Genomic DNA, 120,598 nt, shown 5'->3' on the forward strand with positions numbered 1-120,598 from the left:
ATCATCCATTCCAATAACAGCATGTGTGTGTGTGTGTGTGTGTGTGTGTGTAAAACACTCAAATGACTCACATTGTTTAGTGAGAGAGCGACTCACGTGTAGTAGCCTCTAATCAAAACACAAGGAGGTTGTTTTTCAAGATACCCACCCCTTTTCGTGGAATGGAGTTCTTGGAATGAAAATACAACATTCCGATTCTTTCATTAGATAGAACCTTCTGCAAGGAGACTTGTGAAATCGCACTGTTTAATATTTGATATATAGCTACTTCTGGCAACATATCACGTATATAGGGATTAAAATGTTAGATATGGAGATTTAATTCTGCTTTTGGCTTATCACACTCAAATTCCTCTGAGAAACTGTATGGTGAACAATTATTTCTAGAACAGTTTCCATCTGTTAAATAGTATGTGACAGGTCATTAGTTATGTTTTTGTCCTTGAAGAACATTTTGGATGATAGAGGCAGCAAAACATGTTCTTTGTTACGTTAAACATTAAATAAGCACAGCACAGTTGTCGTTGAGTGTTGGCAGGGCCCAGGTGTATGACTATCACAATCCTGTTATGTCAAAGTCAATATTCATGACATAACAGATTCTCGCCACAAAAGGTCAGTTTGAAGTTGTCTGACCCATATAGTTATTCAGCCTAAGCTTATACAAACTGTCTGTGCAGTTTCTGGGGTTCTTTTTGCATTTATTTAATCAGAAATACCATAAAAATAGAAATATTGTTACTTTTTTTCTGTGATTTTTTAGCCTAGATAGATAGATAGATAGATAGATAGATAGATAGATAGATAGATAGATAGATAGATAGATAGATAGACAGACAGACAGACAGACAGACAGACAGACAGACAGACGTGACAACTGCATTTTTTATTATGGTAAATAAACCTTGTGAGACATCTCCTGACTGACAACAAATGTGTGACCGTATTACCCCGCCTGTGGGCTGACACCAATAGTAGTAGACTTGGTAGTGCTATTTAGGAACTTAACTGAAGTCTGAGGCTCAGATTTCATTAGCCAGGTTTTCAGACAGAAGGAGTTTGGGAGTAATTTTCTTTTCTTGGTATATTTTATAGCAGCCCCCGCGCGCGACAGGAATTGGCGAAGGTCACAAGTGCACAAAGTTTACGCAGAAAAGACATGAACATTTTCTCATTTCAGTGCGTTTCGTGGCTCGCATTAACCCCTTAAGTGTCACCCCCCTTTTTGAAAATATACATGAAAATTCACTATCCAAACTTAAATGGTTGCAATTCAAGAATGCTTTGGAATATAGACATAAGTTTGGTCTCATTTTAAAGAAGACAGTCAGCAGAGTATTGCTCAAGTGAAATCACTTCAAAAAAATTAAGTTTATAAAAGTTATGGAAGTTTAAATGTACTGTAAATCAAATATACTGTACTAGATATTTAATATTTAATATAAAATATATATGTTACAAAATAATGTGGACTCTAAAATTACTATCAAATCAAAGCCATATGTCTAATCAATTTGTGTTCCAAATTTGAAGTTGATATCACAAAAATTGAAGTTCCCATGAGATTTTTTTTAGGCGTTGTACCACAAATAGCCACCGGGTGTCATTTAAATTCCATTGATTTTTTTAAATGCAATTTCCTGTGTCAAATGTATATATTTTTGTGTAAATATCACAAAACAGTTTGCAGATATAGATCCGTGAGACTAAGACCTTTCCGACGATATGCGTTTTGTCAAGATTAGAAAAGGTTTTTATTATAAATTAAATAAATATGTTAAATAAATATGAAACATGACAACGCCACTTGGGGAGGAGCCCGCTAGAATAATTTAGAGCACCGTTTCCATGGTAACGCAAGGTCCGATTTCAAATCGGGTTGCACAGGATGAATCTTGACTTCGTAAGCTTTCGAATGATATATAGTTTGTCAACATTAGATCAGGACAAATATAGGATATATTGTTTTAAACATGAAGTGGCAAATGGGCCCACCGGTGGGCCAGTGACACTTAAGGGGTTAAGCTTCATCGGTCTGCTCGTCACTGCTCTGGAGGAAGAAAACTTCTCCGACGGAGTCTTTGGTAAGATGTTTGTTGATGCTCCGTGAGAAATGGGGTCGGGTTACCTGAGGCGTTATTTTAGACGTGGTGCGATTCTTTCATTTGGTTTCAACTCCTACCGCGAATACTGCGTTTTTGTGGAATATCTTTAATATCCGGCGCATAATATAATGTATTAAATCCATGAATTAGCATGTAGAAGACGAGTCGACCAGATGTTTGATGTTTTTTGCTGTTTTAATTAGAGGATTTCTTGAAAGTACGTTTCAAGTTAATAATCATTTCACTGTCACTCTAATATGTAATATTTACATTGCACTCTGATGTCGCATTGTTAAAGGTGCGAGATATTATGACCCCACCCACCTTGTACGAGAGTTGAATTATAGAAATATACATTTTGTAACCTGTTTCAAATAAAGCATGCTAAGTAGCCTATGTCACATCTGAAGCATAGGCCTATTTAATGTTGTATATTTGGTATAATGTTGTAAAATACAATTCAATAAGCCTACTAATGCATTCTATATATATATATATATATAGAATACATTATATATATATATATATATATATATATATATATATATATATATATATATATATATATATATATATATATATATATATATATATATATATATATATAATTGAAGTAGCCTATCATGTTTTTGTTTTTATTTACCTTTTTTTATTAAATATTTTAATAAATACATATATAGGCTATTTAAACAGATTTTTAATTTGACTCTATTTTTTTTCAATGGCTTTATATAGGTAATTTCCTGGAGGATCTAAGGGACCTGACAGATGTCAATAAAGCCAATGTCAAGTTTTCTCTGAGAAACCCGTCCCAACCAGATGATGATGTGTGTTACATTGTACGCGGCAAACCAGACACTCTCGACAGCTGCGACTTCAACAACACTTCAAAAACCTTTCTGGTCATTCATGGGTGGACGGTAACGCAACAGTTTTACATACATTTAATAAATTCAACTGATTCTTTTTCAAGTCGGCCCATGTGCTAGTGTTAATTTAGCTCTTTCCCTTTAGGTGAGTGGATTATTCGAGAGCTGGGTTGAGAAACTGGTTGCTGCCCTTTACGACAGGGAGAAAAACGCTAATGTCATCGTCGTGGACTGGTTGGACACGGCGCAGAACCATTATGTGGTGGCGGCACAAAACACGAAGATGGTGGGACAAGAGATCGGACTCTTCATAGACTGGCTGGAGGTTTGTGTTTGCAAATCAAACCCGGCAAATAGTCATGCCCATGTTGAGCATGTTGTTATTGTAGGTTGCTAATTTGTATTATCATGCTTGATTTAAAAGGAGACAGCCAAAGTTCCTCTGGAGTCGTTGCACCTCATTGGCTACAGTCTTGGCGCCCATGTTGCGGGTTTTGCAGGAAGTCACGCAACAAACAAAGTTGGAAGAATCACAGGTAGGTTCACTGGCTTTCTTTTGGGAGTAAACCGTATAAATCTTAAATGCATCGTATATGGGACAACAGTTTGCTGTTTTTTGCAGGTCTAGACCCTGCTGGGCCAGATTTTGAAGGGGTCCACGCCCACAGACGGCTGTCCGCAGATGATGCCCATTTTGTAGATGTCCTCCACACATTCACCCGAGGTTCTCTGGGCCTCAGTATCGGGATTGAGCAGCCGGTCGGCCATGTAGATATATACCCCAATGGAGGAAGCTTCCAGCCTGGCTGCAATTTGAGAGGGGCGCTGGAGAAAATTGCCAATTATGGAATACTTGGTAAAGACCTTGATCATCTAAATGTGTGATTTACCTAAATATTTCACCAAAATGTATTGAAAATATATAGGAAGAGCACATGGGGGCATTGGTTCTTGAATTGTTTATTGTTAAAAAGTTGATTATAGCGTTATAGCAATTTGACATAATATATTTATTTAAAAATATTAATATTTAAAAATATATATTTTTTTTAAATATTAAACATTATACTGTGTAATAAAAATATTACAATAATAATAATAATGTAATTATATTGTACTGTATGAAATAATTAAAAAACAGGAAAAAAATATTTTTAATAAATACATTTTAATCAAATAAAGTATAATTTATTTTTAAATAATATTTTTCCCCTTATTTTTAATAAATAAATAATGCTGGCCATAAATCCTAATAGCACACAATAAAATATATTTTTGTAAAATATTCACACACATATAAATTATGTAATATACTAAATATAAATACATACATATACATACATATATATACATACATATATATATATATATATATATATACATACACACATATATATATATATATATATATATATATATATATATAATTTAAAAAAAAATATTATTATATCTTATATATATATATATATATATATAATATATATCTTTTTTTAAGAATTCATTTTTTAATTAATAATAATTGCTGATTAAATAAAATATTTTGAACCATGGCACTAATTTTCTAGAAACGCCTGTTATTTGTAACTTTCCCAAAGATGGAAAGCGATTAATATCAGGAGAGGTTGTGACAGTGTTTCATAATCACATTTTTCATAATCTGGCTCTCTCATCTGTTGTGCCAATTTACAACAAATCTTTACTACAACTAATGAAACCTTTTGACAATGGTATCATTCACCTCTGCTAAGAACCACGTTATTTGCTTATAAAGTTATAAAGTTCAAAATCATGCCAGTTATGTTTCATTAATACCCTTAGCCATAAATAATGCCATCAGATGCGAGCACGAGCGATCCATCCATCTGTTCATCGACTCCCTGCTGAACGAGGAAGAAGCTAGCAGGGCATACAGCTGCGGGAGCAATGACATGTTCGACCGCGGCATGTGCCTCCAGTGTCGCAAGAACCGCTGCAACACCGTGGGCTACAACGTCAGCAAAGTCCGCAAGACACGCAGCGTCAAGATGTTCACCAAGACGCGAGGCTCCATGCCGTACAGAGGTCAGTGTCTAGTTAGATTTCATTTTTTTATTATTGTTTTTTTGAACTTATATATAGTTGTAGTTTCGGTTATTTTAGTACTTCAACTTAATGAGACATTTTATAAACTGTAAAATAAAATAATATTTTATATTTAGTAAACTTTTAGTAAATGTTTTATTTCAAGTAATTAATGTTTTGTTATGGTTTTAATTTTAGTTAAAGTGCCCCAATTATGCTTTTTTTGGATATTAACTTTCATATAGACTGTAATAAAGCTGTCTGCAAAAAATGAACGTGCCTGAAAGAAAGACTATATTCTGAACTGCCTGAATTGAGTCGTCAGTGATTCCAGCCTCACATCCTGGTACAAACCTACATAGGACTATATTGTTCACATACGTAGGTTTATAACAAATTGTTAGGTTTTTAACCTATGGTCTTCATTGGGTGCCTGCAAACAACATCTACTTTGCTCCACCCTAAGATATTTTGATTTGTGTTGTGCACGCTATTGGCGGGTTTAACACGACGGATAGTGAAGCGATGGGTCGTTGCCCATTAATCACGCCTCTTGTAGTCTGATTGGTTGAAGGACTATCCAATTGCATACAGAGTAATTTCAATTATGCTCGTTTATCTTGCCTTTTGTGGTCTGATTGGTTGAAGGACTATCCAATTGCATACAGAGTAATTTCAATTATGCTCGTTTATCTTGCCTTTTGTGGTCTGATTGGTTGAAGGACTATCCAATTGCGTAGAGTCATTTGAATAATGCTCGTTTATCATGCCTCTTGTGCAGTAGAAAATACATAGCAGACTCCCCAGACCAATGTTCAATCTTAAATTGAGCTTGGTCTGGTGATAGCCAGACAACTATTGTAGGAGACCGCCAAGACAAAATAAGGAACCTTTAAAATAGCATCTTAGGGGCACTTTAGTTAACAATAATAATCCTGGTTGTGGGCGCTACAACATTTGGTCACTTTTTTTCCCCAATAGTTTTTCACTATCAGCTGAAAATCAACTTCCTTGGGAAAATAAATCAATTAGAGATGGAACCAGCCCTGACAGTCTCACTTTACGGTACCAATGGTGAAGCAGAAGATCTCAAGTTGAACGTGTAAGTAATCAATACTAATATCTTCTAAAGATGAGTATATATTGTGTTCATATCAGTCATGTCAACGCTAACTATCTTTAAATTATTTTAACAAGCAGACAGGAGAAGATCACAGCCAATACGACTCATTCATTCCTCATGGTAACCGAGAAGGACATTGGAGATCTTCTCATGCTGAAGTTTAAATGGGAGGAGTCCACTTCCTCTTTACTCACTCAGCTCTCCTCATGGTGGTATGGAGATTCCACAAATTCTGACGTACACATCCATAAAGTCCGAGTCAGAGCTGGGGAGACACAAAAAAAGTATGTTCCTTCCAGTTTTCCTAGATATAATAAACCTTAAAAGCTTCAAATTCACTAAAAGTTCACACAGATGTTCTATCAGAGTCCATGTGTAATTCATCACTATGAACCACTAACATTTCACAACTAGAAAATGTCACAATATGTCTTCATTTTGACTGTTTTATCATTTCAAACCTAACAAAATAACATTTTGTGAAAAATATTTATGTATATACATTTTTTGTTTTGTTTGTTTTTTAGGATTGTGCTGTGTTTGAAAGATCACCAAACAGGAAATTCGGTTCAGGAAGCTGTATTTGTGAAATGCAGGGAGCCATGGAGGTCTTTATCTAAAAGGTGATTATAGCTATACTATAATTCCTATTTTCACATTTAATCTAAAATAATTCTAATAACTGCAGTTTTCTTTGTTTCAACAGGCCTAAATTGAAGAGCCAATGAAATGATTTGCAGGAGATTTTGATGAAGCACTATGACAAACGTATTTATACAGATGTTATTTATTAAGATTGCGACTGCACTGAGACTGTGATGTACTAAATAATGTATTGCTATGAATATGATTCATGCAAATGGATTGTGGACTTTTGTACTATCATATGGGACAGGCTTAAAAAGCCTTGACATGTGATTGATTTCATTGAATACCAGTTATTTCTAGTCCCAGACTAAAATTGCAAGTTTGAGCTGTTTAAACTGATAGAAGCTTGCACTGGTATCATTTAAAATATGTCTGTGCAATTGTTTTGTTTCAAATGTACACCAGTAAAAAAGTGGGCCTGATCCTGGCTTAAAGGAACGGGGGGATACGGCGAATAAGTTAAAGTCCCAAAAAGTCAGCCTGTACCTTTCTGTGTCTGTGAAACCAGGCTTAGGTGTTGTGTAATAAATTATGCTCTATTGTTACGAGTTTCATGTTAAAGGTGCGGTCACATTTACCGTTGTGTGGTGGGATTTTTTTGGAAAAGTCCAGTCATTTCAGTAGGAATCACACGCGGGAACAAAAGATTTCCTCACGCAGATTTCGTTCAAATTCTTCGAGCAAATTCACCGCTTTAACGTGAAAAATACTTTAAAAGTGACTTCCATGATCTATGCTTCATCTGTATACTTTTGACAATAAACCTTTTTACCAGCGCAATTACGCCAATGTGACTGCACCATAGGAACAGCACCTTAAGAATTCCAGTGGCTTTTGAGACTTTCCGGGTAAAATATTATTAGATAAAATCATAAAGAAACAACTCTAAAAGCAATATTCGTGGGACAATTTTGGTTTACTTTTAACTAATCTGTTAACATGGATAACTTTTCAATGGTGTTTCCACTGTGGAAAATTTTACCTACATGTAGGCCTACATTGATATCTCTTCCATTAAACACCTTTTAATGTCCAAATATTGTGATAATCATTATGAATCATAATGAGATGGAAAACATACATGAAACATCTACCATGTGTTTGAAGCATTTTATTATAGGCACATTATATAAAATGCACTTACCGGTATATAGATAAATCGACATTCATAAGCAGGAAAAATGTTTTACAAAAAAATTTGTCTACTGCAACTGACAATTATAAAATAACATTTTATATGAAAATATGTGATGTACATCAATGAAAGGAACTGTACTTAACTGTAAATGTGTACAAAATTAAATAAAATTCTATCTTTGAGCTAAATGTACGCCTTTTTAAATGTCTTGGGATCTTGAAATATTTTATACATTCATTTTGCTTTTAGTCCACATAATACAAATTTATATCAGCTGAATATGCTAAAAAATATTTTTTTTCTTTTTTCTTTTCTTTTTTTTTGACCTTTTTTAAACCATGCATGCTTAAATGTCATATAGTTGTTCTCTGTGCTTATCATGTGGTAACAGCTCCAAGGACGACACTAAGAGATAAAATCTTGAAAGCAAATCCAGCAACTCAAACAAACTGGTGTCCAGTATCACTCATCATAGCCAAAAGTTTTGTTTGCTTATATTGTTTTGAACCAGTGATTTCTGAAGGAACCGACAATTGTCGAATTGACAACTGTTGTTTATTCTAGCTTTCCATGAAACTACAGCCATCTGTTGAGATTATTCGGCTTCCTCAAAATCAGAATGTCATGTTCTTGGATTTCTATGAAATAAACGTGGGCGACATTGCGTCCAAAGCTACTGAGAACAATGATTTATAGTTGAAAATCTGGACAGTATTCAATCCTCAAATCAACACTGGAGTTAAAATAGCTTTGTAAAGACTAATGGTGTGAGACACATGGGTGAAAGAGGTGAAGAAATCTCAAGTCATGTTTGGACAGATGTGGTGCATGACTCTCAGCTGTGCATCAAGATGTTTTGAAAATTCATAAGTTGCCTCAAAAGCAATGTTTTCCTGCTTGCAGGGGTTTCTTGCCAGTTGGAAGGCCCCGAGTGGAGAGATGTTTACCTGTCGTCATTAATCTCAAGGGCCTGTCCAAAAACACAGATAGTCCCAGCCATTACTGCTGAAATAACGAGAATAGCCAGAAGAATTGCCCACCAATGTGCCTACAAAAAAGAAGAGAGAACTTTTAAATGATATAAAGAAAACTTGGTTTTTAAGATAAATGAAGAAAATACAAAACACAGCCGATGGAGGATGTAGCATGCTAAATTTGACCTTTTCAAATGCTAACAAACCTTCATCCAACCGGCCAGGTCATCAAACTCATCCAATTTGAGGAAAGAATTTTTGAGCCTTGCAATTGGGCCGTCCGCATCTAAAATTCGGCAGACTTTAAACTTGTCGCAGTAGCCTTTGTTTCCAGAGCAGGGTGACCCAGGAACCAAAGCCACACGTTTCCCGCTAAAGTAGGGCAGAAGAACTGCCGAAGTGGTGCTTGCGCAGGTATTAGGTTTATCTTTGAGGAAAAAAATGATCATGTCAAAGTCGGATACAAGAACATATGTTCTTCGTTTACATTTTACAAAGCAGTAATGTCAGTGCAAACAGTGCAATAAAACAAACAGCTGTTTATGCATCTAATTTATTTGCTGCAGTAAACTTGTTCTGTTGTGGCAGAACATTGTGGTTACCTCTCTGCTGGCAGCACATGTGGCACTTTTCCATCTTGATCTCTCCCGGACAGTCACATTGCACCATGTCGTACAATGCGCAGAGAGACAGGCCACATTCCTGTGACATCAAACCACAAGACATTGGTTATAGGGTATAATAGAAGAAAAAGCTATCTCTCTCGTCTTTTCGTTCCCTAAACCCTACACCCAATATTCTTCATGCAAACAGATATTATTTATGACAATATGTTTTTTATGACTTTGGCCAAAGAAAAGGAACTGTTTTCAATTATATCACAAATTGTATGTCCTCAAGGCTATGTGCGTTTTTGTATTCTGAATGGCTAGAAAATCCATGAAATCTGATGTTAACAATAACCAAATGTGATCCAAACTACATCCATATATGGTTTGAAACAAGATTAAAATCTGTCTGTTTCAGTCTGAATGGTCTAACCAGATATCAATGTAAATATGCAGATACACTTAATATGGACTACATTAAAGATTTCTTCACATTCAAAATGTAGACAGCAAGTTCTAAAGATTAGTACAGTGTGAGCACAGCCCAAAAGATATAAGAATAGCCATATTGGCCCTGTTGAACGTACCCCGTTGAAACAGACACGTGCGCCATCACTGCATGTTGTCAAGTTAGGCTTGGCGGCAGGTTCTGGACATACAGCAGAAGAACCGGAGCATACACTTTGGTTGCGACACTCAGAGTGTTTTTCACACATCATCCCAGCTTCCTTGAAGACACAATGGGAGCTGCAGCACAGACCCTGGCTAGGACTGAGATAGATAACTGTAAGGTAAACATTTACAAAAAAAATCGACTTCAAGAAGGTAGGTTTGGTGGACCTGAAAAACTATGATAAGTTCAGGCATTCTTAGAGCCTGCCCCAAATGGTGCTGTAGCCTTTATTTGCATGTAATTCACAAGACCTTTCGGAAGGAGTGTCCAACCCAGCTCCTTGATGGCCACCTTCCTGAAGACTAGCTCCAACCCTCTCTAAAACAATGTGTTTCAATTCATTCTGAAGATCTTGATCAGGTGATTCAGGTAAGTTTAAATAGTGCTAACTTAACAAGAAAGGTTTCAAAAGCACGATGGGTGTCCAACTTAGTTCCTGGAGGCCCACCTTTCTGCAATTTACTCCAACTTGATCCAACTCACCTGTCTGGAAGTTTCAAATAATCCTGAAGACCTTCATTAGCTGGTTCAGCTGTCAAATTAAGATTGGAGGAACTCTCCAGAAAGGTGATAACTCCAGGAGCAGGACTGGACACTCCTATTGTAAGGTCTCCCATCTGTCATTTTATCAAAAGGAATCTTACTTTTACTCCCAGCACCATTTAAACATCCTTTTGGAAAGTCCCAACTGTCCTCTTAAAGGGATACTTCACCACTTTTTCATATTAAACTGTTATTCCCTTAACTAAAACGAGTTGATACGTACCTCTCTTATCTGAGTGCGTGCACTTAATCGCTCTGACTCGCGGTGACGCTCTGATAGCATTTAGCTTAGCCCACTAAGCCCAGTTCATTCACTATGGTACCAAACAGAGATCAAGAAGCGACCAAACACCTCCATGTTTTCCCTATTTAAATACAGTTACACAAATAGTTGAACAATCAAGTATGGTGACACAAAATATACATAGTGCTTTTCTAAGGGGATCAAAAAGGAGAACTATAATGTATGGCGAAATAGCACTTTTGAGAGTACTTCGATTCGACACAGTAAAAAGTCACGCCTGAAGAATCCTCCCCCACATCTCCCCCTCCCCCTTATTGACAGAAATGAGAGAGGGAGGTGAATGAACTGGGCTTAGTGAGCTAAGCTAAATACTATTAGATTGTCGCGACTTAGTTAAGGGAATAACCAAGCGGCAACCTCCCGCGATCTCTCTTGAAGCCAATACGGAAGTAATGTAAACTACAATTCCTCAACTGGCCACAAGGGACAGGCTCCAGAAGGGAGCAGAATCTCATTGAGCCCCATGTTAAAATTCTTTAATGTTTTAAGCCTGGTACAAATTGTGGTTTTGGCCTATAAGGCTAATTTTGACCTTCATGACAACTGTGAGGGGGGTGAATTTTTTTATAACTCATTCGTTTACGTTATATAAAGCCTTAAAGTTCGGCATAATTAACGGCATGGTTACAGGTGGATAGCCATTTATCTGCCGTCTATATCATTGCGTCACCTCAGCTCCGCGCACATCCCGGCTTTTTGCCCATTTTCTGTTATCCGGGAATGACACGCGATGACTCACTCGCAAGATGGCGACGGCCAGCTTGACCCTACTTTAAGCTTCAGATCGGCTTATCGGAATCCTATAGGTGATGTCACGTACACTACATCCATATTTTTTTACAGTCTATGGGAATAACACAGTTTAATATGAAAAAGCGGTGAAGTATTCCTTTCAGTGGCGTCCTAGTAGCGTCAACAGGCCTCCAAGGGGGCAGGGTCAGTACCGATCGCATTCCGTGGGGGGTGTTGTCCCCCTCGGTGGAAATCGTGCTCGGAGCGCAGTGGGAATCGCGTTAGCGGGGGCACTGTAGTCCACAGGTCATCCTACTGACACAAAATTGACTGATGCAAACCTGCATTGTTTTCCGGGCTTCAGTCGACATTCAACGCCTGAAGGTTCCTTCGAGCTGTAGCAGCATGGATCACTTTCATTGTGACCAACATCGCACTCCTCGCCCTCTTCTACGATGCGGTTTCCACAAATGGGCTGGTCACTAACTGTTACGACAAAACAGGTACACCTCCAGTCAGTTTACCTGGTTTACCTCACGCCATGGAGCTAAGGATATAAGCCTCAATGCAGGAATGATTTAGGATTGAGACAAGCTAACATTATTTAGAATATCCATCCCATCCCAGAATTTAGTCAGGGGCCTTACCTACAAAGCATCTGTCCTTCTTGATATTCAGAATGCGACTCATGTGCCTCAGGCTGCACGGAGAGAACTTGTCGCTGTTCTCCTCGAGCTTTGAGGTGGCTTGAGGGAACATCAAGAACCTTCCTTTGCCACCAGTTATCTCCAGGCCTCCGCAGTTAGGATCCTCATCATGCTGCCACAGACAAATTAAAGTACAGAGATGCTCTGTTTCAGACTTGCACACAAGCGTCATAGCAATCATTTACCAATATGTCATTTGTGTGGAAATATAAGAAGTCTGTAAACAGTTCAGAGAATGGGACATGCTGAAGACGAACGCAAAGAAGAGAACAGAGACGTGCCAGCAGAACAAATACTGTACCATGCACAGCAAGCTCACTGTTAGCGATGCTCGAAATATAGGAAGAAAATTATAAATATTGAATTACTTGAATCTATCTCTAGCGGGAACTGACTGTCGATGGACCTTTCTTTTCCTCTTACCTTTGCATAAAGTAGTGTTTATAATCGCATTACTGGTTTGTATACAGCGGTACCCAAAGAAACCACTGCTGTTCTATAAGCGCCACCTACTGTCTGAGAGTGATTTTGCATTTTCATTCATCTGCTATTTTTTTTAAATGCAGTGGCTGCCTCTAATTCCAAACTGTTATAGAGAAAATGAACAGCAAATACATTTGCTCTAACATTCAGAATCAGCCATAAAAAAATCATGATCGGTGCATCACTAGTAAACTTTCTAGATCTAGATCAAGTTATTTATTATCTTCATTGGGGAACAGTTGCAACAACAGATGTACAAGCATTATTTTTTAATACAATATAGTTATTGGCCCAAGTTATACAGTTTTCTATGCATATTTGACCTCAGAAAATACTTACCAACTAGCCTAAAATTGTGCATTTACATGATTTTCAGTCCTGTAAATAATGCACATTGTCTTATTGTTATTAGGATATATTTTTAAAATAATTAAAAATATAAATCACATATAATATTAATTTTACTTAATTGGTGTTGATAATATCTATTTCCAAGGCTATGAAGTAGTTATACAACTACTTCCAGGTATACAAATTAAGCCTTTCATTCACACAAGCTCCAGGAATTAAATGGGATAACTGGGCCAAAGGCCACTGGCCCCTTTCCCAGGCCTCCCTCACAGGTGATGTGGATCCTCTGATCTGTTCTGCATCCCAAATTCAGTCTGGAAACAATGAGCCATGCTTGTCAGCCCTCTGCTGTCAAACGTGACTTAACATGTAAAGAGAACATGGACAGCCGGAGAAGTGCAAAACTAATCTGCCAAATAATCCTAGGAAGTGTGAAGAACATGGCTACTACAGGTGGAAAAGATCAAAATATCACTGAAAGGCATTTAGATATGCAACACGCGATATGGTAAAGCCTGCAATCCAACAAAAACAAGCTAGCATTTGGCAACAGAGAAGCAGCATGCATTTTCACAACAAAACAAACAAAGCTAATGAAGACTGCAGCCATATTTGATTCACAAACCCAGAGTGGTGGTGACAGCAAAGGCAGACATAGGACTCACAGGGGCTCCAAGACTATGGCCCAACTCATGGGCAAAGGTCAGGTGCACGAATTTGGGAGAAAGGTAGTAGCCATAGTTCTGAATAGTGATTAGACCCGTGTTGTGGCAGGAATTGTGACCATCCTTCACGATCATCTCAGAGCAGATTCCTCCCCAGTCATCTGAGAATCAGAGAAAGGATAGAGAGATTCAATCGAAAAACCTCAATCCACAATCTTGAAAATGCCGACTACAGGCATGTGTTAAAGCAGGGGTGTCCAATCCTGCTCCTGGACGGCCACTGTCTTGTCGAGTTTAGCGCAAACTCTGTTTCCGCGTTTCTTGGAAATCGCCGTGGTGGTGAGGTTTAAGTTGGCGAAAATATCTTCTGTCATGATTTACATACTGTAGAGAATGAAAAGAAACCCCTAGCAGAGTTGCTTACTTTTCTCGTTTGAGCTCCCATGTGTTTCGAGCTTATATATTGCAAACAGACAATTTTACTGCTGATCACAAACAGCTGGTCTTTTTCACACAGCCCTAACCACTTACATCATCGCTGACTAAAGTCTGCTGGTGGGTGGTAAGAGGGGTTAGACTTGTACTTGGTCAAGATCAGCTGGTCCATCAAAGTCCCAAGTCCTAGCTTGTTTTAAACCAGGCTGTGAAATTTTGGTCAAGCAAAATCAAAGGTCAAGCTTAAGACTTCCTCGGATGTTGTTAGATTTGTGTTCACAACCAGGCTGCTGGTTTTTTTTTTTCTGTGCCTGTCAGTGGGAAATTTACAAGAATCATACATTGTGGCTGGATAAATTATTAAACATAAAACTCATGTGAAATGTGGGTTTATAGAGGTTTTACGACCGTCATCTGTATCTCATATACGCCACACAACTCACATGAGGAATAGGTCCTCATTTTTTAAATTTCTTAGTCACTTTTGGAGTTTTGGAATGTTTTAAAATAAAACTTTCAAATGTAATGTCTAAAAATTCCAAATGACAGCTAAATCAACTGACTAAGAATAGGGTGCATCATTATATAATAGTTTATGAAATTATTACTATAAGGTAATTTATGGTGAGAATGGCATGGTTCATATAAACACATTAAATCAACTATGTAAGCTATATTCAATTAGGCAATGGGGTATAGATGCAGTGCATGGTTGCAGAGCTTACTCATCCCAACTGACTAGAAACATTGCCAAATGAAAGGAAGATGAACCATTAACTCCAGTATACTCTAGCTCACAGGCATCTCTACAGAACTTTGAACTTACAACAACATGTAAGGTGCCTCAGGGACATTGCTGCCTTTCACAGTTGCTATATCAGGCTCTTTTTCCACTGGACTTGCATGAAGCCATTTTTGTCACAAGATTTTTCGGACACAAGGCTGTTGATTGGCACCACAACAGTCACTTGAGACATGCCACCATGAGCTAGGTTTATACTCTGCGAAACAGTCCAAACCAAAAGTCCAAACCATCCACAAAGTAGTATTTAAGAGATGCAAAAGACAGTAGGACTTGATTCCTGAGGATGGTGGGAATATTTATATCTTCAGGGTTTGTTGTACCAGTGCTGCAGAGATGCCTCACCATGAATGAAGTTAGCATCACCATGGTTTCGTTGACAAAAAACCCAAAAGGATTTTTCCATTGGCTTTTGGAATATTGCATAAAATAATCTCCCAAGGCCAACAAAATGTTATGATTCGTAAGAAATGGGCACATTTATCTTTGTATGGTGAAATTCTGCAGGCAAAAATTGTGAACATTTCCAAGCGGATTTCACATCCGGACTCTTAAAGGGGTTAGCTCACCCAAAAATTTAAATTCTGTCATTAATTACCTCATGTCATTCCAGACCTGTAAGACCACCGTTCATCTTCGAAACACAAACGAAGATATTTTTGTTGAAATCCGATGGCTCAGAAAGGCCTCCATAGGCAATAATATCATTTCAAACTGCTGAAATCACGTGACTTTGACGATCTGAATCATGAATCGATACGCTGATTTATAATTCTCCGAGGCTTCAGGAAAAAGTGTTTTGAAATCGGCCATTACTATACAAGTTATTTAGTTGTTGTTTTTTTGCGCACAAAAACTATTCTCGTCGCTTCATAAAATTATTGTAGAGCCACTATAGTGAGATGGACTTTGTAAAGACGTCTTTAGTGCCTTTTATGGGTCTTGAGAGAGGAAATTACATTGGTGTCAATGGAGGCCTTTCTGAGGCATCGGATTTCAACTAAAATATCTTCATTTGTGTCCCGAAGATGAACGGAGGTCTTACGGGTCTGGAATGACATGAAGATAAGTAATTAATGACAGAACTTTCATTTTTGTGTGAGCCAACCCCTTTTAAGCCTGAATTTGACCTATATAATTGGCTTGGAAGTGGAATTCATACATCATTTGCAGCACTTGACAATGGACCTTCTTTGGCCGTGTAGTTTTGCCAAAGCTTCGCTAATGTGACCACAACATTAAACATTTTGTTCAACTTCACAAATGAACACAACTTTGATGAAATCTGAAGCCCAAATACAACTGCCAGAAGTACAAATCTAAAGGCAGACTATGAACGAACTACACCACGGTCGCATGACTTCAACATCACCACAATTAAGCTTCTGACAACTTTTTCAGTCTTTATTTAAAAAACACTTTCCCTGGAACTTTGAGTTAGGATAGTTTGAAAGAGTGTGATTATAAACTCAACAAAGCTGTGGAAGAAGACCAGAGAATAGATTAGAACCCCAATTAGCTTCATGTTAGCAAGACATGTAAAGGCTTTAAAAACAATCACTGATGTATTTTATGTTATAGAATAAAATGTGAAAATATCTTGAGCTTGTGTTAACCACAGACTTATTTCAGAAATTTAGCCAAAAACCCAATTAAAAAAAAATCCATTGATTTCAGGGCTAAAATGCTCACTTGTTTCTGGGTTTTGGCCTACAAAAATACATAATCTCTGCAGCACTCTATATGACAAACAAGATGGGACGACAGATATGGTCCCAGTTATAATGCAGTAAAATACTAGGGAGAATACCACGCATCTATCAAAAACATTGACTCCCATGTCCCAAGCTGGTAGAGTAATGCTGTTTGCTGGTAAGTATGTTTGACAGAAAGCAACCCCTGTAGCCTACTACAACATGGAGTAAATTTGGTCTTGTTAAGCCTAGTCAAAACAAGACCAAAAGACTGTTGTAGGACTTGCAAATGTCTTTGTTAAATTTCCCAGATGTTGGCATTAGCATCCATCAAGTCTCCTGACATGTTTGGGTGCCAAATCACTAGAAGTCACACCAAAGTCATCACTGTGTGAAGTTTATTCCAAAAAATGTTTTTAAAGTTTACATATGGGGCTCATCCCGTATGGATTTGAACGCAAGTTGATACTGGATTTGCATGGTGTTTAAATGCTAATGTGCGTGTCTAATGAAATCTCCTCACGTGAGGGCTTTGCCATGGGGGACAATGTGGAAAAAGGAATGTGGTTATCCTAGTTTTTGTGGTGGGGGCAGAGGTCTAGCGTGCATAGCTCTCTGTTCACATGTCACCATTGCCGTGGACTCACACCCCCTTTCTCAGCCAATCACAGCCATGCTGTGGTCAATCCCATGGCAACATTCTAGGATCTCAGCTGGTGGTCTGTACCTCCAACCTCAACAATAATAATCAAAACAACGACTGCTCAGTTTTCTGGCCATGTGAGATCCCAGTGACATTCAGATACTGTAACCAAATTGAGGCCAGTATTTACAAAGCACTACCTCTGTGAAAGCATCCACTCAAAGATATCTAAGAACCATTGAGGGTCAAAATGTAATGAATTTGTTGATATATCAGAGAATACCTCGGTGAAAAGACCAACACTGGTCTGGTGGGATGAGTTTTGTTGGGTTACACCAGACCCCATTGTTAAGTCATACTTGAACTGGGACATGGACACAAATTGGTAAACAAAAGTCAGTGTTATCATGTTAGAGTAAGATTTCAAAAGGGTAAAAAATATATATTTCCACTTAAAGATAACTACATCTTATAAATAAAATGTATATTGATATATACTGTAAATATATTATGAATATTATATATTATATATATAATCATGATATTAAATTATTATTATTAATATATGTTATTTTTTTTACAAACCATGCCTAAAATAAATACTAAAAAATAAATTGGAAAATAAAATAATAATAAATAAAATAAAAATAAAAATAAAATAGTGGGGGCAACACCAAATAAATAAATAAATATATTATGAAATTATCAAAATTAAGAGCCATATATATATACTATAAAAACTGAATTTGATAATTAGATGTTATGAAATTATGTAAAATTAAGAGGCAAAAATACTTATAAAACATAAATAAATACATAAAATAAATAGAAACATATAACAGAATCATCTAGCAATAAATAAATCCTACTGTCTCCAGTAGGCTTCATAACTAACCACCAGCAGTTCCATGATCAAGCTGGACCATGCTAGTTAGATCAGTATGAACAAAGGAATTCATGCTGTTCATTTACGAATTAACTGATCATTGAAGACAGGAGATATCCTATTTATGACATTCGGGATCTTGTTGATGTCCAGATTAAAGAGAGTGACAGCTGAGGTCATGTCCTGTCATGTAGAGAAAGTTGCTAATGCGGAATGCAGTGTTCATTGTGTTTGGGAATGTTAATTACTGGGCCAGTTTAGTGGTGCTACAAATAAACCAACAATACAGTTATTGCTTTGGTTAAAAGAGATTCTACTGATATACTGTAAGAAGTCTTTTTTTTACTTTGTTGCATTACTGTATGTTAGTCTGCTTGTACAATTATGTAGACAACTCAATTGTGTCTGCTCATACAATTACGGCAGTCATTGAAACCAAATATTTGACCAGGGAGTTTTGAAGTTCCTTATTAGTAAATCGGTCCATCCGTTTCTCATAAAACTCTCAAAACTGTACATGCAATTACACATAAACTCCCAGGAAGGTTGTTTCTCTGAATTTCACATGAGAGTACATTCTTTCCTAGAAGTACTTCCCAAAGAACCACCACTCCACACCCAGACCCCCACCATCCGCACCGCAGTTCTTCAATAGGCTGTCTAGAGTTTGAGTGATGTTATCAGATAACTTTGTTTCAATATCAGGTGGTGTCAAGGACAACTGTGGATAGAGGTCACATACCAAAGGCCTAAAATGACATACAAGCTCAGTTGGCCACCATTGAGTATAATAATATTCTTCCACGTGACAGTTGTTGTGGGCGTCAATCAGGCGGTTTTGTGATACTGTTCCCGTCTAGAGCAGATGGGCTGAAATATTACCTGGTTTTCCTTCCCAGGCCAGGCCAAGAACCCCGCTGAAGTCTCTGTCGGTCAAGAGATAAGAAAGGCAGTAGTCGCTCCAGTTCATCTTGGAAAACAGACTCAAAAGCTTCTCAGGCCCAATGTGAGTCTTGCCCAGAGGACTGTTGGAATCTTCTTCTGTGGCGACCTGAAATTATCAATCAGTTTTATGTTAATCCAGACCACTGTTGCCAACTTCTTTCGATGGAAAGTAGCTAAAGCCTGCTTGAGAAGTTGCTAAATGTCGCTAGATGATGCCACAGACCTTAATCAGGTTAGACGCTGTGAATGAAAACAAGGCTTTGATAGACTCCCAGTCTTTACAATGGCACGCACTGTATAAAGGTCCTAGATTGTGTAATTTTCACAACTTTTAAATTTCACATTTAAGAATGGCCTTTTATTGAGGCCAGCCTAAGGCATAGAGTACTTGTGCAATAATCATGTTGTCTAATCAGCATCTTGATATGCCACACCTGGTAGGTGGATGGATTATCTCGGCAAAGGAGAAGTGCTCACTAACACAGATTTAGACAGATTTGTGATTTGTGAACAATATTTAAGAGAAATAGGCCTTTTGTGCACATAGAAAACGTCTTATACTTTTGAGTTCAGCTCATGAAAAATAGGGGCAAAACAAAAGTGTTGCGTTTATAATTTGTTCAATGTAAATATGGCACTATCCTGACTAAGGACTTTGCACAATTTAGTATAATTGCGACATTGTATTTGCAGTCTGCCTAATTTTGGCACATTATATCTGTTTTCTCTCTTAATCCGTGCTCACATGCTGTATTCTTATATTATATACACTGATCAAGCATAACATTATGACTTTTTTGTTTTGGACCCGCTTTGGCTGCAAAAACAGCCCTGAGCTGTTGAGGCATGGACTCCTTTCTATCAGAACCAGCATTAACTTCTTGAGCAATTTGAGCTCCAGTAGTTTGTCTGTTTGATCGGATCACATGAACCAGCCTTCGGACCTCACGTGCATCAATGAGCCTTGGCCACCCATGACCCTGTCGGTAGTTCACCACTGTTCTTCCTTGGACCACTTTTTATAGATACTGACTATTGCAGACCGGGAACACCCCACAAGAGCTTCAGTTTTGGAGATGATCTGACCCAGTCGTCTAGCCATCACAATTTTTCCCTTGTCAAACTCACTCAAATCCTTACGCTTGCCCATTTTTCCTTCTTCTAACCCATCAACTTTGAGGACAAAATGTTCACTTGCTGCCTAATATATCCCACCCACTAACAGGTGCCGTGATGAAGAGATAACCAGTGTTATTCACTTCACCTGTCAGTGGTCAAAATGTTGATCAGTGTATATCCAAAATCTCCTATAAAGCAGCTATAAAACTATAAAAATATTTACATAAAAATATTTTTTTATGTTTTTTTTTTTTAAAAATTATGTAATATTTTTACAAATTTAAAAAAAAAAAAAAAAATTATGTAATATTTTTTAATATTTTATATTTTTTTAAAAACTATAAAAATATGTACATATTTTCTGTCAGATAAGTATGATATGTTATCCAGCAGTACAAAGATTTGTCATTAAGTCTGCCAACACTGATCTAGATAAAAAATGTTGATATGGATTAAGTCATGAGGACAGTGAAATAAACACTTAATGGCTAAAATGATACGTGAAAAGGCAAAACAAGGTGAGGAAACAACTTACAGCGAGGAATTTCACTTTGAAGTTGACCAGTTCTATGCCGTCAAAGTCAGCTTTGTCATAAATGTCGTTTACTGCTTTCATGTAGGAGGCGACCTACAAAACACATATTGCATTAAGCTTATGATTAACTGATTTCTTCATGTATTCTTGACGCCTTATTAGACAGAAATAGCGACTGATAAACAGAATGACAGACAGATTCATTTTGCCACAGTAATCTTATCAAATTGTTTGATCAATTGAGACACTCTTCTTAAGAGCTTCAGTTGCAACAGTGAATTCTCCAGACAATCTCTTGCCTCAGTCACTGTCAGTGGAATGAGGCACATTTCGCCTCTGAGGGAATGAAACCACTCCGGGGTAAAGTGTCTGGTGAAGAATATAAGTGACAATCTAGCCACTGTTCCTTACAATGAGCAGGCCAAGACCAATATATTAGCACATAGCACGGGGTGAATATGGTAATGTGGAAGAACACTGTGACATGGCACACAGCTGGAGTACCTACACAAACACTTCTGAGTCTGAAAAAGAAAACAACTCAAGTTTATCTAAATACACATACATACAGTATGCCTAATGATAATACTAATTATAAAATCTATAATCTGCACTCGCTTGTGTCGTAATGAATTATATAAAAAAATATTTAGCAAAAGCATATATCAATAAATTAGATGTTTCAGATCAGCCATCTTCAGTGAGTCATATGTGGGGGGAAATGTGCAGTGATTCTTTATTTTTTTTATTTATTATATTTAAAAGGATTGTTAAAAAAAAATAATTGTGGGATTTTATTATACACACTACAATTCAAGAGTTTGGGGGTCATTAATTAATTTGAAGGAATTGAATAGTTTTATTCAGCGACAACACATTCAATTGATCAAAAGTCATATAATGTTACAATTATTTCTTTTTCAAATAAATGCTGTTCTTTTGAACATTATATTCATCAAAGAATCCTGAAAAATGTATGACAGTCGCCACAAAAATATCCATTTAAGCACAACTGTTTTCAACATTAATAATAATAAATGTTTATTGAGCAAATCAGTATATTAGAATGATTTCTGAAGGATCAAGTGAAACTGAAGCGTGGAGAAATGTTCAAATTCAAATTCAGCTTTGCCATCCCAAATATACTAAATATTAACACAGACACACATACATAGTATTTAAAATAACTGTATAAAATTGTAATATTTCACAATATTACTGTAGTTTGGTCAAATAATTGCAGCCTTGATGAGCATTAGAAACACAAAAAATATTTTTTAAATATTATTGAGCTTTGAACGGCAGTGTATTTTTTTCGAATCAAGCATTAATCATTCAAATAGCAAAAAAATAAAACAAAGAGGCATGGTCATTTAAAGGGTGTTTTTCAGTTATTTGTTTGGCAGCAACATTGCTTTTCAGGAATATCGTACATGCAGTGATTTGGTAAAACAATAAAACATCTCCAGCTGTGAACAGTAAAACAAAAACATTGCGTAACCTTCAAAAATAATATTCAGACAATGGGAACTACCCCCAAATTAAAAGCTCAGTGACCTAAGGCATAAAGCAGGCGTCCCGGAACACAGCAATCTGGAAAACTCGTCAGCTAAAAGATAACAAATGGTTACTTTAACTTGTGGAAATCCTGTATTTTATCTTCAGCATACAAACGTTACATAACATTACGTTCTACTAAAAGCAGCTTCAAGACCTTTGTTTTTCACAGCTATAGTAAAGAACTTGGCTTTGGGCCATTGGTGACACACAATCCCACAATTTCGCAGAAGTCTCCAGTGGGATTGAGGAAGGAACATGCTGTGAATCCCACTTCAGGGAGATTGGGTATCGAAGGGGGGCAAAACTTTAGAGTCAACAGGAAAAATATTGTGCTTCTCACCCTTTAGATGTTGAATGAATCTTTTGAGCACTATGGGAACTCACCTGAGCCACCACAGCTTCAACACTTCCAAAGCGTTTGTAAAAGCGATGGTCTGCATGGAGGTGAAGAAGACAGCTGGTTTTGGACTGGTCGACCTTTCGCTTTGACCTGGAGACTGATACCTGTTGTTTGAGAAGGCGTAAAAGAATGTAAGGAGAAGGTTCACATCTGGTTTTTCAATCCTGCCACCGAACAAGTGCAAACGATGTGTTGTAGTAAATATGTGCTTAAAATATAACCGAAGCGTGTTATCTGATTTAAAAAGACGGTAGGCTGTCCTTGCACCCATTTTGGTTAAATGACAACATGGCTTTAACCCAACCAGCACCTTCAAACAATAGACAGATCGGAGAGATAGTACTCTCGTCCATGTAGTAGCTTGGGTCGCTTCTTAAAAACAGGACTTGGTGGTAGGGCGAAACAATCGAGCGACATTATGAAACGTTGATGCACTAAAAAAAAATTACTTGCACTGTTGTTAGTTCCACTCAAATCATACTTGTTCACATTACTTAAAAAAACTCTTGTAACTAAATTAACTTAAGTTTACAGAGTTGCTTCTACTAAAAATAAGTATTGTCAGCTTTACTTAATAAGTGTTTGGGTCAACTTAACATTGTTGAGTGAAATTAAACTGGTCAGTGGATCTGTAGTTCCCAGCATGCTTTGCAAGGGACTGCATTAGGAGAATACATTTAGGGATTAAAGTGTTATTTTATGTGTTTTTCAGTAAAAGGAAAATGTTTTTAGTGTATGTTAGTGTTTAATGTTCAGTTATGTTGGACATTTATTGGCGTTTCTGTAATTATGGTTACCATCATGCACAAGAGTGTTTCCTGTGTTTAGGCTGTGGGCACTTAAAGGGTTAGTTCACCCAAAAATGAAATTGATGTCATTAATGACTCACCCTAATGTTGTTCCACACCCGTAAGACCTCAGTTCATCATCGGAACACAGATATTTTATATTTTAGTCCCAGAGCATATGCAGTCAATGCCCACTTTACTGTCCATGTCCAGAAAGGGAATAAAAACATCATCAAAGTAGTCCATGTGAGACATCATTTGGTTAATTAGAATCTCTTGAAGCATCCAAAATACATTTAGGTCCAAAAATATCAAAAACTATGATTGTATTCAGCATTGTCTTCTCTTCCGCGTTCCCCCAAAAAGATTCAAACGGTGTGAATCGATCAATGATTCGGGTCACCAATGTCACGTGATTTCAGCAGTTCGGATCGCGTCAAACCGGCAAACTGCTAAAATCATGTGACATTGGCAACCCGATGCATTGATCGATTCACTGATTCATTAACCGTTTGAATCTTTTTGGAGAAACACGGAAGAGAAGACAATGCTGAATAAAGTCGTAGTTTTTGTTATTTTTGGACCCAAATGTATTTTGGGTGCTTCAAGAGATTCTAATTAACCCACTGATGTCTCATATGGACTACTTTGATGATGTTTTTATTCCCTTTCTGGACATGGACAGTAAAGTTTAGTCCCAGAGCATTGACTGCATATGCTCTGGGACTAAAATATAAAATATCTTAAACTGTGTTCTGAAGATGAACGGAGGTCTTACTGGTGTGGAACGACATTAGGGTGAGTCATTAATGACATCAATTTCATTTTTGGGTAAACTAATCCTTTAATGGATGGACATCCTGTGCTCAAAAGTTATTTATGAAATTTGTTTTTAAACACTCACTTGCAGAAGTAGTTAATCTAATAAGGTAAATTAAATCGATATATAACGTTCACTTAAAGGTTTACTATGCAACTTTCCATCCACTAGAGGTCGCCCATTCAAAACAAAGGCGTAGTTTGATGATGCCAAGTTTGAGCGCAGTATCTTGGGACATGTGGTCTTCACCTCACAGCCGGTGGAAAATAGGACACGAGCAGAAATCATGTTCATGGATGCGGTTATTAACGTTACTGTAGAGTGAAGCAGAGCAGGGCCGAGTTTTGTGGAGCTGAGCACGGCGCGCTGGAGCGATTGTTATACAAACACACGGCTCACAAATACCGGGACTTTTATTGGGCAGGATGGGACCCAGTCGCCAGGCGCCCGCACTTCCGGTCATGATTATAAGGTAAAGCAGCTCTGTTTATCATATTAGACACATTTAAGTGTGCTTAAAATTATGTTATGACGTTACTCTGTGCGTTCGCTCGGCGCTGCTGTGACATGTTCACACTGCTAAGAGAGAAGCGTTTCTGCCAAATAAAACTGAGGGTAACGCAGATATGACGCAAATGACAGGTGACTCCCTCAAACGCTATTCTGACACATCCCAGGTCCTTGGTTAAAATAGCAATTTTCTCACAATTTACAAATAGTTGAAACATTTGGGATATTGTAAGAACTCAACTGAACAAATTATATAACACTGGCCTAGTGGTTTTTGGATCTTTTACTGCAAAAATACTACATAGTGCACCTTTAACATAAACTTTTATAAATGTAACATAATTAAGTAAACTACACATATAAATATTATGTAACAGTGACAAATTCAAATGTTTTGTATTACTTAAAGAAATGTTGTCAGCTTTACTTGACATTCTTCTGTTCATATAACTAAATTGTTATTTGTAAAACTTACTCAATATAGTTGCGTGGAACCACTTGATGCTGCTTTTTTAAGTAAATTCAACAAATACATTTTTTGAGTGTGTAATGGCAGCCGATTTCAGAAAGTTCTGAACATCTGATTTCTGAATTATTTCTAGACTCAGTGTAGCTCTTAAATAAATTATTTGGGAATGTAAGGACAGACTGTGTGGAGGTGAACTGCAAATGAGGTGAAGTCATGTCTGACCTCTTGGTGGTTTTGGACAAGACGCTGGAGCCGCTCGGCACCACAGAAGCCAACATGACCACCTCTCAAGGGAGAGCTGTCTGGAAAAAAAAATTAAAGGGTTACAATATGGGAGTCAACTACCAAGGAAATGGGAAACAAGGGATAAAAAAGTTGTAATTAACAGTGTTGGTAATTGTTACTAAAACTGAAACTATTACAAATCATTTTCATGAATTAAAATTAAGCTGAAATAGGATAAAACTAATCGATGCATTTTTTTTTTTTTTTAACTAAATGAAAATTAAAAATGTTGCTTTAGCAGCTAACTGAAATAAGTTGAAGTACTAAAATTACTTAAACTAAAACTGAAATAAATAAATTAAGACTACATAGAAATATAAACAACTAATAAAAATGACAAAAGCACAAGTAAAATTATTAAAAGATAATTAAAAATTCAATATAAAGCTGAACATATAAAATGAACAGCAGATTCAAATATTAATAAATACTATAATAGCATATAAATAATGCTAAAATTACATTGGTAATGTAGAATGTTGATTTGATAAGAAAAAGGAATGCATTCATTCAGTGGTTTCTGGCACCCTCCTAATTTTCTTTAAAATACCTTCATCTCAGATAAAAAAACAAGGTTTTTTTTCATAAATATCATACATTTTAAAACATAACTCAGTGGGCCTCATTCATGAACCACAAACCAAATGTGTAATTCACCCATGAAACTGATTTTAATGTAGCATAACATAAGATTTATGTAAGTATGGTTTTATGAACAGTTTGCACAATGAAAATTCTTCTGTTTGTGCATCATGAATAAGGCCCAATATATTCCTTATTGGTGTCCTGCGAAATACAGGACTAGATTATACACAGACAATCTGACAAAGATTGCAAAAATCTTGGACCCGCTTGTACAGTCTTGAAATTATGTATTTATTGCAAAAACTGACATGCTTGCTCAAGAGACTTGAGTGATTGTATCTTTTCTGACCTCTGTTGAAAACCCTCATTGTGACATAACTGCTAACTGCACTAAACTTTGGTAGCCATGATGCTAACTTGCACCTAATAAAAGAAAAGGTATAAAAAAGTACAACTTTTTGTTTTTTTGTTTTTCTAATTGTATCACTGTCTTGATTTAAAAGGAAGAACATCATTTGTAAATTGTTTGGTGAAAACAATGGGCTGGCTGGACCATGCAAAAGTGTTGAAGGGTGGTTGCCAGTATGTTGCTAAGGTGTTCTGGTGGTTTAAGCGCATTGTTGAGTGATTGCTTGAGTCTTCATGGTGATTTCTAAGTGGTTTCTTATTGGCCCAAATCAAAAGTGTTCAGCCTCAATTCTAGCTAACAGTAAGTCAATTGTTTGTTTCGCCTATTTTATCGTCCGCTAGACAAAGAAAGTCAGAATGGTAAGAAACATAAAAGCAAATGGGTGTACAATATGGGTTATTTAGTACATACAAAATCCTACAGTGCTCCTAAAGTCTTAAAGGTGTCATGAACTGGCTTTTTTTTTATTCTGTTGTCTGAGGTCTGAGGTTTGAGGCTCTCTTCCGAACGCAGGGTTTTGATGGGCGTGACACACTGCAGACTTGGAAGTCAACGCCCATGACTCGGATTGGAGAAGATTCACATATTTAATGAGCTTCAGCTCCGCTGTCAGTTCAGTTCACATGAGGGAGGGATTGATTTGAAAGCGGCAACCGGAATGATTCTCTCACAGGGATCGTAAACGTCTTTATCCACAATGGTAACACAATGATTTATTTCTCACCCACCTGCGATTGATTGGAATATTATTTTTGTATTACTTGGCCTGCCCAATCGGTTGATATAAGCGTGAACTGCACGCACACGGTATGCGGTATAAAGGTATGTTCTGTTAGACACATTTTCATAATTAAAATGATCTATAACAATGAAATATTATTACATATAAAAACATGTTTTACTCACATAAGTGTGCTGCACCATTCCTGTCGGATCTAATATAGAAGGCAAAGCACTGTGTTTTAATCTCAATATGTCTGCAAATCCAGCTCGACCTGAGACTTGTTTAAAAATGATTTTTCAGTGAAATTAAGTGAACATACAGTGATGAAAATAAGTATTTGAACACCCTGCTATTTTGCAAGTTCTCCCACTTGGAATATCATGGAGGGGTCTGAAATTGTCAGTGCATGGGCACTGTGAGAAACATAATCTAAAAAAAAAAAATTCCAGAAATCACAGTGTATCATTTTTTTTTTACTATTTATTTGTATGATACAGCTGCAAATAAGAATTTGAACACCTGTCTATCAGCTAGAATTCTGACCCTCAAAGACCTGTTAGTCTGCCTTTAAAATGTCCATCTCCACTTTATTTATTATCCTAAATTAGATACACCTGTTTTAGGTCTTTAGCTGCGTAAAGACACCTGTCACCCATACAATCAGTAAGAATCCAACTACTAACATGGCCAAGACCAAAGAACTGTCCAAAGACACTAGAGATAAAATTGTACACCTCCACAGGGCTGGAAAGGGCTACTGGGAAATTGCCAAGCAGCTTGGAGAAAAAAAGCTCCACTGTTGGAGCAATCATTAGAAAATGGAAGCTAAACATGACTGTCGCTCTCCCTCGGACTGGGGCTCTATGCAAGATCTCACCTCGTGGGGTCTCAATGATCCTAAGAAAGGTGAGAAATCAGCCCAGAACTACACTGGAGGAGCTGGTCAATGACCTGAAAAGAGCTGGGACCACCATTTCCAAGGTTACTGTTGGTAATACACTAAGACGTCATGGTTAGAAATCATGCATGGCACGGAAGGTTCCCCTGCTTAAACCAGCACATGTCCAGCCCCATCTTAAGTTTGCCAATTAGCATTTGGATGATCCAGAGGAGTCATGGGAGAAGGTCATATGGTAAAAAGCATATCAAGGTTCTGGCGTGGCCTAGCCAGTCTCCAGACCTAAACCCAATAGAGAATCTTTTGAGGGAGCTCAAACTCTGTGTTTCTCAGCGACAGGCCAGAAAGCTGACTGATCTAGAAAAGATCTGTGTGGAGGAGTGGGCCAAAATCCCTCCTGCTGCAGTGTGTGCAAACCTGGTGAAAAACTACAGGAAACGTTTGACCTCTGTAATTGCAAACAAAGGCTACTGAACCAAATATTAACATTGATTTTCTCAGGTGTTCAAATACTTATTTGCAGCTGTATCATACAAATAAATATTTTTAAAAAATCATACACTCTGATTTCTGGATTTTTTTTATTAGATTATGTCTCTCACAGTGAACATGCACCTATGACAATTTCAGACACCTCCATGAGAGAACTTGCAAAATAGCAGTGTGTTCAAATACTTATTTTCTTCACTGTACGTACATCTTCCCCACGTGACCTGGAACTTCTTTAAAAATAAAGTTCAACCACTCATTCCTAATATTATGATCCGAAGGAAGCTTTTGCAGCGACTGTGTTCTTATTCCAGGAAAAGTGAAATATCTTGCTATCTACTTCAGCATTTTTATTGCTGCTGGCTAGTGCAAGCCGAACAGCTCCATGAGTCAGTGGGCAGGGCTACTGAATTACACGTGCTTATTATTCTGTTGGTCAGGATGAAGCACACAATCATTTTCTGGGCCTGGTCTCTATAAAAGCTTTTCTTTGACTAACAAGGAAATTTTCAGCTCTGAAACTTACAGGATATTCTTATATTACCATGAAGTTTTATATGTCAAAAGCTCAAGGGAAAGTTGATTTCTCAGTTCATCACCCCTTTAAAAAACACCTTGATAATGGTGTTATATTATATTTTTTAATTATAAAAATAATGGTGTTATATTAAGTGCGTCTATTCTGGTTTTCTCAATATTCAAATTCTTGCAGTGTGTAAGACTGTCTAGCAGCCTGTGAATTTAAACGTTCTGCAAAGTTGTAAAGTCAAAAGTACGAGATAAAAAACATTTTTGTCTCCCAAAAGAAAGAATTAACTCTGAACTGCCTATACGAGTAGTTTATATTCTGCAACTCACTGCGTTATGGTTCTATGCCACTAGAAAATGCATTTGCATAATTCCCACCTGTTGTAAATTATTCACAACAGACTGGCCATATGGCCAATCAGAGCAGAGTAGCTTGTGGAAAGGAGGGATTTAGAAAGACTGATTCATCCGACAAGTAATTTTCTCATTTTGAGAATCATTTGAGAATCTTTGAACACCGTGGTGATGTGCAATGTATATTATGAGAACATGAACGTGTTTTTTGACCGTTGATGCATGTAGTAGGAGACCTCCACAACAAAATTAGGAGCCTTTAAAATAGTATAATTGGGGCACTTTAAAGAATAACTTCACATGGAAACTTCAACTACAAAGAATAGGAAGGCACTGTTTGATTTTTGCTACACTGATGTTTGTGATAGCCATCTACTAACCGTGACCCCAACCAGACATAACAATAGTGGTATGACCTTAAAATTCAAGGTAACTGACTTTTAGACTTCAATAAGTAGCATTATGAATTCACATTCAGGACGATGCCAAGAATAACATAAATCAGATTAAACATTAATTTGATATAAGTTGAGGACAAAAAAAAAACCTCATGCCAAGTCAGGTGGTTGACATCCACAACAGCCTGGTTAAGTTTTACCTACACTGTAAAGTTTAGCTGGGAATAAATGTCTGGAAGTTCCTTGACTCTAACTTGCAATGTGATTGGATCACACCATCCTGGTTTGCAAGAATCAACCAATAAGATTTTTTTGTAATGTAAATGAGGTGCCCTCAGATCACGCTTTGGAACATGATCTATAGACCTATAGACAAAAAAGCTAGTAGAGTCGCTCCTGGATCGGTGAGTTTGAGTAGAGAGAAATTGAGCATGTGAGAAGGAAGGGTAAATGTCGGACATTGACCCATTAATGGAATTACTTCCAGACTTTGGCTTCACCCTGCGTGCCTCTCTTTCAAGTTGTGCATGTGGAGACCAGGGCAGAAAGGTTTCAGGAGTTGTTATGCCTGAATTTATTGAGAAACAATCCACACATGAGGGGAGCGGAAATTAAAGTGAATGTTTATCCAAGAACACTAATCGGGGGGATTAGTTTTTTATTTTTTTATTTATCCAAACAAAACATAATTTGATATATTAAATTACATTTACATTACGTCATTTCAATGTATTAGTATCATCAAAACCAAGATGTTGGTGCTGCTAAAACCAAGATTTTAAAGACATGTAAAGCTGCTGTGTTTATTGCGAAAAGCGCTATACAAACAAATTAATCTTAAGATTTGACAATAATGAAATTCACCTGGGAAGTTTTTTGAACTCTGTGTTTATATCCATGTTTCTCATGGATTGATTCTGATTGGTTGTTTCCTTTATTCAGCCAGCTCCAGTGAAACCTAATCAAAGCTGCTCCTCTTCCTGTTAGTTTTAACTTCCAGATGGCAGACAAACCACGGCATTGTCCAAACATTTGATGTATCGGTATATAAATAACAGACCTGGACAATCAGCTTCAGTCGTCAAGGGACTCAAACAGGAAATCCGTCACTTCAAATTGTTGCAAATTACAGCACAATTAGTATACTGTTTAAAAGAAAAAACTTTTTTTAACCGTATAAAACATGGTCACAATTTTACTTTTTGCAATGGTAAATTGGTTGAATATTTATTTAAAATGTGTGTTTAAGTATTTTAATAATTTTGTACTGTAAAACCACATGCATAATTATGTGATCAATCAAAGACTTAAGATATGCAAAGATAGTGCACTCATATTACTACACTGTAAAGAATATTGTTGTTTTAACTTTAAAAAAGTAAGTAGCCTAGTTGCTTTAAAATTGTGAGTTTATTGAAATTAGAAATGTGAGTTGATACAATGACGGAAATTGGTTTAATAAATAGAAACTCAAAATATTATTGTATCTGAACCACATAAAAAATGTGATACAGTGTTGAAATAGCACGATTTGACAATTTCACTGCATCATCACCAATAAAACGCACACAATTACCCAATATACGTACATTTTTTAAATTATATTTGAATAAAGGTTGTCGATTCTTAAACATGTTCATTGTATTAACTAAAATTTTAAATTTCAATGAACTCAAAATTAATGCAACCAGGTAACATATTTTTTAAATATTTTTTGTGTATTGAAGTGTATGGGAGAAAGTGCCACAGCCACAATATGACTGGCTAAATAAGTCCTGCCTTCTGAGTCACTGCCTTTAGAAGTTCTAGTTTTACTTTTGCCGTTTTATTTTTAACAGTATTTTACAGCGAAAATTACAAAAAAAATGTAGTTGATACAATAAAGGAAATTTTTGTTTTATAAATAGAAACTCAAAATATTATTGTATCTGAACCACATTAAAAATTTGATGAATCATTAAAATAGCACAATTTAGCATGTGTGACTGCAGCATCACAAATACAACACAAACAATTACCCAATATGCATAGAAAATCTTGTAATAATATTTGAATAAAGGTTGTCGATTCTCAAACATTTTCGTTGCATTAACTATTTTTTTAAATTTCAATAAACTCAAATATTTTAATTTTTTACAGTGCAGTAAACTAATAAACAGCTTTTCATTGTAGCATTGATTAAAATATTTGTACTGCAATATATTACTGCAACTGCATAGGTTATGCTAATTCTGTTCCTATTTCTTATATATTTTGACATTCCTGGCATACCATAGTTACATTGTGCACCTTTAAAAACATATCCAAATCTTTAAATATGAATAACTAGCCCCTGGACCCATGGGAAACCTTGTAACCTTGAAACCACATGGGCATGGTGTGACTTCAACCACGAGATCACATGACCATCAATACCCACAGACTATACATATACTTGTCTCTCTGCCAATGATTACCTCCTGCTATACAAAGACAGGAACACTTTTTTTAACCACCCTAGCGAAGACAGACACAAATGCAAATCCCATAAATTACATCAAAAAAAGTTCAGGGTTGAAAAGTCTATGATCACAAATTAATATCTATCTATATTGCTTTCTTGTCTAATGTCATATTGATGTTCATCTGAAGCAATTCTGACCTTTTGAACAAAAAAAAGGAAAAAAAAAAAGGGGGGGGGGGGGGTCATATGTTTTGTGTGGTCTCAGACTGACACACTGAATAAATGTCAGTCTATAACTTTACATAATATGTAAGATATCTTTAATCCTTGTAAAATGGTTCTGCTCTCCAGGCTTGCTACTTAAAACAATCATTTCCATGTCAGTTGGAATAGAAAAAAAAAAGATTACTAGGATTTAAAGATGGCATTACTGTTATCAACCTTCTTTATTACATTTATCATGGTAGCTCTAGGTGTACTTGTTGATTTTTTATTTTTTTATTTTTTTAAACAATCAATAAAATGTGCATCATGTGCAGCTCCTCTGTGTGCAAAACTGTGCCTATTAACAGGGCATTGACCTGCACTAAAATACCCCACGCAGTTCACTGAATTCATGTTTGGACAAAGACAAATCTAATACAATAACAACAACAGCACTTGAAGTACAAGTCTCACTTTAAAAAAAGATTTTCTAAATGAATATGATAGCTTATCTCCAAAAGCAGCTGCTTTTACCACCAAATGTTTTAATTACTATTGTTAAAAATTAAAATAGCATTCAATTAAGTTCAAAAGATAATTGTTTTTACACACACATTTACATACATACATGCATACACACACACACACACACACACACACCCACACACACACCCACCCACACACACACACACACACACGTCAGGTATAACGTAAGGATTTGAGTGAGTTTGACTAGGGCCAAATTGTGATGGTTAGACGACTGGGTCAGATCATCTCCAAAACTGCAGCTCTTCTGGGGTGTTCCCGGTCTGCAGTGGTCAGTGTCTATCAAAAGTGGTCCAAGAAAGGAAGAGGGGTGAACCAGCGACAGGGTTATGGGTGGCCAAGGCTCATTGATGCACGTGGGGAGCGAAGGCTGGCCATGTGTGGTCCGATCAAACAGACGAGCTACTGTAGCTCAAACTGATAAAGAAGTTAATGCTGGGTTTTCGCAGAAAGGGGCCAGAAGCAGCATTTTTAAAAAATAATTATAGTGAGGTTTTTCATTAAAATAAAAAATTTAAACAGTCCTATGGTTTTATTTATCAGGACATAATAAAAAAATCTGGTACTTGGCAGGTCTTAAAATTAGGTAGAAACAACCTCAGATAAACAACACATGACATAATATACTGTGTCATTATTTACTTAATAAAACTAGGCCAAAATGGAAAAGCCATGAGTGACAAATTATGTACAACCTTACTGCTTCCATAGGGGTTAAGAGGGTAAGTTTCGGTCAGGCGCTTCTAAGCAAATGTCTTTGATTAACTGATGATCAACAAGTGGGAGCACCTCTATAAAAGCTGAAGTTCTGGCAGTTTGCTGGTCTGGAGCATTCAGGTGTGTGTTAACACAATTCCAAGGAAGAAAGACCTCAGCAATGATCTTAGAGAAGCAATTATTGCTGTCATCAATCTGAGAAAGGCTATATGACCATTTCCAAACTATTTGAAAGTCATTCCTTCTACAGTGAGAAAACGTATTCACTAAGTGGAAAACGTTCAAGACAGTTGCCAATCTTCCCAGGAGTGGATGTCTAAGCAAATTTAACCCAAGGTCAAAATTAGCCAATGATTTACTCACCCTTAAGCCATCCTAGGTGTATATGAATTTCTTCTTACAGATGAATACAATCTGAGTTATATAGAAAAATGTCCTGGTTCTTCCAAGCTTTATAATGGCAGTTACTTCCTGGTTTAAGGGGTAGTTCACCCAAAAATGAAAATGTGATGCTAATCTGCTTACATCCAGGGTACGTACATACACGTACATACGAATCCATTTTAAACCCTGTGGCTCGTGGCAACACACTGATGTCTTAAGACACAAACCGATTGGTTTCTGCGAGAAACTGAACAGTATTTATGTAATTTTTTTACTGCATATCAGACGAATATCATCTAGTATTCCCAACGCCATTACTTCCGTTGAGTAAGGTTAAAGGCCTGGCGCAATTATAGATTTATTTACATAGAGGCCTCATTCGACCGATCCGCGCAGGCACTATTGAGGAATCTATATGGCGTTTTGGTCAATTGAATCAAAAGTGAACGACACTAAATACAGGTGTAAACGGAGTCTAAAATTTTGTGAGCTTGTCTAGTTTCAACCACTTCCAAAGGTAGTCGAAAAAGCATTTGACCGGATTGCTTTCATAGTGTAAATGCTCATGTGGGCGAACACAAAAGACCACCTACTCTCCACCAACTGACCTAATGCCTAAACATTATGGGAAGCGCGCCAGACTTTGTCAGCATTAAGACCTAAGTTTGGTTTGAAAATGAAAACGGTACAAAGCACAATGTTCTCACGCCATTCCTGATTTTAAACATGCACTGACTGTGTTCGGTGTAGTCTTGCGGCCATCTGAGCAGAAATAAAAGCTGATGTTCTCCATATGTTTCTCTGCCGTCTCCGGTCGCGTTCATATGTAAATTGCATGAGCTTATTTTGGCCATTAGATTGAAAGAATCTGAAAAAAACATACATTTACCACCCCATACACCCTCATCTTGAAGAAATCAGGATGTCAAGTGATCAGAAATCCACTTGTAAATGGGAATGTGTAAATGGTAATGTGTCTCCCTTGTCTACTTGTGATCCGACCAACCAAAACATCTTAATACCATGTGTAAACGGGACCTAAGTGAAGAAAGAAATGCGTTTTATAATCACTTACCCACATCATCCTCATGATAAATGATGGAATGGTGGTCAGAGTTGGAGGTGGCGTATCTGTCTGTGGGCTCAACATAGAACGTCCCATTGGCTGTTGTGATAGAGCCTTCAAACTGACCCTCAACAACAGAACCTTGACAGGAGGATTTAGTGTCATCTATAAGACAGAAAACATTTTTATCTTAGTAACATTAATAATAGAGAACAAACTGTGCCAAAACAAGAAGTCCTACCTTCGAGTACTCCTGAGTATATGTGAGAAAGATCCACCATCTGAGTTTCATCTTCTGACTGGACCATGAAATCTTCTGTGAAGTCATTTACATCTGGCTTGAGACGCAGGTGGAATGGTCTACAAAGGAAGTCATGGTTGATAAAAGTTTGTAAGTGGATATTCAAGTATGGTGGGATAATCTAAGTGTCTGGATACCATAGGTAGCCAAGCCTACCTTTGAAATGCGTTGAAGTCTAGACGAAGCTCTTGGTTGTTGTTTAGATGTGCCTCACGTCGGATGCGCTGATGTTGTTGTTTTAAGAGCTTTCGGTCATAAGACAGGCCTTCGTAGTGTTTTATGTACTTGCTAATGTCTTGTAAAGCTTCTGAAATATTTGGAACAAAATAGTTGGTTGAAATCGAGTCCAATTTAGTTACCACAAACAAGCAACTAAACCCCGACGTAGTTTAGTTTTGTATTGAGTAAATCACAAAGTGTTTATTTTTTCTTAATTGTTTTTCAAAGTAAAAAACATTCGCTAGAAGAGACTAAACAGGCGTCGAGCGTTGACGCATCTCTCGCGCATCTTCTTGCGCACGTGAAAAGCCACGTCAAAATAAAAGTTTTTTGTATCAAATAAAACGTTTGTTTTATTTTTTTTATTTTATTTTTTTATGGAACATTTTCTATTTACGAAATTAAAGAACCTCTTAAAGATTATGTTGACTGGAGTGATGCTTCTCTCGCTGCTTTTCACCATCTCACACATTTTCTTGCGCGTCAAAGTAAGTTTTTTTTTATTGAACATTTTCAATTTACAATGAAGCATGTAATGTATATTAAAGGGTTAGTGCACCCCAAAATGAAATGTATGTCATTACACACCCTAATGTCGTTCCACACCCATAAGTCTGAGAGCGTTTCCAAGTGTATACACACTATACTGTCCATGTCCAGAAAGGGAATAAAAACATCATCAAAGTAACGTTAGTCCAAATGTGACATCAGTTGATTAATTAGAATATCTTGAAGCATCGAAAATACATTTTGGTCCAAAAATAACAAAAACTACTACTTTATTCAGCATTGTCTTCTCTTCCTTGTTTGTGTTCAATACTCAAATAAAGATTCAAAAGGTTATGAATCAGTGAATCGATCATTCGGATCGTCAATGTCCCGTGATTTCAGCAGTTTGGCATGTGATCCGAATCATGAATCAATACGCTGATTCACAACCATTCGAATCTTTATTTGAGGACTGAACACAAACAAGGAAGAGAACAATGCTGAATAAAGTAGTTTTTGTTATTTTTGTAACAAAATGTATTTTCGATGCTTAAAGAGATTCTAATTAACCAACTGATGTCACAAATGGACTACTCTGATGATGTTTATAATACCTTTCTGGACATGGACAGTAGTGTATGCACGCTTCTGACTAAATATAAAATATCTTAAACTGTTTGCTAATTGCGAATTTATATCTCGCAATTGTGCTATATAGACAGAACTTGCAATTCTGAGAATAAAAGTCATATTATATCGCAATTAAATTTTATAATTTGCAATTACGATTTTATATCACAGAGTTCTGAGATTTGTGGGAATTGTGAGATAAGTCGCAATAACCTTCTTTTTTTGTGGCGGAAGTAAGCCTCAGTTTAGGCTTGTTTAGCATGTTTTTGTTAGTTTGTTTGTGTTTTAGCAACTGTCAGTTGTCAGCCATTTCCGTTTATTACATAAAATGCATCGACACTCCTGTTGTAATTCTGTGTGAACAGCTTATAAAGCTCACATAATTGTACAGCGTTTTGAGTGGCTCAAGTCGAAAGAACCTACCTCTCTTGATAATAATTTTTGGACAAAAATCTTAACTTTGTCCATTTTATCGTCTATCAAAGGAAAATCGGTTTACTTGTAAAAGTAATAGCATACCTCACCACCACATGCCATACAAACGGCGCAGGTCAAGTTACATGACAAAGTGTAATACTATGGTTTGTTCAAATCCCTAACCCATAAGTATGAACAACAACAGTGTTGCTTAGATCCCTAACTATGATTAAAAGTTTTCTTATATCTGAGTAAGAAAAGAACGTCTTATTTGGATGCAGGCAAGTTGAGGCAAACTACAAAGAAAGAGGCCAAAAAACCTTTAGTAATCTAGACGAATGTCCTTACATTAACCTCAGTTAAGCCCACCACCTGCAAAACAAAGCATAGAGACATCTTACCTGTAAAATGTCCTCTAGATAAAATATATATCAGCAGACAAATCTTGGAAACACTCAAAAGTGTGGCTACCATGTCTTAGCTTATAGATGCTTGAAACCTATTCAGGAATGTTTCTAGTTTCACATGCCTGAACTTCACTAACTAGGCATATACAGACTTGTAGATCTGTTTTGAAGGAGGAACACAATTTGAATTCAGTTTCTAAAGTATAATGGGAATCTTTAATGAGGTTTGCTAAGAGAAACACAATGACATGTTGGGGCCCCTATATCCATAATCGTCCAAAGGCTATTTTTTTCTTTTGGGAAACTTCCAGAACTTTCATTGTATAGTTGACTGCAGGGGAGAACAGAAATTCTCATGAGTGTGTAGTACAGTAATTGAATTTCCAGCTCTGCTCAGGTTTTGTTCCAAATGGCTTGGTCCACATGTCGACATATTTGCAGAAGAGAACATGTGCCAGTTAAAACAGCCAAACACCGCTCAGACCTGAAACAACGGACAATATCATTAGAACTGAGGACAATCAACAATTCTTGGATAATAGTTCTGACAGTGTTGCACAGAGCACACATTTATGAAGGATCTCTTGGCACATTTCAGCAGTATGATATATAATGAAAGTTTTATGGCCCCCAGGTTTTTCTAGGAATGAAAATCTATGTCTGGCTCCACCTCAAAAACCTTAAGTCTGGATGTGATTGGCCACCAATGCACGGCCTGATCTAAGTTAGTGACATCATTCAAACTGCCTCCCCAGAAGGCATCACTTTAGGCAGAGGTTACTTTAGGACATTGTGGAACTGACTTCACCAACTTGTCTGTTACACGTCACTGGAGTCTCTTCAGTTCCTTTGAATCATTGATCTTTATTGACATATTTATTGGAATTACCCTACTACAACAGTTAATCATATTGAATTACCATTACAATTATGAATTCCCACCCCCAACTAAAAGTTGCACTGCAGTGGTTTGTATTAAACAATCTTCCACAACATTACCATGGCTAATTTCAAGCAAGCAATGTGCAATATCCCCTGTGGAGCCAGTTTGTTGTCATCATGGTTAACTAAAAACAGCTTCAGGAATGAAAGTAGAGCCTCAAATTTGGGACGCCGCCACTCCCCTAACCAATAACTTAAATTTTGACATTTGAACTATAAGGAATTACCTCATGGGATCAGGAAATACACCAACATAAAATATTCAGGAAACAGTTTAGTGAGAAAATGGGAACTTGAGGGTTATTATTAGATATACTAGTGATTGAATACTTCAGTGAATAGACTTGCACAAGGTGACCTTTTGATATTCTGACATGATATTTAAAACCCATGTAAAAAGTACATTTATTTATAAAGGTTCATTAGATAAAAAGCCACAGTCCTCCTACGACATGGAAGTCCAGCTCTGAATAGTCAAGATGTATTGAGCAATTGGCTGGTGGTCATTGTAATGCCATCCACTTGCTACATTTAGTGTTGCAATATGCTAATAAAAGAATCGCAATCTGTAACCAAGACTATAGAGATGTCACACCTTATTAGCTGTTTGCTAAGGCAACCATCCCCATTACATTAACCCCAAGTACTAAATTAACCTGTTCAGACTGGATGGTATGAAACACTAGCATAGCTTCTTAGAAAAATTAAATCTACTTGCATTCTCACAGGTCTGCCAGCATTCTTCAATTCCTCCAATATTGCTTAGAGTAAGAACGCCACCTAGTGGCAACACAATGCAATCGCGTATCATAAGACAAGAGAGTACCTCCTTTATGTAAAGAAAACTCCACAATTTTATTGAAACATCAAAAACAACTGAACAAATCCATGGTTTCAAAGACAGGTTTCATTTTAGCAAAACATTCCTGAGCATTCAACAAGTGAAAAACAGAAAAGCCTAAAATCTAAAGATGTGGAATGGAGGGGAGGAAGAAAAAAAAACTAAAAATCTCAAACTTTACACAATGTAACCAATTATCTGTTTGTCTTTACACCATGAAAATAAAAGTGGACTTAAAAATACAATTACAAAGCATGATTGGCAATGTACAAGCTGCAAAGTTTCTTTTTCACAGAACAGATACACAAGGGGTTTTAAATTAATAGCGTCGACCAAAGGCTCCGCCACCCTGTATTCCACTACCCTGAATCATCTGATTCGGTCGATTTAAGGCTCCAGCGAGTGCCTGGGTCGTTCCAGTCTGCATGTATCCACCTCGGCTACAGAGTAGACAATGAAAAGAACATTATATTCCCATGATCATTTACAAAAGTTAAGTCTAGCCGAGACAACAACAAAAAGAGCTTAAATCTTGATACCTTGCCATTCCACCTCGTGCCATGTGACTCTGTCCTGGGACACCTCGGTCTCCTCCTAAAAAGAAAGGTATTAGGTTAGAAGGGAGGATATCATGTCTTCTTTTGATCTTAATAGAAAAAATATCAGACATACCTTGCCAGTTTCTGTCTCCATCCATTTTGCGTCCAGGCTCCCAGTCCCTGTTGTCACGACTTTAAACAGGAAGCAGAGCAAAAGAAATGAGTGAGGGGAATTCACGACCATTTAATGAAGCGGCACATCTGACTAGACGAGACAAAGTCTTACCTCCCTGGCCCCGGCCTCATAGGATTCATTCCACGCTTGTCGAAGCCACCACCCCAGTTGTCACGATTGTCCCTGCCATGTCTGTCCCGATCTGAAAAGTGCTATAAATTGAGAAAGGAGGATGAGATGTTTTCCAATACTTGAGGAACAAAACTAATAATGGTCTGTGAAGGTCTTTTCTTACCTGGTTGTCTCGGTCTCCTGACAAACCACCTCGGTTGTCCCTCCTGTTTGTAAGGGGGGATGAAGATCATTACGATACAAGAGCAAAATATATAGACAAATATCTAGATAGTTGACTGTAGTTACACAGAGCTGGCGTTACCTGTCCATCATCACATCATCCTGATAGCGGCTGCGGTCTCTGTGGTCAAAGTCTTGGTAGCGGTCTTGGCGTCCAAAATCTGACCGTCCATAGCGATCATCCATTGTCATTCTCTTCATCTGCCAGTCATCTTTTCTGTAGAAAATAAATAAATAAAATGGGAATACAGAAACTTCGAATCCTACAGTCGAGGGCTGCACGATATATCGAACTTATCAAAACGTGGCAAATGTACATATTGCGATATGCATATGGCAATGGCTTACGATAACGGAATGATTAAGAAAAGTCTAAGATTTAGGTCGGAGCAGACTGCAGATAGGACAGATTGGACACCGTTTCATACGTGTGACATGCATAATGTTATTAGGCGTAATGAGTCAAGTACTCGTGCATATAGGAAGACACCACTTGGAAACCTGAAGGCACAGGGATATGTTCACAACCAGATTGGTAGGCTTTTATTACATATATTTTGTGATGCAACTTACCGAACATCCAAATCAATGCGGTGTGCTGGGCTAAATACACTTTCTATATGTGCATAGCCTACATATGATATTTTGACCAGCTGAGAACTCGTGAAGAGCTTATAAAATCTGCAGTATTTCCCACTCATAAACTAATTTGTGGTGGCTAGTAATATTTATTGAATATTTTGAGGAGATCTTTTGGTACTAAATATTTGTGCAATAATTATGGTCCATTAATGACTTAACATCTTTTTCTTCTAATATTTATATTACACTTAGTGTAGTAATTAAGGTTAAAATAGAGAATTCCAACACATAGAGGCAAATTAGAGTCATTGTGTGACTGAAAAAAATTCTCTCATTTGTAATGCCATTACCCATGAAGTGCCAGCATGGCTCTTTAATAAATAATAGTCAAGGTGCTTATTGCAGATCATAACTGCTTACTTATTTTTAGGTTTTATATTTGAATACATGTTAGACATGGTCAAATACTAGATTTCTTTAAATGTGAAATTTTAAAACGTTGATAACGTCTGACATGGACAAACACAGATGAAGATCTGCTAGGGTTCTGAGGCCTGTACTAAACTGTGATGGTTTGTTTTAATCAAACCAAACAAGCCAAGTGTGAACACAAAGCATTATCCCATTGCATATCAATATATTATTGCATAACTCTTCAATATGGTGCAGCCCTACCACAGCCAAAGCTGACAAATCAAGATGCTCCTGCTTAGTGGACTTACCCAAGGAGTCAAGTAGAGTTGCAAGTGGGTGTGGAAAACTTGTCTTTTACTTGTTTGGCAAAACTGTTCGGCAACCCTACTCTATGCATACCTGCCATCCATGTCGTAAGGCCTCTTGATGGGACGTCGGTCCTGTTCAAAGCGGAGCTGATCCTGTTGCCGCCTCAGCTCCTCCCTCTCCCGATGGATGCGTTCCTGCTCGCGCCGCCGCTCAAACTCAATCCGGAGGCGTTCACGCTCCAGGAACTCACGCTCCCTGCGGTCGGCATCCAGCCGCTGCTTCTCCACCTCCAAAAAGTTGCGCTTCCTCAATAGTCTCTCCCTCTCCTCGCGCTCCCGGAAGAGGCGGATGCGCTCACGTTCCGAACGGCTGTCACGGTCTCGCTCGCTGCGTCATAAATAAACACCAGTTGGAAAATTGCTAGATTAATTTTATATCAAGACTAAATCAGGGCTGAAAAGATAGAAGCATCACATTTACCCAGAGTGCCTGCGTCTCTCCACCTCTCTAATCTCTCGTTCCCTCTGCCTCTGACGCTCTCTCTCTCTTTGCTCCTTAATTTGGTCGAATGACAAAATGTCCTTCCTATCCTTGCTGGAGGATTTACGGTCACGACTCTTAGTGCTCTGAAACAAAGATTGGTGTTTAATTTTAACACTTGGAAAACAATACAAAGCAGTCAGAATCAAAACTGTTTTTTAAAAACACAACATACTCGTTCTTTGCTTTTTGTTTTCACGCTGATGACTGGCTCTCCTTTCGACTTGTCCATCACGACAGTCCGCTCACCTCCTTGCTCTGTAACGGCAAGATTGAACCATTAAGATCTGGATACCTTTGCATTTTACTTAAGATGGTAACAAATGTGAATGCCAGCTAATCTTATTACCTTTTCCTTCAGAGTTTTCAGACTTCTCGTCCTTGTTCTCAGATCTGCAAGGAAGAAACCATATGATGAGACCATTACAGTTATTTGTCATGCAGGGATGCCTGTAAACACCATTGATCTACAACTTACTTTTCGGTCTTTGAGTCTGAGGAGTGTCTTCTGTCACTGCCAGGCTTTTTGGTATCGATTTTGTCAGCAGGTTTCTTTCCAGCAGGCTCGTTCTTGGCCTGAATACGTATCAATCAAAAAGCTCAGTCTTTTTGCCACTCAGTAGGCGTAACCGCAGTCATTCCGGCCAACGGTGACATCACATGCATACAATACAAAAGCAAAATCACATACCCTTTCTACTGAAATCATCCGGCCATGCAGTTCAGTTCTGTGCAGATGGCTGATGCACTTGGTAGCTTCCTCAGTAGAGCACATCGTAACAAACCCATAGCAGCGAGCGCCTGGGCTTCGGGCGTTCGTTACTACTTTCGCACCAACAACCTGCAAGCAGTACCAAACATGGATCAAGACACTGCCCAACTCAAAGACAACATTTCCAATGTGTAGGTTTCTATAATATGCAGACCTTGCCATATTTGCTGAAAAGATTCTTTAGATCTGTCGCTCTAGTGGTAGAAGAGAGTCCACTGACCCAGAGGTTCCTTCCACTAGCAGCAGCACTACCTGATGGGGAGCAATACCATTTAATCAATTTAATAAGCCCAGAAACGTATTTCTTGGTCAAAGGTAGTAGTTCATTGCACACCCACTTTTATCATCTTTCGACTCAGGCTTGGTTGATGTATCCTCATCACCGCTAGAGAAAAGGAAATTGGTATTATGAGAAATTGAATGGGCAATATGAATGGGATCACCAGTGTTGATTAACAAATACCCACCTAGTGAACACACAACCTCAGTCAATGAACAAAGATTTGGATATTACAACTTGAATAGTCATGTGAAGCCCAATTACATTAAACATACCCTGGACTAAGATGGCAAACCAAATTTCTGGTACATTACTTTTTGAAGGTAAAAATAAATAAAATCAAGACAAAATGGTAGACGAAATGCGCAGTCGTTTACACCTCCCAAGAGCACCCATATTTGTTAACAAAGGAGCCAATGAAACAGAGAAAGCCATTGTTCTAGTAGACAGAAAACAACAAACCTCTTTTTCTGATCATCACCACCCTGTACAGAGGACTCTTTGACTTCTGAGGACTCAGCAGGTTCAGTCTTCTTGCATTCCTCGTCCGCTTCTCCTTTAGACGCCATTTCCGAATCAACTGCGCTTTCGATATCGCGCAGACATGTTTCGCTAGCATTAGCGGCCTGAGTGGAAGTGCTCTCAGAGTCCACCAAATTGTCCTGAACATTTTCTTGTTCCTTGCTTGTCGGATCGACTTCACTTTGCTTTGATGCGTCAACATCCATTTCGCAGGCTGATGATTCTGCTTCCAAATTGGCGGCCTCCTCTGCGTTAGCAAGGTCGTGCACATTGTCTTCCTCTTTGTGAGAATCCCAGACTGAAGATTTCTCGTCTTCAGTCGGCTCTTCAGCGAAGTCTTCCTTAAGCGGCTCTGATATACAAGACCCGGCTACTTTCTCACTTTCTACGGATTTAACAGGAATAGAATGGCACAGAGTTTAATCACTTCTGAGACATTGCAATGTTATCGTGGAACTGGAATAGGACGTGGCCCTCTGCTTTCTCATACACAAGCAAAGGCAAGCTACCCTATGAAGAGACTGGAAAAACCAAAGCGAGAACAAGCAACAAGCTTCCAGACAACAGTCCATTTCTTTTCAGTTCACCTGCACCCTGAAGCAGAGGGCGCACTGTTGACTAGGGAAAGCCACAAGACCTCCACCACATTCAAGTGTCCACCGTCGACTTTAGTACTTGAAATGTCCACGATAAGGAAGAAGCAGCTTGTGCTGTCTTTACAGGAAATGTGTTTTTCAAACAAGCAAATGGTCCATAAGTGAAATCTCCAATTAACAAACTTTTGAGTCCTACAGAGATTGTGCTTCAGCATGATCCAGGTCTTCTTTTCTTCTCTTCGTTGTCTTCTTTAAGCAACCTAGAAACACTAAATTGCATCTGCAACAACCATTTAAACCAACCAATGTACTAACTGAAACGGATTACTGGCTCTCTGCATATCGGTGCCTTCCACAAAAAAAAAGCATGCGAGTGACTACAACATTGATAGTATAACATCAACAATGCAGAAAGCCATTAATCAACTTTGGATTTCCAGTCTCTTTTCTTGAATAACCTTTTACATTTACACTTAAGAACCCTAAGGCTTCACCCTGAATTTAAGAGGAATCCAAGAACCCCATACAGTACCTTTTTCGCTTTTTGGGTCCTCACATCCATGCTCTCCATCATCCTCCTGCTAAAGATAGAAAATGAGTAAAGACCAAGAAAAGAAACCCAACCATAGGTGAAATTTGCAGGTGGGACATGTGGCCAGCAGTTTTTGCCATGGTCAATATTGTCCCCCGCCCACTTTTTGAAACACCTTTGTGGCATGGATGCACCTAATACAAAAGCAAGTTCTCGTTGCCACTTATAATAAAGACGAGTGCTTCCATCTATCATACACTATTCATTCTGGTGAAATCACAAAACAAGATGCACATAAACTTCTCTGTCTCTGTTCTTGATATTTTAGGGCTGAAAATAATCAAAGATATTTGAAAATTAACAAAGACATTTACTTTACTGTTTTACCCTTCTTTCTTACCACAAGGGCCATTTGGAATTCCTAAAGACAGAGGTGTTGATAGCACCCAAATTCTGTAGGCCAAGATGTGGGCACATCAAGAGTCTATGAATGGTCACACTTGTAATGTGACAATTTGTACTTTTTACTCTTTTTTTTCAGTGGGTGAAGATGTAATAATCTGAATAGTCACTTTGAATGTCTTACATTTGGGTTTCAATCACATGGTAAAGGAAGGGATAAAAGAAGATTGAACTGTTGTTCTTATTTAACCTGCAATCACAAATGCAGTGATGGAGAGCTATCTTTCCTCATTCGCCTCGTGTTTAGATTTCATTTGATTTCACATTGGAATCAAATCACATAGCTAAATCCGCTGACATGAAATTTCTATATAGTAGTATACTCACATGGTGTGGTTTAACCGTGCTGAGCAACACTGGTAAAATGACGCTATGCTCTGCACACATTCTCTGATAATAATAGCTTTGTAGGACCTTACAGCTTTTAAGACCCGTTTTATTAACTAGATGAAACATTAGTAAACCATAGTAGATCGAATTTCTTTAATTAGAGCAAGCAGTCTCGAACGAGCAAGAAAACACAACACGTAGATCGCGGACTAACATGATGTTTGGCTGAAGCTATAGGACTTCCAGGATCCGATCACGTTGTGATCATGGCATGCTTTTATCTAATGTCATTTAAAAGTTCAACCAATGGAGGTATGGTGGGTGGGTATAATGGGTTGCAACTAGGGCTGGGTTTCGATTCAAATTTCAAGAATCGATTCAAATCCGATTCTCAAGATCTTGAATCGATTATCATTATTCGATCTTCGAGATTTAGATAAGTGTTTTTAAAGAAAGCATTTTTTCCAGCTGTTTCCTGAATTACAGGACTGTAGTTATGCAACATATTGATACTATTATTATAGACATGGATTAATGGAGTACTGATGGTTGTAAAGAATAATGCCCCTTCCAGAGTGTTCTAGTCAGCGAACGCGCTGTGGAGAGGGCCATGACAAGACAGCCATTACAACTTCCTTGGCAGTAAGAGTGCACTGCAGTGAGAACGGCTGTGACGTAAGCCGCGTTCTCGACATATCCAGCAGCCCAAGTTCGCTCGTCTAACTTACTCAAGTATTTGGAACGAGAGAAGAGGAAGAGTGAGGAAAACTCAGCCTGTCCACGGCTCTTCTTCAGCGTGGTGGTATAGTGACGAGAGTGTCAGCTTCAGTTTGTTTATCTACTCTAGTATTCTCTGTCCGTGGCGTTTCTGGAGTTTTCAAAGCTGCCATGTTCGTTGTTTTAATGTCTTTCCACCTCGGGCGCATGCGTGAATTCAATTGCAAATTAGAATTCACAGGGAAAATGTAGGCCTATTATTAAATCGATCCTCTGAGTTACGGATCGATTTTTAGAAATAAATATGAAAAACGATTCAGAATTGGTGAATCGATTTTTCTCAACACAGCCCTAGTTGCAACGATGTGCTGGGAGCCATCGGACAGTTTTACAGCTGGAGCTAGGGCTGCACAATAATAGTAAAAATGATAATCACGATTATTTTGTCAAAAAGGGTGATGTTGTTTACCAACCTACACTTCACCCAAAAGGCCTGTAGGTGGCACACCGACTTCATTTAACCAACTATGATGACATCCTTAGACGGTAAATCAATACAAAACACATGGTTTTGGTCAACGCTTCGTAATCTGTATTCACATTAGATTTTTAAAGCAAAAATTTGTTTGCAAATGAGACGAACCACAGATTCAGATTGCCCAAGAAATTCTTAAAGCAAAGAACAATGATTTAAAAAAAATGTCTGTGGCCAGGGATATTCTAAAACGCTTAACGTGAAAAATGCTTAATGTGGCTTAACGCACTGACAGTGATATTAAAAGACCAAACTCTGTAAAAATCATAAACCAAAGGCTACTGTACAGCAAAGCAGTTGAGCCCAGAATATGAACACAACGCATTTAATTACACGTTGTGTTTTCCTCCTATAGAAAACTGTTATAAAGAAAAAGCTTAACGTTAATGTAGCCTAGGCTACTAGTGATATTAAACAATGTATGCTTTATTAGTCTTTAATGTTTACTAAGTTTGGTCTTTTAATGTCACTGTAGCCAACATTAAGCCACGCGTTTTCTTTATGGGAGGAAAATGCTTAATTACACATGTTGCTTTCCTATTCAGGGCTCATCTGCTTTTCTGTACATAGTATGCTTTAATATGGTGTTCACTAGTATGTGTTGGTAAGTTAACAACACTGTCTTCGTTAATTAAGCCATGTTAAGCTTTTTTCACATTTTCATGTTGCATTTTAGAACTTACCAGTGGCGATTTTTTTAACTGATTCACATTATGAAAACTGCTAAAACCTTTAGGAACTTTAAAAAATAAAACAGCGAAACTCGTACTATTATTTCCAATAATTCTAAATAAGGTTCCTTTTCCCGATTGAATTGTCACATCTGCTGCAAAGGTGCGTTTATTCTGCAAACAGTAAGGTGGAAATCCGTGCATTTGTTGAAATTCATTGCTGAAGGTTTGATCATGGCAGATTTAGTCACACAAATAGCACAAGTGTCTTGTGAAGAAACAAAGACTGGCTATCCTTGAAAAAGCAAGTTTTAAGGATAAATAACAAGTGGGCCAATATTGTGACGATTATTTGAAATCAATCGACACAAGCAGATATCGTTATCACGATTAAAATACGATTAATCGTGCAACCCTAGCTGGAGTACGCTTGGATTGGTTTGAATGGATTGGGCATAGCTTGATGACGCCAAGTTTGAGCGCAGAATCTTGGGTCATGTGGTTTTCACCTTAATCAGTGGGAAAGAATCGGAATGGGACTTGGGCAGAAATCATGTTCATGAATGTGATTATTAACGTTACTGCAGTATGAAGCAGAGCAGGGCCGCTGTAGCGATTGAAGTGTAACACGGCTCGGGAGCAGCGGAACTTTTATTATGACGGGACACAGTCGCCGGCGCCATTTCTGCTTTTCCGGTCATGAGTATGAGGTAATGGAGCTCTGTTTATCATATTAGATGCATTTAAGTGTGTTTAAAATGATGTTATGACGTTACTCTGTGCTTTCGCTCAGCAGCTGCTTTGACACTTGTTCACACTGCTAAGAATAAAGCATTTCTGACAAACAAAACCGAGGGTAGCGCAGATATGACGCAATTGACAGGCGTAATTGACTCCCTCAGACGTCCCGGTTCCTTGGTTAAAAAAAAAGCAATTTTCTCACAATTTACAAATAGTTGGAAACATGGATATAGTAAGAACTCAACTGAACAAAATATATAACACTTGCGGGGTGAGTTCTGGATATTTTACTGCAAAAATTCTACATAGTACACCTTTGATACATTTAGAATACGTAACTACGGCACACTTGCTTAATTTTCTCTCACGTGTCTGCTACATGTGTTTTGCGCATTAGCCGCACGCACCTCAAAACTATACGCTCTAATGACCTTGCTTAATCGACACATTCTATAAATTAAATTAACACCAGTTAAGACGTTGCTCTCATACGAGGAAAAATTTATGCTCGTATGGTTGCGGCTCACAGCATGTGAGAGAAATTACGAGACGAGGAAGTTAAGAGCACCTGACAACCTCCCTATAGTCGTGCCGTGTACCTGCTGCTTTGATGCGATTATACTCGTAACGTGTGCAGTGTCCGAACTCGCACAGTGTGCACCCACCTATAATCGATCGCTGATTAATCAATAGCATCCCTACACTGAAGCCGAAGGAACAAACCCCCTCCCCCCAAAAGGTTAACGTCCTTGAATACCTGACACGGAGCTTCCTGGTTCTCATCCATCTCTACGTCATTAGCCTTTATTTCCTGAAAGCCAAAGAAAGCATCACTCAATGTGCAATAAGAACTAGAGTTATTATTGTAAACAAAAACAGTTGTGTTAACTGAAATAAAGCTAAAATAATAATAATCTACAAGTCAAAAATAAATTATATTTCTTATCGGCTAATGTTAAAACCTCACCTCCTCAGATTTACTCATGATGGCATCATCAGCATCCTCCGCATCGTGGTTATTTGTGGCATCCTCCCTCAGGCTGCCTGTATTTCCATCATCTGACAAGGTGTCTAGGACCTCCTCATCATATTCGTCTTCATCAGTCCCACCTCCATTGCCCATATCGGCTTCATCCAGAACATTCATGTCCATGATATCCATATCATGAATGTTCTCTGGCATAGCATCTGAGTCCTCCTGAAGCAGGTAAAGAAAGATATTAGTTTTGACCACCCTAGGCAAAATAACTCAACACAGTCTGGATCATATCCGTCAAGAACTTCTGAGCACCTGGCCATCAACGGAGTCCTCCTCAAGGGTGCAATCTTCAGGTTCATCTTTGCCCTTTCCTATAGACAGAAATAAATAAATACCATTGATCTCAAACCAACTTAAATTCATCATGAAATCAAAATATATTGCTCTCCCTATCTGTAGTTTTAGCTAAAAATAAGCAAAATCATGAATATTTCCATTCTGGTGTCATCAGTGCCCTGTGCGTAGGGGAAAAGCACAGTCCATTCCTGATGGAATACCAAATTTAGCATTCTAATGAACGGTGCTTTTTGTTAAAGGGCTAGTTCACCCACAAATGAAAATGATCCTATCATTTACTCACTCTCAAGCTATTCTAGGTGTATTATATATATATATATTTCAGCCAAACACAATCAGTAATATAAAAATTAAAAAAATATCCTGGCTCTTCCAAGCTTTATAATGCCAAGAGTGAATAGTACCAATAGAAAAACATCCATATTTATATCTTTATAAACCTATAATCACTGGCTTCCCGTAACAGCCGTATGTGAGTCCAGTTCCAGTGGAAAAGTGAACTCTGAACCTTTTTTTTTTTTTACATAACTCTTGTTTGGCTGAAATAAAGTCATATAGCCTACACCTAGGATGGCTTGAAGGTGAGTAAATAATGGGATTTTCATTTTTGGGTGAACTAACCCTTTATCTATCACAACATCAGTATTGTGTATAGAGTATTGTGTGCATTGTTACACCCCTAATATTTGAATGAAAAACATAAAGAAAGAAATATCAATACATCACATCTCGCCTTTACCTTTTGGAGTTCGTCGGGGTGTTTTCTTGGGTGTTATCTCAAGGTGTACAACAATCTCATCTGGATTTCCGCCCTCTTCTTCAATTGCCTGAAACGAAAGTATGACACAGTCAAAAGCACGCATCAATTCAACCCATTATACCCATTGTTTACAGCGTCACAACAACCCATTTTTATTCTACACTGACGCTGCATATATGCATATTACGTAAGACTAGAATTCAAAGCATCTTGTAAAGCCAGTTTGATGTCTGAAACAGTAGTGTGTTGACGTTATATACACAATATATACACAACCCTAACGTTATTTATGGCGCGCATAACAAATGATTCGTAATAACGTTAATCAAAAACATCATAGCAATAAAACTAGAGCACGAATATAAACGGAACATGCGGTAAACATCCACCCCTGTAACTAAAACCATGCAAAGCATGGTTTATTTATATGTAATATATCTCGGGGTCCACTTGCCTTTTTGAGTCTCTCAGAAAGCAGGCTTTTATTGCCGCTGATGTCGAGATTCCGGCGCTTCAGCTCGGCCTTCAAATCGATCACTCTCAGCTCCGATAACTTACGAACCCCCGCCTCCACAGGCCCCACATCTGCGGTCGAAGAGTCTGACATGTTTTCAGATTGTGAATTTTATCGTGGAAATACACCAATGAGTCTCTTTCTACCCCGCGCACACTCACCGGATTTGAGACAGAACACGATAGCCAGCGTTTCTCACTCGAAGCAAAATGGCGCATACCACTACAGCCCTGCGCATGCGTCTGCCTTGGCGCATGCGCATAAGCGTCATCAGATTCGCGGTCGGCGACTGGAGCTCAACCAACGCGGGAAAGTGAGAATTCCTTGCTGATATTATTTTGTAAATTATTCCAAGAATGTAACAATGTTTTATGTTTTATACATTCCAGGTGTGGGTAGATTTAGAATATTATAGGTGCAAGACTATTTGACAGTTTTAAAACAGCTGGGATTTTTGGAGAAAAAAATCCTATTTAAAGGATTAGTTCACCCAATTTTGAAAATTCTGTCAATAATTGCTTACCCTAATGTCGTTCGACACCCGTAAGACCTCCATTCATCTTCAGAACACAAATGAAGATATTTTTGTTGAAATCCGATGGCTCAGAAAGGCCTTCATTGGCAGCAATGCCATTTCCTCTCTCAAGACCCATAAAAGGCACTAAAGACATTTTTAAAAAGTCCATCTCACTACAGTGGCTCTACAATCATTTTATAAAGCGACGGGAATAGTTTTTGTGCGCAAAAAACAACAACAACTAAATAACAACTTATATAGTGATGGGGCAATTTCAAAACAAAGTTTCAAAACAAACAGTTTTCGAGTTTCCGATTCGGATCACCAATGTCACGTGATTTCAGCAGTTTGGCAGTTTGACACTCGATCCGAATCATGAATCAAAACTTATTTGTTTTTAAATCGGCCCATCACTATATCCTTATTTATAATATATATACTAAGTCGCGTTATTTAGGGGTTTTTTTTGCACAAACTATTCTCGTCACTTCATAAAACTATTGTAGAACCACTGTAGTGAGATGGACTTTGTAAAGACGTCTTTAGTGCCTTTTATGGGTCTTGAGAGAGGAAATGACATTGGTGTCAATGAAGGCATTTCTGAGCCATCGGATTTCAACCAAAATATCTTCATTCGTGTTCCGAAGATGAACGGAGGTCTTACCGCTGTCGGACGACATGAGGGTAGGTAATTTTTGACAGAATATTAATTTTTTGGGTGAACTAACCCTTTAATGGCCTAGTCATATACCCCCCCGGTTTCACAACAAGGCTAGCCTAACTACCGTAAACTGCATATTTGAGTTGTTTTGAGTTCTTGTGAGGGGCGGCAGTGGCTCATGTAGATTGTCTAGAGACCCGAAGGTTGGTGGTTCGATCACCGGTTCCACCTGACCAAGTGTCGAGGTGTCCATGAGCAAGACACCTAACCCCAACTACTCCCGGCAGACACCCTTACATGGCAGACACCACCGTCGGTGCGTGAATGAGAGAGTGAATGGGTGAATGTGAGGCAAGATGTAAAGCGCTTTGGATGGCCATAGGGTCTGTTAAAAGCGCTATATAAATGCAGTCCATTTACCATTTTGTTTTAACTGAAAGTAACTTGCATATAGATATCATAATATATGTCAGTGCCATTGTTTTGTCTAAAGATGCACACCTGTAATATTTTTTTCTAAGGAACTTTTTTAAAAGCAACTTAAATGTCCTAACTGAACTGTGACACCAGGTCATAATTAGGCGGCAGGTATGATAGAGATACAATCACACATGCAATATACTATTTAACACTGACACTATCACACTGTGCCGGAACCTGATAAAATATTTCGCTTTTTATTGCAAAAATAAAAATGACTTGACATCCTATTTGTATTTGATTCTATTTCAGGTGATAGATGCATTACAATCATTACCACTGACAGAATCATTTGTGGTGTACTTTAATGAAAAACCAAACAAATCCAAAATAAGATAATTTAATGCACTGGTAGATTTATCAACAAAACAATACTGTAAGCTGTAAGAGTACATCAACTTAATTAGAGTACATTTCAATTATATTACATTCTTAGGCTTCTGTAACATATGGCAGGTAGAGTGGAAAAATTACGCTGTAACATCCATAGTTTGTAACGTATCAGACGCACAGATTGAACACTTTCCAGTTAAATGGAATTTGTCAAGTTGCTGAATTTAAACGGGAGTTCCTCAGAAGAGGAACTTGGCAAACTCTTGATGGCAGGAGGTTCTTCAGACTCAAGAAACTCTGGACTTATGGTTTCCTCGGGTTCATTCTTTAAACTAGTGCATGTGGGTGATTCCATCCGTCCCTGATAGTAGGACCAGGATGTAGATGCAGGTCCAGTGGAGAAAAGGTTTGAGTCAGACAGGTTAGCTCTGAAGCTTTCACTGAAGGATGAAGACTCCATTATACTGGACATTTGTAGGTCAGAGGAGGAAGCGGGAGAGACTCGTGGCTCGTGAAGGTTGAGTTTTGACACTAGAGGTTTGCCTACAGTGACCCTTTGCTCTTCCAAGAGATCTTCATCCAAATTAGCGTACTTGTAGTGTAGACACACAGTAAATGAGAGCTCTTTCTGTGAGGGGAAAAGCAAGTTATATATGCCTTATAATAAAGATTCCATGTAAGTATACACAATACTGTGCACATATTGTATAAACATGAGACACTATACCTTCAGCCTTTGCAGGGCACTAATACGAGTAAACAGTAAAGGTTGTTCCAAAGGCTGTATATCATCTAGGGTCAGTAGTAAGCTGCCAACCTCACGGAGACTCTCCTGATTGCTGTGCTTTAGGTCTACTTCGGGGCCCTGAAATGATATCAGTCGAGACTGAATACAAAACATCTTGGACTGTTTTTGACAATCTACATGAAAAGGTAATGACTCTTATTCACAGGACAGCAATTAATGATACATCTTTATGTTATATTTTCTCATAACTCATTCAATTCTTTGCAGATCTACAAGAATGTCAGTTTACCTCAGTAAAGTCAGAGAGCTGAGCAGAGCATGACACAATGTCTTTAGGAGTCTCCAATATCCGCGTGTAGATTATCATGATATTGGAGAACTCTGCAGCGAAGCCGAGCTGTACCTTGACACCACATTCAAACTGAAGACAGCGGCTCTGTGGGATGACTGGAACCATTTACACAGAATTATTATGCTTTTATATTTTCTGCATTTTACCTTACAGTCATTGTACTTTGCGTAAGAATATAATCTAAAGGGGTTTTATTATCAACAGGTCCCACCATGCGCGATGGCCCACTGTAAGTTCCGCGTTGATGCTGTGACTTGGCACGTTGGAGCCTGAATGCTGTCCGTCAGGGCACGACGCTCCGAGAGATTACTGCGAAGTTCCAGAGCCTGCCGGCCACGAGTGATTTTACACCTTCCCATGTCTGCAATGGACATAGACTCTGAAAAACTATGCGGTCACACTTGATGTTCAAGACATTCATCTAGAAGTGCTAGCCAGGGCTGCATTTGCTTCCCAAAAGCATCATCAGCTAAGTTGATCTTGGAGAACACTGGTGGCAATGGTCTCCACGATCAACTTGGGCTCAAAATGCTTTTAAGAAATGCAACCCAGAGGAGTTGTTTATGATGTATAGCTTTGTATAACATCTTTAACCCCAAACCTTCTGCTACTTTGTCAAGTATGACCGTGACCTTCTCTGGCTCCATCAGTCTCTTCTTAAGAAAGCTCATGAAGATTCCATTAGAGAGATCGTCTTTATTTACTTCAAATGCTTCGGCATCAACACACCTGGATCCAGAATGCGAAGAATTTAATCGCAATTTCTAGACATCGATAAGATTACTTGTCATTGAATTAGACTCACGTGGCATAGCCAAACACTATGTTTGCGGTCACTCTCAAAGGGCCAGGTTGTGGGATGCTCTCATCATTTGGGTTTCTGTATGAACAACACAACTACAGTCAGGTTCAAGTCAAATTTTAAGTACAGAACTAATACACTTATGAATCAAACCACACCGTTTCCGACACATGTCCAAAAGAAAGACGTTGAGCCCCGTCTGGCGCTCTTGCATGCGCTGCAAAACGTTTTGCACCCAGAGACAGTGCTTGAAGGTATAAGAGGCTGGGGCATCGATGGGTACCATGAAACTGTTCCCATAGTTCTCATAGCCATGTCCAGCAAAGTACAACAGCCCTTGAAATGGCAGAAATAAAAAGAGAGATCAGATGATCCAAACATATTTTAATAAACAAACAATTAGGATGTTTAAAGGGTTAGTTCACCCAAAAATGAAACTTCTGTCAATAATTAATTACCCTAATGTTGTTCGACACCTGTAAGACCTCCGTTCATCTTCAGAACACAAACAAATATATTTTTGTTCAAATCCGATGGCTCAGACAGGCCTTCATTGACACCAATGTCATTTCCTCTCTCAAGACCCATAAAAGGCACTAAAGACATCTTTACAAAGCCCATCTCACTACAGTGGTTCTACAATACCTACAAATAGGTCTTACGTGTGTTGAACGACATTAGGGTAAGTAATTAATGACAGAATTTTAATTTTTGGGTGAACTAACCCTATATGAATTTATAATTTGGTGTGACATTCTACAGCTGCAGAAAACCAACTGATGCAACAAGGAACTAACCATAAACGCCTCGATCCAACAGCAGCAGGAACTCAGTAACAGCACTATGCATCTCCTGCCAGTTGAGGTCCAGCAGAGAGACGACTTTAAAGTCTAACTGGCGTAGAAGGTTCGTCAACTCATGCACATCTGCCATGGGAGCTCTCAGCTGCCGGTGATGCTGGTAGTTCATATTCCCCATAAGCAGTGCTACCTTATCAGTGGCTATAAATTCATAAAGCAACAAGATTGACATAGCAGATCCTATGAATAAGAGAAATACAAAGAGTAATCTTATCACTTACCGCAACAATCACCCATTTGCCTCGGACCCGCATCAGGAGTATCTGTAAAACATAAGGTGCATGTGAGTGACAAGAAAGCATCAGATGAGCTAAATCATTTGATTAAACAGATCATTCTTACCCACTTCAGTTGTTTCCCAAGAGACATCAGAAGAAGAACCAGGACCTGAAAACAGGCCATAGTATAAAGAAAAATCTTTTCGATTGGTTTCATATATATTTAAAGGATTAGTTCACCCTAAAATTCTGCCGTTAATTACTTTAAAACAAATTACATTAATTATTTTTTGATGAAATCCGAGAACTCTCTGACCCCTCCATAGACAGCAATTTAATTACCACTTTCAAGGTCCAGAAAGGTAGGAAAGGCAGCGTTAAAATAGTCCATGTGACTCCAGTGAGTCAAACTTAGTTTTATGAAGTGTGACGAGAATACTTTTTGTGCGCAAAAAAAAAAAAAAAAAAAAAACGACTTCAACAATTTCTTCTCATCTCTGCCAGTCTTCTACGCATTTTACATTGTAAATACAGTGCAGTGCTTTTGAGTTCTATGTCAGGCTCACCATTGGCCAATGCTGTTCACGTGAGCAACATGATGTAACCATGTGATGCTGAAACAAGAGCTAGCCAATGGTGAGCCACTGTTTTGCCATAGAACTCCTAAGCGCTGCACTCTTTACACTATCAACAGCATAAGAGTCTGACACAGATTAGAAGAAATTGTTGAATAATAGTTTTCTATTTTTATTTGGGGTTTTTTCCACACAAAAGTAATCTCAACCAAGCGCTTCATAAAATTATGGTTGAACCACTGTAGTCACATGGACTATTTTAACAATCTTTTAACTACCTTTCTAGGCCTTGAAGGTGGTAGTTAATTTGCTGTCCATGGAGAGGTCAGAGAGCTCTCAGATTTCATCAGAAATATCTTAATTTGTGTTCCGATGATGAACGAAAATCTTACAGGTTTGGAACAACATGAGGGTGAGTAATTAAGTACAGAATTTTAATTTTTGGGTGAACTGAATGATAATGGGTCAGGTTGCATCAAGCGCCTTACCGATGTTTACTTGGACCTGATCGCTCCACACTTCATGATAGAGGTTGTAAACCCTGCAAGTATATGTACCTCTATCCGCTGTGGTAATGCATGGAATCTGTGGACAAGCCCATGTGGATGCTCAATAAGTTACAATGTACACCAAACTTGGGCATAACCCTTTGCATTTTCTAATAAATTATTCTACAAGTTCAACTGTGAGACTTATAATTCATCTTGATGAGTACCTTCAAGAAGCTTCTAGTACACTTTGGCATTGGCAGTTTGTTAAGATACCATTGAAACTGTGGAGGTGGGTTGGCCTGAGCAGCACATTCGAGATAGAGAGTGTCTCCCTCTATCAATACTTGAGGCCTGGGTTGTTGAGTTATATGCAACCCACTAGCTGAAGAAGGGAAGTAGCTACCACTGGTACCTGCAGATGATGCAATGTATCAGTGTTGAAGGACGTTCGATTGTTTCAAGTCTGAAGTAAATCTTCACATACCTGCACTTGCACCTTCTGACCTCAGCAGACGTACATGGGCCCAGTTGGAGAAGATGTATTTGTCCCCAGAACTAATACGGCAGATGTAGTGGCCCTGATGAGCTGGACTTACAGGATTTAGCACCAGCTCTGGGCCACTTCCTCCTGGCAACTACAAAGAGTGTAAAGTATAAGACAAAGGATGACATTTTAAACCAGAAGTGCAGCAAGAGCAGCAAACCTCATCTTTGCCCTTAAACCACTGGTAGGTGAGCTCCACAGGTCCGACCGCTCTGCAGCTCAGAACAATAGTACTCCCCTCTGGTACCCGCTGACTCTGTGGCTGCAGTGTGATGCCAATCTGCTCCATCACTATCCAAAAGCACAAATATCACCTGGTTGATATGACCCACCCCTTTGGGTTACCACCTCGAATTAAGACTAGATCATCATGTTTTCCTATGTATATTTAGCTACCATGTGTTGTAAGAAATCCAACAGCCTCTCTGTGCTCAATTTTCTTCAGGCACTGAAGCAGGAAAGCCAAAGAACACTTTCTATCTGCAAGGAGGGCCAGCAGATATCGGCCAGGACTGCCATGTAGACTTAGCACTTTGATTGAGCAGTCAGTCAGCTCTTTGTCACTGCAAAAGAGGAGATGCTGTATTCGTGAATCGGTCATATAACCATGCACAATTTCAGATAGTTATTCCACACAAATTAGCCTATAACAGACTTACCTACAGCAGAACTGTGGCTGCTCAGCCACTGCCTTTGCCAGCTGTTTCCAACCACACTCTAGATTGTCTAGCATGTATCCAAGTCTGTTTAGCGCTGCCTCACTCAGGGTCTCTACACCCAAATTCTTGTCCTCCATAATTTGCTAAATGATTATCTAAGAGATAAATGACAAGAGGTTTATTTAAATTTATCATCAGACAGGAAATGTTTTTTTCCAAACCTGTAAAAACCCTTTAAGATATTTTTGGTGAAATCCGAGAGCTTTCTGACACCACATAGACAGCAATGTAATGAACACTTCCAAGGCCCAGAAAGGTAGGAAAGACATTAAGACGTTAAAATAGTCCATGTGACTCCAGTGGTTCAACCTTAATTTAATGAAGCGACGAGAATACTTTTTGAGCACAAAAAAACAAATAAAAATAATTACTTTATGCAACAATTTCAGTGTCCTATGTAGTTTACGTTGTTACCGAAAGTGCAGAGCTTCCTAGTTCTATTTTAGAACAATGGAAATCACACGCATGTGCCATGGAGCTCACATGAATAGCATATAGCCAATGGTGAGTCGTCGACTGATGTAGAACTAGGAAACTCTGCACTGGGCCTTGAAAATGGTGAGATTAAGGAATTAAAGGGTTGGTTCACCCAAAAATGAAAATTCTGTCATTTTCTTACCCTCATGCCGTTCCAGACCCATTAGAGCTCTGTTCATCTTCGGAACACAAATTAAGATATTTTTGATGAAATCCATTTGCTCAGAAAGGCCTCCTTTGGCCCAGCTGATTCAAAAACTGATTCATAATGCTCTGAAGCTTTACGAAGCAGTGTTTTGAAATCGGCCATGACTATACAATTTGTTATTTAGTTTTGTTTTTTTTGCACACAAAAACTATTCATAAAATTATATTACAACCAACGTAGTGTGATGGGCTTTGCAACGACGTCTTTAGTGCCTTTTATGGGTCTTGAGAGTGGAAATGACATTGTGGCCAATGGAGGCCTTTCTGAGACATCGGATTTCAACAAAAATATCTTAATTTGTGTTCCGAAGATGAACAAAGGTCTTAAGGGTGTCGAGCGACATGAGGGTGAGTAATTAATGACAGAATTTTCATTTTGGGGTGAACTAACCCTTGAATATCATTCACTCTAGGTATGGGCACATTTTTCATAATTTTCATTTTTCAGTAAAACTTAAAAAAAAATAAACAATAAATCAACTTTCCAAACCAAATCTTTACAGAACTTTGTACCAGACAGTGTATGGATTTCCTAACAAATATTTTATTCCTGTAACAAAAAAACCCTACCACAAAAGGGGAAATTGTGATAAATGTCTAGTTTTAACCCACACAACAAATTAAGAGACTTAGACCATGCTGGTAGTTTTTGGGGGGCTTAAAGGGATAGTTCACCCAAAAATTAAATGTGTCATCACTTACTCACCCTCAAGTTGTAGCAAGTTTGAGTCTCTGAGTTTACTTACTAAAACGGTGAGTTTCTTTCTCTATTGAACATAAAAGATGAATGTTGCTAATCCAATAGTTGTCAGTAGCTATTGACTTCCACAGATTCCAAATTCACAGATTCTAAATTCTATGGAAGTCAACGGATATGTCAGCTTATGTAGCAAAAAATGTTTTAAATATATTTTATCTGAATAAAGAAAGAAACTCATACAGGTTTGGAACAACATGAGGGTGAGTAAATAAAGGCCATTTTCATTTTTGGGCAATCTATCTGTTCAAAGTCCAAAAATGTCTAGGTCATGTAATTGTTCATAAATAAAAATTCTCATTTAAATAAAGCTATTCTTGAAAGAAAAAAAATAATGTTATATTATGAATAATATTTTATTTTGAGTACACTCTAAAAAGTGCTGGGTTAAAAACAACCCACGTTGGGTTGAAAATGGACAAACCCAGAAAGTGGGTTGTTTAAACCCAGTGAATGGACCCATTCAAACAACCCAAGTTCTGGTTTTGTCCATTTTTAACCCAACATGGGTTGTTTTTAACCCAGCATTTTTAAGAGTGTAATCATGTTTTAACATATTACTATTATTTGAAAAAAATTGACTGCCAACGTTGGTATAACCAATAATAATGGCCTAATAATAATAATAATAATAATAATAATAATAATGTTTTAAAGTTTAAATATTTTTCTTAGTTAATTGAGGTTACATTACTTGATATTCTTAACGTAATTTAGACGTAACGTAATTCTTAACGTGTGTAGACAATATAGTTTTTCAACATCATCATGAATATGAAGATTACATTTCTGTAATATAACCCACGTGGTTTAATCTAGATTTGTGAAGGACTTCTCTTTTTTTATCATATCGGAAATGCTTTGTTGTTGTTCTAAATATTTAATAAACAATAAAAATCTAATTGACACCGTAATCTCAGTGAACATATTTCAATACGTATTTTAAAAGGCTGACTTTATTCCCTTTCGTAAACACTGAAAAACAATCAATCAACATGTAGGCTACTTTAACGTAGAAATGCAGAACTGAATGTATAATGTAGCTACCCAGTTGACAGTGCTCCAAGAAATGTATGTTTAAATAACCAATCGAGGACGTAATTAATTAAACACTTTAGGTTTCTATGACATCCTTTCAACGCATTATCAGAAAAGCTCGATAATTGCTTTTATCATTCGTAATAGCAATATAATTATAGCCTATAATTTAACGAAATATATAAAAATGAAAAGCTCTGAAATATGTAATCTTAACAGGCAAACAGAAGTACATTTACCTGTTATACGGTAATTAGACTCCAGGAAGTGTTTATCCCGGCTTCGTAAAACGTAGATTGTGAACTGATAGTTAAGACAAGCTGTAGCTATTCAGTATGATTTGCCAATAAATTCAATCGGACTCTAAATATCCGTTTAACTTACTTTTAATCTGATTTACTTCGAATAATGCTTATCATAACCCGCCAATCAGTATGGCAAACATCCGCAGCAGCTCTCTTTTTTCAGCCAGTAGTTCCTCTTTCTAACGAGCATTTGCATGCACACCCACCACGCGCAGCAAGAGCTTTATACTTTCACCTTCTCCCGACCTATAGCAGCAAGGCATCAGTCACTCCTGCTGAACAAGAGGTGCAACCCTTCTGACTTAAACTCACTAAAGATTAGATAGATAGATAGATAGATAGATAGATAGATAGATAGATAGATAGATAGATAGATAGATAGATAGATAGATAGATAGATAAACATATATAGGAAGACCGATAAATAGATAAGACAGATAATTTAACTTTGTATGATTAAACATTTCCACAATTTTGTTGAGACAGAAAAATAGATAGGTGATAGATAAATAGAAATAGATAGATAGATCATTTACTTTTGTATGATTAAACATTTCCACAATTTTGTTAAAAACAGACAAACAAATTAATAGATGGGGACAGACAGACAATTTAATATTGTATAATTAAACTATTCCACAATTTTGTTGAAAATGGACAGACAGGTGTACAAATAGATAGAAAGATGGATGAAAGATAGATAGATGGATGGAAGGAAGGATAGACAAACAGATAAGACAGATAGATTTTGTATGATTAAAAATTTCCACAATTTTGTTGAAAAAGACACTTTTTGACATTGCACATTAATGACGGCATTAGAATTTTATTTTTTTCGTGTTACTGAAATTAGAAACAATGAAAATAACACAATGACAATAACAGTTATACAAAGAATGACAACAAAACTTGCAAAAATACAACCACTTGATCCTGGCAATGTCCCTCTGTGCCTGCTAGGGAAGCAAATGTTCACCCAGACCTTGCTCTTATAGATGCATTCTGTCCATACCCTCTACATCCTTTTGCCTTTATGCAGTTTATTATGTCTCCAAATATGCTCCTTCCTTAAAAGCTTACAGTATTCCCAACTGTCTGGTTCCAGTTCATTGAGTTTTTTGGGTGGGCCGAGGTCCAACTGAAACAGCCTGAGGTTAAGGGGCAACAAATGCAACTTGAGTTACGTGCATGTTATTTTTGTAGCTAATCTGAAATGTAATAAATGCATTATAAAGCACAACGTAAAATACACCTCATACCATTCTGGATACTCCTCCTTAGGTTTGATACGAGGGTCCTCTCCCTGTTTGAAGATGTTGACTCCAACTGCATGCGTGCACAGTTTCTCTGGATCCTTGCAGACTTCTGGACCTTTAAGAACTTCCTTTACCATTCCTTTACCTTTTCCTTTCATTACTATGAGCGACAAAAATAATGTTTTATGAAAGTAGCAGTAAGAGTATACAATACAATTACAAAACAATATAAATAAAATAATATTATATTATATAAAAGACAAATGTTTTGAAAATTGGTACTCCAAGGTCAGAAGATAGCTTATGTTGATAAATGCGTACGAAACAAACATTAGTACCTGGTTTCTTAGCATAACTACGGCACTGTATAAAAATAGCGTTAACAAAAAGCTCGTTATAAGCATTTAGAACAGGAAAGTTTATCTTCTTTAATGAATGTAGTACGGTATGCGCCATTGTGCCTTTTCGGATCTTCCACCATGCTGTCTGTGAAGTGTACATGAGACGTACTTCCGGATGGAAATGCAAAGCGCGCATGCGTACAGTCTAGTCTAGAAACTTCCTCTTTTACTGTCTATGGAAACTTCACTGCTTCTAAAAACAAAATTTAAATAACTAAAATGCAGCGTAACATAACATAAATAATGACGCTGCAAAATATAAAACAAATAAAAAGTAAAAAACTTTTGTTTAAAGTGTAAAATTTAATTAATAAAAATAAAATAAAAATATAAAGCTTCATTCCTGTCCTGTAGAGGGCAGTAAGAGCGAGGCTAATGTAAACATCACCGACCGTCTGTCTTGAGACGAAAGCAAAGCAAGCCACCATGTCGGAGTACAAGTCTGTTCAGAAAGGCTCTTTAAAACTGAAAGGAGTCTCTGTAGCAAGTAAAAAGTATGCATTCGTGTTTGTTTATTGTCATGGGTTTCCAAATATCAAAGCGTTTTAACTCTTTTTGTTGTGGGAAAATGTTGGCGTTGCCTGTCACGACAGCCGTTAGCTGTTATGCTAGCTTTGTGTTGATGTTGTTCCAGTTATAATGATATTAGTTTGCACTTTTACTTCTTTTTGCTCTTTTCTATAGGAAAAAGAAGAAGGACAAGGTAAAGAAGAATTTAGAGGAGCAGGCTATGACTAGTCAAGATGAAAAAGGAACTAAGAAAGTTTATGTTGACAAAAGGACGCCAGCACAGATGTCATTCGACAAAATACAAGAAAAAAGGGTACATTTATAAAATTGTATAATTGTCATCTATATTTTAGAGGAATAGGCTAAATATAAAGGATATTTTCTGTGATTTATTGTGAATGCTAAGTAATAAAATGTCAATTTCACTGAATTAAATTGTTCTGACTTGCTATTAGATTATATAAAATTTATATATTCGTTTTATTTAAATCTTTTTTGTTATTAGCAAATGGAAAGAATTCTAAAGAAGGCCTCCAAAACGCACAAGAGAAGAGTTGAGGTAAGCCTCAATGATGTTGATATTAATATTTTAAAGGCACAATATGTAAGATTGTTTATTAAAGATATCCAAAATCTATTGAAACAATGTTATATTTTGTTGATGTGTGTACTCAAATGTTCCCAAGAATGTTTAAATCCAGAGAAATAAGCTATTTTAACCAGGACACGGGCCTGCGTTACCTTCGATTTCCAGTAGGCCTGTCATGATAACAAATTTTGCTGGACGATAAATTGACCAAGAAATTATTGCGATAAACGCTAATATTGTTGTTCTGGGAACATTTTAATCTAAAATAATGCTTACACCTTTTTAAAGATCAATAAACTTTTATTTCTAAAGACTATTTAACACTGAAAACAGAAAACATTTTAAATATCCACAATAAATGAACAAAACAACCAAAAACAATAAAAGCAATGGACTCTCAGTCTGTTAACAAAAAATGCACTTATACCAAAAACAATAAATAAAATGGATGAAAACTGCAACTGATGATTGTTTTAGGTTCATATTTGGGTGGCACGATTCACAAAACCCACGGTTCGGTTCGGATCACGGTTTTAGGGTCATGCTTTTCAGTTCTGTACGGTTCTTGTTGTTTTTTCTTTTAATCGTTAACACTCCAGAAATTTACTTCAGCCTATGATATATAGCTTAATTATCCACAATTTAGGGTACACTAATCAAAACATTTTAATATTATGTAATCATGCACAATCTGTGTCTTTTTAGCACAAAGATTGAACTGAAGAATTTAACTTGCATTTATCAAATGCAATATTCAGTGTAGCTTTAATCCTCGTTTATACTCGACACGTCCACAGGAGTGCACTGCAAAAATGATGTCAACGCGAGACCCCATTTCGCTTGGCGGTGTGCACGTCAAATTTTGTAACTTTGCGTGTGGCTCCGCAACCGAAGAAGCACGAGTTCCAGGCGAATCTGGCCGAGCATGACGTCTCATCACCGGTCGAGGCGCGTGCTGTCAACGAGAAAGACGAGGAAAACAAACAGGCATGCAAATGGAAATTATCGCGGCCGGAAAAATGATCAAGCTCATTATTTTTATCGCGACAGGCCTAATTTCCATTTTATTTTGTAGAAACCATGGAAACACTAAAGACACTTTAATATATTATGTGCTTTATTAGACAGGTGAGCAGCTGTTTTATTCATCGACAGAAAACGAATCATTGTTATATAGCTCAATACGGTTAGTTTCTGCGAGTACTATGTGTGTGCAACAAGTGTCTCGTAGCCTGCGAGTAGCATTATAACAACTTTCAATGCACTTAAATGCATCTAATATGATACACCCGTGCAGCATTACTCCACATACGCACAAACGGAAGAAGCAGAAGCGATCATCTGCAGCATAATAAAAGCTCAGCAATCAAGGTGTCATCAAGCTACGCCTTTGTTTTAAATAAGCGACCTCTAGCAGTAAAAAAATACATATTGTGGCTTTATGTAACCTCTGTTTTCTTTTCTTTTTTATGTGTGTTAACGTTATTCACGTATTTCTTTGTTGTGGTACAGGATTTCAACAGGCACCTGGACTCACTGACAGAGCATTACGACATTCCCAAAGTCAGCTGGACAAAATAAATGTCGATGGCCTTTCAGCTGGATGCTTTCAGAGCAAAAATGCCTGCCAAAATGCATTTTTCCTAACAATGAACAGTACTGCAACAAAAAAAGTCCAGCAAGATTTTTACGTGTTGCAGTTATGCTCTGTGATAGATGTATTCTTTAGTTAAATTTTCAGACCACTGTATGTTAGTGTTTTTTTTTTCTTAGTAAGGACCACATGTGGTCACTAATATTTGAATATTTTTAACTTTTGGTTAACAATTAAAAAAATAACTTTACCATGGCATATAAGTACAGGATGTTATTTAGCATTATTTGCATGCTGTAATAATGATTAGTAATAGTTCTTGGTTTAAGAGTGACTGAGTTGAGACTTTAAACTATTTCTTGTTTTACATTGCATATGAACAGCTTTATCTTATTTATGACTCAAACTTGTGTATGACCTTTTTTTCCATAAGATATTCATTCAGTGTTCATTAAATGTCTCAGATTGGCCAATCCGAGATGCATACTGAAACCAGAACCTGTATAATACTTTTAAATAAAGACTTTATTAAAACAGTTTTTTTTGCCCTTTTATTAAAAATGTCATGCATCTAAATTGGATCGAACAGTACATCCCAAATCCAAATCTAACTTGCCTGTAAAAAAAAAAATTAAAAAAGGAAGAAAAAAAGACATTGGCTGCATCCGTAATTGCATTCTCTCTTGAGTTCTTATTTAACGTACTTCTGAATTCTTATTTTAAAAAATAATTACTTTGTGGCTGCCGAAAAAGTTTGTTCTGTATTGTATGAATGTAATCAGCATGTACTACACTCACGATGTCGTCTTTGTGAACAACAGCGTCAGTTACATTGCTTCAGTGCCATTCATAAATCCTCTCCTATGGACAGTAAAGTGTCCATTCTATGCACACTTTAGAATCTCACCCGAAGTTTTAGGTCATCCACTTTTTGCTTACTCTCTTGAGTAGGCCTACTTTTATTTCGGACATGCGTCTTTTGTCACAAACTATTTTTGCCTACTGTGTAGTCAGGAAGTATGCGATTTTGGATGCAGCCAATGTTGTGTGGGAATTATAATTCAATTAGGACAGGGGCTACAACCCCAATTAAACAACTGAACCAGCTAATCAAGGTCTTACTACGGATAAAAAACTTTCAGGCATGTGTGTTGAGGGAAGTTGAACATAAAATGTGCAGGACAGTAGTGCCTTCAAGGACTAAGTTTGGAAACCCCTGAATTAGGACATTTATGTAGCCTACCTTTTATAAATGTGCCTTTGGGGGAAAAAACATTACTGGTGTGCATCTTGAGACAAAACAATTGCTAGTTTAAATATTAATATAATAATTTCTAGATAAACAAGTCAGTGCAAGTTGCTTTCGCAGCTCAAACATGCAATTTTATCTCATGGTAGTGCCATATTTAACGTTTGACAGAAATTAACATGAGGCTGTGAGGGACAGAATAGTGTGTTTGTTCAGTGGATTGTACTGTTGTTTCGTGATTTAGTTCACCTAGGCAAACACTTCATAAAACAGTTTTAAGTTTGTGAAAATTGTATTGTCCAGTGCCTGTCCATCCCTCAATTTGTTTTCGTCTGCGTTAAATACAAAATGTCGTCGAACTTGACTAAGGCGTTTAACTGCTGTATTTATATTGTCGTCGTTGCTGTTATTTATTTTCATAAATGCTTTTGTAAAAATTGCGATGTAATTCAACATCAAATGTTTATCACATGGCCCAAAAACCCAGTTAAAATCTAAAATACAAGACCAATTCCAGCAGAAGGCGCTGTTGGTTTAGTTGTGTGCGAGCTGCTAAAAGAAAATCATCCTATCACGTATACGTTTCAAAAGTGTTTTGCTGTGGCAGGAAAGTATATTTGATACAAATAATCATAACCTTTATCCAGAGCAAAACAAATCAGTATGCATTCCAAGTGAATCGAGCTTGACCTCAACTGGCGAAGGTAAGTTAGGTGAAATCAAAAAATAAAAGTTGTTTTCTGAGATGACTCAAAACAAGCTTCGAAAGAACCTCATATTATGTATAATTATTATTTAACGTACTAGTAAGTTTGACTTTGGATTTTTTGGATACTCAGCCAGTCAAATATTTGTCTTGCATGTCTACACTGTTTATTGCTGTTTGGCTCTTTTAATGTATTATAAGCAGCTCTACCAAACTGCAGAATAACACTCATGTATGTTAGTTATTAAATATTTGTTTGATGCTTTGGACACGTCATGCTGATCTGTGATTACAGCCTGTGGTGCAGCTTTGATAGTCAGTTTATGAAGGTGTAATTAACAAGTGATTATGTGGTTTTCCGTGTTTTATGTTTGTTCAACCCGTGTGTTTTCAGAGTAGGCCTACACGTGTATGTGCACAGGCCTGAGCCATGTATTGAAGGCATGGCTGGTAAGAAGATTCTTGTGACATGAGGTTTCACTGACTGATTTATGTAAGGCATTAGTTTATGAAAAGGCTCGGTTGTAATTAAGGTGTTGTGTCTGGAGTTTGTGGTTAAATAAAACATAGTGCATAAAATTACTTATAGGCCTATATATATCTATATATAGATAGATTTACAGTATATACATTATATATATATATATATATATATATATAAACACCATATAAAGTATATATATATATATATATATATATATATATATATATATATATATATATATATATATATATATATATATATAGACCTATAACTACACTATATATAATTAATGTTTAAATAAAGAAATTAGTAGCCTATGGTACAGTACATAGGCCTATTATAATATGTAGCCTATACTTTATTACTATACTAAACTATATATAATATATATTATACAATATAATTATACTATATATGTTTTAAATATTATATATGTATACTATCTATCTTTCTCCCTCTATAGAGAGCGAGCGAGCGAGCACCTATATACACTACATTTTTGAGTCGGTACATTAAGCCTCAAACCCTACACCTTAATTATATGCTAGTCATAAATTATTGTAAATGTATCAGTTACATAATTTGCGATGCTTTATTTTAGTTTTGTTTATTTAAGTTTTTTCATGCACTAAACTTTCCCCTGAGCCAATATTCCCGAAACCCCAGACGCTGCACCTTAATTAGATGCTAGTCATAAATTACCGTCGCCGTGGCGAGCAGGGTGGATTCTCTGTGTCTGTGACACTGGAATGATGTCACATATGGTTCTGATGAGAATGTAAAGTATTGATGTTATCTGCCATCTGACTTCACAAGGTTCAACTGCTATGCTGATGTAATTCTTAGTCCTATATTGTACTCGTCTTATCTTTAAGATTTAATAGGCCAGTTACCTTTTGGCAATTACAGTTTGTGGCGTTTTAATTTTCAGTTCAATTAAATATACTTCAAAGATATGAAGGCAGCTTGGGAGGGCTGCAGTTGTGTCAGTTATTACTAAATTATGCAATCTACACAGTCATTATTGTCTAGATCATCACAATGGAAATTCCCATTTGAAACTGTCAGTTTTAATTTTAGCGAGACTGCAGTTAAAAAGTAGAGAGAAGTGCATACAGCTCGCTAAAGCAAAAATGGTTTAGTTGTACAATTCAAGATGTTTGTTACCTTCACGACTGCTATGAAACGCAATAAAACTGCTGGTATACATTAAGCAATGCTGATTTTTTTAGTGGACTGCTATACTATTTGGGTTGAAGGGGGTACTTGTTCTGTCCCACTATTGCAATTCAAGAATTAATCTTAACCCCCGATGAGCCCACAAAACTCATCACCCAAGATGGTCTCTAATCATGAGCGCACTGCCTGCACGGGCCATATGGGCTAAACGCAGAGCTCCAACCCACAGACATAATGAAAGTGCTGGAACTGAGATACGAGCCTCAATGAAAAACAGAAGGACTTCAGAGCACGGGTGCCGCTGTCTGATTTTAGGATAGTTTAAACAATATACTGCTCTGTATTCAAGGCCATTTTGATGCATTCACAATTGGTGAAAGTTGTATATCAGAAGTTTAAACAAATCTGAAAGACATATTGCATGACAGTGGTGTACCACCGTTTATTTGTTTTTGGTTTTTTTTGACTGGGGTGACCTAAGACTCATGGTGGTATACGCAGGACTTTGCACAAAAAAGAAAAAAAGAAGAAGAAAAAAAAAGTTTTTCTTGTCATACAGGTCCTTCTCAAAAAAATTGCACATGTGATAAAAGTTCATTATTTTCCATAATGTAATGATAAAAATTAAACTTTCATATATTTTAGATTCATTGCACACCAACTGAAATATTTCAGGTCTTTTATTGTTTTAATACGGATGATTTTGGCATACAGCTCATGAAAACCCAAAATTCTCAAAAAATTAGCATATTTCATCCGACCAATAAAAGAGAAGTGTTTTTAATACAAAAAAAGTCAACCTTCAAATAATTATGTTCAGTTATGCACTCAATACTTGGTCGGGAATCCTTTTGCAGAAATGACTGCTTCAATGCGGCGTGGCATGGAGGCGATCAGACTGTGGCACTGCTGAGGTGTTATGGAGGCCCAGGATGCTTCGATAGCGGCCTTAAGCTCATCCAGAGTGTTGGGTCTTGCGTCTCTTAACTTTCTCTTCACAATATCCCACAGATTCTCTATGGGGTTCAGGTCAGGAGAGTTGGCAGGCCAATTGAGCGCAGTAATACTATGGTCAGTAAACCATTTACCAGTGGTTTTGGCACTGTGAGCAGGTGCCAGGTCGTGCTGAAAAACAAAATCTTCATCTCCATAAAGCTTTTCAGCAGATGGAAGCATGAAGTGCTCCAAAATCTCCTGATAGCTAGCTGCATTGACCCTGCCCTTGATAAAACACAGTGGACCAACACCAGCAGCTGACATGGCACCCCAGACCATCACTGACTGTGGGTTCTTGACACTGGACTTCAGGCATTTTGGCATTTCCTTCTCCCCAGTCTTCCTCCAGACTCTGGCACCTTGATTTCCGAATGACAAAATTGGCAAAATGGCAAAATTTGCTTTCATCCGAGATAAATACTTTGGACCACTGAGCAACAGTCCAGTCCTGCTTCTCTGTAGCCCAAAAGTGTCTTGACCTGGGGAATGCGGCACCTGTAGCCCATTTCCTGCACACGCCTGTGCACGGTGGCTCTGGATGTTTTTACTCCAGACTCAGTCCACTGATTCCGCAGGTCCCCCAAGGTCTGGAATCGGTCCTTCTCCACAATCTTCCTCAGGGTCCGGTCACCTCTTCTCGTTGTGCAGCGTTTTTTGCCACACTTTTTCCTTCCCACAGACTTCCCACTGAGGTGCCTTGATACAGCACTCTGGGAACAGCCTATTCGATCAGAAATGTCTTTCTGTGTCTTACCCTCTCGCTTGAGGGTGTCAATGATGGCCTTCTGGACAGCAGTCAGGTCGGCAGTCTTACCCATGATTGCGGTTTTGAGTAATGAACCAGGCTGGGAGTTTTTAAAAGCCTCAGGAATCTTTTGCAGGTGTTTAGAGTTAATTAGTTGATTCAGATGATTAGGTTAATAGCTCGTTTAGAGAACCTTTTCATGATATGCTAATTTTTTGAGATAGGAATTTTGGGTTTTCATGAGCTGTATGCCAAAATCATCAGTATTAAAACAATAAAAGACCTAAAATGTTTCAGTTGGTGTGCAATGAATCAAAAATTTATGAAAGTTAAATTTTTATCATTACATTATGGAAAATAATGAACTTTTATCACATATGCTAATTTTTTGAGAAGGACCTGTAAATACATTTTACACATTTATTATTTACTTACTGATAAATATTAGCATGCATTTATTTATTTATATAATGTAATAAATAATTATAAAAATAATAAATGTTTGTTTTCCAAACAAAACATTTATAAATGCACTTAATTAGGTGATAACTACTGATAAATCAATGCATTTATTTCTTATAAAAGTCAAATAATTATTTTAAATAATAAATATGTTGTTTTGTAATAACATTTAAATACTATTTATTTTAAATAATAAATATGTTGTAATAAATTAATAAATCTGTTGATTTGTCAGTAAATAATAAAGTAATAAATCATTCTTACACAATAAATGTGTAATAATATTGTATAAAACAATTAAAATACATTTATTTATAATAAACAAACAATGCATTTATTATGAAATAAAGTAATAAACTATTAACATTTGTATATTTTGTTAACAATTCTAAATACATTTCTTTAAAAAAATAAAGTTATTATTAATAAAATAATGTGTTATATTTTATAAATAGCAACTATAAATATATTTATTTATAAATATAGGCTAATATTTACTTACTAATGAATAATCAATACGTTTATTTTATTATAAATTTAAGTAATATTTATTTAAATTAATAAATGTGTTATTTTGTTATAGATAACAATTATAAATAAATATATTATTTACTTACGGATTAGTGGCAAATCAATACATTTATTTATTACAATAAAGTACGAAATAATTATTAAAATAATAAATGTGTTATTTTATAGATAGTAGTTAAAATACGTTTAAATACATAATTTAGCCTACTGATAAATAATTAATATTTAAAAATATCAATGAATAAAATAATGTGTATTCTATTATAAATAAAATACTTTAGCTAAAAAAAAATTACAATAAATGTACCGACATTTCAACTATTTCAATTATGCTATGTATGATAGCGCATAAGACAGACTGCTGACACCTCAACGTCTCGGCTTGTTATTCCTCTCTTTTTTCCCTCGACAAAATAATCCCAATGGAATTCCTGTCAGTGTCCAACCTTGATAAAGTTGATTTAAGTGAGGGAAGTCCCGGTGAGTTACAGACATAATTCATAATCGGAGTCGACGTTAACCCTGTGACATCGAGCGAGGGGTCAGCAGGATTGTATCGAACGACCAAATGGATGCAGCAAACGAAAACACTCGAAAAGCAGACGTTGATGTTATCTTTTGCAAAAACTATTAAGTGAAGAAAACAATAGGGAGAAAACATAGAAAGCTCAGGGGGGATAAGGGCGTAATATTGCCAGCCCGTTCGCGCAGATGGAGCTGTCTGCCAATAGTATTGAACTTTACAATTTAAGGGTCATTGATGACGAACGTTGAGCTGCCCTGTGGGACTCCAAACACATGACTAGATGTTTATGTTTCAGATTCATGCCTTAAGGTTTGCTGAAATTTTGATATCATAATGCACAGAAACACGCTCTCTGTAAAAGTTGTACAAAATTTGGCATGCATAAACACAAACATTTAAAGTTATCCTTCTAAGATTTATGGCAAACCTCCTGCGCATAATAGTTCAACATGCAACAGTTAAACAACAGCTTGTTTTTAATTTACTAGCGGCATTAATTCAATGAATATGAGTACAACTGCTACATGCTCTCAAATCTCTGCAGACATATGAGGAGCTTGAGAAGGAAAGAACTTCATTTGGGTTAATTCACCAAAAAATACAATTCTGTCATTTTTCACCCTTAGGTTGTTGCAAACATGTATACATTTGCTGTACACAAATGAAGATATGTGGAAGAATGTGTGTAAGCTTACCAAGCTGATCTCAGCCTCCATTGTCTATACACTGTAAAAAAAAAAATATTGTTGGTACAAGTAAGTTACCTGGTTGCCTTAAAATTGTGAGTTTATTGAAATTAAAAATTTGAGTTGATACAATGAAGGAAATTGGTTTAATAAAAAGAAACTCAAAATATTATTGTATCCGAACCATATAAAAGATTTGCTAAATCTTAAAATAGCACAATTTGGCATGTTTCACTGCGTCATCACAAATAAAACACACATTTACCCAATATGCTTATACAAAATCTTTTCATAATATTTGAATAAAGGTTGTCGATTTCCAAAAATGTTCATTGTATTGACTAAAATGTTTAATTTTAATGAATTAAAAATTTTAAGGCAACCAGGTAACTTATTTTTCAAATATTTTTTTACAGTGTAGGGGACAAAAATACTATGGAGTCAAATAGCGGCAGAGATCTGCCTGTTCCCATAATAATGATGACAGAATTTTCAATTTGGGGTGAACTATCCCATTAACATTGTAATCAGCTGCATTGTATTGCTTTTGTCGCATACTGGTGCTAAAATTGAAATATTTTTATTTAAGAACAATCAAGTTGTTTTTTCTGAGCCATTTCTTGTTAAAGATCTTTCAATCTATTCTACAGGAATAGATGTCCATATAATTTGTGTGCCATTTTTCTTCTAAAGTCATATAGCCTATGTGAAAAACAGACGATCATTTAAGTTTTTCTTAGTTTATCTTTATTAACGAATAAATGTTCTATCAAGTGATCTGTTCGCTCAAGAACTGCTGGAATTGGAACAATCAGACCAAATTGTTAATGAATCAGTCCAATTTATGAACGAATCATTTGTGAACCGAAGGGATTGTTGAAATGAACCTGTTCAAAAGTACACTGTTAAAAAAAAAGTTGCTACCTTAAATTTTTAATTAGTCAACTTGGATGTTAGAGTCATTTCAACTTAAATTACATTAAACTGACTTTAGTTGAAAATAGTTGAATCTTGTGTAGCTTATAAAAGCTTTAATTATTTTGATTAACTTATTTTGACGAGTTAATGTAAAAACATATAGGTTATATTTAAATTATTGATCATATAATTTCTTACAGTGCATGATTTGTTCATTGATTGTTGATTCTTGACTTTGACTCACACAAATTGAGTAAATAATGACTTCTCAATGTTTATGGTTTTGTTTTTTGGTCATTTTTGTTGCTTAACTGCATGTGGGAGAAACAAAAATAGAAGAAAGTCAGTCATAAGAGTGGTGACAGAATCTGATTTTTATATGACCTAGCTCTAGACATTGTATTCACGCCAATGATTCCCAAATTTAGCATATAACACAAAATAACTTATTGTACATAATGAAAATGGACCAACATATCATCTGCATGTGCATTTTCTGACCCATCTCTCATTTTCCCCATAAAAGCTTTGTACTGGGTTGAGGGGAGGGTTGTGGTACTGGGCCAAATTACAAACCTTCCTCCATCATCTAGTTGAGGCTGCTAAACACTACCTACCAATTACAGCTACAACCCCCCTGAACGCTAAACCATCCTGTTTCAGCCTTTTTAATGTTCTTGTCTCGCAACCCCTCCAGGAAGCCGGATTGTTTGATGGCTCAGCAGACAGTCATTTCAGAGGATCCTTTGGGAAAGAGGAAACAGCAATTTAGACCCATTGTCTAGACATAAATGAGGAGAAATGCCTAGTTTAAAATCAATCCTTTAGAAATGTACACAATCACTGATGTAAATGGAACATGAGTATAAAATAATAACATGGCTTTTAAAATATCCATTGTATTAGAATACACACATGCCCTTAATTGTTCTCAAACACGTGTTTTGAAAGCAAACGAGAGCCAGTTATCCTTAAGCCTATAAGGGAATGGCTAACTGTCAACACATAATCCTCCACACTACAACGCTAATAAAACCTAATGGCAACCTTTCGTTGTTATTGTTATAGAGAAATTGTCACATTCCTGAAGTATAACCTTCCCCATATGGTCTCCCCCAACAGCTGGTTTGTTCTCACTGTGACAAATCCAACGGCAAACATGCGCACGCGGCCTATTGTTTGAGCCTGGACCGGACATAGGGTTCACCTCCACCGCTGGTCTCCAGATCCCAGTGCAGATAGAGCTAACGACTTGGCTCGAGCGTAAAGCCTGCAACTCAATACAGCTGTTCCTTCCGAGCTCTTACGAGCAGATCTTGCTAACATGTCCTCAAGTATGATTATCAAGATGATACAAAACAAAAGCCGTCTTTGAAAAATCTCCAGACGTGGTTTATGTGGTTAGCCAGATAAGTTTATGCTAAGAAAACATAGCGTAAAATGTGGATACTGTTGGACTACGCTCTTAAAAATAAAGGTTCTTCATTGACATTGATGGTTCCATAAAGAACTCGCTGAAAGGTTCTTTGTGGAAATAGAATGGTATATGGCATCACCCTGTTTCATTTTTTTAGAATGTCTAAAGCCGCGTTTCCACCGCAGGAACTTTACCCAGGACCAGGAACTTTGGGTGGTACTCAGTGTGTTTTGACCACAGGAACCAGGGTCTAAATATATATAAATATAAATATTTCCCCCTCCAAACGGCCCTGTTCGCGAGGTAGTACTTTTTCAAAGTTCAGGAACTTTCGAGGGCGGGACTTGGGCGCTGAACATGCTGATTAGTTGAGCTCACGGAGCATTTTATTTCAACCGGCATTTTTAAAAGTCTTTTGCGAGGTTCGGTCTACGTTCAGTAAATATCAGTCTTGCTCTCTGTCTGATGGCGCACGTTCGTCTCGGCCATCTCACGTGCAATGTCCGTAATAGCTGATAATAATATACATTGTCATTTTAAATCTAGCTTTACAAGCTTTCTGAATATGCTGCATTCTGTTGAATCTCCATATTAATGCTCTTTTCTGTCGTTGTTAATTACCTCTTTAGTAAACCTATACATAACCAGCAAAAGCAGCACAGCTTGAATCTCTTCCATACTCGTTATTCATTTTTTTACAGTCTATTTTTCACCATGTAAACGACCTGACTGATTACTATAAGTGTGCGTCCTTACATGACGTGACAGCGCGCGCCACGCTCATGTTGACAAGGGGTAAACTTTTTATTTCGTAAGTTATGAAGATAATGTTGGAATAATGACACAGCGTATATTGCCCCAGGCAGTTTTTACTTTGACTGCCTGACAGAAGATTTTTTTTTCTTAGATGATTATTACACTTCACAACCAATAAATAGCTTATATAATGCTGTATTAGTCCTGGTGGCCGTTAAGAGTTACTATGGCTACAGTTAACACATTCCAGCTGCTGGAGAAAACAGTGTTGACATTTTTGATGCGGCAGACAAACGGCATGTGACAAAATGATTGTGATTGAAAGTCATCACATGTAAACACCACATCGGTTTAGATACATCTCATGTAAACGGTCCACTAAATCTTTCAATCGGTACAAAAAATGTCATCATTTTTTGTTCATTTTTGCGGTCGCGCAAAAATGATTAGGCCTACTGTCCGTCACTGACTTGGAGGAGCAGTTGCACGCAGTCCTACATCACCGGACTAATTTGCCTAATCTTCATGGAACTTTAGATCGCTGTGGAAACGCAGACAGTTGCAGGTTTGGGGGGGAGAAAAGTTCCTGTAAAAAAGTTCCTGGTACAAATTGTTCAGGGTAATTTTGGTGGAAACGGGGCTTAACTGTCACATGCCTGTCCTGTCTTGTGTGCACATGTGGGTTTTGCATGTGCTCCTGTCATTGTCTGATCCCTCCCCCTTGTTATCTGATTAGTGTTGATTTCTCCCACCTGTTCCCTCTTGATTTCTTCCCTTTATAAGCTCCTTGTGTTTGTCAGTCTGTGTTGGATCCTTGTGTAATGTCTGCGTCTTCCGTCCTCCGTCCTCCCCGTGATTCTGTTGGTTTGTTTAAGTTTATATGTTATTATTCTATTATGTGTTTTTCCCCCTCGTGGGTTTTGTTTTGAGTTTGTTTTATTTTTTATAAATAAATATATTATTTTCTGCACTTGAGTCCTCGCACCATTTCCTTTGTCTGTGACGTGACAGAAGGATCCAACCATACAATGAGGACTCAGCAGAGAAGTTCTCCCTCGGTGCCAGTTCCGGGGGTCCCGAGTCCGGGAATCCCGAGTCCGGACATGGCCTGGAGGGCCGTAATGGGAGGGTTTGTGGTGGCAGTCCTGCATGCTTGGGAAAAGCACAGGGTGTCATCCACCACTCCGGTGGTCCCAGTTCCGGTGGATCGTGCGCCGGTGGTCCCTGTGCCGGTGGATCGTGCGCCGGTGGTCCCTGTGCCGGTGGATCGTGTTCCGGTGGTCCCTGTGCCGGTGGATCGTGTTCCGGTGGTCCCTGTGCCGGTGGATCGTGCTCCGGTGGTCCCTGTGCCGGTGGATCGTGTTCCGGTGGTCCCTGTGCCGGTGGATCGTGTTCCGGTGGTCCCTGTGCCGGTGGATCGTGTTCCGGTGGTCCCTGTGCCGGTGGATCGTGTTCCGGTGGTCCCTGTGCCGGTGGACTCCGTTCCTGTGGTCCCGAGTCCGGAAACGGCCTGGAGGGCTGTGATGGGATGCTTTGTGGTGGCAGTCCTGCATGCGTGGAAGGAGCACAGGGCTTTATCCGAAGCCCCGGAGGCAGTTCCGGTGGTCCCAGTTCCGGTGGATCGTGTGCCGGTGGTCTCAGTTCCGGCGGATCGTGTTCCGGTGGTCCCTGTGCCGGTGGATCGTGTTCCGGTGGTCCCTGTGCCGGTGGATCGTGTTCCGGTGGTCCCAGTTCCGGCAGATCATGTTCCGGTGGTCCCAATGCCAGCAGATCGTATTCCGGTGGTCCCAGTGCCGGTGGATACTGCTGGACTGGAGAAGTTTCCTCAACGCCCTGCCTGCGCCGCTGGGGCGCCCTGCTCTCCCTGCGCCCCTGAGGCGCCCTGCTCTCCCTGCGCCCCTGAGGCGCCCTGCTCTCCGTGCGCCGCTGAGGCGCCCTGCTCTCCGTGCGCCGCTGAGGCGTCCTGCTCTCCGTGCGCCGCTGAGACGTCCTGCTCTCCGTGCGCCGCTGAGGCGTCCTGCTCTCCGTGCGCCGCTGAGGCGTCCTGCTCTCCGTGCGCCGCTGAGGCGTCCTGCTCTCCGTGCGCCGCTGAGGCGTCCTGCTCTCCGTGCGCCGCTGAGGCGTCCTGCTCTCCGTGCGCCGCTGAGGCGTCCTGCTCTCCGTGCGCCGCTGAGGCGTCCTGCTCTCCGTGCGCCGCTGAGGCGTCCTGCTCTCCGTGCGCCGCTGAGGCGTCCTGCTCTCCGTGCGCCGCTGAGGCGTCCTGCTCTCCGTGCGCCGCTGAGGCGTCCTGCTCTCCGTGCGCCGCTGAGGCGTCCTGCTCTCCGTGCGCCGCTGAGGCGTCCTGCTCTCCGTGCGCCGCTGAGGCGTCCTGCTCTCCGTGCGCCGCTGAGGCGTCCTGCTCTTCGTGCGCCGCTGAGGCGTCCTGCTCTCCGTGCGCCGCTGAGGCGTCCTGCTCTCACCGCACCTCCCTGGCGCTCCCTGCACTGACCGCACCACCCAGGAGTCCTGCTCTCACCGCGCCTCCCTGGCGCCCTGCTCTACCCATGCCGCCCTGGCCGCCTGAACTCTGCGGGCCGCCCCGGCCACCTGAACTCTGTGGGCCTCCCGACTTCGGCGGGCCGCCCTGGTCATTCGAACTTTGTGTGCCACCATGGCCTCCTGAACTTTTTGTTTTCCCCATGTTTCCCTTGTTGACCCCTCCCTTGTCTGTTCCTTCCTTGTTTGTTTCCCCTGTCCCGCCCTGGTCTGTCCCTCCCGTGCCGCCCTGGTCTGTCCCTCCCGTGCCGCCCTGGTCTGTCCCTCCCGTGCCCCCCTGGTCTGTCCCTCCCGTGCCCCCCTGGTCTGTCCCTCCCGTGCCCCCCTGGTCTGTCCCTCCCGTGCCCCCCTGGTCTGTCCCTCCCGTGCCCCCCTGGTCTGTCCCTCCCGTGCCCCCCTGGTCTGTCCCTCCCGTGCCCCCCTGGTCTGTCCCTCCCGTCCCGCCCTGGTCTGTCCCTCCCGTCCCGCCCTGGTCTGTCCCGCCCGTCCCTAGTGGAGCGTCTGGTAGCCGCTCCTTAAGGAGGGGGTAATGTCACATGCCTGTCCTGTCTTGTGTGCACATGTGGGTTTTGCATGTGCTCCTGTCATTGTCTGATCCCTCCCCCTTGTTATCTGATTAGTGTTGATTTCTCCCACCTGTTCCCTCTTGATTTCTTCCCTTTATAAGCTCCTTGTGTTTGTCAGTCTGTGTTGGATCCTTGTGTAATGTCTGCGTCTTCCGTCCTCCGTCCTCCCCGTGATTCTGTTGGTTTGTTTAAGTTTATATGTTATTATTCTATTATGTGTTTTTCCCCCTCGTGGGTTTTGTTTTGAGTTTGTTTTATTTTTTATAAATAAATATATTATTTTCTGCACTTGAGTCCTCGCACCATTTCCTTTGTCTGTGACGTGACATTAACTCGCCTAGACTGCTAGTAAGCATTATCGAGAATACAGATGCATCTATTTACAATAAGTGCAAATAGCCCACCTTGTAGAGGTTATTTACACTAACTCCGCCCACTGACGTCTGATTGGGCCAGACAGAATTACAAATTACAAAATTTGTTTCTGGATGTCAAGAGTAGATACGCATGGGTCATAAGGCGTGATTTGTGAGGCAAATCGACACAAGCTTGAATCCGCCCTTTGCCGAACTCATGCTACCTCCTTGTCCCATCACATATCAGATCGGAAAGGCATTTATTCTATAAAAAAAAAGGAAGAAAATATGAGAAAAGTTCAAATAAAGTGTTTAACGCGTGTTTAATAATAAAGTGTTTATTGGTTAGGTTTGGGGTAGGTGTAGGGAGGGCTTTAATGTCCAAACAAGGTGGCATCCATTTAATAATTTTAATAAATATAATAATTTACACTCTACATGTTATTAATGTATACTGTTTAATGTACTGCAACACTGAGGTGCAAATAGTATCTGTCACTATTTATAAGTATAAATAGCATCTAACTACTATTTATACCTATACTACTGGGCTGTTGAATGCTTGAATTTGATTGGTTGGCGAACGCTCTAAGGTGTGCAATTATTTTCAGATTTCAGTTATTTTAAATGTATTTACCGTTTGAAAAACCCACAATGACAATGAACAAGCAAATCACTATACTAAACAATAGGATAACAACGAAAAATATTTCCATGTTTTTGCAGTCCGATGTTTTTCCTCTTTGTCGCCATCTCTTTTCGAAACTTATTTGCGGAATTATCAATCTTCTGTCATTAATTACTTACCCTCATGTCGTTCAACACCCGTAAGACCTCCGTTCATCTTCGGAACACAAATGAAGATATTTTTGTTGAAATCCGATGGCTCAGAAAGGCCTCCATTGACACCAATGTCATTTCCTCTCTCAAGACCCATAAAAGGCACTAAAGACGTCGTTACAAAGTCCATCTCACTAGAGTGGCTATACAATAATTTTATGAAATGACAATAGACTTATAAAGAGATGGCCAATTTCAAAACACTGCATCCTGAAGCATCGACGCTTAATGAATCAGCATATCAATTCATGTTTCAGATCGCGTGTCAAACTGCCAAACTGCTGAAATCACGTGACTTTGGCGATCCGATTATTGTCTAAACATCTGCACTTCAGGTTGACAAAGATGGTTTAATAGTCTTAGCTAGCTAGTAGCTGTTCATTTGGTTGGCCTTAAATAAGTAAACATCTAAAAATCCCTTTACAACCGTTGGACAAGCCTGAGTAACTTGGCAGAAGATCTTTCTACCTTCCTTTGGCTAAAGTTATTAAAAAGTCATTTAAATGTAATATCTTAACTAGTTATCACCACAAAATGTTGTATTTAAAGCTATTCAAGTTGTTTTGACGCTTCCAGCTATTGTCTCTGCTAATGACAAGTTTGGATTTTAACTACATGATGAATACCCTGTGCTAGGCTCCATCTGGGCCTTGTTTCATCTTGGCTTGATTGCTGAGAGATTGATTGTTGCTTTGGGCTCTGAGGAGGTGCTGTACACGCTAATTTCTTATTTACATATGTTTTGGATCCAAAATAATGTTCTGATTCTCCCTAATCTAGCCTTCCACTGCAATTCGCATCGCGTCCAACAGCGTTACTTAGCCAGCCGTGGCAGTTGTGTGCAAGATGTCGCCAAGACCATAAAGTGATCATAAGCGAGTTAATCGGTTGATTATGATTAAAGCACATATTTTCCCCAAATAAAAATATTTTCTGTATGGGCAAAAGGTTAGCACATCTGTAAGTTGGTTTGCTTTAGTCTGAGAAAATCCAAACGAAAATATGTTAGCTTGAATTGGGGGAAAATGACCTACAAGCGCCTTTCCTTCCAGCTAACCTATTTCAGGAGCTGAGGTCAGCAGGCCTCATTTAGTTGATGTCACCTGCTGCGCTCTGAAGTGGCGTATTCAGGAGCGCTGGAATGTGGTTGAGGAAGTGGTTTAAAGCTACTGTCTGCCAGGCGCTTCTCGGACACAAAATAAAGACAGGACACAATGAATGGGAGAGTTCTACTGTCCAGACACAAAGAGGTTGAAACGAGCATGTTTCTGTGTGAATTCATCTTCTGCACAGGCTGTTGCGAACAAATTAAACTTCTATCTAATATAATATAGTATATTTTTTTGACAATGTCCAAGAGTTCTGTTCTATTATGCTAAAAGGAACAGTACACTCAAAAAGTAACATTTTACTCATGATTTACTAACAATTTACTTAGCTTCATGTCATTCCAAAATGTTTTAAATGGAGACCTTATGTATTAAAATGTATTTATTTAATTTATTCATTCTAAAGTGTAAATGTAAAAATAAGGAAAATTATTGTGGCATTAAATATCCAATATTGACATAAATAAAAATTAGAAAGTAATATAAATATGCACCAAACAAAAAACATACATCATAAAAGCAGTATGACTAATAACCAATCAACTAAGAGATTTAAAATGAATTGCATTCTATTTACATTTTTTTTATTATAAAATAAAAATGAATAAAAATAAAACACAAAAAAATATTTTAGCATGAAATATTATGTGTTAGATGATGGCAAAGTTAATGATCTAAATGTAAAAATAGGGGAAATGATTATGCAATTAAATAAATGCCTCCAATATTGGCGGATAAAAATGTTTACTATAAATCTGCACCACAAAAAAAAAAAAAAAAAAAAAAAAAAAAAAAAAAATTGTATTACTAATAATAACCAATCAACTAAGAGATTTTCTGCATTTATTATATTTTATGTATTTATTTATTTATTTATTTATTATAAAATCTTATATAAAACGTAATCTAAATGTAAAAATAGGGAAAATAATTTTGCAATTAAATATCTAATATTGATATACCAATAAATTCTAAAAGTCTGTTATATAAATATACAAAACTCCTAACGAGTAGAGAGAAACGCCAAAAAAGCATGCCAATAACCAATCAATCAAGATATTAAAATGTATTTATATTATTTTTGTCTTCTATTTATTAATTCCAAAATTTAAATGAATAAAAATTAAACCCTATAAACTTAATTTCAAAATAAAGTTTTACATGCTATATGTAAAAAAAAAAAAGTTTAGCATCACAACATTATAACGTACAGCGTATATGAAAATGGATATTACTTGTTTTGACGAATACCTTAAGACAGTATTGGATCCAATCTAAATGTGTAAACAGTGCAATTAAATATCCAGTATTTAGAACTACCCAGAGATAAACCAAATTGTTTGGCTGAACTATCCCTTTAAAAGCAGCTGAAGTTGCACTTGGGGCTTTGAACTTGTGAAAGTATTCCCCAAGGAGCAGCGCTGAAGAAATCTCAGAAGTCAGGACCCAGTGTTTGCTTGTCTGATACTGGTATTATGATTGTTTGAGTAGAACTTTGTCAAGCAGACGTTTCCCCCAAGTATTGTGTGGTTATCTAATCTCAGCGGCTCACTTCGGTATGTGAGGTGCTTGTGGTCAATGCGGCTGTAGCGCACATGCAAATACGGCCATGTTTCTTCACAAGAAAGACAGGATGAGGAGATTTCAGTAAATGCCTTGTCTGATACTTCGGAGTAATGAGAGGATTACAGTGAGTCACATGACGTTTAGTTTCCCAACTCCAAGTTGCCCACACATAAGACAAAAGCATTGCGTCTTGTAGTTTTTGGTAGTAAACAAAGTGTTGGCCTTTAGCATTGAAGAAAGGTTAAGATTTGTGCACTTAATGCACAATATCTGGGAGGACAAATTGCAAAAGATGCCTTTGGAATAACATGCCATAGCCAAAACAATCCTGTAGAGGTCACTGTTCCCCACACACAACTTAAAATCTCCCTCCAATTCAGGTTGGTGAGTGATAAGCAGCTAGCTGCGAGATTAGTCTTTTAAGAAAAGCACATTAGACCCCAAGAAAAATGTTTACGTGAATGAAATGACTGAAAACACTAAACATTCTGGCCTAAATTATGGCTTTTCTGTAGCCCAAACAAATGAATGAGCTGGAGCAGTTTTCTAATTTCTTCATTTATATTGTATTGTAGCACACGTAGCTTAGTAAGCTAAGCAAAACATTTTAATGCTATATTACTAGCATGTTACCATTATATTAGGGCCTTGAGCTAGATAGAGAATGTGATGGGCTATAATCACCATAAAATGTTTTTAAGTCTATTTTACTACATCCTTTTTGTTTCTTTACCATTGAGGTAATCGTACTAAAATCAACAACGTTTGCAGTTATCAGCTTTCATTGTTTTTGTTAGCATATATAATTTGGGCTAGCTGACATAACCCTGCCCTGTAGGGAAAAAAAGTCTGTTTTAGAAACCAAAAAAGGTCATAAAATACCAATCACAAATGTGCTGGTATTTATCGTGTCCCTCTGTTTTCTTTTGACGTTAGATATAATTACTTGCGTATTGAGTTGCACAGGACACAGAGTGCCTCTCGGCTCTCTATAGGTGTGTTGCATGCTTGGGAGTCCTGCTGTTTGTTATTCTCTGGCATTGTCGCCTAGCAACCAGCTTTTTTTGAGGGGAATCCTTGTGTGTGTGTGTGTGTGTGAGCACACCTGGTTTTGTGACGTGAGCAGTCATTCCTCGAACAGCTCAGCCGTATTAACTGATGAGGGACCGTTGGATGCCAGCCAAAAAAATATATAAGTAATAAGCAGAGAGGCTTTAGTTTATGGAGTGTAGGGTTAGCGAAAAGATTTTAAACAGATCCTATTTGAATACCTCATCCATGAAATGTGTGGGTGACTCTACAGTGTATTGTAAAGGAAAAGGCTAGAGACTACTCAGAATTCAGTCTGAAGTAGGACTTTAGCCTGGAGCTCATTGCTGCAAAATATCTGTGCATGTCCTATAAGCTTGCAGTGTCCTTGGGGTTCATAGCAATGCACATTCACTTTATGCTTTTGCGGCAGTAAAATGATGACTCTGATCATAAACTGCATTCTTGTCACGTCACAGTGAAGTTATGCCATCAGTCATCGATTTCTTCACCTCTGAAGACTGCAAGATGTGCATCTGTGACAAGAAAACACTTGTCAAGAGTGATGTTGGCAATAGCCATTGACTTTCATAGTAGGAAAAAGATACTATGGAAGTCAATGGCTACCATCAACTGTCTGGTCACCAAAATTCTTCGAAAATATCTTTTGTGTTTGAAACTCGTACAGGTTTGGAACAACATGAGGGTGAGTAAATGATGACAGAATTTGGGTGAACATCCCTTCAAGTAAACTAATCAATGCAACAGCTTGAAGCAAATATAGCACTAAGCCACATGCTAAAAACCACTAGCAACCACCTAGTGATCACCCACACTCAATATTCTATAGCCAACATCAAGAAGACAGCTTAGCATAGCCATTCGGAATACTCTATAGCAACCATAGATACATAAATACGTAGATTACACATTCGACCACTCCATACACGTCGACTTGTCCGCCATCTTGAAACTGTTAGCAATTCAGGTGCTTTTTTCATTCACAGTAAAAATCAATGAGTTTTCCAAGATTGCCAAACATTGCGCAACCTTTTTCAGGAAATTTCCAGAAGAAATGGTATAGCCTTTCACAGATGAGAATGTGTTGGTTTGTGTTTGCGTCTTTAGTCAGTATTACAGGTTTTTAAACTATGGTAATATTTTAATGTCATGCTAGCTAACGCCTTTGTCTTGTATTGTGGTAACGATATCCCAAATCCTGTGAAAATCCTCTCTTGAAGTTTATTGCAGATATAGATATTCATATGTACGTATAAATGCGGCTGTAGATGCACGCTGCATCAAAAACCTCGTACTACCCTACTATAGGTGAAAAACAGTATGTGACAAAAGTATGTCTACTGAATTCACAGTACTCATAAAAGAGTAGGCAAAAAAGTAGATTCTAATTATCTTGCATAAGATGGACACTTTACTGTCCCATGAGGCCATATAGGGGAGGATTTGAGAATGGCAGTGAAGCAACGTAACTGACACTGGGTCACACATGATAATGAAAACTTACATTTGAAATACACATTTATACGATATAGAACACACATTTTAGCGGTTGTGAAGTCATTACTTATTCAAAATAAGTACCTACATTTTCGGATGTTGCCACAGTCAACTTGCCATTTCCAATATGGTGGATGGCTTACGTATAGCGACCTATAGAAATAGTTGCTATTAAGGCATCTAAGTATACCTATGCTAGTAGCCACCTAGTGATAACTCAGAATACACTAGCAAACACAAAGATCACACATAGCCTAGCAACATGCTAAAAACCTATCAACACCCTAGCAAAAATCAATAATTCCCTTAGCATTAGCATAGCAGCATGCTAATAACCTTTCAAAACACCTTATTCAAAACCCAAAACAGTTTAGTAAACACCAAAAACAAACTTTTATTATATATTAACATCCTAAAAAGTCAGAACAACTTAGCAAGCTAGCTTTAAGCTAGCTGAGTAAAAACACGTAGTGGTGTAATTTAATGGCACAGACCTTTGAAGAAAAACACTATTGCTCCCTTGAATACTGAGGTTTATTACCACCAGGTCAAAGTAACAGCATCTGCATTTACCCTTGTCAAAAAATCCTTAAGGATTTTTAATGGAAATCTGTACAGGATTCCATTAAAAATTTCTATCATATTTTGGAACCGTTCCTATAGGATTCCGTTAGAAATAATCTTATAGGATAATTTATGTCTTGTCCTTTAAGATTCTTATCTGATTCCTATAGGATTTTTTGGGAATTGTCTTATAAGATAATACATAAATATCCCGTAGGATAAATCCTAAAGGATTCCAATAAGATTCCAAATGTAATCTGATTCCTATTGGATTCTGTGAGAATTGTCTTATAAGACAATACATACATATTCTGTAGGACAATTTCAACAGGATTTTATTGGATCCAATTGGGTCTTTCTCTCTCTCTCTCTCTCTCGCTCTCACACACACACACACACACACGCACGCACGCACGCACGCACGCACACACACGGTTTTGCTATCTTTGCTTTTTACATGGTAGGGAAGGCATATTCGGACACAGCAAAGATAGCAAAGTGTACCAAGGCTACTATGTCTGAATACTTGGTACACTGTAAGAAAGAAAAAAAAGTAGAATTAGACCCTTTTCACATTTCCGGGTTTCTCAGAGCGGAAGTCGTCATAGTTAGGTTAACTTCCCTTACGAAAAAGAACTATGGTTTTACTATAGTAAAACTGTAGTTTAACTATGACTGTAGTAACCGTGGTATTTTGGTGCGAAACCATGGTTTTTAAAAAACATGGTTTTACTAGTTATATTGTAGTAATACTATAGTAAAACTGTAGTTTGAATTACTGTAGTAACTGGTATTTTTAAAAACCATGGTTTTAATACCATGGTTTTACTACAGTTATATTGTAGTAATACTACAGTAAAACCATTGTAACCATGACAGCAGTAACCATGGTTTTTGCAGTAAACATGGTTTTAAAAAACATGGATCATGTACCATAAAGTGGTTGTATTACCACAGTGCAGCCATGGTTTTACTCAATTATCTTGAAGTACATTTAAGTAATTAAGTTACAACAAACATCTAAATAATAACAACAGAAAGAAGTTACCATTCTATGATACAAACTTTATTACAGAAATTACATAATCTGAACAAAAATATAAACTTTCATGTGTTCTCATGTGACATAAAAAAAGTTGTAAATTATTGGTGATAAAGTGGTGCTGTGCAATGGTTAAAAAATTCAGTTGCTAATTTACAAATAAAAAAATAGCAATTTGTTCCACTGTAATAATGATTTATATACAAAAATAACATTGTACAAATAAAAATGACTTAAAGCACCTTTAAATACACAGCATCTTCCTCCTCTAAAATGTCTATAAGCTGCAAACATGTGCCCAAACCAAGCATACGTTTGCAATTTATACTGTACATAAATTAACAGGATTATAACAACATTACTTAACAATTAATTACTTTATTACTTAAAGACATTACTAAAATTTTATTTTATTTTTACGAAAAAATACATATACTACACAATAAAAATTTGAAGAAATTAGTGTTTTTTTTAAAATAATGTTTAAAATGATATCCACTCACAATAGATGAAGACATGAAGTCTCCTGGTGGGGGACGAATACATTCTAGGTGGAAAAGTGTTCAGAAACATGTGATGCAGCATCCATGCCAGCAGCTGTCAGTGTGAAGTCTGCCGTACAGGCCGGCAGGGTACAGGCCAGCTTTGGTTTGGTTCTGTCTTGACCTTCAGCCCAAATGGATGTAGGAGCTAAAATGAGAAGAATAAACACCACATTAACACACGGCTTGCTGGAATTCTTAACTTTACTATCGAGTAGCCATTTAATAATGTCCAAGTGCAATGATGTCTATTCATTCAGTGTTTTCACAACCCATAAATTATTATGGCTCCAAAAGTAAAGCAGAAAGAATGTACATTAAAGGATTAGTGCACCCCAAAATGATAATTCCTATTCTTTTACTCACCCCAATGCCATCCAAGATGTTCATGTCTTTCATTCTTCAGTAGAAAATAAATAAACATGTATATACTTTTTAACCTCAAATGCTCGACTTTGATGATGTAAGGCTTTGTGGCGTCATTACGTTGGAAAGGTCTAAGTGTAATGTGGAAGTACCGTCCCAGTGTTAAAACAAACGTGCAAAGACTAAATCAAACACCCTTTACAAAAATAAAAGGTAAAACAACGATGTCGGACAATTTTAAAGTTAGAGGAGAACATGAGATGGAGTTTTTCGGCACTGGGTCAGCACTGACCTTTCCGGCGTAATACGCAGTGGGAAAACAACATCAAAGTCATGCATTTCAGGTAAAAGGTATATAAAAGCTTTTTTTTTTTTTTTTTTTTGAAAATGACGGATGGAAATTATCAGGAAATTTTAATTTTGGGGTGAACTAATTCTTTAACAATACAGAACACGATTTTAGATTTAAATTCAATTTCTACTTGTTATAAATCTGCCAGGTTCTCACACCAGCCAATCACAGCGCACTCCCTCTCCCGAATACTGATTACTCACACCTGAACCTCATCACACTTATCTCCACTATAGATAATACCAGTAAAACTCAATAGTTTTGTGACCTGTTTTAATATAAACAGGGTTTGTGTTTTTAGGTTTACTTGTTAATTTAATATTGCTCATACAGTGTCACTAATGTTTTGAATGTCAAAGCCTTCTTAATATGTATAATTTTGCTAAAGAAAATAGCTAAAATCATGCTGATATTATGTCAAATATTATGTGAAATACATGGATATAAAATTACCTTCCTCAGTTCACCCGTTTCTTACAGCTCTGGCAGCAGTTTCCTCCAGAAATGTTGGAATCTTCCCCTCTGTTGTAGATGGGTTATTTTGTCCCTCCTGAAATCACAGAACATTTTTACAATATTTGTTAGCCAGTTTGTAGCTAATTTTCACGCTCCATGTAACTGACATCATCGATGAACAGCAATGTTACAGTGTACTTTTAGATTTTTGATACGTACCATTGACAAATTAGCAGCAAAACCTTAACAAAACTATCAAAACATTTAAGTTTCACATAAAGATTTATTTAAAAGCTCAAGTTCTCATAAACAAGGGCTCAATAGATCAAATCGATAGAGTTAGTTACCCTCTTGTGAAAACGGTTGAGATGCTGACTTTTCCCGAAGACACTAAACCATTTCTATCAAGTAAATATTCAACAGAATTTTGTCAGTTAACGTAAGAAAGGTGTCAGGAACAGTTGTGTGCATTATTTGTGTGGTTTTAGGGACTAAACTCACCTGAAACTAGTGAAAACAGCGTCTGAGGAAGTGCTGCTCGTTTGACTCCGAGTCCCCGTTTCCATGGCAACTCTGCTCCAGTGTGGTTTGAAGAACGCGATTTGAATGTCCAACGCGCATGCGCATTAAAACGCCACAGTCACACATCATTTACATAAATAACCATCTAGATTTAAAACATTACATAAATAAAAAATCTCATTGATATTAAATCATGAATTTAAAATTAATTTAGTCATATATGACCAATTCATAGGTGCAAAATGCTACCCCTGCACTAGATAGTGAGATATAGCCTATATATATTTTATATTAATGTATTTTGTATTATTATAGGAACACGCAATCTAATTATTTAATTTGAAAGTGTGATTGTTTTTCTATGCAAACACTTTGCTTTGGTTATATACCAATATTAAGCCAATCTCTGTGTTTTTTCATAGAAAAGTGAAATTCCATTAAAATAAATCAGAATGTCCTATAGATTCTAAGAATCCAATAAGATCCAACAGGACAAAGTGAAATTCCATTAAAATAAATCAGAATGTCCTATAGATTCTAAGAATCCAATAAGATCCAACAGGACAAAGTGAAATTCCATTAAAATAAATCAGAATGTCCTATAGATTCTAAGAATCCAATAAGATCCAACAGGACAAAGTGAAATTCCATTAAAATAAATCAGAATGTCCTATAGATTCTAAGAATTCAATAAGATCCTAAAGGACAAAGTGAAATTCCATTAAAATAAATCAGAATGTCCAATAGGATTCTAAGAATCCAATAAGATCCTATAGGACAAAGTGAAATTCCATTAAAATAAATCAGATTGTCCTATAGGATTCTAAGAATCCAATAAGATCCTATAGGACAAAGTGAAATTCCATTAAAATAAATCAGAATGTCCTATAGGATTATAAGAATCCAATAAGATCCTATAGGACAAAGTGAAATTCCATTAAAATAAATCAGAATGTCCTATAGGATTATAAGAATCCATTAAGATCCTATAGGACAAAGTGAAATTCCAATAGGATTTTTTGACAAGGGTATACATATGTTTTAAGTAGGCCTATGTCTCTTAGGGTTATGTCTGATAAATACTGGTACCTTAATTATTTTCAAATGAGAAGTTAAAAGCAATTACAGCTTTTACAGCTCGTACAGCCCACTGCTGGCTTTTAATAGCTGGTAAACGTGTCCTTTAGACAAAAACTTGGTACATTCATTTGAACCTTGAAGTTTTGGAAATGTGTCTCATGTGCAGGAGATCAGCATCATTATGTGGCATATCAATTATCATTTGATGTTGTATAATCATAACATGTACAAAGCCCTACAGCAACTGCTGTTCTGTTAACGGATAAACAGATTTATTTTGAGACATGAAAAGGTTTTACAGCAAGCAGTATTTAGCACAAATAGACAAATGTCATCGCATGCTAGGAATATTTAGTGAAGCCAATCTTTATTGTCCATTTCTAAACAGCCAGAAAGGCTTCTAGCTGTATTCTCTCTTACTGCAATTGACATAGCTTGGCTCAGGTAAAAGTTCACAGTCCAGGTGCACACCTGGAGGATGTCACTAATGATAATGCTAACCCTCATGCATTTTGCAGCTCCACGTCCCCATCTGCCTTCTTTAATACTTCCCTCGGTGGAATGCAGGAAAACCGCCAGGGTGACATGTGCGCTCCGTCCCATAATTTCGTCCCCTCTTTGTAGCGACCACTCTCCTTTAAAGCCATGAAGTGGTTTCTAGGCCTTCTAACTGCTTTAAAGGGGAGTAAAAATAAACCCTGGAGACACATGTGCTTTCCATTTGACTTAAAGGAGGAGGTGAGGGGGGTGGTAAAGAAAGAAAGAAGCACTCATTGTGACCTATTTACTTTGAGTTGTTATGATTAAGTCTAAACCAGCATGCAATTTACAGATTATTCCCTTTAAATAAGAGGGTACACTCGACACAAGAAAGGGCCCGACATGAGTGAATGAGGGGGGGAGGCTTTTTTCAATGAAAGAAAAGTTAAATATAACATATGCCACATGAAGATAGCCCAAAACAGCAGATATAAACCAATGGTATAGCACATCATATGGAGGGTATACATATGTTTAACTTCTGTCAAAAGATTGACATGCTAATTGAAACCCACCCTTTCTGCATCCCTATAAATATCACACACACACAATATAAATATAGATTAGAACCATAATTAAAAATTTAAAATACCCCCCCCCCCCCCAAATATATATATAAAAAAACATATTTACATTTTCAGAGAAAAAAATAATTGGTGCTTGCCTCGGCAGATCTTACTGTGACAATGCTAGTGTGTTCTTAAATTGTCCTAAATAATGCAGTATACATTATGCACTTATACTATGCACTGTGTACTCAACCATCTAGTTTATGAAAGTTACTTTGTCATCCAACAAACACTTCCACACTTTCCACAGAAATTAAGATAGTTTTGAGCACATTATTATGCTTAGGGCATTCTTGATATTTGCTAGTTTTCTGTGAATAGAATATTCTAGGTAGTTTTTAGCTTGTTGCTATGCTAAGTGTGTTCTGTTGTTTGCTAGAGTTTTGCAAAGGTGTTCTGAGCAATTGCTAGGTGTTTGCTAAGAAATTCTGGATGTTTTTTTGTGCACAGTATTACGCTGAGACTGTAAGACTGTTCTTGATATCTGCTAGCAGGTTGCTAACATGTTCTGAGTAGGTTAATTGCTAGGTGGTTTCTAAGGGGTTCTGAGTGCTTTTAGCACATCATTATGCTCAGACTAGGTTTGTGATATAGCGTTGCTAGTATGTTTTGAGCGACTGTTCATGGTTAAGAAATTCAGATTATTTTAGCTCATTATTATGCTATGGGCATTCTTGATATTTACTAGTGTTATAGGTGATTACTCTAGAATATTCTGCACATGTTGTTATGCTAATCATGTTCTGTTGTTTACTAGAGCTTTCCGAAGGTGTTCCAGGTGTTTGCTAAGAAATTCTGAGTTGTTTTAGCTCATTATAATGCTAAGACTGTTCTTGATATCATCTAGCAGGTTGCTAACATATTCTGAGTGATTGCTAGGTGGTTTCTAAGAAGTTCTGAGTGTTTTAGCTCATTATTATGCTAAGGCCATTCTTGATATTTGCTATAGTGTTCTGAGCAAAGAAAAAAATCACAAGTTGGATCGCAGTGTTAAACAACGAAGTTTAGCACTCTGGTGTCAACAGACACTATTAGCGCATAAGCAAGCGCCACTTATGACAGGATTCTATAAAATGCCATTAGGGATTGCTAATCGATTAATCTTTCAAAACACTGCTATCTCATGTTCAAGTCAAATGTTGCAGTACATATAGACATTGTTGCTTTTAAACATTTATCTTGGCCATGGGTGACTCAGTGTTCAAATAAAGAAACTAAGTGTTTAATCAATATCCTTGGACCAAGGAGGGAGCATGCCTTATCTTTAAGCTATACGCCAACCGAGAGGATTTAGAGATAATATTTAAGACAACACAGTGATAGTAGCTTCTAACTACTAATGATTAATCTTTATGGGATTCTAGGGAAGACACTGTTTCCCATCTGATGCACTACAATAAACGTGAATACCATTCAACAAGTGGTGTGTAAACATAACTGCTCAAAAATGTTGTGTACTGACATATGGCCAGGGGTTAAATTAGGCCAGAATAATCCGGAACGATGTCCGGCATCGTTTGTTAAACCACTACACACATTTAACAAGTAGATTCTCTTCTAAAATTGAAATACTAACATAAAGGAGCAACTGGACGTTTGGCAACTCCAAAATATGCATACTACAAAAGATCAGGACAAAACTAAATGAACTTGTTCAAATAACGTCTGACATGCTCATTCATGTATTTGGCCTAAAGAAAGTAGGGACATCCTGTTCTTTGCGGTTTGTGTTTTAAGCAGAGATCATGCGAGGCCGTGCCACAGATGCCGCAGGGCATCGTGGAATCTGCGTACAGACAGTTGAAGACAGGTAATCGTAGCGGCCGCGTGCCAACTCCTGTGCTAATCTTAATTCAGTCTCTCACAAAACAAGTTTTAAAATGCTGGGAACAATCAAAAGACAAAGTGTGCAGTTCATTGAAGGTGCAGCTTTTGTCCACACACTTAGCAAATGAGTGGAAACACTGTCCAGCTTGGAAAACCAGTCATGTTGCCTTATAGTAGCTGAAAGCAAACTTCGGCTGTTAAAGGATTACAAAAATTAAAAAAATTGAAATTGTGTCATCATCATTTACTCACCTTCATGTCGTTCCAAATCCTTAATGACTTTATATTTTCTGTGGAAAACAACAAGAGATATTTTGAAGGTGTTCCAGACGCTTTTGTCAAAAATGAACAAAAAGATTAATTGATACTGTATATACAAGTTCTGTTTTAGTAAATATTTAAATACGATTATATTGATGGAATATTACTTATATATGCATATTAAATCAAATGTATAAATGTATATTTATATACACATAAAATACATGTATTGAATGTTAGTATATTTATTTTTATTATACATTTTAGAATGAATATACATTAAATTAATGAATATTTGTATTAGAATGTTCATATATTTATATAAATAGAACATATATATTCTATTTATAGATAATCTATTTAGAGAAATAATACTACATAATATTAATTAATAAATATAAATAATTCTAATACAAATATTAGTTCAGGCACACATATAAAGAATGTTATTTTTTTCTTGTTTAAATATTATTTAAATAATAATATTATATTATTAATAATAATAGTTATATGCACACACATTTTATGATTTATTCATATTAAAATACATTTATAAAATGTTTGCAAAGATAATTTATTAAATATATTTATGCAATATATACATCTTTGAAGGGCATATTTACGTATGTTAATTCATATTTACATAATGTAAACTCTGTATGTATATAAGTGTGTTTAAATAATTATACACACACACACACACGCACACACACACGCACACACACACACACACACACACACACACACACACACACACACACACACACACACACACACACACAGATACATATATATATAAATTAGATATTAATCAATAGAATGTGTAATAAGTAAATAAATAAGAAAAAACTTGTAACTTTATGTGACTTTATTCGACTTTCTTATTTTAAACTTCATCTCTTCTTACGTATGTTTAACTCTGGGGTGAAAACAGTCTTCCATAGGTTTGTATTGGCATGAGGGTCAGTAAATGAACACATATTTTTGGGTTAAATGTCCCTTTTATAGCTTCTGTGAGCTGGATTCTAGATTTTTTATCAGCTAAATCTGGAACAGGTGAATCCCAGAAACAAATAAGCCCTTGGGAAGGATTAACGGCTTACATTTTCACACTGTTTTCCCACTAAACTAGGACAGTTGAGAACAAGAGCATCTTCCCTCAGGTGCCGATTTGCTTTAAACCCCAAATTTGAATAAGGGTTTGAGATTGGATGTGATAAATTGTTATGTAGGCCAAATCTTGACCAAAACAGATTAGAATGAGGCTTGTTTTAATCCGAACATGCTGTGTTAAAGAAACTCAAACATCCTGATAACGTTCAGGGAACGTCTGTTCCAAAATGAAAAATGAGAATAGGTCTCCTCAGCTATTTAACAGACACCACGGGTTTAAGAGCCAAACCAGTGTTCACCTTTAAGTTTACTCTTGTGGTCCATATGTTTTGCTTGCACGGCTTTTAGGAAAACCTCTGATGCTGTATAACTCAGAAATGACTAAATAAACCAGATCTTTATAAATAGTAAATAGTTTTTAGTTTCTGAATTAAAAATCTCCAAAGTTCTTTAATTATTCTGTTCCCAAAAAGAAAGAAAGAAAAGAGCACATGTGAAACTAATCATGGCATATTACCTTATATGAGGTCAAAAGTACAACCTCCTGCCTGGAAGACAAATTTCTAGGATTCTCTGAAGCAAAACCAATACTGTAAACATTACGGAGCTTTATTACATTACGAAAAGGGTCAGGTGAACATCCATGGATGAAAGCAGGTTTTTCCCTCCCTCTGGGCGAGCAGCTGTCAAAGCTGTAAGGTGCACAAAACAAGATCGGCCTGAATTCATACGACAAAACTCTCACGGTTCTCTGCAGAGATGGTTGCCTGGGAATGACGGAGCGATCAATGCATGCGTTTTAACAGCATTTCTAATAAATCTTACTCAATTCATATTTTTAGCTTTTTGCTGTGTAGTTAAACTGTAAATAAAAATAATAAATATAGATAAATAAATATACGGCTATATAATTCAAATGTAACTACAAATGTAACTTAATATATATAAACATTATATATTAATGTTATATATATCACATATATATATATATGTGTGTGTGTGTGTGTGTGTATGTCTGTATATATATATATATATATATATATATATATATATATATATATATATAAAACGTGTGTGTGTGGATCAATGCTCAATAATATTATTATATAAATTGATTACTTTTCAGTCCAGTAAGTATCGTGAGCAAGAGAGAAGGTCCATGGTCATGAAAAATCATGTTTTTGTGGTTGGTAACACGGTTAATAATGAAATTCATACACACAGCTGGCTTTGCAAAATCAGAGAAAGGCAAACTCTAAAATATTGCAAATTGCTGTTCCCCGTGGAGCTTTGTCTGGGATTAGTTTTGCATGTTTTGTTTACCAGATGTCTGCGCGCGTCAGCTTGGAATGCCGTCTTCTTTTTATGCACCATAATCAATCTCAGACATCAAAAAAGATAAAATCATGTTGACATTGAGTAATCCAGTTAGCATGTTTTCTGTCTTTCCTGTAATAGCTGCGATCTGCGTTTGTTTGTCTCCAGAAACCAGAGCGACTGGGTGCGGGCTGCCGAAAATAAATGGATGTTGAAGATGGACACATCTTGCACCTGTATGTCAGAGGCCTGTTACTTCTACAGTTACAGCAACAACATGAAGCCCTCAAAATCCAGCGGCTCTCAGTGGGCATTTGACCCGCTACCAGGAATATAACAGTAGGTATGAGGGGGCCTGAATACGTTCTGTTTGCTTTCTCAAATTCTGCTATGATCTGAAGCTGCGAATTAGCTCCAGTTTGATCTACACATGAGATCTCGCTAAGAACGTTGAAAAAATAACACGGCCCGGCGAGGAGCATTCCGAGCGTGTTTGATTTTCCCTCAGAAAACTGCTCGCTTCAAAGGAACGCTCTACAACGAACGGGACATAATCGTTTCGAAAAGACCTCACCTTACATCACTGAAATAACAAACTGATTTTTATTGAGCCAAAAAACTAATATTATTCCCTCAGCACACACCAATAACTGTATTAGTACAATCTTCAACTGAGAGAACAGACCAGAACGTACGGCCGCCGTGTTGAAGATTCCCACGAGAAACTGTTACGTTTGTTTGTTCTTGTTCTGGTTCTTCCAGTGAAAGTCTACATTGATCACATGGGCCACCGACCAAAACATACACTTACAAATATTCATGCCATTCCAATTGTTTTATCATACTGTTGACTTTTGTCACGCTATGAACCTGCAGAACGCCTTGGTACGTCAAACACCTGGTCTGGAATTCCTCCAGGCATGTTAGCTTGTCACAAATCAACACGTGATCTGTAAAGTATTTTTTACTCATATACCTTGAATCAAAAGTGTGTAGCAGATATCAGCTTTCAGTGAAGTGCAACGGCCCAGAATGTTTCCGATTTGAAAAAAAAACTATATGCAAAGGTAATTTACATCAAGAGTAACTCTGCCATGAAAGTACCAAACTTCAAGCTGCTTCTTATGTAAATCCAGCGCTAACCCATTGGAAGGCAGCTAATGAGTCAATGTTTGCTGATGCCATAATAACCGTGGCTGTGTCTAAAAATTGCCCCTATACAATTAAAGGGGGACGGGGACGGACGGATTGATGTCAGTCTTAAGTACCTATAGAGTAGTATTGCATCCTTCATATCTCCGAAAAGTCTTTAGTTCTATTATATTTATAAAAGAAAGATAGGCTGTTCAGAGTCTTTCCGGAAAAAAACGAGGGGATGGAGTCGCATCGTGTGGGCGGAGCTAAAGAATCACGAGCGCACACAGCTTCTACATCTGAAAGCTGTGACATCCTCAAGCGTGGAAAAGAAAACTAAACCTAAATAAACCATGGCTATCAATCAGATTCAACCATACATATATGATCCAAAATCTGACCCAGAGGATGGAATTAAACAAAAGCACCAGCAACAGCAGGACGTCTCTGTGGTACTGTAACTATTTAGCGGCTTGTCAACATTTGCGTGTGTTTACTCGTGGTTTATGAGGACATGATTTGGTTTATGGACTATTGTATGCAACTGAACGGTAGCAGTAGCAAGCGAAATGGTTTTGCAAGCCAGACTAGTGTTTACATAGAAAACAATGGAATAGTAGCGCATTTTTATGAAGAAGTGCGCTTTGTGTTTAACAATAAACAGAGAGACACCTAGTGGTCAGATAAACAAATGTAGTTTAACACACGCCATACATCGCGTGCTCCATTTATAAATAAACTATACATGATCGTGTGGTTTCCTGATGTTTACTTACGCGACGATAGCCAACTAAGTTACACATTTTACTCACCGCCTGCTTCCAAAGCACGACCGTGATCCTTTATCGTTGGGACCGCTCCATCAAAAACACTTCTTCGGTGACACTGTTGATTTGGTGAAGTCCTGTGACAGCAGTGAGTGCAGCGATTATGGGCGTGCATTTTCTCTCTCGCTCTGGTCGCGCGCACCCCGTACAAGGAAATTCCGCCCCATTTACATCACGCAGACCCGTACTTGGAAAAAACTCTCCGAAACTTGTGAGAAACCGGAAGGAGTATTTTTGACACAGAAATACTCCATCAAACGTCCAACTTAGTTTTTGAAACTTTGTCCATGTTTAAGATGGGAATCCAAGTCTTTAACAGTGTAAAAAGCTCAGTATACATGAAACAGCATTTCACAGCCCTCTAAATAGCGTAATATTTGAGGGGACAGCCAATTGTAGTGGTGTCCATAGTGGACATTATCAAAGTGCACTCGTTCAGTCCCACAATGCACCGCAATAATAAGTGTGCAACCTATGTACGTTCAACGACTAGAGAATACCCATAATGCACTGTGAGAGTCATGCACTGAATGAATTCCCACGTCTGACCCATCGTTCCCTATACCCTTAAATATGGCTATTAGCGAGGACAGCCATTTGTAGTAGTGTCCGAAACCATGGTGGACGTTATCGAGTGCACTCATTCAATCCCACAATGTACAGCAATATAGAGTGTTTAACCGATGTATGCTCATTGGCTAGAGAATACCCATAATGCACTGTAAGAGTGCGAATAAATGACAATGTCTAAACAGAAGATGAAACTGGCAGCTGTCCGAAATCGCCCCCTTTACCCTTAAATATGGCTATTAGTGGGTACGGCCATTTGTAGTGTTGTCCAAAACCATAGTGGACGTTATCAAGTGCACTCATTCAGTCCCACAATGCACCAAAATACAGAGTGTGCAAAGTATGTATGCTCAACAGCTAGAGAATACCCAAAATGCACTGTAAGAGTCATGCACCGAACAAATTCCCACATCTGACCAGATGACGATGCCCACAGCTGAATCATCCATCCATCCTTTTCCAAGCCATTGGTCCAATGTGGATACAATATCATACAGTTATACATTCCTTTTTAATTGATTATTAAAAAGTTTGATTAAGTTTTATACATATTTTCCATGACAGAGTTCAAGATAAATCTTTTCATTACTAATGGAGCTGCTGGTTTCAAATGATTATTAAACAGTGAGCACAAACTATGCAAAAGCGGCTGCCCTTCCATTGTACTCAGAGTCCGAATTTACTCACTCGTTTTCATTCACTTCGTCAAGTGGATTATTTTAGTGGACATATATATGGAGCCGTGAATAAGGGTATAGGGGGCAATTTCGAACACAGCTGTAATTTTGAGATAATATCTCATAGTATCTCATGATAACACATCCTCGAACTGGGAACTATGTGTTTCCATGGCAACACAATCAACAACTTAATAAATCTGTAACCGTCAGGGGGTACAGCAGTCACATGGTACAAGTAGGAGCACTCTGAAAATTCCTAGTTTACAAGTTGTAATTATGAGCTCTACGAGGATGTCAATGCATTTTACGTTCAAATCTTGTAAATATGATAAAAACTACAATTGAATGCATTTTTAGTTACGCAGTTCAAACTTTGCAACGCCAAGGTCAATATTCGATGGCTCCACTACACCTAATTTATCCTCTTGTACGTCTGCTGAAGCTTTGTTATTAACATGAACTTGGAGTTGTTAAAACATATATAGAGACATGATACCAGCTGCGCTTTTTCGCTTTCTCATCTCTTCGACTAGACTGGGTAAACCCAGCCCGATCTGCCGGCGATTCGATTTGGCCATGCAGCTAGGCTGGAAACCTGTACATTAATTTATCCTGCTTCTGTCCCACTTTTGCGGGAACCAATCACAGACTGGCTTATCCTAATGACGGATAGAGAAGGATAGAGAAGGATGAATCGATGCCCGTTGATCACGACTCTTGTGGTCTGATTGGTTGAAGGAATATCCAATTACGTACAGAGTCATTTGAATTATGCTCGTTGATCAAGCCTCTTGTGGTCTGATTGGTTGAAGGACTATCCAATTGTGTACAGAGTTATTTGAATTATGCTCGTTGATCACGCCTCTTGTGGTCTGATTGGTTGAAGAACTATAATCATTTGAACTATGCTCGTTGATCACGCCTCTTGTGGTCTGATTGGTTGAAGGACTATCCAATTGTGTACAAAGTAATAAGAATTATGCTCGTTAATTGCGCCTCTTGTGGTCTGATTGGTTGATGGACTATCCAATTGCGGACAGTCATTTGAACTATGCTCGTTGATCGCGCCTCTTCTCTAGAAAATAGTAGAACAATTAGAAACTACAGAGCAGCGTGGGCAGGGCTTGTGCGGGGGGTGGGGCGTCTCCGTCATGGAGATATGAAACAATTTTAAGACTGTTACGAAAATTTATGCTGACAAAAACATGAGATGTCTATGCAAATATGAACATATGACTATAAAAATAACTGCTAGATTATGATGCATAAATGTCTTTGAAAAAGAAACGAAATAACCGTCTCAAATAACCCAGTCAATGATATCGGGCATTGTGTTTGAGCTGAAACTGTGAATACACCACCCCGCAGAGCTTTGCTAGAGAATTAATAAACTCAGTCAAACGCATCCTATATGAGATTAATCAGATATATGCCTATTACAATTTACATCTGCCCGAAAGGACGCAAATGCGCACGTGAACTTGGCCACGCTAGAGTTTTACAGGCTTGGAAAAAAAAACTCATTTTGAATGCACTCTTCCCTTAACAACAACGTTAATACACGGGCAACGAAACCACAGATCATTTTTCAACGCTATAATCGCGTTCTTATTATAATTCTATGTAGCCTACATGACAGATTGGCGCTGCACGTAATTTTATTTTTCATGATAAAAGTGATTTGAATCCATTAGAAACAACTTAAAAACAGAGCTACTGTTAAAAAATGAGTAATACTGCTGAATTATTAATATCGTTAATGATTTTGAAAAAGAAATAGCCTATCTAAAAATAATATGACCGTCTCAAATAACCCAGAGTCGATAATGTCGGGCTGTTCGCATTTGAGCTGAAGCTGAAGAGAATGAACACCAGCCGGAATAATGGCAGAGCTTTGCTAGCTGGTTATTAAACTCAACCAAACGCTGTCCTATATGAGATTAATCAGATATAGACAACATATAATCAAGTATAAAACAAATAATCTTACAACTTGCATCTGTGGAAAAGGACGCAGATGCGCAGATGAACTTGACCGCGCTCTGACTCTGGTTGGGGATTTCCTTTATTAACAGCGCGCGCTGATACACAGAGAACTAAAGCACAGAGAATACATTCTATTACAATCGTGTTCTCATTGTAATGCTGTGTATGTGACAGATTGGCGTCGCACATCGTGCACTGTATTTCATGATCATTCACACAGTGCTTCAGGCATCACTGCACGCTTCAGTTTCACTTCGGTCTGTTTCGCGGTCTGGAAGGCGTGCTGTCTAATGCTAACCAATCAGACCTCAGTTACCGTCCAAAATGCCGCAGTTACCAATCCGAGAAATATACAAATATATTTTAAGTCAGGGCGATCATCTTTTTCATGATCGATCGTCACTGTCACGTTCGAGTACTCGAGTACTCAACCACTGTTGCCCATCCCTAGTTACATGGCTTGAATTTCACTGTAGGATTGCGCGTATTGTGCAAAATCTTACTAATTCCCACAGATGTTGTGCTCGCACCCCCAAAAAAGCATGTCTAACAGTATAATGGATACGTGCGCCAGGTCTTAAAGTAACAGCAGCCTAATTATGCTCTAAAATTATGAGATAATTCATTTTTACCCATGGTATCAGTCAAAATTGTGGCCAGTGAAATGTTGAGAAGCTAGTAACTTTTGAAAACCACTAGTAAAAAAGTTGATGTCAAGCCCTGGCTGCACATGTTAATATTTTAGTTATTTTATTTTAACTTGAAATAAATTAAAGGGGGGTGAAATGCTGTTTCATGCAAACTGAGCTTTTTACACTGTTAAAGACTTGGATTCCCATCCTAAACATGGACAAAGTTTCAAACACTAAGTTGGACGTTTGATAGAGTATTTCTGTGTCAAAAATACTCCTTCCGGTTTCTCACAAGTTTCGGAGAGTTTTTTTCGAGTATGGGTCGGCTTGACGTCGATAGAGCAGAAGGTCCTTGTATGGGCCGTACGGGCTCTTCTCCCGGAAGTGTGCGTGCGTGCGTGCGTGACTAGAACGAGAGAGGAAATGCACGCCCCATAAACACTCTCTTAGATGCAGATCCAGTCGTCTGTGCAACACTTCTGACTAGGGGTGGGCGATATCTCGATATTTAAAATATATCGAGATATTTTTTCAGCTCGATATGGATTTGGACATATCGTATATATCGATATATTGTTTATATTTAATTCTGATTCGGCCACTTTGTTTGTTTGCCTTCTCTGTGTTGTGCTCGCGGAGCCTCGCGCCCCTCCCGCCTCTTGCTTTGTTCCCCCCTCCCCTCGCGTGTTGTCTCATTGAACACGGCTGCTTCCACAACCAGGTGAGGATTAGTTATCATGTTGACAAGCGCGCACGTTGTTCAGGACTCAGTTTAGAGACCATGTTTTCCTTCTAACACAACTGCTTGCTAAAATTCATAAAGAAATATTAATGTTCATCATTGTTCAAATCGCACGTTTCACCCACAGTCAGGTGATTGACACTACTGGTGCGAGAAGCGGTCGCAATCATGCCAGTTTATGATCTGTGTCTAACTGATCGCATGGTTTTCGGTTAAAATGTCAAAATGGTCGCATATCATTTGAAAACATTTAAAAAGTATTGCAATATCATTACTATTATTATTTTGTCAGCTTTATCACGGGATTATGATGAATAGGTCTATTCACGTTTTAACCAAGAGGGAAAAACGCGACATCCCGAGTGTCCTGAGACACGCGGTGCTCTTCTGTAAGTTGTACTGTATCATATTATCATATAGCCTACCTTCTGACATTCATATTTCGTTCTGTAACTGGAAAAGAAGTGAAATTCAGCTCATGTGTAGCCTACATGATCTGCATGATGAGTTTGAATTTTGTCAAACTCATGACAAACATCACTGTTTGAATTTTGATACAAATTTAACAGGAAATGGTGTTATGACAAAATCAGTTTATTTATATCTCAGTCATGCCCCCATCTTTCTGCAAAATGCTTACTGTTTACTCTAACTGTAAAAAAGGGAGTCTTTGATTCATCTTTTGAAAGCATGAAATAAATGAAAAGAAGGCAATATTATTTATTTTCTTTTACAGTTAAATTATTATTATTTATGTAATTAGGGAGTTTTTTTTTTTAAATGTCGCAAAAGCAATTGACTACCTCTTTGTACTTCAATTTAAAAAAAAAAAGTTTTTTTGGTATTTGGCTTTTTTTTTTTTGCTGTAGTTTTTAGGGGGTTATTTTTCCTGTAAAGATATCGAGATATATATCGTATATCGAGATATAGCAAAATATATCGAGATATATTTTTTGCTCCATTTCGCCCAGCCCTACTTCTGACGCCGCGCTCAACTTTATTCCTATGGGTGACGTCGAGCGATTTCAACGCTTCAGCATTCCGGGAAGGCAGCGCTGCATTTGAACCGATTTGAACGCAGAAATGACGAGAAGCGTCACAACATCGCGTCGCAAAATGTGGATCTCCACAGTCACTGCTGTCACAGGACTTCACGAAATCAACAAGAAGTGTGTTTTTGACGGAGCGGTCCCAGCGATAAAGGTTCACGGTCCTGCTTTGGAAGCAGGCGGCGAGTAAAACTGCTTCAAATGTCTATGCTGTTGGCTATCGTCGCGTGAGTAAACATCAGTAAACAACACGATCGTGTATAATTAATTTATCAATGGAGCATGCGATGTATGGTGTGTGTTTAAATACATTTGTTTAGCTGACTAATATGTCAGTTTGTTTATTGATCCACCCCAAACATAAACCTAGGCTAGGGGAGGTTCTCACAAAGCGTGCTTCTTCATTCAAATGCGCTAACGTTACTCCATTGGTTTTTTTTATACACTATCTGACGTGCAATACCGTTTTGCTTGCTACTGCTAAGGTTTAGTCGCATACAATAGTCCATAAACCAAATCATGTCATCATATACCACGAGTAAACAAACGCAAATGTTGACAGGCCACTAAATACAGTCCATACCACAGAGACGGACGTCCTGCTGTTGCTGTTTCTCCTGTTCAATTTATTTCATCCTCCGGATCTGATTCTGGATCATATATGTATTAGTTGAATCTGATTGATAGCCACGCATCTTTTCCACACATGACGATGTCAGCTTTCAAAAGCTCTCGTGCTGTAGCTCCGCGCTCGTCGTTCTTTAGCTCCGCCCACACGATACGCCTCAAGCCGCTCGTTTTTTTCCGGAAAGACTCTGAACAGCCTATCTTTCTTTTATAAATATAATAGAACTAAAGACTTTTCGGAGATATGAAGGATGCAATACTACTCTATAGGTACTCAAGACTGACATGAGTGTTTCACCCCCCCTTTAATAAATACATTTTGAAATATATTTTAATTTAAAATAAATTAATTTAAAAATAAATAAATAAAGTTTTATTTATAATTTTGAAGCCACTGTGGCCTCCTATAGTAGGCGATTTAATGATTTATCACATTTTTATGTGGTTCAGATACAATAATATTTTGAGTTTCAGTTTATTAAACCAATTTCCTTCATTGTATAAACTCACATTTTTTATTTCAATAAACTCAAAATTTTAAGGCCACCAGTTACATACCTTTTTTAGTTAAACCAACAACAACAAAAAATTACAATATAGGAAAGGTCTAGTGTAAAAAATATAATGCACATGTTAACATTTTAATTAGTAAAATAATAACAAAAATATCTTACAGATATTTTGCACCCCTCTTGTAGGTTTACAGAGGCCCGCTAATGGCTCCCAATCTTAGCCAGAGGCTGTCTGCGAGCCCTTGGAAGATCGAGCTGACCCGGGAATGGAAGCCTTGCAGGAGATCTGGGAAAGCAGCAGACGTGGGATCAGCAGAACCTGGCGTCTAGACGAAGGTGCCGTACCTGCATTCCTTCCAGAGCGACTCATCCCAGCCGGCTTAAGGTCGCAGTCGAGCAAGACACGTGGGAGTGAATCAGAACTCCGACACGAGCGCTCTCCGACAGGCCTCGGCAGATGGTCGCTCTCTACGCTGGAGCGCCACATGTCAACATCAGCCGACCGCAAACCCCCCAGCGTCCCCCTCTATCCTGTCACACTCATAGGCCACACATTAAACACCACACTCAAACCCCCCAATCATCTAATTACACTATTTGAGACAAGCATGTCATTTTAGGTTAGTAACTCGCCATTGAAGAGTTGACGGAGTCTGCAATTTGAAGGAAAATCACATACGAGCGCTGCTGTCGGTGCATTTAGGCCGTGCTGCGCTAGGCTGAAATGAAAAGGCCAGCTGACGTCACAGGCGCGAGTTGAGGGCCATCATGAGGCAAGAAATGAAAAGCTTGGCCTGCGTTGGGGCTTTGAAAAAGTGCTCTCGAAAAAGACGGGTTGAAAGCAGGTCAGGAGTGAAGATGAAAAGGCTGGCTGTTTAGCTGAGGGTAATTGGTCATGTGTCGGTTTTACAAATGTTAGGTGAAGTCTTTCGATCTTATTTGGAGATCGAGAAGTCCTTTAAACTCCTCCGAGCCAAGAAACAGCAGGCTGTTCCTTCTAAACGTGAGCTCTGTGCAACATTTGCACAGGATAAATGCCGATATAACTCACCTTGCCTTGCCAACCGTCTTTATCACACCAGTATTTTTTTAGGACAGGCCGGTCCCCGATGAGCAGTTACCTTGTACATGATTTGCGAAGTTTTTAACCTTTCACAATTGCAAAACATTGCGCCACAAAGGAGTAAATCACACTGAAACATTGAAACCATTCATTTTGCAAAGGTTAACAGTAACTGCTTAATACATCGGGAACATATGAAGGGGTTCGGGGAGATTTATTGGCCGGTGGATGACTCTGGAGATGAATCAGGAACGATGGTGGTCCAAACGATTTAATCATAGGTGTTTTGGGTTATTTTCAGTCATCGCAGAGATTCTGCATATGCTTCGGAGTAAGACGCTTTTCGGTTACACTATATGTTTATATACAGAAAAAAGTGAAACAGACTTCTAGATTACACAAAATAAAATATTAATAATTGAGACTTTTCAGCATAAAAACTTAATTAATAATTTAGATAAGAAGGTTCTTAATCATAACTAAAATGTTATTAAAAGAACATTTTATAAGAATAATGTAGTTGAGACTTTTCAGCTTAACTTAAATTATAGGTTGTCAATCACTACAAGAAAATGAATAAAACCTTTTTTAGTAATCTAACAGACTTTTTAACAAAAACTTCACAACAAAAATGTTAATAAAAAAATAATAATGATTGAGACTGTTCAGCAAAAAAATACATAAAATAACAAATTCAAAACTATAAAAAAAAACGATTAATCAAAAAAAAGAAATAAAATAACAAATTCATCCATAACTTTAGAGCAAGAGTCTTCTAGATTACACAAAAATAAAAATATTAATAAAAATAAGTATAAAATTATGTAATTAAGACTATTCAGCATAAAATAACTATTACATTAAAAATAAATGTCAATAAAAAAGGAACAAAATTGATTGCTTTAGATAAAAATGTCAAGGAAAAAGTATGTTATTGTGACAATAAAATAACAGATTATGGGGTTACTTTATAGAAAGAAACATATATTAAAAAATAAAAACTATAACAAATGAATAAGGAATAATATAATGATAATGTTATTTTATTAAAATGAATTAATAAAATAACAGATTCAAAAATGATTGCATTCGAGAAAGAGGCTTCTAGATTACACCCCAATATAAATACAAAAGGTTAATAAAAAGAAAGAAAATTATGTAATTCATACTTTTAATGTAAAATGTTAAATTAATAACAAATTCAGCCATTGCTTTAAAGAAGCTTCTACAGTCAATTACACTAAAATAAATAAATAAATATAAATGTTATTAAAAATGAAGAAAATAATGTAATTCATACTTTTCAACAACAAACTAATTAAAAAGAAATAAAATAATAGCAGATGTGATGCAGTTTCCAGCTTTATTGTACACATCTAATTTAAAGAAGAAAATAAATAAATTTAGAAATACTTTAAAAATGGGGGGGGGATTTAAATGATTAAGGTAGACTATGCAATCAACACAAATAAACTGTAAAAAATGTTGGTTTAACTAAAAAAGTAAATAACCTGGTTGCCTTAAAAATTTGAGTTTATTGAAATTAAAAAATTGAGTTGATACAATGAAGAAAATTTGTTTAATAAACAGAAACTCAAAATATTATCGTATCTGAACCACATAATTTTTTTTATGAATTATGAATATAGCAAAATTTGTTATGTGTCGCTGCGTCATCACAAATAAAACAAACACGTTTACCCAATATGCTTACAAAACCTTTTAATGATGAATAAAGGTTGTCGATACTCCAAAATCTTCATTGTATTAACTCAATTTTTTAATTTCAATAAACTCAAAATTTTAAGGCAACTTATTTTTGAAATATTTTTTTTTTAAATAACAGTTCAGTTTGGTTAGTTAAACTGATAGCATGCAGTAAAAAATAAAACAAAAATAAATAATAAAATGTTAAAGGACAATATAAACAAAAACAACCTTAAGCATTTCGAAATGAATTCAAAAGTCATGGTATTATTCGTTAAGTCTTGCTTTTGTTGCAGCAAAATTGAGAGCATGAGCGCTCTACCGATACTAGCATTGTCATGCAATTCCAGACTTTGATTTAGCCGAATAAACATTTGCTGGGAAACAAAGAGTGTGTTTGTTTATCCCCAAACACACACCTGAGACAGGCGCTCTGCAGGGGATTGTGGGAGTCCTAATCATTCGTCCCACATGCCTTTTACTATGTATTATCTTCAGGAAGACCCAGACGCACCTGAATACACCTTGGCGGCCCCCTGTTGCTGGCAGTAGCATTGGCGTGTGTGTGTGTGTGTGTGTGTGTGTGTGTGTGTGTGTGTGTGTGTGTGTGTGTGTGTGTGCGTGCGTGCGTGCGTGCGTGCGTGCGTGCGTGCGTGCGTGCGTGCGTGCGTGTGTGTGTGTGTAGGGGTCAATAGAGCAACAGTTCTGTTGCGTCAGTGGCTGTGAGTCCATCTGTCTGTGAGTCAGTGGAATAAAAGCTGGCTCCGCTCGGTGACCGTGAGAAAGTGTGTGGCATAACTGTGGCAGATGGCTGACGGAGACGCGCTCACCTTTCAGAGAGCTTTGAAGGATCAAGAAGAAATAAACATTCAGCTTTCATCTCTTTGGCGGTTTGGCGAGGGATAGAAAGGTTTGTTCGTTTGAACGACATCTCTTGCAGCTCTTGTCAGAGGTTTAATTGAGTGGTAATAACGCGATACATCGCCTGCGGAGCTTTTATTCAATGATTCTTTCAAAATGAGCACTCGAGCGTGGAAATAACAATAACATCCTTCAACATCACATCTTCATACCACATATCTATCTATCTATCCTTTCATCCATCCGTTATCCATCCATCCATCCATTGTTTATCCTTCCATCCATCCACCTATCATCTATCCATTTGTTTATCCTTCTATCCATCCATCTGTTTATCCTTCCATTCATCTATCTGTTTATTCTTTTATCCATCCGTTTATTCTTTCATCCATCCATCCATCCATTCATCCATCGTTTATCCTTCTATCCATCCATCTGTTTATCCATTCATCCATCCATCCATCTATCAGTTTATCCTTCCATCCATCCATTTATCCTTCCTTCCACCATCCATCCATCCATCCAACCATTTATCCTTCCATCCATCCACCTATCATCCATCCATCTGTTTATCCTTCCATCTTTATATCCATTAATCCTTTCATCCATCCATCCATCCATCTGTTTATCCTTCCATCTTTATATCCATTAATCCTTTCATCCATCCATCCATCCATCTGTTTATCTTTCTATCCATTCATCTGTTTATCCTTCCATCTTTTTATCCATTGATCCTTTCATCCATCCATCTATTTATCCATCCTTCCATCATCCATCCATTGTTTATCCTTCCATCCATCTATCTGTTTATTCTCTCATCCATCCATCCATTCATTCATCCATCGTTTATCCTTCTATCCATCCATCTGTTTATCCATCCATCCATACATTTATCTATCAGTTTATCCTTCCATCCATCCATTTATTCTTCCTTCCACCATCCATCCATCCATCCATCCATCCACCTATCATCTATCCATTTGTTTATCCTTCTATCCATCAATCTGTTTATCCTTCCATTCATACATCCATCTATTGGTTTATCCTTCCATCCATCCATTTATCCTTCCTTTCATCTAACCATCCAGCCACCCATCCATTTATCCTTCCAATCATCCATCCATTTATCCTTCCTTCCACCATCCATCATCCATCTTCCATCCATCTGTTTATCCTTTCATCTTTTTATCCATTGATCCTTTCATCCATCCATCTATCCATTGTTTATCCTTCCATCCATCCAACCATTTATCCTTCGGTCCATCCACCTATCATCCATCCATCTGTTTATCCTTTCATCTTTTTATCCATTGATCCTTTCATCCATCCATATGTTTATCCATCCATCCATCCATCCATCCATCCATCCATCCATCCATCCATCCATCCATCCATCCATCCATCTATCCTTCGGTCCATCCACCTATCATCTATCCATTTGTTTATCCTTCTATCATCCATCTGCTTATCCTTCCATCCATCTATGCTTATCCAGCCATCCATCGTTTATCCTTCTTTCCATCCATCTGTTTATCCTTCCATCCATCCATCCACCCACCCATCCATTTATCCTGCCAATCATTCATCGATTTATCCTTCCTTCCTTCCACCATCCATCCATCCATCCATCCAATCTAAATATAGAACATAGAAACATAACATTAGAAAAAATCTAAGAAGTGATTTTAAAGTGATTATAACCCTTTTCAGCCAGGTACTTGAATATTAATCAAGTGAGGTAATACTAATAGTTAACATAACCGATTTTCTGAAAAGTATGGAGCGCCACATTAGGACATCATCTTGCCGATTGTGTTCACGTGTCTGTTGGACTACTGATACTTGCAGTTCATATATATATAATGTTTTTCTTAACTCTTCAAGCTCTTAAAATATAATTACTGCACTAAAAGGAAGGTGGGTGAACTTTCAAATATATTTTCTTGGCTGTTTTTATAAAATATATATACATATAGATTAAATGTGACATTCTGTTTCCATCTGCTTTCTAAAACAACTCAACTTGAGTTTTATGTTCAGCAAGGCATGCTCAAAAACTTGCAGGCAATGAAAATTAAATCAGTGTGTAAGAACAAAGTAGATTTGAAATACATTCGTGCCGGACTTTTAAAAAAAGGACTAAAACAGAATAAACTAGAGCTATGAAGCACTTGCACGCAAAGACTCACAAGAACCTCATGCCGAATGCAGATTTTGGCACCGTTCTTCTCTCAGAGCTGTAAATGCAGTGCACTCCTCCAAGCAGGTCCTGTCTCACATCTGTTTGCTAAAATGCACAAAGAGGATATGTATTTATCATGGTAACATGCTAAAGATCATACAGCCTCTAGCATATTGAACTGTTTGAGGAAACAGGCAGCTGTCACGCTAAACGTTCTCACTGCTTTAGCGTCAAGCGTCAGGCCTACATTGAGACACATTAGCAATAAATGCCGCCACACCTGCTAGGCCTGTACAATGAAGATTACTGTATGTTTACTTTGTGGTCAACTTTAAAATGGAGTGCATATGCCCATCCTGTTGTACCTCATTTGAGATGCTTTGTGATGTTGCCATGGAAATTAGTTAAACTTAAAAACATGGAGCCTTGAATCCAACAAGAACGTTATTAAGTCTTTATATGAAGAAAGGTTACGCTTTATTTTAAGGTGTCATTGTTACAGGACGTGTGTTTTGTTCAAAATTCAAGACTTAATTGCAGAAATTTAAACAGTCTGGTAGCAGTTAAAAATTGTTGAATAACAGACAGCTAGTCAAACAAATGTAAAACCTTGTTATATGCTTATGGATCCAAATTAATTATGCTATAAAAGATACAGAATTGTGACCAAATTCCAAGGCAGCTTCGCATACTTTGTGGAGAAGAGAAACCCAGATTACACAGTGCCAAGATCTGAAAAAGAATTAAACAAAGATGGAAGATTAGAAATGTTGACTGTAAATAAACATATCTTACTCTATGCTGAAAAATACTTTTCCCAATAGTTGTGTCCTATGCTTAGTACTGCGTTAGCTTAGCGACATGCGAACAAATGAGGTGAGTCTCAGCAGAGCACATGTAGTTAAATAGCTAAAAAAACATGTTCAATCTCTGTAATTCTCTTGTTTATGAGTCATTTCTACCAGGGATTGAATCTATGATCTGTGAGCTGTAAGCCCACATCCTGAACCACTGACACACCTTATTAGCATCTTGTGGCTAAAACACACATCAGAGATGCAAATCACATCACATAGCCTACACACATATAAAGTTTAATCCAACTACATTTAACTAGTATGTGTATTTTAATAGTTACTACAGTAACTATATTACTACAGTACTGCAGTTTTATTTAGCTTTTTATGGCTTTTAGGTTTATCTAATAAAAATGTAGAATCAGATGGATGGATGGATGGATGTGTGGATGGATGGATGGATGGATGGATGGATGGATGGATGGATGGATGAACAAGTGTGTAGGTGGATGGAAGGCTGGACATAGATGGGTAGATGGATGGACAAGCGGGTTGGTGGATGGATGGATTAATAGGTAGTTGGATGGTTTGATAAATTGATGGGAAAATGTGTGGATGGACAAATGAGTGGATGGATGGATGGATGGATGGATGGATGGATGAATTGATGAACAAGTGAGTAGGTGGCTGGAAGGCTGGACATGGATGGGTAGATAGATGGATAAAAGAGTAGGTGGATGGATGGTTGTATGGACAAATTCGTAGGTGGATGGATGGATGGATGGATGGATGAACAAATTAGTAGATGCATGGTTGGCTGGACATGGATGGGTGGATGGATGGAAAAAGGGTAGGTGGATGGATGGATGGATGGATGGATGGATGGACAAATTCGTAGGTGGATGGATGGATTGATGGATGGATAAATAGGTAGGTGGATGGTTTGATAAAGTGATGGAAAATGTGTGGATGGACAAATGAGTGGGTGGATGGATGGATGGATGGATGGATGGATGGATGGATGGATGGATGGATGGATGGTTTGATGAACAAGTGAGTAGGTGGATGGAAGGCTGGACATGGATGGGTAGATGGATGGACAAATGGGTAGGTGGATGGTTTGATACATTTATGGGAAAATGTGTGGATGGACAAATGGGTGGGTGGATGGATGGATGATTGACAAACGGGAAGGTAGGTAGATAGATGGATGGATGGATGGATGGATGGATGGATGGATGGATGGATGGATGGATGGATGGATGGATGGATGGATGGATGGATGGATGATTGACAAACGGGAAGGTAGGTAGATGGATGGATGGATGGATGGATGGATGGATGGATGGATGGATGGATGGATAAATTAGTAGGTGGATGGATAGCTGGACATGGATGGATGGATTTGCATTTCTGACTATTTTACAATATTGCTTTGTTTTACGTTGTTTTATATCAAATAAATGCAGACTTAGTGCGCCTCGGGAGACTCAAAAACATAAATCTATTTCTCAAGTCACATTTTATATATGACATAATATTTGTTTAAAAAAAAGAAAAGAAATAAAAAAAGAAAAGAAAAAACGAATATATTGGAGAAATATATTTTAAACTTTTTAATAATAACTAAGATTATTTCTACAGAAAACGAACCAATCATTTTAAAATAAGCATTTTTAGCATAACCTCTTAGATCATGGCATTATGACCTCTCTGAAATGTAATAATAGTTATGATATTAAATCATTAATAATTGGCCCAGAAGATCAACAAGAACAGTGAGCCAAGGCTCTCCATGAGGTGCTTATTAGATGTTAAAGCTTGTTATTACCTGATAGCGGCCTGAAGCTCATTTACTGTAATTCAACTAAAGCAAACAGGCAGCCAACAGGGATTATTTTAAAGGGGGTATTAAGAAACATATCCACATTTTTGGCACACCACACTTTTCGAAGATGCAAAGCTCATGTTGGACATGGGAAAAAAAAGGTCTTGAATTACTTTTAGGAGTCCAGTTGAAATGATACTCTTGCGCACTAAAATGATGGGATTTTTACGACGGCCTCTAAAACAATATCAAGCGCATCACGTCATTTAAGTTGTAGGAAGTTTAGTGAGGGGATTTCGCTGTCTTGCATATCGATAGCAATTGCCGAGCAACGGACAGAACAGTACAATAACATTTGAAGGTTAAGTGCCCAAACAGACCACCTGAAAACAATTCTGAATGGTGGCTCGTCAAGTCTTTCTGTCTTTTATTAATGTCTCACGTCATCCATGAAACAAGGGGCTGGAATAAAGTTGGCCAGTGCTCGGCATCTGCTGCAATTGTTTATTGAAATATGCCCATATTTTTCCATTACTCCCCCAGGACCCATATTCAGGAACGATACATTCCAGTGAAAGAAAAGGAGCGATTCCTCCGGCAGGACTCATGATTGTATTCCTGGAAGAGAGCCTGGTAAGAGACGAGGTTAGTTAACGTCAATTACAGACCGAACTAGCTGTGCAGACTTACTCAAGGTTGGTCGTATTGGAGAAACATTCACAATGATTTTCATTGTTGACTTTTGGACACTTTTATACAGGCACACAGAATCTGTTTACAGAGTTCAGTCTTCACAAGGTTTGAGGTCAATGAGTTGACTTTGGATTCGGATTTAAAGCTATTGAAGGCTGCGGAAATCTGCTAAGTTGGTATATAAAATGACAAACTTTCCCACCGCATGTTTCGGAATAGTGAAAGAATATGACAATTTTATAATTAATAATCATAATTAAAATTAAAAATAAAATTAAAAAAATATATATACAGTGGTCAAAATTGTTGGTACCCCTGATAAATATGATCAAATATGGCTGTAAAAAAATAATCTGCATTGTTAATCCTTTTGATCTTTTATTAAAAAAATTCACAAAAATCAAACCTTTCATTTAAGTAAAATAATTGACAATGGGGGGTAAATCACATTATGAAATAAATGCTTTTCTCTAAAACACATTGGCCACATTGGTACCCCTAGAATTTTAAATGAGTAAAATATCTTTGAAGTATATTTACATTAATATTTACATTTTTTAGCACACCAAGGTGACAAGGAACATGAAGTTGTCCAGCTAGGATGTCTTGTTTCACAGGAGTATAAATATAAGGAGGCATAAAAGCCTAATTCCCTTAATCATTTATCACAATGAGTGAAACCAAAGAATATAGTTCTGATGTGCACCAAAAGATTGTTGAGCTTCACAAAATAGAAAGAGACTGTAGGAAAATAGCTAAAGCATTGAAAATCCCCATTTCCACCATGAAGGCAATAATTAAGAAGCTCCATTTAACTAAAGATGTTACAAATCTGCCTGAAAGAGAACGTGTGTGTATATTGTCCTAATGCACGGCGAGGAGGAACGTTTGAGTGCACAGCGACTCTCTAAGGATCACAGATGGAGAATCGCAGAGATTAGTTGAGTCTTGGGGTCAGAGAGCCTAAAAAAAATTAAAACAACCCCTACATCCCCACATATTGTTTGGGAGGGATTCAAGAAAAATCCTCCTCGCTCATCCAGAAACAAACTCCAGCATATTCAGTTGTCAGACACGACTGGAAAGTCAAAAGGGACCTGGTTTTGTGGTCAGGATGAAACTATAAAATAGCTTTTTGGCAGCAAATCTACCAGATGGGTTTGGTGCAAACAGGGATAAAAAGTACCCCATGCCCACGGCTAAAAATACCACTGGATCTTTAATGTTGTGGGCTTATTTTTTTGCTGGAGGTCCTGGCACTAAGATGTTAGCAGCAGTTGGTTTTAGCTTTTGTTGATTGTTCAGCACATCCCACAGATGCTCGATTGGATTGAGATCTGGGGAATTTGGAGACCAAGTAAACACCTCCAACTCGTTTTGCTCTTTGAGCAATTTGAGCCACAGTAGCTTGTCTTATTGATCGGACCACATGGGCCAGCACAATTTGGCCCATGTCAAACTCATTGAAATCCTTGCAAAATGCAAAAAATGTTCATTTTCTGCCTAATATATTTCACCTACTAACAGCTGCCATGATGAATATATATATATATATATATATATATATATATATATATATATATATATATATATATATATATATATATATATATATATATATATATATATATATATATATATATATATATATATATACACTGTATGTACACTCACCTAAAGGATTATTAGGAACACCTGTTCAATTTCTCATTAATGCAATTATCTAATCAACCAATCACATGGCAGCTGCTTCAGTGCATTTAGGGGTGTGGTCCTGGTCAAGACAATCTCCTGAACTCCAAACTGAATGTCAGAATGGGAAAGAAAGTTGATTTAAGCAATTTTGAGCGTGGCGTGGTTGTTAGTGCCAGACGGGCCAGTCTGAGTATTTCACAATCTGCTCAATTACTGGGATTTACAGGCACAACCATTTCTAGGGTTTACAAAGAATGGTGTGAAAAGATAAAAACATCCAGTATGTGGCAGTCCTGTGGGCGAAACTGCCTTGTTGATGCTAGAGGTCAGAGGAGAATGGGCAGACTGATTCAAGCTGATAGAAGAGCAACTTTAACTGAAATAACCACTCATTACAACCGAGTTATGCAGCAAAGCATTTGTGAAGCCACAACACGCACAACCTTGAGGCGGATGGGCTACAACAGCAGAAGTCCCCACCGGGTACCACATCTACACTACAAATAGGAAAAAGAGGCTACAGTTTGCACAAGCTCACCAAAATTGGACAGTTGAAGACTGGAAAAATGTTGCCTGGTCTGATGAGTCTCGATTTCTGTTGAGACATTCAGATGGTAGAGTCAGAATTTGGCGTAAACAGAATGAGTACATGGATCCATCATGCCTTGTTACCACTGTGCAGGCTGGTGGTGGTGGTGTAATGGTGTGGGGGATGTTTTCTTGGCACACTTTAGGCCTCTTAGTGCCAGTTGGGCATCGTTTAAATGCCACAGCCTACCTGAGCATTATTTCTGACCATGTCCAGTCCTTTATGACCACCATGTACCCATCCTCTGATGGCTACTTCCAGCAGGATAATGCACCGTGTCACAAAGTTTGAATAATTTCAAATTGGTTTCTTGAACATGACAATGAGTTGACTGTACTAAAATGGCCAATAGAGCATCTTTGGGATGTTGTGGAACGGGAGCTTCGTGCCCTGGATGTGCACCCCACAAATCTCCACCAACTGCAAGATGCTATCCTATCAATATGGGCCAACATTTCTAAAGAATGCTTTCAGCACTTTGTTGAATCAATGCAACGTAGAATTAAGGCAGTTCTGAAGGCGAAAGGGGGTCAAACACAGTATTAGTATGGTGTTCCTAATAATCCTCTAGGTGAGTGTATATATAAAATGTCATGTGTTATGACTTTTATGAATTAATTCATGATATTTGTAATATATATATATATATATATATATATATATATATATATATATAGTGTGTGTGTGTGTGTGTGTGTGTGTGTGTGTGTGTGTGTGTGTGTGTGTGTGTACTTGTTACCTTTATACTAAAAATGTATTTAAATTTGTTTTTGAGAATAATGATTCAGATGTGTTCACTCACATGAATTCAAGGTGTATGGAAATATGTTATTCCATTTTTTTAATAAACTTTTCTGGAAAAGTATTCAGACGTTTTTTAAAATCATATTTCTATGGATGTAGTCACATGCATTTTACATATATATGAATACTATTATTCTTGACTCTGGTCTCTTTGTGCCCTAAAGGTATTTACACATTAAAGGTATATACACACAACAACGATGTGCTAAAAACTGTACGTTTTTTCTCGTACAGACGTCAACACTGTCAAAACGATCCACGGTCACACAGATCCACAAAAATTATTAAAAACACTGCATTATTCATGCCAAGTCAGTAAAAACTAAGCACCTATAGAATGAACACGTAATAAATATGCGCATGTCACCATTTTCTTAAATTCGTGCTTTTGTAGCCTACATGCAGACGATAACGGTATTGTTTTAAAAAACTTGATTTCAAAAGTTTGCATTTTCAGGCCCCCAAAACACCGTTGACGTGTAAATAAACGACTAAGACAAACAGTTGAAAACAGTGCTGTGTAAAATCCCCCTAAGACCTAAGATGAGACAGGAAGTGATGTATTTTCTGAGAGGATTCTTGCTGCATTGAAAAGGTGGGGGAAAGATAATTACTCTCTGCAGGCTGACAGAAAGGGGGAAGAAGAGAAAGCCAGAGAGAAAGAATATAGGGATAGCTGCCAATTTGATCAAGATGCTTGTGGCGTCCACATATGGGCTTCATTACGGCATTCGGCTGACTGTGGTGACCCCCATTGGACTAGATCGGCGGTTTCTCGCTGACGGAGGGCGGCCTGCAGTCCCTCTGCGCCCTAAAGACCATGAGGACAACCTGCAGGTGGACTTTGGCAAACCCTCTGGTGTGGTCACCATCCAAACGCATTCCCATGTTCTCCACCAACTCCACCAGTTTGGAGCTCTGCGCCAGGCCTGGAGTGTCTCCAAATGAGCCTCAGTCATCTTGACGACACTCCGCATGCACAAAGACGTGCGCCAAGGTTACGCCATCGCTGACGTCCGTCAGGCGGGAATCCTCTCCCTGTTTTCTTTCTTGATCAGCCGGAGTGTTTTCTCTGCGGTTCGAGAGACAGAAATCCGAACATGCCAGTGATTATTGCTGGCCCGTAACAAGCTCTAAATTCATTTGCTGTCGACTCTGCTGTCGTCAGGCCAAGTCAACATGGCGGCTGGAAAATACCCTGGAAGAGAGTCACGGACACGCCTGTCCTTCGCAAGACGGCCGCTCGAAAGCGCGCCCCTGTTGAGGAGGGAGATGCGAGCTGGAGAAAATAAACGTGTATCGAATCACATCTCCTCTGTTTGGGCCCCTCTCTCCGTGGAAACCATGAAACAAGCTTGTTTTCCCATCCGAACGAAGCACCCGAGATCATAAGAAAGGAGCTGAAGGGGAAATGTGTGCTATATGTTTCCTGATGGTAATTAATAGCACGTTCACTGAAAAAGTATATTTGTGTAGGTAGGATTTACTTTTAAAACCATTTTCACTCAAATATTGCTAGTACATTTCACTAATAATTACAAAGAAACGGCAAGTACCAATGATATTTTCTTATAAAATGTTGAAATTAAACATTTTGAATGTGCTTATGATTATCATTTAAAGGAATATTTCGGGTTCAATACAGGTTAAGTTCAGTTGACAGCATTTGTTGTTGAAAAATTGGATATAATTCACACAGGAAAGGTTAACAAGAAAGGTTATTTTTATTTTAACCCTTAAATGCATGAATGCTTTGCCAATCATTATTACATAGATTATTTTGCGACCTGGATCTATATCTAACACAGATGGATCTCTACCTGTAGCGATAATATAAAACGATCCTGATATTAGAGTAACAATTACAGAAGAATAACTTTTAGAGCTTGGAAGGATTCAGTTCGAGTGGATGTCTTATACCATCTTCAGAGCTCATTTCCCTGTACATGCAGCATCTGGCTAATGTTCCCCATCTCAAACATATTCCCAAAACTATCATTTTCCACACATCTTCAAAATCAATATTTTTATCGCTGACAGCTTCTTCACCAGATCCACCATCAAGCGACAGCAACACTAATATTTGATTGCGTTCAGTTCTTTTTAAAGCCATTTAAAATATTGCTGAAGATACTTCCTATTCTTTTGTTTTCTGCCTGCAGTAACTATGATTGAAACGTCACTTCATCATTGCGTATTAGACATTGCATCACAGGCTAAGAACTAAGAAGGTTGATGTCTAACCTTTAAGCTGTTTTAGGGAAAGTTACTTTAAAAAGTAATGCATTACAATATTGCGTTACTCCCTTAAAAACTAACTAATTGCATTACTTAGTTACTTTTTAAGAAAAGTAATGTCTTACATTACTTCTGCGTTACTTTTTCTCACCTGCTTGTTTTAGTAAATGCAAATTCTTACTAGTATTTTACTTCACCAATAAAAAATTTTTTTAAAGTCTATAGTAACTTTTTGCTTATGGTTTAACTAAATCATCGAAGGTCAGCGGCAAGTACATTGGTCAATAAAGTAAGATTGAATGCATAAAAATATGTTTATTTTAACATATTTATTATTATTCAAAGTTTGCATAGTATTTTGATTTCACATTTCACTGATTTTCTTTCATTTTGAGGAATACTGATTCTGTTTTTGTGCGAGATGAGTAAATGGTTGCTTACATTTAGGCTAGAACTACAATACCCATGTTCACACACAACGCCTCTTCACTTACTCACGATTTTTCTCAGCATAAAGACACTAAAGGTATCAGTCAATAAATGAAAAAAAACAAAGTAACTTGCGTTAATTATTTGAAAAAGTAACTTTGATATTTTGTTGTAAATTTAGAAGTTATGCGTTACTTTACTAGTTACATGAAAAAAGTAATCTGATTACATAACTCAAGTTACTTGA

The 120,598-nt window shown here is 37.7% G+C and overlaps 6 protein-coding genes across 7 annotated transcripts; 2 read left to right on the forward strand and 4 right to left on the reverse strand.

Annotated features, from left to right (window-relative positions):
* The first annotated feature begins 1,014 nt into the window (after window positions 1-1,014).
* Window positions 1,015-7,290, forward strand: LOC137040291 (lipoprotein lipase). The gene is made up of 11 exons (XM_067415770.1): window positions 1,015-1,198; window positions 2,021-2,084; window positions 2,841-3,025; window positions 3,120-3,299; window positions 3,399-3,510; window positions 3,597-3,830; window positions 4,793-5,035; window positions 6,017-6,137; window positions 6,236-6,442; window positions 6,686-6,781; window positions 6,865-7,290. Exons 1-11 carry the CDS (start codon window positions 1,160-1,162, stop codon window positions 6,884-6,886), a joined length of 1,503 nt encoding a protein of 500 aa, XP_067271871.1. The 5' UTR covers window positions 1,015-1,159; the 3' UTR covers window positions 6,887-7,290.
* A 15-nt stretch (window positions 7,291-7,305) lies between these two features.
* On the reverse strand, window positions 7,306-38,192 carry si:ch1073-396h14.1 (disintegrin and metalloproteinase domain-containing protein 10). The gene is made up of 15 exons (XM_067415769.1): window positions 38,078-38,192; window positions 36,078-36,228; window positions 35,862-35,980; window positions 35,630-35,785; window positions 25,813-25,892; window positions 22,988-23,107; window positions 21,044-21,136; window positions 19,327-19,495; window positions 13,985-14,145; window positions 12,426-12,597; window positions 12,120-12,264; window positions 10,114-10,297; window positions 9,521-9,620; window positions 9,125-9,345; window positions 7,306-8,992 (listed from the first exon to the last, which is right to left on the reverse strand). Exons 1-15 carry the CDS (start codon window positions 38,148-38,150, stop codon window positions 8,888-8,890), a joined length of 2,049 nt encoding a protein of 682 aa, XP_067271870.1. The 5' UTR covers window positions 38,151-38,192; the 3' UTR covers window positions 7,306-8,887.
* A 1,638-nt stretch (window positions 38,193-39,830) lies between these two features.
* On the reverse strand, window positions 39,831-51,778 carry safb (scaffold attachment factor B). Its single transcript, XM_067415771.1, has 21 exons — window positions 51,488-51,778; window positions 51,013-51,100; window positions 50,229-50,287; window positions 49,905-50,135; window positions 49,695-49,748; window positions 45,482-45,530; window positions 44,294-44,738; window positions 43,890-43,936; window positions 43,706-43,803; window positions 43,471-43,620; window positions 43,258-43,355; window positions 43,129-43,172; window positions 42,955-43,037; window positions 42,720-42,865; window positions 42,330-42,626; window positions 41,017-41,151; window positions 40,876-40,918; window positions 40,692-40,792; window positions 40,539-40,597; window positions 40,406-40,460; window positions 39,831-40,306 (listed from the first exon to the last, which is right to left on the reverse strand). Exons 1-21 carry the CDS (start codon window positions 51,638-51,640, stop codon window positions 40,186-40,188), a joined length of 2,556 nt encoding a protein of 851 aa, XP_067271872.1. The 5' UTR covers window positions 51,641-51,778; the 3' UTR covers window positions 39,831-40,185.
* Window positions 51,779-53,529: 1,751 nt separating this feature from the next.
* Window positions 53,530-61,941, reverse strand: malt2 (MALT paracaspase 2). 2 transcript variants are annotated; one of them, XM_067415773.1, is made up of 17 exons: window positions 61,711-61,941; window positions 58,788-58,942; window positions 58,525-58,691; window positions 58,289-58,419; window positions 58,069-58,219; window positions 57,809-57,996; window positions 57,582-57,678; window positions 56,643-56,687; window positions 56,522-56,563; window positions 56,238-56,441; window positions 55,599-55,776; window positions 55,444-55,518; window positions 55,240-55,367; window positions 54,850-54,999; window positions 54,576-54,733; window positions 54,266-54,403; window positions 53,530-54,166 (listed from the first exon to the last, which is right to left on the reverse strand). In XM_067415773.1, the coding sequence occupies exons 2-17, from the start codon at window positions 58,922-58,924 to the stop codon at window positions 53,735-53,737; spliced, it is 2,421 nt and encodes an 806-aa protein (XP_067271874.1). In that variant the 5' UTR covers window positions 58,925-58,942; window positions 61,711-61,941; the 3' UTR covers window positions 53,530-53,734. The 2 variants fall into 2 exon arrangements, with proteins under 2 accessions (XP_067271874.1, XP_067271873.1); XM_067415772.1 differs by having other exon boundaries at window positions 61,566-61,941.
* Window positions 61,942-62,437: 496 nt separating this feature from the next.
* On the reverse strand, window positions 62,438-63,406 carry mrpl54 (mitochondrial ribosomal protein L54). The gene is made up of 3 exons (XM_067415774.1): window positions 63,226-63,406; window positions 62,891-63,047; window positions 62,438-62,779 (listed from the first exon to the last, which is right to left on the reverse strand). The coding sequence occupies exons 1-3, from the start codon at window positions 63,386-63,388 to the stop codon at window positions 62,647-62,649; spliced, it is 453 nt and encodes a 150-aa protein (XP_067271875.1). The 5' UTR covers window positions 63,389-63,406; the 3' UTR covers window positions 62,438-62,646.
* A 223-nt stretch (window positions 63,407-63,629) lies between these two features.
* fam32a (family with sequence similarity 32 member A) lies at window positions 63,630-66,517 on the forward strand. The gene is made up of 4 exons (XM_067415775.1): window positions 63,630-63,782; window positions 63,973-64,111; window positions 64,304-64,357; window positions 65,900-66,517. The coding sequence occupies exons 1-4, from the start codon at window positions 63,715-63,717 to the stop codon at window positions 65,966-65,968; spliced, it is 330 nt and encodes a 109-aa protein (XP_067271876.1). The 5' UTR covers window positions 63,630-63,714; the 3' UTR covers window positions 65,969-66,517.
* Window positions 66,518-120,598: the final 54,081 nt, after the last annotated feature.

This window comes from Pseudorasbora parva, chromosome 14 (genome assembly GCF_024679245.1).
Source record: "Pseudorasbora parva isolate DD20220531a chromosome 14, ASM2467924v1, whole genome shotgun sequence".
Classification (NCBI taxonomy): domain Eukaryota; kingdom Metazoa; phylum Chordata; class Actinopteri; order Cypriniformes; family Gobionidae; genus Pseudorasbora; species Pseudorasbora parva.

Bases quoted from the DNA above. Each gene is read 5' to 3' on its own strand.
- fam32a (XM_067415775.1), top strand. From the start codon at position 63,715: ATGTCGGAGTACAAGTCTGTTCAGAAAGGCTCTTTAAAACTGAAAGGA. The intron at 63,783-63,972 runs GTATGCATTCGT...TCTTTTCTATAG, and splicing joins GTCTCTGTAGCAAGTAAAAA to GAAAAAGAAGAAGGACAAGG. The intron at 64,358-65,899 runs GTAAGCCTCAAT...GTTGTGGTACAG, and splicing joins CGCACAAGAGAAGAGTTGAG to GATTTCAACAGGCACCTGGA.
- mrpl54 (XM_067415774.1), bottom strand. From the start codon at position 63,388: ATGTACACTTCACAGACAGCATGGTGGAAGATCCGAAAAGGCACAATG. The intron at 63,048-63,225 runs GTACTAATGTTT...TGTCGCTCATAG, and splicing joins TAGTTATGCTAAGAAACCAG to TAATGAAAGGAAAAGGTAAA. The intron at 62,780-62,890 runs GTATGAGGTGTA...CCTTAACCTCAG, and splicing joins AAGGAGGAGTATCCAGAATG to GCTGTTTCAGTTGGACCTCG.
- safb (XM_067415771.1), bottom strand. From the start codon at position 51,640: ATGTCAGACTCTTCGACCGCAGATGTGGGGCCTGTGGAGGCGGGGGTT. The intron at 43,621-43,705 runs GTCTGCATATTA...TACTGCTTGCAG, and splicing joins TTTTCAGCAAATATGGCAAG to GTTGTTGGTGCGAAAGTAGT. The intron at 40,598-40,691 runs GTAAGACTTTGT...TCCTGTTTAAAG, and splicing joins ATGAGGCCGGGGCCAGGGAG to TCGTGACAACAGGGACTGGG.
- malt2 (XM_067415773.1), bottom strand. From the start codon at position 58,924: ATGGAGGACAAGAATTTGGGTGTAGAGACCCTGAGTGAGGCAGCGCTA. The intron at 57,997-58,068 runs GTATGTGAAGAT...CATCATCTGCAG, and splicing joins GTCAGAAGGTGCAAGTGCAG to GTACCAGTGGTAGCTACTTC. The intron at 54,734-54,849 runs GTGGGACCTGTT...AAATGGTTCCAG, and splicing joins ACAGTGGGCCATCGCGCATG to TCATCCCACAGAGCCGCTGT.
- LOC137040291 (XM_067415770.1), top strand. From the start codon at position 1,160: ATGAACATTTTCTCATTTCAGTGCGTTTCGTGGCTCGCA. The intron at 3,026-3,119 runs GTAACGCAACAG...CTTTCCCTTTAG, and splicing joins TGGTCATTCATGGGTGGACG to GTGAGTGGATTATTCGAGAG. The intron at 5,036-6,016 runs GTCAGTGTCTAG...TTTCCCCAATAG, and splicing joins AGGCTCCATGCCGTACAGAG to TTTTTCACTATCAGCTGAAA.
- si:ch1073-396h14.1 (XM_067415769.1), bottom strand. From the start codon at position 38,150: ATGGTAGCCACACTTTTGAGTGTTTCCAAGATTTGTCTGCTGATATAT. The intron at 36,229-38,077 runs GTAAGATGTCTC...CAAATATTTCAG, and splicing joins ATCTAGAGGACATTTTACAG to AAGCTTTACAAGACATTAGC. The intron at 25,893-35,629 runs GTAAGTGATTAT...TTTTTTTTCCAG, and splicing joins TTATCATGAGGATGATGTGG to ACAGCTCTCCCTTGAGAGGT.